We start from the raw sequence: 144179 nt of genomic DNA, 5'->3' as shown, positions 1-144179 counted from the left end.
AAGAAAACTATAGATCAATGTTCCTCGCAAATATGAATGCAACAATTTTCAAAAAAATCCCCCAAAGAATAGCAAACTGAATCCAGCAAGATATATAAAGCATTACACACCCTGACCAAGTGGTGTCTATCCTAACAATGCAAGGTGGGTTTATATCCAAATATCAACTTAATGGACCACATTAATAAAACAATGAAAAAAATTACATGACAAATCAACATATGCAGAAAAGCATTTGACAAAATCTAACACCCTTTCATGATAGAAAGCACTAAAAAAATAAAGGAATGTTCTCAATCAGATCAAGAGTATCTATGAAAGGCCAACAGCTAACATCCTACTTAATAGTGAGACTCTTTTTATTTATACCTAAGAAGATCAGGAACAAGACAAAAATGGCTGCTCTTGCCACTTGTGTTCGGCATTATAAAGGAGGTTCTAGCCAGGACAACTAGGCAAGCAAAAGAAAAAAATGGCATATGATTGGAAAAGAAAGAAATCAAACTATGTCTATTGTCAGTGATAAGATCTTGCATATAAGAAAATCCTGAGGAATCCACTAAACAAAACTATTAGAACTGATTAGAATTTTGACAAAGTGGTAGGATATAAGATCAACATAGAAAATTATATTTCTATAGCTAGTAAACTAAGCTGAAAATAAAAATAAGAAAATTATTTCATTTATAATAGCATCATAAATAATACAGTACTTGGGAATAAACTTAATAATGGAAATGTAAGACATACACTGGAAAGCTAAAAAACATTATTGAAAGAAATTAAAGAAAATCTACATAAATAGATACCAATTTTTATGGATTGGAAATATTAATATCATTAGGATGGCAATACTTTCCAAATTGATCTACCGATTCAAAACCATCCCTATCCAAATATTAGTGAACTAAGAAATCAGGAAGTTGATCCTAAAGTTCATATGGAAATATAAGGAATTCAGAATAGTGAGAACAATCTTGGAAATGAGCAAAGTTACAGGACTCACACTTTGTGGTCTCAAAACTTACTAAAAAGTTGTAATAGTAATCAAGACAATGTGATATTGGCACAAGGATGGGCATAAATCAATGGAATAAGTTGAGAGGCCAAAAATATAACCCAGCATTTATGGCCAGTTGATTTTCAATGGAAGAGTAGAGGACAATTCAATAGCAAAAGAATAGCCTTTTTATTAAATGGTTCTTAGAAAATTGGATATCCTTATGCAAAAAAATTGTAGATGCCCTACATTAAACAATATACAAAAATGAACTCAAATTGGATCAAAGACTTAAATGTAAGAACTAAAACTATAAAACTCTTGAAAGAAAACAGGAATAAATCTCCATGACCTTACGTTAGGCAACAATTTCTTAGCTGTGCTATCAAAAGCACAATCAAAAAAGAAGACAATTGATAAGGCATGAACTTCATTAGATTTTAAAATTTGTGCTTCAGGACACTTTTACCCTGTTGGTGGGAGTGTAAATTAGTTTAGCTATTGTGGAAGACAGTGTGGCAATTTCTCAAAGATCTAGTGGCAGAAATACTGTTTGACCTAGAATTCCATTACTGGGTAATGGAATATATACCCAAAGGAATATACATCATTCTGTTATAAAAATGCATGCAAGCATATATTTATTGCAGCACTATTCACAGTAGCAAAGATATAGAATCAAACTAAATGCCCATCAATGACAGACTGGATAAAGAAAATGTGGTACATATACACCATGAAATACTATGCAGCCATAAAAAGGAACAAGATCATGTCTTTTGCAGATACATGGATGGAGTTGGAAGCCATTACCCTGGGCAAACAAAGGCAGGAACAGAAAACCAAACACCACATGTTCTCACAAGTGGGAGGTGAATTATAAGAACACATGGACACTTGAAGAGGGGGAACAACACACACTGGGGCCTGTGGGAGTGGGGGTGATGCGAGAGCATCAGGAAGAATAGCTAATGGGTGCTAGTGTTAATACCTTGGTGATGGGATGATCTGTGCAGCAAACGCACACACACATGGCACACGCTTATCTCCGTAACAAACCTGTGAAATAAGAAAGGTTTCCTTGTCCCCCTCACAGGGCATGCAATGGGGGTGTGGCTCACTTCTTCAGTGTCCCATTGCTCAAACCTCTAGTGGAGCATACAGACAGGCAGGCTGTGGGGCTCTGAACCCACAGCAGTGTCTAGGGGAAGAGAAGTGCTGCTTAGAAGAGGAAGTGGTCCCTGGCTAGGGTTCCACCCCCATGGACCTGGGTGAAGACAGGCATTTTTGTTTTCCTGTCCAAATGTTGCATTTCCCAAGACCACCCTGGCCTGCCACACCCCCATCCTGTGGCTATAAAAAAACCCCGAGACCCTAGCAGGCACACACAAGCAGCTGGACATCAAGAGGAGCACATTAGCAGATGAACCCACGGGTGGCTAGATGTTGAGAGGAACGCACTACTGACAGGCACTGGCACGCCAGCCCAGGCCGCCAAGCAGACCCACTCCAGGGGAAAACCATTTCCCTTCTGTTTTGAAGTTAGATTATGGGGATGGTCATATAACCGTAAATATACTAAAAACTATCGAATTGTACACTTCAAATGGGTAAAATTTATGAATAAATTATAAGGCTGTTAAAATGTAATGATAACTACTGGAAGACAGATGAAAATCTTTCAAATAGAATATATTTTTTTTTATTATTATACTTTAAGTTCTGGGATACATGTGCAGAACGGTCAGGTTTGTTATGTAGGTATGCATGTACCATGGTGATTTGCTGCTCCCATCAACCCATCATGTACATTAGGTATTTCTCCTAATGCTATCCCTCCCCTATCCCCCAACCCCTGACAGACCCCGGTGTGTGATGTTTCCTTCCCTGTGTCCATGTTCTCTAACTATTCAGCTCCCACTTATGAGTGAGAACATGCGGTGTTTAGTTTTCTGTTCCTGTGTTAGTTTGCTGAGACTGATGGTTTCCAGCTTCATCCATGTCTCTGCAAAGGATGTGAACTCATCCTTTTCTATTGCTGCATAGCATTCCATGGGGTATATATGCCACATTTTCTTTATCCAGTCTATCACTGATGGGCATTTGAGTTGGTTCCAACACTTTGCTATTGTGAATAGCGCTGCAATAAACATACATGGGCATGTGTCTTTATAGTAGAATAGTTTATAATCCTTTGGGTATATACCCAGTAATGGGATTGCTGGGTCAAATGGTATTTCTGGTCTTTGAGGAATTGTCACACTGTCTTCCACAATGGTTGAACTAATTTACACTCCCACCAACAGTGTAAAAGCGTTCCTATTTCTCCACATTCTTTCCAGCACCTGTCGTTTCCTGACTTTAATAATCGCCATTCTAACTGATGGGAGACGGTATCTCATCGTCGTTTTGATTTGTATTTCTCTAACGACCAGTGATAATGAGCTTTTTTTCATATGTTTCTTGGCCGCATAAATGTCTGGGGGTTTTTTGTTTGTTTGTTTGTTTGTTTTTTGAGATGGAGTGTCACTCTGTTGCCCAGGCAGTGGCGCGATCTCGGCTCACTGCAACCTCCGCCTCCTGGTTTCAAGCAATTCTCTGCCTCATCCTCCTGAGTAGCTCGGATTACAGGCACCTGCCACCATGCCCGGCTAATTTTTTGTATTTTTTTTTGGTAGAGACGAGGTTTCACCATCTTGGCCAGGCTTGTCTCGAACTCCTGACCTCATGATCCACCTACCTCGGCCTTCCATAGTGCTGGGATTACAGGTGTGAGCCACTGCGCCTGGCCAATGTCTTCTTTTGAGAAGTGTCCATTCATATCCTTTGCCCACTTTTTGTTGGGTTTTTTTTTTTCTGTTTGTTTGTTTTGTTTTTGAGATGATCTTGCTCTGTTGCCCAGGCCGGAGTCCAGTGGCATTATCTCAGCTCACTGCAAGCTCTGCCACCCAGGTTCACGCCATTCTCCTGCCTCAGCCTCCCGAGTAGCTGGGACTAAAGGTACCCTCCACCACATCCAGCTAATTTTTTGTGTTTTTAGTAGAGATGGCATGTCACCATGTTAGCCAGGATGGTCTCGATCTCCTGACCACGTGATCTGCCCGCCTCAGCCTCCCAAAGTGCTGGGATTACAGGCGTGAACCAACGCGCCCGACCTGTTTGTTTTTTTCTTGTAAATTTAAGTTCCTTGTAGATTGTGGATATTAGCCCTTTGTCAGATGGATAGTTTGCAAAAACTTTCTCCCATTCTGTAGGTTGTCTGTCCACTCTGATGATAGTTTCTTTCACTGTGCAGAAGCTCTTTAGCTTAATTAGATCCCATTTGTCAATTTTGGCTTTTGTTGCCATTGCTTTTGGTGTTTTAGTCACAGATTTCATGACTAATAATCTATCTTTTAGAAAGAAAGAAAACTCAATAAAGACAAGTGAAGGCATAAATTGGAGGGAGACAGAAGCAATCAGCAAGCATGGTAAATTGAAAACACAAACTATGATGCAGGAATAAGCCCAAAGTTGGTAAGGACCATCAATATAAATGGGTTAAACTCACCTATATGAAACAGACTCTCAGATTGTGTTTTAAAAATCTAATCATTTGCTATTTTCAAGTGACAGAACAATCTTTTCACTAAAATAAAGGAGTGAAAATACTTGGTTATAAATGGTTAACAAACTTAAAGAAGACATAATTGTATTAATATCATATAAAATAAGAGGTATCATTTCACCCCAGGTAGGGTGGCTATCATCAAAAAGACAAAAATTAACAAATGCTGGTGAGGATACAGAGAAAAGAGAACTCCTATACTCTCTTGGTAGGAATGTAAACTAGCACAGCCACTATGGATAGCAGTATGAAGGTTCCACAAAAAACTACAAATAGAACAACTGTATGATCCAGCAATCCCACTGCCACGCATTACCCAGAGGAGAGGAAATCCGTATACTGAAGAGACATCTGTGCTTCATGTTTCTTGCAGCACTATTCACAATAGCCAAGACATGGAATCAACCTAGGTGTCCAACATCAGATGAATGGATAGAGAAAACGTGCTGTATATACAATGAAATACTATTCAGCCACAAAAAAAGAATGAAATCCTGGCAACACTTTTGAAAGTGAGGACACGATAGTAAGTGAAATAAGCTAGGAACAGAAAGTTAAATACCACATGTTCTCACTCATATGTGGAACCGAAATAAATTAACCTCATAGAAGTAAAAAGTAAAATAGAAGATACTGGAGGCTGGGAAGGGCAGGGGAAAGGGAGGAATATGGAGAGATTTGTTAAAGGATACAAAATTTGACAGGAGAGATAAATTATAGTGTGCTATACCACTGTCGGATGAATTTAACAATAATATTTATATTAGAATCAAGGAGATATTCAAATATATTGAATATTCCCAACACAAAGAAATGATAAATGTTTGAGCTGATGGATATGTTAATTACCCTGCTCTGATTGCTATACTTATATGTACTGAAACATCACCATGAACCCCATAAATAAGTATCATTATGTAAATTTAAAAATAAACTATGAAAATAAGATTCAAGGGAAAAATAATTGAAAGAAATGATGATATATACTATTGATAAATGCAACCAAGAATAGACCGTTATACACGTAAAAAATAGTTAAAAATAGTAGAATCAAAATTGAGAGAATAATCACAAAAAACTGAAAGAAACAAAATTATTTTTGAGAGCTTGAACAAACCTCTCAGAAACAAAAATTAAACAGATAGAAAATAGAAGAGGATATTAATTTTAATAATATATCAATAGATTTCACCTAACATATAGAAAACTTGGTACTCAATAAACAGAGATTCTATATCACTTTGAAACATGTGCAGCAGTCATAAACTTTGTCTGTCAACAAGGCCACAACTAAAAAATTAACAAATTTCAAAAAGCTAATTTTATAGGCCAAATTTACTAACCATTATGCGATAAAATTAGAAGTTAACAACTACAAGATGTCCAAAAACAAACAAAACCCAAACAGGCATCTAAATATAAACACAAGCCCCCACGCACCTAGTTCTATACAATTTTCTGATTAATGAGAAATCCAAATGGAAACTTTGGAATTTAACTAAAGAAGTGCCCCAAAAAACTCCAAGAAAAAAACTTTAAAAATATATATGTTTTAATGTCTAAAGAAAGAATAAAGATATAAGCAGAAATTCTTGAAATAGAAAATCTGCCCAATACTATTGGTGGTTGCTCTCGCTGGTTTTCCCAGATGGCGTCTGGGACTCGATAATGAATGTGGGTAGCTGCTTTGTGGTTTGTGTTGCAAAAATGGCATCTTTTAACTGAATACTGCACTTGATCATCTGAACCAGAGGTCCCAGACTTCTAAGGGCACCTCAAGCAGGTCAGACTTTTGCCATAATCCCTAAAGTGCAAGAAGTATAGTCTCTCATTTTTGGCAATTCTTTACATTGTCTTTTAACCTTGAGTTGACCTTCTCCTCAAAATAGACATCAGAATATCCCTCATTCTGAATGTACTATCTAGCTTTCCTTTCTTTTACATTGCCTTTGTGGAATGAGAAATTTTGTGACCTTCTCCACTACTAGTGGTAGATTAAAATTATTTGAAAGTGTTAGAAATGCGACATGTGAAAAGGAGGGTCTTTATTTATGGTTTTTGTTTTTTTTTTTTTTTTTTAGCAGAATGAGAGTTTAAATGGGTTGTCAGTGTAAATAATCTGTATGCAGCAAATTAGGATGTATAGATTGTTTAATTAAATTTTGCTTATATTATTTGTGAAAGGAGGATAAGCTCATTCTTCCTGGAAGGCTTTAAGATTGTTGGGAGTGCATAAAATTGTATGACAAATACTGCTCACTACTACATGCCTGGCACTGTGTATATAAGACAGACACAGATTCTAATTTTACAGAGCTTCCAGTCCTACTTCCTGAAGCATGTCTTCCATGCAAAAGTATTATTTCATTGTGGATTGCAGTGCTTAGAGATTCCACTGCGGCTAAAGCATGGCCTGTTAAAGTCTGACTGTAATGAAGAGGCATAGCACATCATGAAGCAGAAGCAATGTCTCCAGGCAAGGTTGACAACGAATCTTTAGGAGAGTCAATTTCCATAAATTCACCATGATCTGAAGTCTTAGGTCCACAGTCTTGGAGGTCCAGAACATGACCTTATCCATACTCCTGGAAAGGAGAGACTTCCAGTGACATGCTAATAATAATTCACACAAGATTGATTTTGAAATGTCAATTTACCACTTCCCTGTGGCCAGGATCATTCTGTTCTCTATTTACCACACCGCCTTTCCAGTATTGAGGTACCTGGAAAGTTGAATTAGTCCTTGGAAGATAGCTTGGAAGGCATGGAAGTCTAGTGAAGGGAGCTGGGGAACTTTGATATCGTTCTCTGTGGAGAAATTGCCACACAGCAATGAATACTTCTGAGCAGGCTCAAATTTAGTTTATATCAGGTATGAATCATTTCATTCAAAAAAATTAATTTTTAATTTTTATGGGGATATAGTAGGTATATAATATATATTAATGGAATGCATGAGAAATTTTAATATAGGCATGTACTGTGTAATAATCACATCAGGCAAATGAGGTTTCTATCACCTCAAGCATTCATTATGTCTTTTTGTTATGAACATTCCAACTGTACTCCTTTTGTTGTTCTAAAATGTACGATAAATTAATGCTGACTGTAGTCACCCTGTGATGCTATCAACTATTAGATCTTATTCACTGTATCTAACTATATTTTTGTACCCACTAAGCATCCCCGTTTCCTACCCTCACCTCACTACCCTTCCAAGCCTCTGGTAACAAATATTCCACTCTCTATTTCCATGAGTTCTCATTTTTTATTTTGTATTATTAGTGTGTAAATGGACGTCTTGTTTTACCAGTACTTCTACATCTTCTATTAGTAGTTCTACTATAACTACTGCTATAGCAAGCCTATATAGGAGTTACTACTGTGGCTGTGCTAATAGCTTTCCATATATGAACTCAAGTCTCCACACTTTTATTATCTTCCTGAGTTTATGGTTGAGAAAAATGAGGCATGAAACATTTAAGTAAACTGCTCAGTGTCACCCAGCTGTTAAGCGGCAGAACCGGAATTCAAATCCAAGTTGCTTGTCTCTAGGTTTTGATGCCCCTAGCTTTCGAATTTGATGCCCCTACATTGAATTTGATGCCCCTAGATTGAATTTGATTGGACAAATTCAATCAATCGTTGTTTATATGAGTTGTTAGACTTATTCAGTCAGAGGTAAGTAAGATGAAAAGAGCCCAGTTTTCTTTAAGTAGCAATCATTTACTCCTTATTCCTTAGAACCTCAAATGAGGGAGAAAGAGAATAAAACAAAATTCTTGGACTAAATGCAGAAGAGGAACTGAAATACTTTCTGAAGTAATTGTCTCATACTTTGTGAATTATAGTATTCACAGCTCTGATTACAAAAGGAGAATTGGAGGCTCACTAAACATCTGAAGAGCTTTCCAGAAGTTTGGTCACTTCTGAATTAGAGAAGTTAAGACCGAATCACTACTAGTGCTGTGGGAAGGTTTTGCAGGTACAGAGTCCCTAATGAACTCACAGGGAATAGATATGGAGGAGGTGGGAGAACAACAGGAAAATCAGTAAATACAACCCAGTATTACAGCAGATGACCTGCTGCACAACTGAGGCTCAATAAATGTCTGTTAAAAATTCCTCAGGTCCTCTTGTTATTCTTATGTTCAGTGACCTCCTCTAGGTAATTGTTCAAAATCTCAAATGGTATCTGCCTCTGACAGCTGTACGTGTTTTCTGGGTTTGCTACTTTAGGAAGCAAGGAAGATTATCGAAGACATAAAGAAGACAAAGTTAGGTTGTGCCATTAGCACTTGGGATATTTCAACTCCATAAGTCAGAATAAGATTAATTATCATGCATTTACTGTATTCAAAATTAAATCCTATGGCTCAAACATCTTCTGAATTCCAAGTTCTAAACTGATATATAAAGAGGGTGAGAGTCCTGAGACCTGAAAGAGGAGGGGAGTAGATGAAACTGAAAAGGGTTAAAGTGCAGAGCCACCAGTTATAGGGAAAAGCCACCAGAAGGTGTGAGTGGAGTGACCTGTGGTCAGGTGGGGGTTGGGGCAATGGTGAAAAGGTACCTCCCTTAAGTTGAAAAGACATTCATTGAGCTCTTGCTGTGTGCCAGGTTTAAGGTAGATGCTGAGATGCAAATGTAACTCATGTTTCACTGAGCTTTACTCACCAACAAATTCTACCCTGTTCTTTCTGGGCATCCCAAGTGATACATCATAGGGACTCATGAATGTGTCTTAAGCTGGCTCATTGAAGTGGAATGTTTTCACAAGACCTCCTCCACTTGCTACCTTGTGAGAAGTACAGATAGTCCCTGACTTAGACTGGTTTGATTTATGATTTACTTTTTACTTTACAATGGTGCAAAAACAATATGCATCAGTCGAATTCATACTTTGAATTTTGAATTGTGATGTTTTCCACGGGTAATGATATGCAGTAAAATACACTCTTGTGTAGCTCCCTGTCAGCCATGCAATCACAAGGGTAGACAATTGACACTCTTCAGTATACTGTGTGGCCAGATGACTATGCTCAACTGTAGGCTAATGTACGTGTTCTGAGCACATTTAAGGTAAGCTAGGCTAAGCTATGATGTTCAGTAGGTTGGGTGTATTAAACACATTTTCAACTTATGATATTTTCAAATTATGATACGTTTATTGGGATGTAACCCTATCATAACTCAAGGAGCAGCTGTATCTTCTCCCTCCCAAGCCCACCACTGAGTGATGCTGCAAGACAACATGGGCGTAGCTAGTCCTGAACAGTAGCATCCTCTACTGGGGTGGCATGTCTCTCTTGAGCTTTCTAAGGGAGCCCACAGCATGCCAAAGCTATTGGTTTCCCCATAAAAGTAAGGAGAACATCTTACTCCACAGTGATCTTTACCACGCTTTGTGACTTAGTACTCAAAGAAATTTCATGAAATTCTAACTGAGAATACCTCCTTTAACCTTCCTGTGCCAGGCTCTGGTGATTGTTCATGGTAGGTGTTGAATGATCAATCTCTGCAACAAACCCCACCCTCTCTCCTAATTGCCCTCCTCACCAGCACATGTACCTCTCAGGCCTTCAAATTACTCTTGCAAATTGTCACCAGCCCACCACAAATGTCTTCACTCAGTTAAATTCTGGTGGAGTCTACTTAGATCCCACTAGAACTCCTCAATGCAAAGGTACCTGAGGCCTGGTCGTATCTATCAAGGCATGTGGTGAACCTCAGGTGAATTTCTGTTGTGTTACAACTTGTCTGAGGATTGGGTCTATGGATCTAAAAGAGACAGCAATTCGGTGTGAGGGAGCAGACACAGAACCAGGCACCCAAGGAGCTCTTCTGCATTCCTTAGGCCTGCCTTTAACAGCCCTGTAGGCTCTATGAAGTCACCCTACTTTTCACCTTCAGTTTCCTAAGTTAGGAAGGCAATAAAACTTCTTCTCTACCTCATGGAGGTTGTGACAATCGGGAGTTTTGCATGTTAAAGTGCTGGTAAACAGCAGACCCTGTCATTAGTTCAAGCAGTTAGTGACTTTCTCTTCTGTTCCCAAAGACCCTGGGACTTCCCTCTGACATGCTGTTTATCTCACTGCAGGGTGTTTGTTTATATAACTGACTCCCACAGTAGACTGTCAGCCCCATGAAGGCAAGGATCTCCTCCTATTCAGTTTTGGATTCTCTTCTAGCGGGGTGCCAGTCCTATAACAGATTCTTAGAAAATACATGTTGACTGACTACGTAATGAGTGATTTAGGTACAAACATTTAAACTTTTCTCTGGTGTTCTGAATGCATCCCTTTCAGAACTCTAGTATCCTAATTGCTAATAGGAAAACTGTATTAGGCTAGTAAGCATACGGTGAGGATTACGAAACTATATGACCTTATGGCTGATATAATTTCAATCCAGAGGGCCCTTACAGTGATTGAGTCCAAATTCCTCCATTGTACAAATGAGGAAATTGAAGCTGAAAAGATGTATGTGATCTAACTCCATCTAGACCAGACCCAGACCTTTTGGCTATCAGCTCAGTGTTCTTGATGCCACATTTTTAGATCCTCAGATGGAATTGACACTGTTAATGCATAATGATTTTATAATCTAGAGCACAGTGTTGTGTTCCAGACAATAGATCTGTTTCTGGCAGAAAATAGACACTTTGGTCAATGGGGAGATAATCCTCAGTGAGGAGCTATGAATTGAGAACAAACTGTACAATATTGGTCAAGATGGGTATTAGTTACTCTGAATGAAAAAACTCAAAGACCAGCAAATGGATTCCCATCAGCTACAGACCCTTGCTGAAATTAAATGGCTTTGTTCAGCAAGACAAATACTTAGGAAACAATAAAGCTAGGTGGCTTGTAAAGCAAAGAGATGCATTGCAAAGAGAAGAAGATGAGTAAATTAAAGAAACATCCTGAAGTAAGTGTCGATTTCAGAATCAGTCATCCACTCAATCATGCTTTGTGTTTTTTTTTTTTTTTTTTTTTTTGAGACAGAGTCTTGCTCTGTCACTGCTGGAGTGAAGTGGTGCTACTTCCACTCACTGCAACCTCCACCTCCTGGGTTCAAGGGATTCTCCTGCCTCAGCCTCCCAAGTAGCTGGGATTAGAGGCATGTGCCAACATGCCCTGCTAATTTTTGTATGGTTTGGTTTTATGGGGGGCAGGGGGAGGGACAGAGTCTTGCTCTGTCCCCTAGGCTAGAGTACAGTGAACCATCTGGGCTTAGTGCAACCTCCACCTCCCAAGTTCAAGGGATTCTCCTGCCTCAGCCTCCCGAGTAGCTGGGATTACAGGCTCCCATCACCATGCATGGCTAATTTTTTTGTATTTTTAGTATAGACTAGGTTTCACCATGTTTGCCAGGCTGGTTTCAAACTGCTGTTCTTAAGTAATCTGCCCACTTTGGCCTCCCAAAGTGCTAGGATTACAGGCATGAGCCACCACACCTGGCCAATTTTTATATTTTTAGTATACTTGCATATTTAGTATATTTTAGTTTTGCCATGTTGGCCAGGCTGGTCTTGAACTCCTGGCCTCTGGTGATCCACCAGCCTTGGCCTTTCAAAGTGCTGGGATTACAGACATGAGCCACCACACCCAGCCACGCTTTGTGTTCTTAGTGTGAGCCATGTTTGGTGGTAGGAACACGAGTGGGGTGTGGTCTCTGTCCCCTTCCCTTCCAAATCCAGTGCACACCATCTAGTTGAGAAGAGGTTGAACAGGTGAGCACAGGTGAAGGACTGGGCTGGCTAGACTTTGGGCAAAGTGCCATGGGGTCATGAAGGAAGGTGTGTACTATCATACCTGTGGCGTAGGTGGGGAAAGAGTAAGAGGGCTGTCATGAAAAGCATAGGCTTTTAAGATAAGCCTGAAAAATTAATGGCTGTTTGCCTTTTAAGCAATGAGAGTGGAAAGGGGAGAATTATTCTGCCAGATAGAACAACATTGAGACCTAAACCAGCTTGGCACATTTGGACAGGTGGAAGGAGTTTGATGTGGCATAGGGTATGATGGGTGTTGAGAGGGATATTGGGAAGAAGTAGGCAAAATCCTTATCACTTCCAGTGAAGGAATTCATATTTTGTCTTTGTGATCAAAGTGTCTTGTATTTGAGTCCATGAATAAACTTCAAGGGATCCACAAACCTCTGGAAATTACAATACGTGTTTCTGTATCTATGTGTATATAACTGTTACTGGGAGGGATAGCTTCATTTTTACTTATTTTCCACTGCATTCCTGACACCACATCCTCCTAAAACACATATGAGATCAGCAGTCTAGAAAATAATAAATTACTAAAGGATTTTAAGAAAGTGGTAGTGGGATCAGAAACATACTTAAGACTGACTTTTCCAGTACTAGTGTGGAGGATGCATGGGGGAGTAAAGGCAGACAGACCGAGGGAAGATGAGAGATGGCGACACCTCAACCAAGAGCGTGCCAGTGGTTGAAGAGTAGATCCCTTAAATAATTGACTGTTAAAGTAACTTATTATTACTTTCAGAGTTGAATATGGTGTATTAGATTTCTCTTGATGCTGTAACAAATGACTCTGAAGCTGTTTAAAAGAATACAAATATATTATAGTTCTGTAGGTCAGAAATCCAACATGAGTCTAAATGCATTAAAATAAAAGTGTCAGCACAGCTGCATTCTTCTCCGGAGGCTCCAAGGTTCAACTGTTTTCTTGTCCTTTCCAGAGTCTAGAGGCCACCCACATTCCTTGGCCTGTGGCTCCTTCCTCATTCTGCAAAGCCAGCAACATTCCATCTCTCTGGCCATTCTTTCATAGTCATGTATTCCATAGCCACATTCCCCTTCACAGCTGAGAAAGTTTCTCTGTTTTTAAGGGCCCATGAGATTAAATTGAGCACACCTGGATAATCTCCCAATCTCTTAAATCACATCTGCAAAATCCCTTGTGTTGTGTAAGATAATGCATTAATACATTCCAGTGATTGGGATATGGGCATCTTTGGAGACCATTATTCTGCCTGTCACAAATGGGAACTCTGAGAAACAGAAAGGGAAGTGTATTGCCTAAGGCCTCACAGCATGTAAGCAGCATAGTTGGGATGAGGACCTAGGTCTCTTACACCTCGGTCCCAAGCAGATTTCAACTCTTGAAGCAATGAGGCCATGCATACATTAGTTACCACCATATTTTATAATGAGTGCGAGTGAGTGGATGACACTTGCCTAGGTCCTTTCTACTGCCTGAGGCCTAAGAAGTGCAGTGCTTCCCATTTCTTGGCCAGCATGGCTGTGGCGCAGCCTGAAGAAAGGAAGTAGGCACTAGTTCACTTTTGTGCTGTCTGGTCTTAGCTAGCACAGACCAGATCTGCCAAACCCTATTCCTAGCAGTTTAGCTTTATCATATGTATCTCACATTTTGGTGATCAAAACTCATCCAGGTTGAGGCTGTTGGGTACATGTAATGGTACAAGGGAAGAATTCCAGAATTGGAGTTGAGAACACAACACATTGTCCCAAGTCTTCCACTGTCATATCGAGTGACCTGAAAATATGCCAGTTTCCCATAATTGAGACTCCATATCTTCCTTTGTGAAATGAGATGACTGGGCTGGATCTAGAGGTCCCTCGAGCTTACCATCAGTATATAATATGGAGACGGCTTCTGCATTGGCTGACAAATGAAGTGAAATACAAGTATAGAAATCCTATTAGACGACCCTTTGCTTCTTTGGTTCTCTGCCCTTGATGCAGCCTTGGAGCTTGGCATTCAACATTTCAGACTGTAGCAGCAAGAAATACCTGATTTCTATAAAGAAAAGAGTCTGCAAGTTCTGACAAAGCATCACAACCACAGGCTGTGATGGAATCTACACACAACGCGTGACTGTCAAATAACTTCTGGCTATGAGCCTTCTAGAATCTCTACACTACTAGAAGAAATTTGTGCATCTCTCTGTGTCTATATGGGTGGCATATATAAACACAATTTCAAAAATCTAAAAGAGTTGATAAAAGAAGAAGGAAGAGAAAGGGCCAGGAATAGACCTCACCAAATTACTTTGGCTTTGCACTCATAGGCAGGACATTGGAGAAGTTGAAAAAGTGGAGATTTGAAAAAGGGGAAAGAGTTAACTTAAAAATCAAAGAGCTTGTTGGCTAGGCGTGGTGGTTTATGCCTGTAATCCCAGCACTTTGGGAGGCCAAGGTGGGTTGACCATGAGGTCAGGAGATCAAGACCATCCTGGCTAACATGGTGAAACCCTGTCTCTACTAAAAATACAAAAAATTAGGCGGGCATGGTGGCAGACATCTTCCCAGCTACTCAGGAGGCTGAGGCAGGAGAATGGCATGAACCTGGGAGGCGGAGCTTGCAATGAGCTGAGATTGCGCCCTGCACTCCAGCCTGGATGACAGAGTGAGACACTGTCTCAAAAAAAAGAAAGAAAAGAGCTTGTCAAAGCCTATTAAAAATGTAGCCTATTTCCCTAATAGACCACACCGGAAATCAGTGGTGAAGTTTCACTTAAGATAAAGGAAAAGGCATCCACACTATCTTGGACAGGTGGCTCACACCTGTAATCCCAGCACTTTTGGGAGGCCGAGGCGGGTGGATTGGCTAAGCTCAGGAGTTCCAGACCAGCTTGGGCAACATGGTGAAACCCCATCTCTACTAAAATACAAAAAATTAGCCGGGCATTGTGAAGTGCGCCTGTAGTCCCAGCTACTCGGGAGGCTGAGGCAGGAGAATTGCTTGAACTTGAACCTGGGAAGCAGAGGTTGCAGTGAGCCAAAATTGCACCACTGCAGTCCGGCCTGGGCAACAGAGCAAGACTCTGTCTCAAAAAAAAAAAAAAAAAAGTGAGTTTCGGGTTTGCTGATGTGTTATATAGTCCTCCGGTTTCTTTGGTGAGAGTTATTCTATTTTTTATTTTGTTGTTGTTGCTGTTGTTAAGACAGAGTCTTGCTCTGTTGCCCAGGCCGGAGTGTAGTGGTGTGATCTCAGCTCACTGCAAGGTCCACCTCCCGGGTTCACGCCATTCTCCTGCCTCAGCCTCCCAAGTAGCTGGGACTACAGGTGCCCGCCACCTCGCCCGGCTAATTTTTTGTACTTTTAGTAGAGGTGGGGTTTCACCATGTTAGCCAGGATGGTCTCTTATCTCCTGACCTCGTGATCCACCCGCCTCAGCCTCCCAAAGTGCTGGGATTACAGGCATGAGCCACCGTGCCCAGCCTGGAGAGTATATTAAATGAGAGAATAAATGAATTATCCTATAAAACAAAAATGAAAACAAATATCCCTCAGGAAATTCCTGCCGAATTAGCTTCTGCCCAAACTGACAGATTTTCATGCTATACATTTGGGAAATTGCAAACATGAAATTCTCTCTCTCTTTTTAAGAAATAGTATGTGTTCAAAAACACTAATATAAATTTTTTAAAATAAAAAATACATTAGTACAGATAAAGTGGTAACCTACCTCAGTCCATTTTTGTCATCCTTCCACAGAAGTAAACTACTGAATTTAGTATTTGTTTTTTCATATCTCTTTTATTTTTTATCACATATGAACGAACCAATAATAGAAAGAGTATTCTATATGTTTTAAAAGTTATAAAGCATAACTATAGTTGTACTTTTGTACAACTTGTTCTTTTGTTTAGCTTCATCTTTATATATATGTATTATTTTAATACATAAATAGTAAAATATATAGTATTTTATACATAATATATAGTATTTAATAATATATATTGTTAAAAACTAAATTATAGTTTAAAATTTAAACTGCAATTGTAGTTTAAAATTTAGTTTTTAGCTGTTATAGTCTATTTTTCAAATAAGTACTTTGTTACAGTCTATTTTTCAAATAAGTACTTCAGTTTTTTTACTGTTATAGTCTATTTTCAAGTAAGTACTTTGTTCATTTTCCTGTTGAACAATCTTTAGAATATGATTTTTTGCTAGTACAAATGATATTGCAAATGATCAAGTAAACATTCTTGTCCATAACCTTTTAACCACATGTGCAAGAGGTAAACACTTAGAAGTAGAGCTTTTCAGCTGGAGGGTAACCCATTTTCCAAAATGGTTCTGCCACCCTGCACCCACTAGTATTATACAAGCATTACTATTGTACCACATTATAAACAGGCTTTGGTATTGGTCAACTTCTTAATTTTTTGCTAAAATGATTAATATGAATTGACATATCAATATTATTTCAGCTTACATTTCCCTAATTCTAAAGGGGATCGAGCATCTTTTCACATGTCTATTGTGAATTAAGTCTTCCTTCCATGATTTAATCCCTTGTCTATTTTTCTATTATTTCTCTTTTTCTCATTTTCTTTTCTTTTTTTTTTTTTATTATACTTTAAGTTCTGGGATACATGTGCAGAATGTGCAGGTTTGTTACATAGGTATGCACGTGCCATAGTGGTTTGCTGCACCTATCAACCCATCATCTACATTAGGTATGTCTCCTAATGCTATCCCTCCCCTAACCCCCCACCCCCTGACATGCCCCAGTGTGTGATATTCCCCTCCCTGAGTCCATGTGTTCTCATTGTTCAACTCCCACTTATGAGTGAGAACATGCAGTGTTTGGTTTTCTGTTCCTGTGTTAGTTTGCTGAGAATAATGATTTCCAGCTTCATCCATGTCTCTGCAAAGGACATGAACTCATCCTTTTCTATGGCTGCATAGTATTCCATGGTGTGTGTATGCCACATTTTCTTCATCCAGTCTATCATTGATGGGCATTTGCATTGGTTCCAAGTCTTTGCTATCGTAAATAGTGCTGCAATAAACATACATGTGCATATGTCCTTATAGTAGAATGATTTATAATCTTTTGGGTATATACCCAGTAATGGGATTATTGGGTCAAATGATATTTCTGGTTCTAGATTCTTAAAGAATCACCGCACTGTCTTCCACAATGGTTGAACTAATGTACATTCCCACCAACAGTGTAAAAGAGTTCCTATTTCTCCACATCTTCTCCAGCATCTGTTGTTTCCTGACTTTTTAATGCTCACCACTGTAATTGGCGGGAGATGATATTTCATTGTGGTTTTGATTTGCATTTATCTAATGACAGTGATGATTAGCTTTTTTTTTCATGTTTCTTGGCCTCATAAATGTCTTCTTTTGAGAGGTGTCTGTTCACATCCTTCACCCACTTTTTGATGGGATTGTTTTTTTCTTGTAAATTTGTTTAAGTTCTTTGTAGATTCTGGATATTAGGCCTTTTTCAGATGGATAGATGGAAAATTGTTCTCCCATTCTATAGGTTGTCTATTCACTCTGATGATAGTTTCTTTTGCTGTGCAGAAGCTCTTTAGTTTAATTAGATTGTATTTGCCAATTTTGGCTTTTGTTATCATTGCTTTTGGTGTTTCAGTCATGAAGTAATTGCCCATGCCTATGTCCTGAATGGTATTGCCTAGGTTTTCTTCTTGGATTTTTATGGTTTTAGGTCTTATGTTTAAGCCTTTAATTCATCTTGAGTTAATTTTTGTATAAGGTATAAGGAAGGGGTCCAGTTTCAGCTTTCTGCATATGGCTAGCCAGTTTTCCCAAAACCATTGATGAAATAGGAAATCCTTTCTGCATTGTTTTTGTCAGATTTGTCAAAGATCGGATAGTTGGAGATGTGTAGTGCTCCTTCTGAGGCCTCTATTCTGTTGCACTAACATTTCGGCTAAGATCAAGCATAGTATCTGGTTTTTTTTCTCATTTTCTTGTGGTGTCTTAATATGTTCTGTGAACTAGTCTTTATATTTTTTGAAAACTGAACTACATATACATATCAATTTAAATTGTGCCTAAATAAGTTAGTATTATTATGACTAAATTTTTTGGGTTATGTATATTGCATGTGGTTTCTCTGTTCTTGCTCTTTGTACAAAGGTTGTTATGTTAATATAATCAAATTTATCATTTTCTTCATCTATTCTACAAGTATATAAGCCTTTTTAGATGAAGGGGAATTGCTGTTTTGTTAACATGTGTCTAGAATAGTACCTGGCATATAGCAGGTGCCTAATAAAGATTTTTGAATGAAAAAATAAATGCTATGTGCTTTTTTTTGTTTTTTTTCCCCTAAGAAATACTTTTCCTAGTTCACAAAAATATCTTTCCATGTATTATTCTTAACTCTAAAAAATTTGCTTTTTATGTTTTAGTACAACTGCAATTATTTTGTTATTATTTAGTGCCAAAGAATCTAATTATATTTGTTTCCAAATGGATAAACAATTTTCCAGGGCAATTATGCAATAGGTCATTCTTTAATATATGATCAGTCACATATTTAGTCTTTATCCATTCATATGTGCATTTCTAGGCTCTATATTCTGTTCTATTGATCAGTTTGCTTACCTTTGAGATCAACGACAGTGCCTTAATTGTGACAACTTTGTTATTTGTCTTACTATCTGCTAGGGCAAGTGCCCCACCCTTGAATTTCTTAAAAAGTATAATAGTTCATGTCAGTGAAGGTCATTTGAGGAGCAGCAATGAGGCACTCCTATTCTTTTCTGGCAAGGTGGTAGTAGCAAAGGAAGGCAACTAGGGAAGTAAAATGTCTCCCCCCACCCAACGGTAGCAAGAAGCCCCTTCCCCTAACTTGGATGTCAGTGGAGGTCATGTGGAGAACCCAAGTTTCTGTGTATTCCTGGCAGTTATGAGGCCATGACCCCTACACCCCTACTGGAGGAGTGTCAGAAGAAGCCAGTTAAAAGAGAAGATTTAAATACATTCCATAGTCTCATCACATAATAACCAAAATGTTCAGGTTTCAATAACAAAATCATCACATCAACAACCAAGATAATTTCAACCTGAATGAACAAAAGACAAATGACAGACATCCATATCAATATAACAGAGATGTTAGATTTATCTAACAGAGATTTTAAAGCATCCATCATAAGATTACTTCAAGGAGAAAATATGAACATACTTAAAACAAATGAAAAATAAAGTCTTGACAAATAAATAAGATATAAAGTAAAACCAGATTAAAATTTTAGACCTGAAAACTACAGTAACTAAAATAAAAATCTCAGTGGATAGGCTCAACAGCAGAATGAAGGAGAATCAGTAAACTGGAAGATAAAACAATAGAAATTACCCCATCTGAACAACAGAGAAAAAATAGAATATAAAAATGAACAGAGCCTTGGGAGCAACCCATGGGACAATAACAAAAAGTCTAACATTTGTTTCTTCAGCGTTTCAGAAGGAGAGGAGAAAGAGAATAGGTTTAAAAAGCACTCAGAGAGGCCAGTTGCAGTGGCTTACGCCTGTAATCCCAGCACTCTGGGAGGCCGAGGTGGGCGGATCACCTAAGGTCAGGGGTTCAAGACCAGCCTGGCCAACATGGTGAAACCCTGTCTCTACTAAAAAAGTACAATAATTAGCTGGGCGAGGTGGTGGGCATCTGTAATCCCAGCTACTTGGTAGGCTGAGGCAGGAGAATCACTTGAACCCAGGAGGCGGAGTTTGCAGTGAGCCGAGATTAAGCCACTGCACTTCAGCCTGGGTGACAGAGTAAGACTCTGTCTCAAAAAAGAAAAAAGAAAAGGAAAAAAAAGCACTCAAAGAAATAATAGTGGAAAGCTTCCTAAATTTGGAGACATATACATATATAGAGAGATATATATACACTAAGCTAGATATTCAAGAAGCTGAACCTCAAACAGGATAAAACCAAAGAAATTTATTTCAATACTCGTCAACAAAGTCAAATGTATGAAAACAAAAGACAAAACAAGAATCTAAAATGCAGCAAGAAAAAAGCACCTTACCTAGAAAGGGAGAAAAATTAGAATAAGAGTGGATTTATTATCAGAAATTATGGTGGCCAGAAATAAATGGTACATTTCTCGAGTAGAAAAGAAAACTGTCAATTTGGAATCCTACATCCAAAGAAAATATCCTCCAGGAATGAAGGAAAACTCAAGACATTTTCAGATAAAGAAAGCTAAGAGAATTTGAACACAGTTATTTATTTTAATAATATACTAAAATTTAGAGAGTTATTTTGATTCTAGAGCTCACATTCTAATGATACTGCTTCTTATAAAGTCTATATGTGCAAATAGGCTTTGTTAAATTTGAAAATTAGCCTCTCTTTTTTTTTAAACACTGAACATGTATAAATTTATGTCCATTATTTGTTTTATGCCATAATGTGGGAGATTCATTCATTTTTGTCTTTATTCAGTATTGATTAAGGACTGTCTTCCTGCCTATAATTTATAATGGTGAATCAGACAAAGCATAGCACCAGATGTATTTGCACATGTCCTTTATCTTCCCAATATATACTATGGCAGACATCACTAATCAATTCAACATTCATTGTTGGTAATCCAGATCTCCAGACGGAAATTCACAATCAGTCATAGTTACTGTATTAGCTGATACTATTTGTCATTCCTGATATCTGCAAACCTACATTCCAGCGAAAAAGCCAATAAACCAACAAGTTTTTTCTAACTACCAATACCAACACCAAGATTTCTATAATATAATAGAGTGGAAGCAAAGTGTGTGAAGTTAAATGATATAAAAGATAAACAATACCTGTTTACTGATTAGTCACTCTATCAGTACTATGCGAAGAACTTCACACCTTTATTTACTCATTGCAACTACTCTATGATATAAACTTTTCTTAACAGCTAAGGATACTGAATGTCTCTGTCTGTTTGCGCTGCTTTAACAGAACACCTGGGACTGCATAATTCATAAAGAAGAGAAATTAATTTTCTCACAGTTCTGGAAGCTAGGAAGTCCAAGGTCGAGGCGGTTCTCTGATGAGGGCTGAATCCTCCAGAAGTGAGGAATGCTATGTCCTCACATGGCAGAAGGCAGAATGGCAACCTAACAAGCTAGCTGAATGCTGAAAGAAGCCTCTTGTACAAGGACCTTAATTCCATTCATGAGAAAGGAGTCCTCTTGGCATAATCACTGTTTAAGGGCCCATCTCTTAAGGCTACCATATCACTAACACCTGCATTTGAAGGAGATACATTCAATTCATAGCCTTGAGGTTCATAGAAATGAATTACCATAAAGATAATGTAAGTAGAAAAGTGATTAGAGTCTGTATGAAGTCAAACGCTGTGTTCTATCACTTACACCAATTATGCTGTCCCTCTTTGATAGGATCAAACTTATAGACTAGTTATATTTAAACTACTTTACTGTTATTAAGAATGTATCTAATTATACAGCTAGAAACCTCAAGAGTATCTCCTGAAATACTCTTAAACCAGGGGTGTCCAGTCTTTTGGCTTCCTTGGGTTATGTTGCAGGAAGAATTGCCTTGGGTCACACATAAAATACACTAACACTAACTGTAGCTGACCTTGAAAAAAAATCACACACAAAAAATCTCATAATGTTTTAAGAAAGTTTACGAATTTGTGTTGGGCCACATTCAAAGCTTTCCTGAGCCACATGTAGCCCCTGGGCTGCAGGATAGACAAGCTTGTCTTAAACTAAAAAAGAGTTTAGAACTAAAATAAATATATAAAATCAACAGCTCTTTTTCTTTTTTCCCCCATACATAAGTGTTTATAGCAGCTTTATTTATAATGATCCCAAACTGGAAACAGTCCAAATGTTCTTCAACTAGTAAATAGGTAAACAAACTGGTACATCCTTTTAACAGAATACTCAGCAATAAAAAATAAGAACTACTGATATATGCAAACTTGAATGAGTTTTAAAAGCTTTGTTCTAAGTTACAGAAACCAGCTACAAAAGGTTACATGTCTGTGATTTCATTTATATGACATTCTGTGAAAGGCAAAATAGGAACAGAAATCAGATCAGTGGTTGCCAAGAGCTGGAAGTGGAGACAGGGATGATCCCAAAGGTGTGCAAGGGAATTTTTCACGATGATGCGGGTGTTCTATATCTTGATTGTGGTGGTGGTGATTACTCAACTGTATGCAGTCGTTGAAATCTATCAAATTATATACTTAAAACTGGTAAATTTTATTCTATGTACATTATAGCTCACTAAAGCTGATTTTTAATTTTTTTATTATACTTTAAGTTCTGAGATACATGTCCAGAACATTCAGAACGTGTTACATAGTTATACGCTACGCACTCCATGCTGGTTTGCTGCACCCATCAACCGGTCATCTACGCTATCTCTCCCCTAGGCCAAACTCCTGACAGGCTCCTGTGTGTTGTGTTTCCATCCCTGTGTCCATGTGTTCTCATTGTTCAACTTTCACTTACGAGTGAGAACATGTGGTGTTTGGTTTTCTGTTCCTTTGTTAGTTTGCTAAGAATGATGGTTTCCAGCTTCATCCATGGCCCTCCAAAAGACATGAACTCATTCTTTTTATGGCTGCATAGTATTCCATGGTGTAAATGTGCCACATTTTCTTTATCCAGTCTATCATTGATGGGCATTTGGGTTGGTTCCAAGTCTTTGCTATTGTGAACAGTGCTGCAATAAACATACATGTGCATGTATCTTTATAGTAGAATGATTTATAACTCTTTGGGTATATACCTAGTTATGGGATTGTTGGTTCATATGGTATTTCTGGTTCTAGATCCTTGAAGAATCACCACACTGTCTTCCCCAATGATTTAACTAATTTACACTCCCACCAACAGTGTAAAAGTGTGCCCATTTCTCAACATCCTCTCCAGTATCTATTGTTTCCTGCCTTTTTAACAATCACCATTCTAACTGGCATGAGATTGACAAACCTGACAAAAACCAGCAATGGGGAAAGGATTCCCTATTTAATAAAATGGTTTTGGGAAAACTGGCTAGCCATATGCAGAAAACTGAAACTGGACCCCTTCCTTACACCTTATACAAAAATTAACTCAAGATGGATTAAAGGCTTAAACATAAGACCTAAAACCATAAAAACCCTAGAAGAAAATCTGGCAGTACCATTCAGGACATAGGCATGGGCAAAGACTTCATGACTAAAACACCAAATGCAATGGCAACAAAAGCCAAAATTGACAAATGGGATCTAATGAACAGGCAACCTACAGAATGGGAGAAAAGTTTTCTATCTATCCATCTGACAAAGGGCTAATATCCAGAATCTACAAATAACTTAAACAAATTTACAAGAAAAAAAAACCCATCAAAAAGTGAGTGAAGGATACGAACAAATGCTTCTCAAAAGAAGACGTTTATGCGGCCAACAAACATATGAAAAAAAGCTCATCATCACTGGTTATTAGAGAAATGCAAATCGAAACAGCTCTTTTTCTTTTTTTTTTTTTTTTTTTTTTTTGAGACGGAGTCTTGCTCTGCCACCCAGGCTGGAGTGCAGTGGCCGGATCTCAGCTCACTGCAAGCTCCGCCTCCCGGGTTTATGCCGTTCTCCTGCCTCAGCCTCCCGAGTAGCTGGGACTACAGGCGCCCGCCTCGTCGCCCGGCTAGTTTTTTGTATTTTTAAGTAGAGACAGGGTTTCACCGTATTAGCCAGGATGGTCTCGATCTCCTGACCTCGTGATCCGCCCGTCTCGGCCTCCCAAAGTGCTGGGATTACAGGCTTGAGCCACCGCGCCCGGCCTGAAACAGCTCTTTTTCATACAAGAATGGCATGAAATATTAAATGCTTTGACTTTATCCTAATGAGATATTTTTTGCATTTCTACAGGAAAAACTACAGAATATTACTGAGGTAATATCTATGCTCATATGGATATCTATCTACCTACCTACCATCTGTTTATCTATCTGTCTATCTATCTATGTCTAAGGGTAGAAGGGTATGTGTTTCCAAATTCTAATGAGATTTTAATTTTTCCACATTGTTATACAATTAATGCCATTCTTTTCAAATTCATAATGATTTATATGTGTTTTATATCAAGTCTGATGAGATACTTCTAAAATTTGAGAAATATTTAATAGATGGGGTTATAAAAATACTTCGGAATCATTAAACAACCAGTGAAAACATGAAGAAAAGAAGCAATACTAAAAGAACTAATTTAAATTTCTTTCTGTATGTAGGAACTCAAGTTCAAAGTCACAAAGTGAGAAAATAAATCCTACTTAGCAAATAACTAATATCCTTAATGCTTAAAGTACTTACAAGTGGAATTCCAGTTTTCTACACTTCACTCAAAACAATGAAATAATACCAGTAATCTTGAAAAGTGACATATGAAAATGTTAATACTATATCAGAAAACTTGACAAAGTGATGTATTCAAAACTATATAAATAAATCAAGATGGAATCCTGGAAAAAAACATGCAAGTAACTCACAGTAATACAAGAGAAATAAGGGAACAAGAAAGAGATAAGACAAAATAAATGATAAAATGACATAAGTAAGTTCTCACATGCCAATAATTCTTTTAAATAGCAAAGATCTAACTACACACAATAAAATGTAAAGATTGGCAGGATAGATCAAGAAAAAGACATGATCCAGCTCTGTGGTGTCTAAAAAAATTAATTTCAAATACAACAACATAAGTAGGTCAAAAGCAAAATGATGGAAAAAATGTATACCATGTAAACATTAATTTTAAAAATCAGGAGTTGCTATGTTAGTATCGGATAGATTATGCTTCACAACAAAAACATTACTAGAGACAAAGGGGGACATTACATAGATAAAAGGATTAATCCATCCCCCCCAAAAAAATTCTAAATGTATGTACCCCAGACAACAGAGCTTCAAATATATGAAGCAAAAGATGATAGAACTGAAAGGGCAAATTCACAATCAAAGCTGGGAACTGCAACTCCTCACCTTCGGAAAACTGATAGAACTAACATAAAATCAGCAAAGATATATAACTAAACAACACTGTCAACTAATCAAGCTACATATGTTCTAATTGACATAGATAGAACACTTACCTGACAACAGCAAAATGGACATTTTCTTCAAGCACCCATGGAACATTCACCAATGTAAATCACATCCTGGAAAGTTCAATTTAAAAGATTTGAAATCACAGTGTGTTCTCTGACTACACTGGAATTGAATAAGAAATCAACAATAGAAGGATGACAGAAAAATCTCCAAGCACTTGAAAACTAAACAAAACACATCTAACTAACCCATGAGTCAGAGTCTCAGAGAAAATAAAAGATATGCATTAAACTGCATAAAAATGAAAATATGACTGCTAAAATTGATGGGACGCAGCTAAAGCAGTGCTGAGAGGAAATTTTATAGCACTAAATGTTTATATTAGAAAAGACAAAATGTCTCAAGTCAGTAATCTAAGCTCCTGCATCAAGAATTTAGGAGCAGCAGAACAACCCAGAGCAAGCAGAAGGATGAAAAAAATAAAAGTAAGAGCCAGAAATCAATAAAAGTGAAACTAGAAAACCACAGAGAAAGCAGTGAAACAAGTAACAGGCTCTTTGAAAACATCAAAAAAATTGATAGACCTTTAGCAAAACTGACAAAAAAGAAAATGCAAATTAACAACATAAAAAATGAAACTGTTTGTATCACTACACACCCTGCAATATCAAAAGGATAATAAGGGAATACCATGAACAATTCTACACACATTCAGCAACTTAGATGAAATGGACCAATTTTTTGACATAAACAAACTACCACAAGTCACCCAATATGAAATACATAATTTTGATAGCCACATTACTGTCAAGGAAATTAAATTTTGAATGAAAAAATTTCCTGCAAAGAAATCTTTAAATCCAGAACATTCTACCAAACCTTTAAAAAAGAATTAACACTAATTCTACAAAATCTTTTCCAGACAATAGAAGAGGGAATACTTTCCAATTCATTTTATGAAGCAGTATGACCCTGATACTGAAATCAGACAAAGATGATACTCTTCAAAAAATGAAAAAGACCAATATCCCTCATGAATAAAGAGTTAAAAATCCTTAACAAAACATTAATAAATACAATTCAGCAACATACAAAAATAACTATACACCATGGCCAACTGGAGTTTATTCAGGGATACAAAGACAGTTCAATATTCTAAAATCAACCAACATAGTTACCATATTAACAGGATTAAAAAACACATGATCATATCAATTATTCAGAAAAAGATATGACAAAATTTGACATCCATTTATGATAAAAACTCCTAGCAAACTGGGAATAAAGTGGAAATGTTTCAACTTATTAAAGAACATCTGCAAAAACCCCCTACAGTTTACATTATTTTTGATGGTGAAAAAGATTGTTTTTTTCCTATGATCAATAAGGCAAAGATGTTCACTCACACAACTCTTTTTCAGCATAATGATGTAAGTTCTAGCCAGCATTATAAGGCAAGAAAAGTAAATAAAAGCTGTATAAATCAAAAAGGAAGCAATAAAACTGTTACTATTTGCAGATAATGTAACTGACCACAGAGAAAATCCCAAGGGGTCAACAACCACAACAAAAAAATCCTAGGACTACTAAGTACAGTAGGATCACAAGACACAAGATAAATACAAAAACATATATTGCAATTCTATATATTAACAATGGAAATGTGGACAACAATATTTAAGAGAAAAGAGGACTAATTTTAGGAATAAAAAATATTTCAAGACATGTTTTCAGGCAGAGAATAAGTACACTATGAGAAACTCATCTTTCTTTTGTGTATATGCTTTAGTAATCACTGTGCTAAAGGGCACAGAGCCAAGTCGAAAGCTTTCTGAATTGTGTAACAGAAATACGACTTCTGAAAAACAAAATTCACAAAATATGACAGATTCTGTACAGTCTTCTAACTAGGTAATTCTAACAAAAAATATCTATACAATAACTAACTCCTTGGGAGACTGGTGTATTAAGCTTCTACCAGAGAAACAGAACCAGTAGGAGATATGTGTTACATTATTGATCCAAGGAATTGGCATATGCCATTCTGGAGACTGGCTAGGGAAGTCTAAAGTCCATAAGGATAGGCCATCGGAAAGGGTAGGCTGGAACTCTCAGACACAAGTAGAAAGTACAGTCCACAGGCGAAATTTATTCAGCTAGACAACCTCAGTTCTGCTCAAGAGGACTTTCAGATGATTGAATGAGGCCCACCCAAATCATCTAGGATATTCTTTACTTAAAGCCAACTAATTATGGATGTTAACCATATTTATAAAATACTTTCATGCAACACCTAGATTAGTATTTAATTAAATAACTGGAAACAATAGCCTAGCCAAGTTGACACGTAGAATTAGAACAGAATATCACAAAAGGTAAGACTGTTGTGTGTTTTGAAGAGTATACATTGTGGCTTGGGGCAAGGAATTTGAAATCACAGCCAATGCTGAAAACTCATTTCTCATAGGTGGTGTCAATTTATAATCTGAAAGCTACAGACCACTGCAAGAGAGCATAGAGGAATGTAAAGGGCACGGTCAATGAGAATGCTAATGTGATATTGTTGATGTAAAAGAGGCAACATGGGACCTGGATTTTTAAAGCAGAAAGTAGCTATGAGAGGTAATTTATTTGATCAGTCCTCCTTGGATGTGATGAATATATCTCTACCAGTCCTTTCTCAATGTCAACATACCCTAGGGAGACATCACAGTCTCACAAGTGACCATGACTTACAACCAGGGCAATGAGATTATGCAACAGTAGCAGAGAATGAGGTTAAAGGGGTAGCCAGCATCCAAACTCTGCATGGCTTTGTGTTCCATAATGGGGAAACTAAGCTTAATTTTGTAGGTGAAGAGGGAGTCAACTAGTGTTTTAATCTAGAGAGAGGTATGAGCAGATGTTTTTACAATAAGCCAGAAAATCTTGCAGTGAGTGCTTCATCAACAACAATAATCACCCCTTTCTTTTTTTACCTACTTTTCCTTTTAATTCTACAGTCAAGAGCACTCGTTATTTTGGACATTTCACAGAGGTGAAGAAGGTGCTGTCCTGGCTTATAAGAAACACTATCCCCATTAGAAACAAGATAATAAAGTTTCTAATGAAAATGCAGAGTGCTCCACATATTTAATCCAGGTTTGAGAAGTAATAGGCCAGTGATTTCATATGGATAGTGGGGCAGATAAAGACATTTCAAGTTCCTTGAATATGACCTTCTACCATTCTATAGTGTCCAGTGAGTCTAGCTACCTCAGTTCTTCCAGTTTCTGTGCTTTGGTGAAGCAAAAAGTGCATTGAATTTTGATGTTAGATAAACTTGGGCTCACTCATTCGATAAATATCAAATAAACTTCAGGCTTTTCCACTTATTTACAGTGGAACCCTTGGACAAATCTTTAAGTTTCTCTAAATACTAGTTTCTCTCTTTTTTTTTTTTTAATTATTATACTTTAAGTTCTAGGGTACATGTGCACAATGTGCAGGTTTGTGACATATGTATACTTGTGCCATGTTGGTGTTCTGTACCCATTAACTCATCATTTACATTAGGTATATCTCCTAATGCTATCCCTCTCCTCTCCCTCCTCCCCACAATAGGCCCTGGTGTGTGATGTTCCCCTTCCTGTGTCCAAGTGATCTCATTGTTCAATTCCCACCTATGAGTGAGAACATGCAGTGTTTGGTTTTCTGTTCTTGTGATAGTTTGCTGAAAATGATTGTTTCCAGCTGCATCTATGTCCCTACAAAGGACATGAACTCATCCTTTTTTATGGTTGCATAGTATTCCATGGTGTATATGTGCCACATTTTCTTAATCCAGTCTGTCACTGATGGACATTTGGGTTGATTCCAAGTCTTTGCTATTGTGAGTAGTGCTGCAATAAACATACATGTGCATGTGTCTTTATAGCAGCATGATTTATAATCCTTTGGGTATATGCTTAGTAATGGGATGGCTGGGTCAAATGGTATTTCTAGTTCTAGATCCTTGAGGAATCGCCACATTGTTTTCCACAGTGGTTGAACTAGTTTACAGTCCCACCAATAGTGTAAAAGTGTTCCTATTTCTCCACATCCTCTCCAGCACCTGTTGTTTCCTAATTTTTTAATGATTGCCATTCTAACTGGTGTGAGGTGGTATTTCATTGTGGTTTTGATTTGCATTTCTCTGACGGTGAGTGATGATGAGCATTTTTTCATGTGTCTGTTGGCCGCATAAATGTCTTCTTTTGAGAAGTGTCTGTTCATATCCTTTGCCCACTTTTTGATGGGGTTGTTTGATTTTTCTTGTAAATTTGTTTGAGCTCTTTGTAGGTTCTGGATATCAGCCCTTTGTCAGATGAGTAGATTGCAAAAATTTTCTCCCATTCTGTAGGTTGCCTGTTCACTCTGATGGTAGTTTCTTTTGCTGTGCAGAAGCTCTTTGGTTTAATTAGATCCCATTTGTCAATTTTGGCTTTTGTTGCCGTTGCTTTTGGTGTTTTAGACATGAAGTCCTTACCCACGCCTATGTCCTGAATGGTATTGCCTAGGTTTTCTTCTAGGGTTTTTATGGTTGTAGGTCTAACATTTAAGTCTCTAATTCATCTTGAACTAATTTTTGTATAAGGAGTAAGGAAAGGATCCAGTTTCAGCTTTCTACTTATGGCTAGCCAATTTTCCCAGCACCATTTATTAAATAGGGAATCCTTTCCCCATTTCTTGTTTCTCTCAGGTTTGTCAAAGATCAGATGGCTGTAGATGTGTGGTATTGTTTCTGAGGGCTCTGTTCTGTTCCATTGGTCTGTATCTCTGTTTTGGCACCAGAACTATGCTGTTTTGGTTACCGTAGCCTTGTAGTATAGTTTGAAGTCAGGTAGCGTGATGCCTCCAGCTTTGTTCTTTTGGCTTAGGATTGTCTTGGCAATGTGGGCTCTTTTTTGGTTCCATATGAACTTTAAAGCAGTTTTTTCCAATTCTGTGAAGGAAGTCATTGGTAGCTTAATAGGGATGGCATTGAATCTATAAATTACCTTGGGCAGTATGGCCATTTTCACAATATTGATTCTTCCTATCCATGAGCATGGTATGTTCTTCCATTTGTTTGTGTCCTTTTTTATTTCACTGAGCAGTGGTTTGTAGTTCTCCTTGAAGAGGTCCTTTACATCCTTGTAAGTTGGATTCCTAGGTATTTTATTCTCTTTGAAGCTATTGTGAATGGGAGTTCATTCATGATTTGACTCTCTGTTTGTCTGTTACTGGTGTATAAGAATGCTTGTGATTTTTGCACATTGATTTTGTATCCTGAGACTTTGCTGAAGTTGCTTATCAGCTTAAGGAGATTTTGGGCTGAGACAATGGGGTTTTCTAAATATACAATCATGTCATCTGTAACCAGGGACAATTTGACTTCTTTTCCTAACTGAATACCCTTTATTTCTTTCTCTTGCCTGATTGCCCTAGCCAGAACTTCCAATACTATGTTGAATAGGAGTGGTGAGAGAGTGCATCCCTGTCTTATGCCAGTTTTCAAAGGGAACGCTTCCAGTTTTTGCCCATTCAGTATGATATTGGCTGTGGGTTTGTCATAAATAGCTCTTATACATTGAGATAAATTACAGTCAACATGATGTCTGGAACGGTACCTAATGTTTCAATATTAACTACTATAAATGGTCTAAATGTCCCCTTTAAAAGATATAGATTAGCAGAATGGGTGAAAAGACCACAAACTAATTATTTACTGTCTTTAAGAGACACACCTAACACATAAAGATTCTTGTAGACTTGAGGTAGAGGAGTGGAAAAAGATATTCCATGCAAATGGAAACCAAAAGCAAGCAGAAGTAGCTACTCTTGTATCATATAAAATAGACTTTAAAGCAACAACAGTAAAAAAGAAAAAAAAAAAAGAAAGTCATTATATAATGATAAAAGAATGAATTCATCAAGAAGATGTAACAATCCTAAATATACATGTGCCTAACTCCAGAGCTATCAGATTCATAAAACAATTACTACCACACCTAAGAAAAGAGATAGACAGCAATACAGTAGTAATGGAAAACTTCAATATTCCACTGACAGCATTAGTGGGATCATCAAGGCAGAAAGTCAACAAAGAAACACTGGACTTAAACTGTACTCTAGAACAAATGAACCTAACATATATTTACAAAACATTCTACCCCAAAAATGCAGAATGTGTATTCTTCTCATCAATACACAGAACATTCTCCAAGATAGATCATATAAGGAACCACAAAACAAATCTCAATACGTTTTTAAACATTGAAATTATATCAAGTATCTTCCCAGACCACAGTGGAAAAAAAATTATAAATCAATTGCAAAAGAAAGCTTAAAGCTATACAAATACATGAAAATTAGCCAGGTGTAGTGGCTCACACCTGTAATCCCAGCACTTTGGGAGGCCAAGGTGGGCGTATCACCTGATGTCAGGAGTTTGAGACCAGTCTGCCCAACATGGTGAAACCCTATCTCTACTAAGAATACAAAAATTAGCCAGGCATGGTGGTGTGTGCCTATAATCCTAGCTACTCAAGAGGCTGAGGCAGGAGAATCACTTGAACTTGGGAGGCGGAGGTTGCAGTGAGCCAAGATCATGCCACTGTACTCTAGCCTGGGCAACAGAGTAAGACTTCATAAAAAAAAAAAAAAAGAAAGAAAAAGAACATTATACAACCTGTTCCTGAGTGACTTTGGGGTTAGCAAAGAAATCAAGATGAGGCCGGGCGCGGTGGCTCAAGCCTGTAATCCCAGCACTTTGGGAGGCCGAGACGGGCGGATCACGAGGTCAGGAGATCGACACCATCCTGGCGAACACGGTGAAACCCCGTCTCTACTAAAAAATACAAAAAAACTAGCCGGGCGAGGTGACGGGCTCCTGTAGTCCCAGCTACTTGGGAGGCTGAGGCAGGAGAATGGTGGGAACCCCAGAGGCGGAGCTTGCAGTGAGCTGAGATCCGGCCACTGCACTCCAGCCTGGGCGACAGAGCGAGACTCCCTCTCAAAAAAAAAAAAAAAGAAAAAGAAATCAAGATGATTTTAATATTTTTCAAAATGAATGATAACAGTGACACAAGTTATCGAAACCTCTGGAATACAGCAAAAGCAGTGCTAAGCGGAAAGTTTATAGCATTTAGTGCCCACATCAAAAAAAGTCAGAAATATCACAAATTGACAACCTAATATCACACCTCAAGGAACTAGAGAAACAAGAACAAATTAACCCAAAGCTAGCTGAAGAAAGGAATAAGATCAGAGCAGACCTAAATAAAATTGAAACCCACAAAAAAAAGATAAATGAAAAGTTGGATCTTTGGAAAGAAACAAAATTGATAGACCACTAACTAGATTAACCAAGAAAAAAAGATTCAGACATGCTCCACTAGAAATGAAAATGGAGATATTAAAACTGACAACAGAAATATAAATTATTATTTGAGACTGATTATGAACACCCCCATGCACACAAACTAGAAAATCCAGAAGAAATGAATAAATTCCTGGAAGCATACAACCTCCCTAGCTGAATCAGGAAGAAACAGAAATCCTGAACAGACCAACAACAAGCAGTGAGATTGAATCAGTAAAACAAAAAAACAAAACAAAACAAAGACCTTTCAACAAGAAAAGCCTGGGGCCAAGTGGATTCACAGCTGAATTCCATCAGACATTCAAGGAAGAATTGGTACCAATCCTACTGAAACGATTCTAAAAGATCGAGGAGGGAATTCTCCCTAGCTCATTCTACAAAGCTGATGTCACTCTGATACCAGTGCCAGGAAAGGAAATAACAAAACAAAAAAACTGGAGGCCAATATCCCTGATAAACATTGATGCAAAATTTTTCTACAAAATACTAGCAAACTGAATCTAACAGTACATCAAAAGAAAAAATTATCATGATCAAGTGGGTTTTCATTCCAGGGATTCAGGAATGATTCAATATACACAAGTCAATATGTGTGATTCATCACATAAGCAGAATTAAAAACAAAAATCATATGATCAGCTCATTAGATGCAGAAAAAGTATTTGATAAAATCCAGCACGATTTTATGATACAAACCTTCAACAAACATAGACAGAACATATCTCATACATATGTTCCATGAGGTATGAACATGGACATAGATATAGGCATAGATAGAACATATCTCAAAATAATAAGAGCCATCTAAGAGCCAATAATAAGAGCCACAGCCAATATTATACTGAATGGGCAAAAGCTGAAAGCATTTACCTTAAGAACTGGAAAAAGACAAAGATGTTCACTTTTACCACTTCTATTCAACATAGTACTAGAAGTCCTAGCCAGAGGAATCAGACAAGAGAAGGAAATAAAGGCATGCAAATTGAAAAAGAGGAAGTCAAACTATCTGTTTGCTGATGATATGATCTTATGTCTAAAGATGCTCCCAAAAGAGTCTCAGATTTGATGAATGAATTCAGAAAAGTCTCAGGTTAGAAAATCAATGTACACAAATTAGCACCACTGCTATACAACAACAACCAAGCTGAGAATCAAGTCAAGAACTCAATCTCTTTTACAATAGCTACAAAAAAGTACCTAGGAATACAGCTAACCAAGGGGGTGAAAGATTTCTACAAGAAAAACTACAAAACACTGCTGAAAGAAATCACAGACAACACAAATGGAAACACATCTATATTCATGGAATGGAAGGATCAATATTGTGAAAATGACCATACTGCCCAACGTAATCTACATAATGAAGTCAATTCCTATCAAATACTGTCATTTTTTCACAGAACTAGAAAAGACAGTTCTAAAATTCATATGGAACCAAAAAAGAGCCTGAATAGCCAAAGCAATCCTAAGCAAAAAGAACAAATCTGGTGGCATCACATTACCTGACTTCAAATTATACCAGAAGCCTATAGTAACTAAAATAGCATGGTACTGGTATAAAAGTAGATGCATAGATTAATGGAACAGAATAAGAGCTCAGAAATAAAGCCAAATATTTACAACCGATTGATCTTTGACAAAGCACATAAAAAGATAAATGGGGAAAAGACACCTTATTCAATAAATGGTGCTGGAAAAATTGGATAGGCACCTGTAGAAGAATAAAACTGGATCCCTGTCTCTCACCATATACAAAAATTAACTCAAGATGGATCAAATACTTAAATCTAAGATTTGAAACCATGAAAATTCTAGAATAAACCCTAGGAAAAACTCTTCTGGACATTGGCCTCAGCAAAGAATTTATGACTAAGACCCCAAAAGCAAATGCAACAAAAGCAAAAGTAATAGATGAGACCTAATTAAACTAAAAAGCTTCTGCACAACAGAAGAAATTATCATCAGAGTAAACACACAACCTACAGAATGGGAGAAAATATTTGCAACCTATGCATCTGACAAAGGACTAGTAACCAGAATCTACAAGGAACTCAAACAAATCAGCAAGAAAAAAAAAAACAAGTAATCCCATTAAAAAGTGGACAAGAAACATACAGAGACACTTCTCAGAAGAAGACATACAAATGGCCAACACACTTATGGAAAAAATGTTCAATCATCAGGAAAATGCAAATTAAAACCACAATGAGATACCACCTTAACCCAGCCAGAATGACCATTATGAAAAAGCCAGAAACAATAGATGTTGGTACAGATGTGGTGAAAAGGAAACACTTACATACTGCTGATGGGAATTTAGTACAACCTCTGTGGAAAACAGTATGGATACTTCTCTAAGAACTAGAAGTAAATCTACAATTTGATCCAGCAATGAAAAGAATTCATTATATATTGCATGTGTATGTTTATCACAGCACAATTCACAATAGCAAAGATATGCAATGAACCTAAATGCCCATCAGCTGATGAGTGGATATATATGTGTGTGTATATATATCACGTTTATATACACACACACATATATACATACACACTATGAAATACTACTCAGTCATAAAAAAAGAATAAAATAGGCTGGGCACAGCGACTCATGCCTGTAATCCCAGCATTTGGGAGGCTAGGTGGGCGGATCACGAGGTCAAGAGATCAAGATCATTTTGGTCAACATGGTGAAACCCCATCTCTACTAAAAATACAAAAATTAGCTGGGTGTGGTGGCGCACACCTGTAGTCCCAGCTACTCGAGAGTCTGAGGCAGGAGAATCGCTTGAACCCAGGAGGAGGAGGTTACAGTGAGCCAAGACGTGCCCTGGTGACAGAGCCAGAGCGAGACACTGTCTCAAAAAAAAAAAAAAGAAAAAGAAAAGAAAGAAAAATGAATAAATGTCTTTTGCAGCAACTTGGATGGAACTGGAGGCCATTATCCTGATTGAAGTAACTCAGGAATGAAAAACCAAACACCGTATTCTCTCTCACTTATAAGTGACAGCGAAGCTATGGGTATGCAAAGGCATATACAGAGTGATATAATGGACACTGAAGACTCAGAAGGGAGTGGGTGGAAGGGGAGTGAGGGATGGAAAACTACCTGTTGGGAACAATGTACACTACTCAGTTGATGGGTGCACTAAAATCCCAAATTTCATCACTATACAATTAATCCTTTTAACCCTAAACCACTTGTACCCCTAAAGCTATTGAAATATTAAAAATAAATATAAATAAATAAAATGAGACAAAGTACCTATCTCATAAACTTGATCTGAGGATTAAATGCAACAATGGGTTTAAAAAAGTCAGTAAATTGATCCATGTATCTAGTGTACATTTTACCTATTAAATGTCATTGAAGCAGTAAGTGTGCGTTGATGTTGAAACAGAGACCTCCCTCAATATTTATTATTTTCTTCCTTCCTTAGAAGGTGGGATGTATCCAATTCTTAGCTGGATACATGGCACCTATGGAACAAAGACTATATTTCTCAGATTCTTTATTTTTTTATTTTTTATTTTTTTAAGTTTTAATTTTTAGGCTTTTTTTTTATTTATTTTTATATTTTATTTTTATTTATTTATTTATTTATTTTATTTTTTATTTTTTATTATACTTTAAGTTCTAGGGTACATGTGCATAACGTTTATATCATGTATAACTCCCCAATGCAATCCCTCCCTCCTCCCCCCTCCCCATGATAGGCCCCAGTGTGTGATGTTCCCCTTCCGAGTCCAAGTGATCTCATTGTTCAGTTCCCACCTATGAGTGAGAACATGCGGTGTTTGGTTTTCTCTTCTTGTGATAGTTTGCTAAGAATGATGGTTTCCAGCTGCATCCATGTCCCTACAAAGGACGCAAACTCATCCTTTTTGATGGCTGCATAGTATTCCATGGTGTATATGTGCCACATTTTCTTAATCCAGTCTGTCACAGATGGACATTTGGTTGATTCCAAGTCTTTGCTATTGTGAATAGTGCCGCAATAAACATACGTGTGCATGTGTCTTTGTAGTAGAGTAATTTATAATCCTTTGGGTATATACCCAGTAGTGGGATGGCTGGGTCATATGGTACATCTAGTTCTAGATCCTTGAGGAATCGCCATACTGTTTTCCATAATGGTTGAACTAGTTTACAATCCCACCAACAGTGTAAAAGTGTTCCTATTTCTCCACATCCTCTCCAACACCTGTTGTTTCCTGACTTCTTAATGATTGCCATTCTAACTGGTGTGAGATGGTATCTCATTGTGGTTTTGATTTGCATTTCTCTGATGGCGAGTGATGACGAGCATTTTTTCATGTGTCTGTTGGCTGTATGGATGTCTTCTTTTGAGAAATGTCTGTTCATATCCTTTCCCCACTTTTTGATGGGGTTGTTTGTTTTTTTCTTGTATATTGTTTGAGTTCTTTGTAGATTCTGGATATTAGCCCTTTGTCAGATGAGTAGGTTGCAAAAATTTTCTCCCATTCTGTAGGTTGCCTGTTCACTCTGATGGTAGTTTCTTTAGCTGTGCAAAAGCTCTTTAGTTTAATTAGATCCCATGTGTCAATTTTTGCTTTTGCTGCCGTTGCTTTTGGTGTTTTAGACATGAAGTCCTTGCCCATGCCTATGTCCTGAATGGTACTACCTAGATTTTCTTCTAGGGTTTTTATGGTATTAGGTCTAACATTTAAGTCTCTAATCCATCTTGAATTAATTTTCGTATAAGGGGTAAGGAAAGGATCCAGTTTCAGCTTTCTACTTATGGCTAGCCAATTTTCCCAGCACCATTGATTAAATAGGGAATCCTTTCCCCATTTCTTGTTTTTGTCAGGCTTGTCAAAGATCAGATGGCTGTAGATGTGTGGTATTGTTTCTGAGGACTCTGTTCTGTTCCACTGGTCTATTTCTCTGTTGTGGTACCAGTACCATGCTGTTTTGGTTACTGTAGCCTTGTAGTATACTTTGAAGTCAGGTAGTGTGACGCCTCCAGCTTTGTCCTTTTGACTTAGGATTGTCTTGGCAATGCGGGCTCTTTTTTGGTTCCATATGAACTTTAAAGCAGTTTTTTCCAATTCTGTGAAGAAAGTCATTGGTAGCTTGATGGGGATGGCATTGAATCTATAAATAACCTTGGGCAGTATGGCCATTTTCACGATATTGATTCTTCCTATCCATGAGCATGGTATGTTCTTCCATTTGTTTGTGTCCTCTTTGATTTCACTGAGCAGTGGTTTGTAGTTCTCCTTGAAGAGGTCCTTTACATCCCTTGTAAGCTGGATTCCTAGGTATTTTATTCTCTTTGAAGCAACTGTGAATGGAAGTTCATTCCTGATTTGGCTCTCTGCTTGTCTGTTACTGGTGTATAAGAATGCTTGTGATTTTTGCACATTAATTTTGTATCCTGAGACTTTGCTGAAGTTGCTTATCAGCTTAAGGAGATTTGGGGCTGAGACGATGGGGTTTTCTAAATATACAATCATGTCATCTGCAAAGAGGGACAATTTGACTTCTTCTTTTCCTAACTGGATACCCTTGATTTCTTTCTCTTGCCTGATTGCCCTAGCCAGAACTTCCAACACTATGTTGAATAGGAGTGGTGAGAGAGGGCATCCCTGTCTTGTGCCAGTTTTCAAAGGGAATTTTTCCAGTTTTTGCCCATTCAGTATGATATTAGCTGTGGGTTTGTCGTAAATAGCTCTTATTATTTTGAGGTACGTTCCATCAATACCGAATTTATTGAGCGTTTTTAGCATAAAGGGCTGTTGAATTTTGTCAAAAGCCTTTTCTGCATCTATTGAGATAATCATGTGGTTCTTGTCTTTGGTTCTGTTTATACGCTGGATTACGTTTATTGATTTGCGAATGATGAACCAGCTTGCATCCCAGGGATGAAGCCACTTGATCATGGTGGATAAGCTTTTTGATGTGCTGCTGAATCCGGTTTGCCAGTATTTTATTGAGAATTTTTGCATCGATGTTCATCAGGGATATTGGTCTAAAATTCTCTTTTTTGTTGTGTCTCTGCCAGGCTTTGGTATCAGGATGATGTTGGCCTCATAAAATGAGTTAGGGAGGATTCCCTCTTTTTCTATTGATTGGAATAGTTTCAGAAGGAATGGTACCAGCTCCTCCTTGTACCTCTGGTAGAATTCAGCTGTGAATCCATCTGGTCCTGGACTTTTTTTGGTGGGTAGGCTATTAATTGTTGCCTCAATTTCAGAGCCTGTTATTGGTCTATTCAGGGATTCAACTTCTTCCTGGTTCAGTCTTGGAGAGTGTAAGTGTCCAGGAAATTATCCATTTCTTCTAGATTTTCTAGTTGATTTGCGTAGAGGCATTTATAGTATTCTCTGATGATTGTTTGTATTTCTGTGGGGTCGGTGGTGATATCCCCTTTATCATTTTTTATTGCGTCTATTTGATTCCTCTCTCTTTTCTTCTTTATTAGTCTTGCTAGCGGTCTGTCAATTTTGTTGATCTTTTCAAAAAACCAACTCCTGGATTCATTGATTTTTTGGAGGGTTTTTTGTGACTCTATCTCCTTCAGTTCTGCTCTGATCTTAGTTATTTCTTGCCTTCTGCTAGCTTTTGAATGTGTTTGCTCTTGCCTCTCTAGTTCTTTTAATTGTGATGTTAAAGTGTCAATTTTAGATCTTTCCTGCTTTCTCTTGTGGGCATTTAGTGCTATAAATTTCCCTCTACACACTGCTTTAAATGTGTCCCAGAGATTCTGGTATGTTGTATCTTTGTTCTCATTGGTTTCAAAGAACATCTTTATTTCTGCTTTCATTTCGTTATGTACCCAGTAGTCATTCAGGAGCAGGTTGTTCAGTTTCCATGTAGTTGAGCGGTTTTGATGGAGTTTCTTAGTCCTGAGTTCTAGTTTGATTGCACTGTGGTCTGAGAGACAGTTTGTTATAATTTCTGTTCTTGACATTTGCTGAGGAGTGCTTTACTTCCAATTATGTGGTCAATTTTGGAATAAGTGCGATGTGGTGCTGAGAAGAATGTATATTCTGTTGATTTGGGGTGGAGAGTTCTATAGATGTCTATTAGGTCCGCTTGGTGCAGAGATGAGTTCAATTCCTGGATATCCTTGTTAACTTTCTGTCTCGTTGATCTGTCTAATGTTGACAGTGGAGTGTTGAAATCTCCCATTATTATTGTATGGGAGTCTAAGTCTCTTTGTAGGTCTCTAAGGACTTGCTTTATGAATCTGGGTGCTCCTGTATTGGGTGCATAGATATTTAGGAGAGTTAGCTCTTCCTGTTGAATTGATCCCTTTACCATTATGTAATGGCCTTCTTTGTCTCTTTTGATCTTTGATGGTTTCAAGTCTGTTTTATCAGAGACTAGGATTGCAACCCCTGCTTTTTTTGTTCTCCATTTGCTTGGTAGATCTTTCTCCATCCCTTTATTTTGAGCCTATGTATGTCTCTGCATGTGAGATGGGTCTCCTGAATACAGCAGACTGATGGGTCTTGACTCTTTATCCAGTTTGCCAGTCTGTGTCTTTTAATTGGAGCATTTAGTCCATTTACATTTAAGGTTAATATTGTTATGTGTGAACTTGATCCTGTCATTATGATATTAACTGGTTATTTTGCTCATTAGTTGATGCAGTTTCTTCCTAGCATCGATGGTCTTTACATTTTGGCATGTTTTTGCAATGGCTGGTACCGGTTGTTCCTTTCCATGTTTAGGGCTTCCTTCAGGGTCTCTTGTAAGGCAGGCCTAGTGGTGACAAAATCTCTAAGCATTTGCTTATCTGTAAAGGATTTTATTTCTCCTTCACTGATGAAACTTAGTTTGGCTGGATATGAAATTCTGGGTTGAAAATTCTTACTTTAAGAACGTTGAATATTGGCCCCCACTCTCTTCTGGCTTGTAGAGTTTCTGCCGAGAGATCTGCTGTTAGTCTGATGGGCTTCCCTTTGTGGGTAACCCGACCTTTCTCTCTGGCTGCCTTAAGATTTTTTCCTTCATTTCAACTTTGGTGAATCTGGCAATTATGTGTCTTGGAGTTGCTCTTCTGGAGGAGTATCTTTGTGGCGTTCTCTGTATTTCCTGAATTTGAATGTTGGCCTGCCCTACTAGGTTGGGGAAGTTCTCCTGGATGATATCCTGAAGAGTGTTTTCCAACTTGGTTCCATTTATCTGCTCACTTTCAGGCACCCCAATCAGACGTAGATTTGGTCTTTTTACATAATCCCATACTTCTTGCAGGCTTTGTTCATTTCTTTTTCTTCTTTTTTCTTTTGGTTTTCTCTTCTCGCTTCATTTCATTCATTTGATCCTCAATCGCTGATACTCTTTCTTCCAGTTGATCGAGTCGGTTACTGAAGCTTGTGCATTTGTCACGTATTTCTCGTGTCATGGTTTTCATCTCTGTCATTTCGTTTATGATCTTCTCTGCATTAATTAGTCTAGCTGTCAATTCTTCCACTTTTTTTTCAAGATTTTTAGTTTCTTCGCGCTGGGTACGTAATTCCTCCTTTAGCTCTGAGAAGTTTGATGGACTGAAGCCTTCTTCTCTCATCTCGTCAAAGTCATTCTCTGACCAGCTTTGATCCGTTGCTGGAGATGGGCTGCGCTCCTTTGCAGGGGGAGATGCGCTCTTATTTTTTGAATTTCCAGCTTTTCTGCCCTGCTTTTTCCCCATCTTTGTGGTTTTATCTGTCTCTGGTCTTTGATGATGGTGACGTACTGATGGGGTTTTGGTATAGGTGTCCTTCCTGTTTGATAGTTTTCCGTCTGACAGTCAGAAGGACTGTCTGTTGGTCTGTTGGAGATTGCTTGAGGTCCACTCCAGACCCTGTTTGCCTGGGTATCAGCAGCAGAGGTTGCCAAAGATAGAATATTGCTGAGCAGCGAGTGTACCTGTCTGATTCTTCCTTTGGAAGTTTCCTCTCAGGGATGACTCCACCCTGTGAGGTGTGGGGTGTCAGACTGCCCCTAGTGGGGGATGTTTCCCAGCTAGGCTACTCAGGGGTCAGGGACCCACCTGAGCAGGCAGTCTGTCCGTTGTTGGATCTCAACCTCCGCGTTGGGAGATCCACGGCTCTCCCCAAAGCTGTCAGACAGAGTCGTTCGCCTCTGGACCGGCCCCCGCTGCTTTCCCTATTGGACCTCAGCTGTGGGCTGTCCCCAGAGGTGGAGTCTACAGAGACAGGCAGGTTTCCTTGAGCTGCTGTGAGCTCCACCCAGTTCGAGCTTCCCAGGGGCTTTGTTTACCTACTTAAGCCTCAGCAATGGCGGGCGCCCCTCCCCCAGCCTCGCTGCTACCTTGCGGATCTGTCGCCGCAGACTGCTGTGTTAGCAGTGAGGGAGGCTCCGTGGGCGTGGGACCCTCCCGGCCAGGTGTGGGATATATTCTCCTGGTGTGCCTGTTTGCTTAAAGCGCAGTATTGGGGTGGGAGTTACGCGATTTTCCAGGTGTTATGTGTCTCAGTTCCCCTGGCTAGGAAAACGGATTTCCTTCCCCCTTGCGCTTCCAGGTGAGGCGATGCCTCGCCCTGCTTCAGCTCACGCTGGTCAGGCTGCAGCAGCTGACTAGCACCGATTGTCCGGCACTCCCTAGAGAGATGACCCCAGTACCTCAGTTGAAAATGCAGAAATCACCGGTCTTCTGTGTTACTCGCGCTGGGAGTTGGAGACTGGAGCTGTTCCTATTCGGCCATCTTGCTCCGCTCCCCCTCAGATTCTTTAAAGCTAGTTATCCCCTGTGACTAAATTTCTGCCAATGACCTATACATGGAGATACCAATGACATGTAGCAGCTTCCGGGAAGCCTTTTTTTTTTTTTTTTTTTTTGAGACAGAGTCTCGCCCTGTCGCCCAGGCTGGAGTGCAGTGGCCGGATCTCAGCTCACTGCAAGCTCCGCCTCCCGGGTTCCTGCCATTCTCCTGCCTCAGCCTCCCGAGTAGCTGGGACTACAGGCACCCGCCACCTCGCCCTGCTAGTTTTATTTTTGTATTTTTTAGTAGAGACGGGGTTTCACCGTGTTCGCCAGGATGGTCTCAATCTCCTGACCTCGTGATCCGCCCGTCTCGGCCTCCCAAAGTGCTGGGATTACAGGCGTGAGCCACCACGCCCGGCCCCGGGAAGCCTTCTTGAAAGATATTTGCCTAGAAAGAAGATGTGATGGCTAGAGTTCTCATAGCCATATTTCCTCATGAAGGTGAGGATCACTCTAGGGTGAATGAAGCAGTGAGCTAACAAAAGCCTAGGTTTCTGAAGATGATGAAGCAGTTAATTCAGCCTTCTACTGCTACTTCCAGATTTCTTTAAAATGGAAAGAAATGAACTTCTATGTTTTTTCTGTCATTGTTTATTGTTACTCATAGCTCAACCTAATCCCAAAACAGCAATATGTAATCTATAAATCTAAAAAGAAATGTATATTTGCAAGGTATATGCTGTAGTGAACAGCATCAGAGATCATAACAGATAGAATGGCACAGACAAAAACACCCTGGGTTTTGATGTAGGACCTGGGTTTGAATCCCAGCCTTTGTCAAGTGATATTAACATTCCATTCAACTCTCTGAATCTCACTCATTGTGCTCTCATTTAAAGTAAGATTACATGACCTCTATGCTTCCTCCAGTTCCAGCTTCCCAAGGCTTTATCATTTGCAGTATAATTGTAAGCACCATCTATTCACAAATAGATTAACATATAAGATACTATGTAGTGTAGGTAAGTGATAGCTACATTTTCCTGGTCTAAAGATAGAAAAGTCAGTTTATAAATATTAAAACTACTTTTCTGCAAGTTCCAGAGCTAGAAGTTGTAAATTTGACTGAAACTCCTCACTGAGAGAGCAGAAGGTAATTGAAGTTGCAGAAAAAGTGAAACTGAACACATAGGGGAAATTTGTTAGAGAGGAACTTGAAGGCAAGGAAGAAGGGAGACTTATAAAGAAAAACACCTCAGAGGCAAAAAAAAAAAAAAAAAAGAAAGAAAAGCTGCTTCAAGGTGTCCACAGCCACTGTCAGGTGAGTGATGTAAATCATTCTTTCTCACACATTTTTTTAATGCAAAATATATGTTCTTGGTGTTCAGGAACCATCCTGATTTCATGTAACCTGATTCTTTGCAGTAAAGAAGGCGATTCATTAAATGTGTAACTAAATGTGATTCCAGTTTTGTAACTTTGCTAGGCTTCTGTATTTAAAAATAAAAAAAAAAAATTGTCAGATCAGGCAGTTGAACCTCTCTAAGTATCAAGTTTAAAAGAATCCCAACAAAATCAGCATCTGCTGAAGTTTTTTTACTGGTTTCCCTGCCTTCTATCTCTCACTGTACCATTCAAAAACGTATTTCATTCCTCAACTTGGAAAACATAGGTCATCCTTCTAGAAGTAAAATCAGGGAGGGTGTGAAGATGAACAGTGTCCAGAGCACTGAGTGATAGAGACCACTATGTGGTGTAAAGGCTGCCTCTCCCCTCCCTCCCAACCTGTGCTCACATCAGACATCATTAATCAAGCATGGCAGGCTCTAACTATGAGTGTAAATGGGCCTCACAATCCTTTCTTTTAACCATGGTGCTCCAGGCAGCCACTATCAATTGATTGGAGAGAAAATTTGAGGTGAAAACAGTTTGCTATCCCTGGCCTAGAGCTTAGTCTGAATGATGGAATCAAATGCACTGAATTTTATTGAAATAAATGTCAGAAACATTAACTGAATGGACTCAGGAAAGATAGTTGTCTTATGGAAAGCAAAGAAAAGATTGAATGTAAAGGACTGCTGGTGCTGTGGTCCCGCAGTAGAAAAATACAACTAATAAAGTGGGATGAGGTAAAGTCACGTGTAACTAGGAATCCTCAGAAACAGAGGGAACTGACCAGGCATGGTGGCTTACACCTCTAATCCCAGCAGTCTGGGAGGTCAAAGCGGGCAGATCACTTGAGATCCGGAGTTTGACACCAGCCTGACCAACATGGTGAGAGCTCATCTCTACTAAGAATATAAAAATTAACTGAGGGTGGTGGTCCATGCCTGTAATCCCAGCTATTCTGGAGGCTGAGGTATGAGAATCACTTGAACCCGGGAGGCAGAGGTTGCAGTGAGCTGAGATCGCGCCACTGCACTCTAACCAGGGCAACAGTGAGAGTTCATCTCAAAAAAAAAAAAAAAAAAAATTCTTTTTGAAAGAAAGAGACAGAACCAAGGTGAACCCTTGGAATTATTACCCAGTTCCAGGGACTTAAGTTTGACCATTGTTGCCTAAAAGAGGAAGTGCTTTGACCTGACAGTCGGGCACTCAATGTCCATGCAAACCAGGAGCTACTGTGACTGTAGATAGGCAGCCCTGTTGAGCGGCCTGTAGGACAAGGCCAGCCAGAAACTGGCAAGACAAAAGGTTCCTGGTATGATGAATGCAGGCAGGCTCCGGAGCCGCAAATGATTCAGATCTACTTTCTATCATGTACTAATTTTGTGGCCTTAGGCAAATTATTTAACTCTCTGAGACTCGATTTTCTGAATAGATAACTAGGATTATCACAGCATCTCTCTCACAGTGTAGTAGTAAGAATCTGGCACATGATAAATGCTTATTAAGTGGTAGGCATCCCTGTAGTTATTTTTCTCACCATATCTCTGCCTCTCTGGAGAAAGTAGATTTGCAGGATCCTCCCGCAAAATGACAAGAGTCTCAACTAACATTAGTTAGGCTACTACTGGGAATGCCAGTAGATATTGCCAATAGATATCTATCGCCAATAGATATTAAGCTGATTTGATGCTGGGTTTAGCCGTTGAGAGAGCTGGTTGATTTCTGGCTAACCTTATACTTTTGAACCTTCAGTGGTCCCAACGGAAAACTCATCGTGTTTTCGTAGCCCTGAACTCTGACTTTCTGTCTTACCAAATCTGAGACTGCGGAAAGTTCGGATCAGCTTCTCAGTGCTCCCTTTCCTTCAAGATCCTTGGACCCTCAAGTCCTGGCTGCCTTAGTAGCTCCCCGAAGCTTACAAACAAGTGACTTTTAAGTATTTGTACCCAGGTTACTAGTTATTCTCAATAGGAACATTTGTCCCTAAATACTATTTGGCCACTGTCAAAACTGGAGACAAATTTTTACTTATTTAATGTGTATTTAGAAGAATAATTAGCACATTGTGACCTAATTTGAAAAGGAAGTCATTTGAAGAAAATAAACTACCTAGTAAAGAAGTTACATATGATACAAGAAACACTGATATTTGCAGTTCATTGGCTTAGTACATAGACGGTTTCAATTTGTGTGCAGATCTTTATTACGTTTGCCTTGATTACTACGAAAGTTTCCTTACTGGTCCCCCTGCCTTCTGTCTCTCACTTTCCTATTCAGAAACATACTTTGTACCTCAACTTGGAATCTTCATAAAACACAAAACTTGTCATATCTACCTCTTGCTTGGAACCTCTCCATGGATCTTATGTTAGTTACGTTTCTTTCAGAGTAAAAATGTCTTGAAGAATTAAGATAATTATTTTCTTGCAAATAATAGATCCAAAGCTAACCAGTTGAAAAGTTGGTCAGTTAGCAGTTAGTGATGTCAGAGCCCTGCACTGGTTTCTCTGAATGTCTATTTGTTTTCTATCTTTAGACAGAAGATGTTTGCCATGGGTCCGAAAATCACATTTTCATACACTGACAAAAGCATGAAGGAATCGCGACATTCTCTCTCTCTTTTTATCACAGAGGAAAATCTTTTTAGAAATCCTCCAGAAATTTACCTTATGCCTTGCTGGCCAGATCTGAGTCATAGATCAGCTTGCTACAGCTGAGTCTGGGACAGTGAGAATCTGTGAAGTCCAGCCTCCACAATGGGAGATGGGCTGTGTCAGTAAAAAAGAAGTAGGTAGCTCCCAGTACTTTGGGAGGCTGAGGGGGGCGGATCATTTGAGGTCAGGAGTTTGAGACCAGCCTGGTCCACCTGGTGAAATCCCATGTCTCTACCAAAAATACAAAAATTAGCCGGGCCTGGTGGCACATGCCTGTAATCCCAGCTACTCAGGAGGCTGAGGCAGGAGAATAGCTTGAACCAAGAAGGTGGAGGTTGCTCATGATCGGGATGAGCCCAGATTATGCCACTACACTCCAGCCTGGGCGACAGAGCGAGATTCCATCTCAGTGGGGTAAAAAAAAGAAGCAGCAGATGGCTACAAAGGTGCAGCAAAGAATGACTGGTTTTAAACAAATACTGGTATCTTCCCCAGCTACTCTTTTTTTTTTTTTTTTTTTTAACATGATAAGGTCTAAACCTCTTATTATGATGTGTTGGTAAATTTTTATGTGGCAAGAAACCCATGCCACACTCAAGTGGTAATTAGCATTTATTGAAGAGATCCACGGGAAATAGAAAAGCACAAGAAACTAATTTGATAGGTTTCAAGGATACCTAGGCACCAACCACCCTAGACCACACTAGCTCTGAGCTCATCCAGAGCAGATGAGCTGAAGTGAGAATCTCATAACTCTACTCAGAAGCATTGCTTGTTGTGTTGAATCAGTTTCTTTCTGACTCTCCTCTCTCCAGTGCCTGTGTCTCTCAACCATTTCTTTTCCCCCCTGCATTGACCCTGTGGAATTTTTTTTTTTTTTTTTTTTCCAGATGGAGACTTACTGTGTTGCCCAGGCTGGAGGCACAATCTTGACTCACTGCAACCTCTGCCTTCTGAGTTCAAGCAATTCTCCTGTCTCAGCGTCCCGACTAGCTGGGACTATAGGTGCATGCCACCATGCCTGGCTAATTTTTACATTTTTGTTAGAGATGGGTTTCAACACATTGGTCAGGCACGTCTTGAATTCCTGACCTCAGATGATCCACCCGCCTCAGCCTCCCAAAGTGCTGGGATTACAGGCATGATCCACCACACCCAGTAGAACCTGTGGATTTTACATTCATACTTTTGGTGACAAGATTTGTCAGGTCAGCCTCTTCCCTAAAGAGGCCAATCCTCACACCAATTCTCATATACCCTAAGAGATTCCCCTCAAGCATTATGGGCAGTGATTGTTGATCCTTTAGGGGACCTTATTTTATGCTTCCTGGGCTTCTTTGCTTACTTTACCACAGAACCTACATTTCTGTCTTACAACTGTCTCTCCCTGGAGGCTTATTAAAATATAAATTTCCAAGCCCAGCCCCTAAGAGATCTGACAATAAGGCATGAATGGGCTCAGGAATCTGCATTTTAATCTACAGGATTCTGAGTAAGGAAACCTGGACCACAGTTTTAAAACGTCAAATCGATGCATTAACCTTTTGTATACTAAGTTTTATAAATTCCCTCAAATAGTTTTGCAATTATTATTACAACCTTAAATTCACAACTGAGGCATCAAAGGCTCAAAAAAGGCAAATGCAGACAATTAGGAAATAAAGGAGCCAGGATTCGAACTCAGTTCTGCTTGCTCAAAGCACCTGCTCTTGTGTCAGCACCCTGGCACTTCCCAGACTTCCTCCTTCCTCTTTAGCAAAGCTGGGCCAGGTCCAGGTCTCAGAGTGGCTGCTAAGGAGGGAAACGGATGGTCCCTCCATGAGAGGGCACTGATGGAGCCCCAGTGTCTCTCTTCTAATTAGCTTTTGCTAAGAAAGCAGTGGGATCCAGTCAACGGAGTTTTCCAGAGTGGTTAGTTTGAGAAAAGGAAATCACAAAGTATGGTGCCAAGTTTTTTTAGCAGTTGCCTTTTCTGCAGCCACAGAAAGTTATTTGAAGACTTGTCACTATGTTACACAGCATCAGGGCCTGTCTCCCACTTACTCAAAATGATGGCATGGCAGGAAAATAAGGCCTGCATGGCTTCAAGAGGAAATGCCCTGAGGTGAGGCTTCCAGTTTCCTTTACATGGGAACCCCACTGTGAGATTCAGAAGATCTGAGTTCAAATTCAGACACTGTCACTCAGCAGAGTATAGTTAAATTATTTCATTTATCTAGGTTTTTCCGCAAAATAGGTGTAAGATCTCAGCCTCAGTTCTGTTGTTGGAATTAACTGAGATTCTTGATTTGAGTGTGATACTTTGGTGACCAGGAGAAACCTCTTCCTCAGAGATGGAAACAGCCCACTGTTATTCAGGAAGCACTTGCACAGACATGTGTTCACTCACTTCCCCCAACACCCTGCATCCCCATGCTGCTCCAAGGAAGTAGGAGAATCCAGGATTTCCTAAGGAATGGTTCAGGATGATTGCTGCTCAAATTCCACACCCGACACACACTTGGAGTAACAAAAGCAGACCAAGGTATATCAGGGGAACCCCAAAGCACTAGAGCCAGCACAGTGACTGAGACCTGTGTCTGCATTTATTATAATATTTCGGCCTTCATCCTGCACCCTTGCCACATCTGTGCCTTCTCATTGCTTACTTGAAAAAAAACCTATACAATGAAAAAAAGGAAAATCTGTTCTGTTCTCTTCTGTAGCCAGCATCGGAAGGCCTCTTCCTTTTACATTGACAGCAGCTTCTCCCCAGCTTTGGCTACAGAACAGAACAGAATCCCAGGGACAGAAAGCGTTGTGGGAACATAAAGGGAGAAAAAGTAAGTAACAAACATGGCCAGTTAACATAAGGGTATGGTCAGTGTAGTGCTTTTGATGCAGGATTTTTCTCAGCCCCTTCACCAGACTTGCAGCAGAGGTGCCCTTTCTTCTAGGCCCACTGCACTCAGGCCCTTGCAGGAGGGAGCATGTAAGCAAGCAAGTGCAAGATCTAGCCAGCTATTCCAGGTGCTGACACAGGAGCAAGCTCTGTCTGGTGCCTGCGGTCAGATGGCATGTCACCTTGAGGGGAATGTGGCAGCACCCAGTCGTGGGTGTCCCCAACCCCAAAGACACAGAGGGGGTGTTACAGTGCTCTTTTAGTTCTGCCATCCACAGTCCAATGGACAGTGATGTGTTAGCAGCTCAACTGGCCCCCTGCCTCGTCACATGGGGCGGCTGCCCTCAGCCAACAAAGGCAAAGGACCAGTGTGACAGCCTTTTCTGGGTACCCACATTCAGTGGGTCCTAAGCTCTTATCCAGCATCCATGAAGCATGAGGTCACACCGATGACTGAAGGATGGTGAAGGCGGAGAGTTTTACTGAGTGATGAAAATGGCTCCTAATGGAGAGGGGGGATGGATAGGAGATGGGAAGGGCAGGTTGTCCTCCCCAAAGTTAGGTTGTCCTTTCCCCAAAGTCAGGCCATCTCCTCCTCTACTGATTGAGTCTGAGGTCTTTCTAGGCACAGGATGGGGAGTGCATGCTGATTGATTCGTGAGTATGCAGAACAGGTTAAAGTGAAGACACCACTCAAAGGTGGGCATGACAGTGTAGAACACCAATTAGGAAAGGGTAGAGATATGTAAAATAGGGGAAGGATGGGGATCAATCAGAAGAAAGCACACTAAACAGGAAGACAAGTTCTCAATCCAATCCAAGGATTTAACTTGTATCTTGGCTTTCAGGAGTTAAACTGTCTTCAGCTTGGAGGTGGAGTTTCACTGCATACCGCTACTATCTGCCCAGGCATTTGGCTGCCTCCTGTCACTATCACTTTGTTTAGAAGAAGAGTAATTATTATTGTTTGAAAAAATTGTATACCCAAGTGTAACATGCATACACAAAGAAAGTAAACAGTTTTTAAGTGGAGAGCTCAATTATTTTTGACAAATGGACACCAGTAAAAAAGATCAGGAACCAGAAAGGTAGCAGCACCCCAAAATCTCCTCTCAAACTCCCTTTCAGCCACTCCTCGCTATCTTGGCTCCTACAACATAGATTCATTTTTCCTAGTTTTAAATATTTGGAATCATACAATATATATTTTTCTATATCTCACTTCTTTTGCTCAACCTTATGTTCATAAGATACATCTATATTGTTGCAGGTAGGGTAGCTTATTCATTCTCATTCTGTATTATTCCATTGTGTGAATATTTTATAATATATTGATTCATTGTAATGTTGATATAGGTTTCTAGTTTGGGGCTCTTATAAATAGCACTGCTATGGATGTCCTTGAACATATCTTTTGGTGGGTACCTGTACTCATTTCATTTGAATGTATATTCAAGAGTCGAAATACTGGGTCAAAGTTATGTGTATGTTCAACTTCAGTAGACATCACCCATGAGTTTTCCAAAGTGGTTATACATTTCCACCAGCAGTTTATGATAATTTCAGTTGTACCACATCGTTGACAACACTTGGTATTTTTCATTTTTTTTCTGTATTTTTTCTTTTCTTTTTAGCCCTCTTCATGGGCATATAGTCAGCCCAGTGAGTTTTAACAAGTAGAATTTCATGTCTGCAGAACAAGCCATCTGCAGCTTTGACAAACCCCATCAGTCCTTATAGTCTCACACAAGGCCACCTCACATATTTATGCTACCTGCTACATGCCTAAAGGCAATTAGTTTGAAACTCTGTCATGTGCTCTCTCATTGAATTCTGTGAACAAATAGGAACTTGAAAGAGCCAGTCCTTCAATATGGATCCCCAGTGGCAAACGGCCAAATTTAAATAGGGTCAAGCAGCCATCTACTGATTAGGGGTCACATATGTACTCTGAGTTCCCTGAAAACCAGAACCTTTTTATCTTTGGGACTTTCAGAGCTCACCTGAATCAACCATTCAGCGCACACCTGCCTTGGCCAATCATAGCTCAGCTCCATTGACCAATTAGAGTTCAGCTTTACCAACCTGGCAGAACTAAGAAAGTTTCCATCCTTCACTTTGATGAACAGACTTCATTGGGAATCTGGGTGGGATCTTTGCTATAAAACCGGAGCCTTCCCTTTGTTCTCTGGAATGCACCTTCCTTTTACATTAGCAACTGCATCTCCCCAGTTTGCAAACTGTTCCCGGGAATAAAGTATCTTTCCTGGCTGGGCGCGGTGGCTCAAGCCTGTAATCCCAGCACTTTGGGAGGCCGAGACGGGCGGATCACGAGGTCAGGAGATCGAGACCATCCTGGCTAACACGGTGAAACCCCGTCTCTACTAAAAAAAATACAAAAAACTAGCCAGGCGAGGTGGCGGGCGCCTGTAGTCCCAGCTACTCGGGAGGCTGAGGCAAGAGAATGGCGTGAACCCGGGAGGCGGAGCTTGCAGTGAGCCCAGATCACACCACTGCACTCCAGCCCGGGCAACAAAGGGAGACTCTGTCTCAAAAAACAAACAAAAGTATCATTCCTCCAAATTCCATTTCAGAGAACTTTTGTTCTTAATTCTAAAACCAATTATGTTATTATTTACATTTTACTGAATCTGAAACTGAAACTGACACTCTTGCTGTGTGACATTGGGTCAATTAAAGTAAGAAAGTGAGCCAAGTGCCATCAAAGGCTGGACTTGAACTCCTACAAACCTAGTAATTAGCTGGGAACAAGGCAGGTTGGTAGTAAAGCAGCACATTTTACTGGGAAGATGGGGTTCTAATTCCTGCATGCATCCTTCTCTAACCAGCTGTACCAACTTAAGCAAATGAATATGCTGTTTTGAACCTCAGTTTACGTGCCTGTTAAACAGGGATGACAATGAGATATCTTAAAGGGATGTTTGGTGGATTCAATGAGACCACATAAGTGAAAGCAGCTGGCACAATGCCTGAAAAATAGTAACTATCAGTTAAAAGACTTTGATGGAAGATAGTAACTTGAGTACAATTCTCTTAAAGGCCCCCTCTGATCCCCACCAAAATAAGCAAAGGGATATAAAAATACCAATTCTGCACTGGCATTGAGGGCTCAGGAAATTTGTTCGTCACATTCCTCAAACTTTGAGGACTTTCTCATAGAAAGAATAGAGCTGGACTGGAGGGAGGGAAGTTATCAGACATAGGAAATCCTGGCAGTTGTCTTGTCTGAGGGAAGGAGAACTGCAGGCACAGGCAGGCAGAGCTACAGAGAGGAAATAATGCACTGAGAATTCCATCCACAGTTGCAGATTGACAACATTCCAAAAGCAGTTTGCAGAGGTGCTACCAAAAACGGTCAGTGAGGCTTTTCCATGATGCATGGGCAACAGCAGAAGGCAGGAGGCAGGAAGGGCACATGTGTGCTTGTAGTGACCAAGACAGAGAAAGCTGGAGATAGACACTGAGTTCTCAGCATGGCAGGAACATCCAACACAGATGAAAGTAGGATAGGATCCCTCCCTCTTCAGGGTGCCACAGCAGAAAATACTGGCAAAATTGCTAACCTAGCTTAGGATCTGAAAGGAGGCATCTAGCAGCCAAACAATGAAGGGAAAAAAATAGATGAGAGAAAATCAGGAATGATCCACTCATTCTGTTTATAAGAAAATATCAGTCTTGTATAAAATGTGTCCTCTTTTGACTTCACTGAACAGAGATAGAACCAAAATGGAAACAGTGAAAAGTTGCTGCAAAATAAAAGGAGTTACCATCACTCAAGGTTCAGAAGAAGTGCTTATTTTTAGAAAAACTTTACTGAAGCAAAGAGAGGAAACAAAATTAAGGAGTACCTGCTTGGAATTTAAAATGCTGACTAATACAGCTTTCACCAACATGCTCATAAAGACAATAGCTCATAAAGACAATAAAAAGCAAACACACAACCAAACAGCCTTAAAAGATAAAAATGAGAAATAATGTTTCAAATCATGAAATTTATTGGCCCTGTAAGACACATGAGATGGACTAAGTAAAACATATCCAAACTTACGTGCGTGGCACCGATCAATACTGCTTTTTGCAAAAAGGAGACCTAAAAATAAATACAATGATACTTTGTATCTTCTCTATAGTGTTAGAATGAGATACTCAGGATCTCAAGAAAACAGGAAATGGACAGGGGGCTCTCTCTGCTCTATACTGGATTTAGAATCAGGCAACATTGTATTCCTTTCCCCGTGTTCATCTATCTTCCCATTCTTACCTTCTGTATTTCTTCAGGGAAGACAGGAATGGTTTGGAAAGAGGGCAAGAAATGGAAAGATCAGTAGGAATGACAGCAACACGACCTGCTTGGAAATGCAACTAAATAATGCCATAAATTTTAGGGCTGGAGTGGGAAAGAGAAGAGCACAACGATGAAAGTGAGAACTGCAGTCTAAGTGCAATGCTGATAAATAAGGAACTCGGTGTGGTATTTAGGAGGGTAGGCCCAGGAACCAGACTGCCTGTGCCAGAATCCTGAATCTGCTACTAATTAGGTGACCTTGAAGCTCTCTCTCTGATTTTTCATCAGTAAAATGGGGAGAGAAATAATAGTACTTACCTTGCAGAGTTATTGTGAGAATTAAAAGAAGTCATCTATGTCAAGTGCTTAGGCAGGCCCCCGCATATAAGTGTTACATAAATATTATTGTATCTATTTTTCTTTACAAGGAGAAAGGTGGTTGGGCAAAGGAAATGATATTACACTCCTAGAACAGAGTGCATTATATCTAGACTTCCTAATTTTATACATCAATACAATTTCAAATTAAAGTTTAGGACTCAGCAATGGGTTGTCATTTGTTTTATTTTAAAAGTAATTGTAATTTTAAAAGTAACAACAAATTGTTAAGAATTTAACAAAAGCATGGAAAAATTATCTCAAATAAAGAATTGCACTTTAGGCCGGGCGCGGTGGCTCAAGCCTGTAATCCCAGCACTTTGGGAGGCCGAGACGGGCGGATCACGAGGTCAGGAGATCGAGACCATCCTGGCTAACACAGTGAAACCCCGTCTCTACTAAAAATACAAAAAAAACTAGCCGGGCGAGATGGCGGGCGCCTGTAGTCCCAGCTACTCGGGAGGCTGAGGCAGGAGAATGGCGTGAACCCGGGAGGCGGAGCTTGCAGTGAGCTGAGATCCGGCCACTGCACTCCAGCCCGGGCGACAGAGCGAGACTCCGCCTCAAAAAAAAAAAAAAAAAAAAAAAAAAAAAAAAAAAAAAAAAAAAAGAATTGCACTTTAAATTGAATAAATGTATTGTTATTACATTGCCTGCATTTTTTTCAACATTTAGATGGACCAGTGAACGCTTCCTCTCAAATGAGCGTTAAAGTCTAGAGTTTGTGATCTGTTGCAAAAAGTGAAAAACTGCTAATAAATGAGAAGTAGACTGAGAATATGGAATATATTTGGTAACAAAAAGTCTTAAAATATAAAGCAAGAATTGTTAAAGATTACAGAATAAACGTACCTTTTTAAATGGGAGATAGAATATCTAATTTATGGAATTAAAGTTCTTCTTATAGCCACATATTGAAATGTAAGTCTACAGGTAGAAAATGCAACCCTTCTCACAGGTTTATGAAACAGTTATAAATGTTAATTATAAGCTCCCAAGAAGAACTTAATATATTTTAAGATTTTACAAACCAATTCTATCTTACGAATGCAATAAAACTGATAATCAATAATGAGGAATATTAATAGCCCAGTCACTTGGAATAGTAACAATGTTATTGTAAATAATTTTTAATATAAAAGAAAAACTTTTTAAACTTTATTTTTAAATAGCCAAAATAAAACCAGTACATATACTAGGTCACAGGATCCAGTCAAAAGTTGTGACAAGAGGAAAAGTTCACAATGGAATTTTCTTCAGCCATAAAAAAGAATTTAATCCTGTCATTTGCAGCAACATGAATGGAACTGGAGGTCATTATTTAAGTGAAATAAGCCAGGCACAAAAAGACAAAAATGGGATGTACTATCTCCTATATGGTAGTTTAAAAAGTTTATCTCAAGGAAGTAGAAATTAGAATGGTGCTTACCAGAGGCTGGGAAGTATGGGGGAGAGGGGAGATAGAGAGAGACTGGTTAATGGTTGCAAAAATACGGTTAGAAATAAGTAAGTTCTAGTGTTCAATAGTACAGTACGGGGACTATAGTTATCAATAATGTATTGTATATTTCAGAATAGCCAGAAAAGAAGATATGGAATGTTCTCAACACAAATGATCAATGTTTGAAGTGATAAATATCCCAGTTACTCTGATTTAATCAGTGCACATTGTATGAATGTATCAAAATATCACATATGTCCCATAAATACATAAAATTATTGTGTATCAATAAAAAAAGACTTTAAGCTTTTATCATTGCACAAGAGAATGGAAATAAATGAGCTAATTATTTAGTTCTAGAAGCTTGAAATAGGAAATCAGGATCCTGGCAAAACATGAAGAAGAAATAGATATAGATAAATATAAAATTAATTAACAATAATATATTGATAAATCCATCTGAAAGCGATTTCTTGAAAAAATAATAAAATATAGGATATACAAGGAAATTAAATTATAAACAGGTAGGAATTATAATCCAAAATATAAAAGACATCTATGCAATAAAATGGCAAATATGCCAGCTAATAAATTAGAAATTGTTAACAAAATAGATTATTATTTTTTTAAATTTTCTATTTTTTTTTTTTTTTTTTTTCCGAGACAGAGTCTCACTCTGTCACCCAGGCTGGAGTGCAGTGGTGCAATCTCAGTTCACTGCAACCTCCGCCTCCCGAGTTCAAGTGACTCTCCTGCCTCAGCCTCCTGAGTAACTGGGATTATTACAGGTGTGCGCCACCACGCCTGGTTAATTTTTGTATTTTTAGTAGACACAGGGCTTCACCTTGTTGGTCAAGCTGGTTTCAAACTCCTGACCTCGTGATCTGCCTGCCCTCAGCCTCCCAAAGTGCTGGGATTACGGGCGTGAGCCACTGTGCCTGGCCCAAAATAGATTATTTTAAGAATATATATATATGGTACATATATATGGAATTACAGGCATGAGCCACTGTGCCCAGCCTGGAATTCAATTTTTTAAATGTCAGCTATATCAAAGAACAGGACCAAAAAAAAGTAGATGAGAGATATGCACTGTCAATTCACTGTACTTACCAGACATGAAACTCTAATTAATAGCTCAAGAAAATTGATGACAAGATGGAGAATTTCACCAAAAATACTGAATCTATAAAAAATTAATTCAATAGCAATTCCAGAACTAAAAATAATGTGGTCATGAAAACTAAGAACTTGATTTAAAAGTTGACTAGACCAGGCACGGTGGCTCACGCCTGTAATCCCAACGTTTTGGGAGGCTGAGGCAGGCGGATTACCTGAGGTCGGGATTTCGAGACCAACCTAACCAACATGGAGATACCCCATCTCTACTAAAAATACAAAATTAGCTGGGCATGGTGGCGCATGCCTTAATCCCAGTTGCTCAGGAGGCTGAGGCAGGAGAATCGCTTAAACCCAGGAGGCGGAGGTTGTGGTAAGCTGAAATTGCGTCATTGCACTCCAGCCTGGGCAACAAGAGCAAAAATCCATCTCAAAAGAAATAAATAAAATCAAAAGGATTAATAAATTAGAAAATGGATTATTAGAAAATATTCAAGAGAATTATAAAGAGCAAAAGAAACGGAAAACACGTAAAATAGCCTAAGGGATAAATGGGACATGATACAAATATTGAATATATTTTAAAATTAATTATCAGAAGGAGAATAGAAAAAGAATCAAATAGAAGCAAAAAGATAATGTCAATACATTTTTCAAAACCGACTAAAGGAATTAAACCACACATTCAAGAAGCACTAAGAATAGCAAGATTTAAAACACACACACACACACTTCAGCCTATCAGCATAAAACTAAGAACAAATACAAAATACATTTTTAAGATTTTTAAGAGAAGAGAACAACATTAACTTCAAATGAACAAACATAAGATTTATAACTAAATTCCCACCAAAACAATGGGAGCCATAAAGGCAATGGAATAACTTTCTGTAAGAGCTGAAGGAAAATTAACTGCCTACCACAATTCTATGCCTAGAAAAAAAGTCCTTCATAAGTAAATAAATGAAATACAAATTGAATGACTTTGATTATCATATTCCAGAATAGACATTTTTAATATTCTACAAATAAGGGAGAACACATACAGTTACATAAAAATGGTCAGAAATTGGAACAAGCTCTTAAGAACAATGATATCTAAGTGACTAGTAAATATATGAAAAGTATGTAAAATGATTTGTCATCTGGGGAATGCAAATTAAAATTACAATGAGATGTCAGTATGCAACCACAAGAGTGGCTAAATTGTTTTTAAAAGGTGGTAGCACCAAATATTAGCAAGAATGTGGAACTGAAACATCCATATACTACAAATTGGAAAGTAAACTGATAACTTGGAAAACTGACAGTATCTACTAAAGCTGGATTATATGCATGTCCTGTGACTCAGCATTGTCATTTCTGGGTATATACTCGAGAGCAATGTGCTTACATGTGCACCAAAATCATGTACAACGATGTTTGTAACAGCTGTATTCATAATTGATAGTCACAAAATAAGAAAATATATGTCAATCAAGTTTAAAATGAATAAGTAAATATGGCAGTCACACAGTAAACTATCATAAAGTAGTGAAATAAAAGAAGTTACTGCTATACTCAAACATTTGGATGAATCTGAGATACAATATTGAGTAAATGAAGTTGGACACCAAAAATATATACTATATGAATACACTTAAATGAAGTTAAAAACAATCAAAACCATAGTGATAGATATCAGAATGGTGGTTGCCTTTAGAGTGAATATTAACTGGGAAGGTGTGAGAGGGAGGTTTCTGAGGTGCAGATAATACACAATACCTTGATCAAACTAGATGATTACATAGATATATATTTTGCAAAACAAAATGCAGTTATACATTAGAGTTGTACAGATATTGTACATGTGTACACTTCAATAGAAATATTAAGGGTAAGTGAAAAACAAAGACATTTCCAGACTAAATATAAGAAAGTTCATTGCCAGTAGACTTGTACTGAAAGAAATATTTAAGGAGGTTCTTCAGACAGAAGAAAAACTGTCCCAGATAGAAATACAAGAAAAAAATGAGGTGTGAAAAGTGTACAAAAGAAACAAAGGAGTTGGTCAAATGAAATTAAACTCTTGGAAGACTCTTATACTTCCTGGGAAATTGTAAAAGACAAAACCCTCATATATATTATATTAGACTATAATAAATGATGGATGAATGTTGTATGATTAAAGATAACTACTCAAACAATAGTAATAACTAAGAAGCTAATAGAATGCAAAATAGAATAATAAAAATTACTTGACTAATCCAAAAGAAAAGAAAGTCGAGAAAAAGAAATACGAAGTGAGTGGAGCAAGTAAAAAGCAAATAGTAAGATTGTGGACCAAACCTCAAAAAATATATATATATATTTATATATTATATATTATATAATTATATATATAATATATATATATAATTGCATTAAATAAAAATAGGCTAAGTATTTCAACAAAAAGAAAAAAATTATCAACTGCATGATACTTAAGAGAAACAATTCTTAATGGAGAAAGTTCAAAAGTAAAAAGATGGGGGAAAAGGTAAACCATGTAAAGATGAACCTAACAATATTATTAGCACTTTAACAACAGATGAAGAAAGGTTTAAAGCAAAAATCATTACCAGAAATTGAAGTGATTACTTCAAAAAGATCAAAAGGTAAATTCACCAGGAAGACTGACAATTCTTAACTTGTCTGCCCCAAAAACATAGATTCAGAAGATATACAACAATAACTGATAGAACAAAATGGAGAAATAGAAGATCAACAAACAGAGCTAAGATTTTGGCCTATTGCTCTTTATAAATGATTAAAGAAAAAGACGAAAAATCCAGTAAGAAATGATGAGATCCAAATAACAAAATTAATAAACGACTTAATTGACATATATAGAATGCAGCAACCACCAACTATAGAATGTACTTTCTTTTTTTTTTATTTCTTTTTTTTTTTTTTTTTTTTTTGAGACGGAGTCTCACTCTGTCACCCAGGGTGGAGTGCAGTGGCACGATTTCCGCTCACTGCAACTTCTGCCTTCCGGTTCACCCCATTCTCCAGCCTCAGCCTGCCGAGTAGCTGGGACTGCAGGCGCCCACCACCTCGCCCTGCTAATTTTGTTTCTGTATTTTTAGTAGAGACGGTGTTTCACCGCCTTAGCCAGGTTGGTTTCGGTCTCCTGACCTCGTGATCCACCTGCCTCGGCCTCCCAAAGTGCTGGCGTGAGCCACCGCGCCAGGCCAGAATGTACTTTCTTTTAAAAGCACATGAAATATTTACCAAAATCCACCATATACTGAGCTATAAAGTCTCAATGAATTTCAAAGAATTGAAATAATGTGGAAGAAGATTACAAAACCAAAATGGAATTGTGCTAGAAAACAAATAGCAAAAAAATTAGAAAATTCCCTAATATTTGAATTTTAAACAATATTATTCAAAATAAGCTAAAAGTCAATAAAGAAATCTCAATGAAAATTAGAAAATACTTTTAACTACTTGACAAGTAAAAAAACTATATAGCAGAACATAAGGGATATAGCCAAAGCTGTTCTTCGAGAGAAATGTATTATTTTAAATGCCTATAGTATAATAGAAAAGAAAAAAGCTGCAAACAATTAAGTACTAATTTCTAGAAGTTAGAGAAAGAAATCAAAACTAAAAGTAAAATGAAATACATTTTAGAGTATGGAAATTAGCAAGTAGAAATTAAGCAATAGAAAATTAAGAAAATTAAATGCTGGCTCTTTGTAAAAAATTACTAATACTGATAAAGCCTTGATAAGATTAATGAAGTAAAAAAAAAAGGGACAAATATATTACCAATTGGAAATATAAAGAGGACATAATTGTAGTCTTTATGAACCTTAAACAGATAATAAAAGACTATTAAGAAAGACTTTGTTAATAAATTAGAAAATCAGATAAAATTAATATCTGGAACAACACTACTTATCAAAACTAAATCAAGAATTTTTAAAAACCGAATGACCTATACATCTATTAAAGAAATTGAATCTACAAATAAAATCGTTTCCATGGAACGTTCTCCAAGCCCAAGAAACTTCACATATAATTTTTATAAATATTCAAGGAATAACACCAATCTTATGAAAAAAAAATTTCAGAAGAATAGAAAAAAGAGAAAATACGTCTATGTTATACTATAAATCCAGAATAATTCTGATATAAAATCTGATAAGAACATTACAAAAAAAGTAAAAATCTCAGATTTATGAGCATACATGTAAAAACGCTAGCAGATATCTATTAAAATAACAAAAATATTAGCAAATATATATGAAAAAATAGCACACCGCAATCCAATTGGATATGTTTCAAGAATAGAAGGACAGTGCAACAAACACCAGCCCATGCAATTCACCACCATGAGAGAAGCCATATTATTTACTTCATATAATGCAGAGAAAACATTTACTAAAATTTAAAACCTCCTCATCAGTTAAAAAGATCAATAAAACTTATTTTTAGCAAAATCTAGTAAGCTGGGGGAAATAGGCAAAATTAATCTAAAATTTCTTCAGAAATGCAAATAGCTTGGAATAGCAAAAATAATAATAGCAAAAAATAATCTTTAAGAAGAAAACCTTTAGAGGACATACCCTGCTAGATAGGAAGGCTTCTTTAAAAAATTAGTGTAAGATATATTGATATGAAGGTTAGAAAAGAGATGAATAAAATAAAATAGTCTAAAAACAGCACCACACATGAACAATCTCAATATTATGACTAAAATGCCGCAGCAAAGGAAAAGGATGATCTTCTCAATAAGCGGCGCAAGATCAGTTTTATGTTTTTATGAAAAAATAAACTTCTGTGCTGCAACATACATAGAAATCAAATCTACATAGATCTAGATAGCTTAATACAAAAGCTAAAGCAATAAAACTTGTACAATATAACAGAATAAATATTTGTATGAACTTGGGATAGGTAATGATTTTTTAAATAGACACAAATGGCATTACCATAAAAGAGAAGATTGACAAATTGGACTATAGAAAAAAATTATAACACCTATTAATTAAAAGACATACTATAGAATTGGTAAAGATAAGTATTTATAAGATTAAGATATGATGAGGGAGTCATTCAGAGTAACAAACTTTTACTAAACAGTAACAAAAAGAAGCCATCAATAAAAACTAGCTAAGAACTCTTCCAAACAATAAAAGAAGAGGAAACACTTCCAAATGTGTTTTATGAGGCTAGCATCACCTGATTGATACCAGAGTCAGACAAGAACACAATTAAGAAAAGAAAACTACAGGCCAATATCCCTGATGAAAACATATGCAAAAATTCTCAATAAAATACTAGCAAAGTGAATTAAACTGCACACTAAAAGGAGTATACACCATGACCAGTGGAATTCATCCCTGGAATGCAAGGACAGTTCAATATATGTAAATCAGTGTATTATACCACACTGACAAAACGAAAGGAAAAAAATTACAAAATTGTTTCAATAGGTACAGGAAGAGTATTTGACAAAGTTCAGCATCCATTCATAATTAAAGCTTCAACAAAATAAGTACAAAAAGAACTTTCCTCAATGCAATGATAGCCATATATAAAATGCCCATGGCTAATATTATAATCAACTGTGGAAAAACTGACAGCTTTCCCTCTAATATATGGCACAAGGCAAATTTGCTCACTCTCAAGACCTCTACTCAACATAGTGCTAGAAGTCTTAGCCAGAGTAATTAGAAAAGAAAAAATAATAAAAGACATCTAATTGAATAAGAAGTAAAATTATCTCTTTGCAAATGACATGATCATATATGTAGAAACCCTAAAGACTCAATAATTGTTAAAACAATTATTGATATGTGGGGTTAAAACAAATAAATGAATTCAGTAGATGGATCCATTTCACAAAATGTAAGGAAAATAAGCCAAAAATAAAAGTGTAATTTTATTGTCTTTCTCTCTGGCTCAAAAATAAGCTAAAACTAGTCAGGCATGGTGGCTTACACTTATAATCCCAGCATTTTGGGAGGCTGAGGCAAACAGATCACCTGAGGTCAGGAGTTTGAGACCAGCTTAGCTAACATGATGAAACCCATCACTACTAAAAATACCAAAATTTTCCAGGCATGGTAGTGGGCACCTGTAATTCCAGCTACTTGGGAGCCTGAGGCAGGAGAATCACTTGAACCTGGAAGGCAGCTATTGCAGTGAGCCAAGATCATGCCACTGCACTCCTGCCTGGGCAACAGAGCAAGACCCTATCTCAAAAAAGGAAAAAAAAAAGAAAGGGCTAAAACAAGTAATTATTATCTTTGGTAGTAGAGGGCATGAGGAAGGTTTTTAGGATACATTTTGTGACCTGTGAGGTAGATAATTGGGTGTTTAAGTTTCTAAAATTGTATCACTTTTGCAGTTTCCTGTGTATATGTTATTTTTTGATAAAAATAGTAGATATATCAAAATATTTACAGTATGTATAACTGAGTTGTGCTATCATAGGTGGTTTTTATTTTCTTTAAGCTTTCATATACTTTTAAAATATGTAACGTTTAAGCATTTGAAAGTGGTTTGCATTTTCTTTTTTTTTTTTTTTTTTTTTTTGACACGGAGTCTCGCTCTGTCGCCCAGGCTGGAGTGCAGTGGCCGGATCTCAGCTCACTGCAAGCTCCGCCTCCCGGGTTTACGCCATTCTCCTGCCTCAGCCTCCCGAGTAGCTGGGACTACAGGCGCCCACCAACTCGCCCGGCTAGTTTTTTCTATTATTTAGTAGAGACGGGGTTTCGCTGTGTTAGCCAGGATGGTCTCGATCTCCTGACCTCGCGATCCGCCCGTCTCGGCCTCCCAAAGTGCTGGGATTACAGGCTTGAGCCACCGCGCCCGGCCGTGGTTTGCATTTTCTAATCACTTTGATGAAACCTTTTCCTCTTGATCCCTTTTGCCCTTTCCCTAAGTCTGTGCCTTAGAACTGTCTTGCATCAACTATTCCAGTGGTCTCTTGATCAGTCTTCTTGTCTCTGTTCTTGTAAGTAGGAGGCAAAATTATCTGCCAAATGCTGGTCAGTTTTGTGGTCTTTAAGAGAATTCCTTAACTTGGAAGCAATTGCTGTTGGTAGCCCTTTACCTGCTCCTCATTTTTTTTTAAACCACAGCACACAAAACTAATGATTCTGTGAACCACATGAAAATGGAAATGTTTTGAAGTGATAGAAGCCAGACACAAAGGTCATGTGTTATATGATTTCTTTTTATGAAATATCCAGAATAGGTAAATCCATAGAGACAAAACACGGACTATTGGCTGCCAGGGATTGAGAGTAAGGGGGTGTAGAGGGAGACTGCTTAGTGGTTAGGGAGTTGTTGTTATCTGCTGAATTGTAATACCTCCTGCAAAAGAAAAAATGATATGTTAAAGTTGTAACCCATAGTACTTAGGAAGGTAACTCTATTTGGAGACAGGGTCTTTACAGAGGTAGATAAGTTGAAATGTGGTCATTATAGTGGGCCCTACTCCAATATGACAGATACCCTTATAAGAAGAGGAAATTTGGACACAGACACATACAAAGGGAGGACCACGTGAAAACACAGGAAGAAGACAGCGATTGACAGGCCAAGGAGAGAGGCCTGGGGCAGATCACTCCCTCATGGCCCTCAGCAGACATGAAGCCTGCTGACACTTTGATCTTGAACTTCCAGCCTCTAGAACTGTGAAAAAAATGATTTTTTGTTATGTAATCCACCCAGTGTCTGGCACTTTTTAATAGCAGTCCTAGCAAACTAACTCAGGGGTTTTGTATTGGAGTGATAGAAATGTTTTAAAACTAGATAGAGTTGGTGTTTGCATAACACTGTGAATGTACTGAATGTCAGTGAGTTGGTTACTTCAAAGGAGTTAATTTTATGTCATGTGAATGCCACCTCAATAAATTTTAAAAAAAAGACACCCCCCCACCAGCTTTCTTACCACCCACCAGTCAGCCAGGCAATTTTCCCTTGCAAATGAAGCAAAAGACTGGAGGTTTATTCTCCAGAGAAGGTAAAAACAAATACACTCTGCACTGCCTTCAAAAAGTGATGAGGAATTTTGAGAGGCTGTTGTCAAGTTAGCCCATTGTTAAATGTTAAAGTATATAAACTTAAAATTAAGTAAATTATATTAAAGGCACAGACAATAAATACTCAAAATCCTCACTTCCTAATCATTTTACTATCTTTTACTATTATCAACAGTTGTGAGGTTATTTGTATCTACTGTCTATCTATAGTGGAAATACTTCATAATGATGCGACACTTCCCATCTCTTCTTCAACTTTACTTTAGTGGTACCATGTTGGTACCTTGACATCTTCTATGGTGGAAATTTTTACTCCATGGAAATCATCAAAAACTACAAATCAGGACACTCCTTTTCCCCCTCCCTCCCTGACTCTGTTCTCAGACCCGGTTGTTAAGCCTCTACTAGCACCCTGCTGCTAACAAATTCTAAGTATCCTGGAGATAAATCACAGTCTTGGACAAACAAGAATCCCCAACAGAAACAGCCTTTGGAAATGCTCTTCCACATTTCCTCACTGTATTCTGGCTTCCTCCTTGTTCACCACAGTGCTGTTGCCCCTGGAAGCCACCTCGCATCAGCCAGGGAGAGCGAGGGCCCCGGGCAACAGTCCTGCATGCTCAGGTTAGCTCCTGGGAGAAGCTGCATCCCCAGCGGTGGCACTGACAGCTGGGGACACTCCCCACAGTGATGGCAAAACTGTCTAGTGCTCAGGGCCTTTGTAGCTCCTGGCTGCCACGCTGGCAGCATCCTCTTGGCTGCCACTCAGTGGCCTGGCTCTCAGCTTCCTCTGTGTCAAGGCAAGAGCAGCAGGCACTGAGCCACTCTAAATGTTTGCTGGAGATGGAGCAACCTGGCCTGGTCACAGCTGCAGCCGTGCTTCCTGCCAGACCTCTCAGTGGCTGAGTCAGTGGGTTCATTGGTGGGATGGGAAGAACAGTCCATGAAAGGACCTCCCAAGGTGAGCTTGGCTCTGCCAGCCAAGCAAGGAATATTGGTGCTCCTTACCTGGGAAACAGATGTAGAGGTCCAAGGGCAGGCTTAAAGCCATAGTCATCATTCCCTACCTGGAGCCACCAAACCTGCCTCTTTCACTGGGGTAAAAGTGTTGACTTCTTTCTGAACAGGGAGTGGCAAATCAAAGGCATTGCAGCCTCTTTCATCACTGCCAATTGCTGATGCCGACCATGTGCCAAGTGCTTAATACATCACCTTAAATCTTCTCATCCACCCTCAAAGGTAAGTGTTATTTTCCCTGTTTTACAGATGAAGAGAATCAGGCTGAGGAAATTACTTGAATAAACTCTCAAGGAGAGTTTGTGATAGAGCCTGGATTCAAGCTCAAATTCCTTAGACTCCAAAGACAGTGCTCTTCCTGCTGTACTGCCCCTGTTCAGGCCCTCCCATCTGGACTGGTTCAACCCTTTCCATGTGGATGGCTGCTGCCCATTCACCTCTCCCGCCCCTCTTCCCCTACTTCCACACATCCTACACACCACAGTCAAATTAATCTCTGTCTAAAAATCTAGATACAGATGCAGACAGATGCAGATATAGACATAGGCATAGAAATTGACATAAACATTGACTTAGACATGGACATGGACGTGAACATAGACATGGACATTGACTTAGACAAAAACATGGATAAATATTTTGATGAAAGATTCAAAAGGTCAGGAATCATGTCTGATTCATTTTGTGTCCCTAGAATCTATCACAGTACATGTTTCAGAGCAAGGAAGGTCTCCAAAAATACTGGAGGAATTAAACTGAATGGACTATCGTTTCCCAAATAAAGTGTTGGTGACTCCTACCAAATAATAGTACTAGGTACAGAGCCCTCACATCAGCATCTGGAACGCTCCCCATCTGACCCCACCTGACCCTTCTCATCTTAACTACATCCAACCTATACTCTAAGCATACATGACTCTTTCATGTTCCCTAAGTCCCACATTGAACTTTCTTACCTCCATGTCATTGTTCATACTATTTCCTCCATCTGAAGGACCCTCTTTAGCTCCATCTATCCCTTCTAAAATGTCATGGCCCATTTAAAATATTACTTCTTCCTTGAAGTGTTTCTCTTTATCTCTTTATGAAATGTAACATTTCTGTCTTCTGAATCCCTTAGCGCTGTATATCTTTCTATGGCCTAATCTTTCTCTGACATAGATTTTAATCATTGAGATAATAATTCCCCTTGTCTGGAATGTCCTTCATCCAGACTCTTTTTTACATTCATGATTCAGTCTAATATCACCTCCTCTGTGAAGCCCCTCCAGCTCTCCCAGCCCAGTTAGTCACTCCTACCTAAATGCTTCTGGAGCATCTGAACATCCTCCATTGAAGTACTGGTCATCACGGTTATGGTCCGATTACTGTTATCTCTCAACTGCCAAGTGCCTCAGAGATACAGGTGGTACCTTCTTGGACTTTGTCTTTATGGCTTCCACCACAGTTTCAGCGGTAATTGGTAAATAAATAAGTGAAAGACAAGAAAGACACTGTTCCATTTTTCTCTGCTCCCAACCTTCTTTCTCTACCATTCTACCTGTTTGCCTTCTGTTATCAGTATGTTATTTGTAGGATCACAGGTGGAGCCAGGGGAAACAAACGAAAGAAAAAAAAAGAAAAACTAAGCAGCACTCAAAAACATGGGAAAACACAATAGATCATCTGATCTGGGGCACAAAGGCCAGGTTATCAGTTACAATTAGAATAAATGGTTTTCATCAAATGAGTTGGTGACAATGACTGCTAATTTATTTGTAGTTTCAGTATTTCCCTCAAACAACAACAACAACAACAGCAACAACAACAAAATTAAAAATTTAAAAAAATAGGGCCTGGCGTGGTGACTTATGTCTGTAATCCTAGCACTTTAGGAGGCAGAGGCAGGCGGATCACTTGCAGTCAGGAGTTCGAGACCGGCCTGGCCAACATGGTGAAACCCTGTCTCTACTAAAAATACCAATTAGCTGGACGTGGTGGCACACACCTGTAATCCCGCCTGCTCGGGAGGTTCAGACGAGAGAATCGCCTGAACCTGGGAGTCAGAGGTTGCAGTGAGCCAAAATCGAGCCACTGCACTCTAGCCTGGGTGACAGAGAAAGACTCTGTCTCGGAAAAAGAAAAAAAAAAAACAACTAGAATATTATACTGGTTTATAATATATTTTGAACCCATTGTTCAAGATCATAGGTATGTCCTTTAAAGGAACAGCTGACTTGTGACATATAGGCAAGGAAATGTGTATTTTTGTTAGGAGGTTTTCCCTGGGCAGAAGCTGACAAGAAACACTTAAATGAACAGAGAGCACCAATTGGAAGAGGAACACAAAAGCCTTACTTTCAGGTACTATATCTGTCATCTTACCTCCCACCACCTGGGGCAGCATAAAATGAGTTTTCTTGATTCATTTTAAAGATAAAACAGTTAAAACAGTCAAGTCACAAATTCAACATCGCAAAACAGACAAATAGATTTGTGGTTACTGCCTGTGGTTTTCTAGAAAGAAAAGCAGAAGCAGTAGAAGAACCGTAAGTAGTAGACAAACTGGCCTATCACCAGGGTCCTAAGATGTCTTTTTTCCTCCCTTCTGTGCCTTTACCCTGGACCATCTCTTCTACCTAGGAATCCCTGCTTCATGTAATTTAATGAGCACATTAGCAAACATTAGCTAAATCCTCCCAGAGATCTTTATGAGGCTGGTGTCCTCATCCCTATTTTACAGATGAGGCTAGTTGTTAAGACTTCACAGTCCTATAGCTGCTGAACCTGGGTCTGAAACCCTGGACTTTCCTATTTCAACAGCTGTCTCCACCACTTTCCTTTGTAAAATGCATTCCCAAGGCACAACTCAAGGACATCCCAAAAGTGTCCTGATCACTCCTGGAAGGAGACCTTTTGTTCCCAAAATGTCCGTGGACTCCGATAGCAGTACTTTTAGTCACAACCATTAGTAATAGGCGAATGCTCCTTGTCCCAGATGCCTATGAGATGTCAGCTTCTTAAGAGGAAGGATTGCGTATCTTTCTAGCCTTTATCTATGAATTCAGTATTTTCCCTGAGAAATGCATGTTAGGTATTCAAGAAAGTCAGAGAAGCCTAGGGTTACTTTCAGCAATTAAAGCCTCTGGCCATAATTTGATGAATTAAAACTGCATGAAAGCAGAAGACACTGAAAGTGCTTTGCTTATATAAATGCATGAATTATTGCCCCATATTCTAGCTTTCATATGAAGTTACAATTGATATTAAACTCATGGAGGAAATGAAAAGACCCCAAAATGGCTAAACTATGTAAACTTGTGGCTCCCCTACTGAGCTGGAGGCACAAGTCAAAAGGTCTTCCTATTCACATAACTTTACTTACCTCAGTCTGTGGCATATAATCATGCTTAATAAACATTCATTTGATAGATAGATGGATTGATAAATGGACACAGTGATGCATGAAACATATAAGTGAGTATATAAACCGCACAACAATATTGCTTCTTTTTACTAATGGTTTTTTGAGGAATATTAATAATAATGCTTTAAACCAAACAAACTAATCCAAACAATGCCATCCCTGGTAAGTTGTCTACAAACAAAGCAAAGCTCTCATGATCTCTATAATTCTGTTTTGACAGTATGGCTTCTGTGTCTGAAATATCTACAATCCCTTTGTTTACAATAGCACCTTAACTGGGTGATTTAAATGAGTAGAGATTGCTTTTACATTTTTCTACAATTATTTAAATGCACATTTCAATTTTCCTGAATTGTGCAAAAGTAATTTGGAAGATTAATTTCTGAAAATACCTGCTGGAATTTGCATACACCAAGCATAATTATTATTGATATTTGCATAGTTCTCCCTGCCCACGTGCATGCACTATTACCAACTGCTATATAACCCATGAAATTATTGAAGAAGTTGCTGTCAGTACAATATGGATTCATCAATAAATGTTCAGCCTCATAGAAGAAAAACAAACTTCACTGTTCAGCTGTAGAAATGTGTCATTTCATTTTAGTTATTTAAATGGGGGCAGAATCTGCAAAGATAAATCCAAAGCAAAATAATGTGGCAGTCTTGTGCAATAAAGATTAATGTTATTGCAAAGAACCTCTGAGATTCCTAAGATTTCTAGCCATTGAAAAAGCTAGAAAAGCAATAGGAATTGGGGATTCTTCGTGGGGGAAAGAAAGGAAATAGGCCGGGCTTGGTGGCTCATGCCTGTAATCCCAGCACTCTGGGAGGCAGAGGTGGGTGGATCATGAGGTCAGGAGTTCAAAACCAGCCTGACCAACATGGCGAAACCCCATCTCTAAATACAAAAATTAGCTGGGTGTGGTGACACGTGCCTGTAATCCCAGCTTCTTAGGAGGCTGAGGCAGGAGAGTCACTTGAACCCAGAAGGCGGAGGTTGCAGTGAGCTGAGATTGTGCCACTGCACTCCAAGCTGGGCAACAGAGCTGTTGTTTTAGACTCCATCTAAAAACAAACAAACAAACAAAAACAAAGTAAATATACCCATGCTACAGAGGGGTGGGGTATTAGAGTATAGTCAGAGAGAGAGCTATGCCACACATGGCTAGAAAGAAAATTCACAGAGATTTGCACTGTGGGAATCACAAATTCTTGATGAATGTATGGACAGGTTCAGTAAATGCTTATATAAGGTGTTACACAGGAATGTGACATTTCTTTCCTTTAATCTGCTTGGATGGCAAAACCAAATGGAAAGAAATATGGACAGAAATTATGCAGGAGAATAATAATAGAAAATACTTCTATAACACCTATTATGTGGTAGGCATTTGAGACAGAGTCTCGCGCTGTGGCCCAGGCTGGAGCGCGGTGGTGCGATCTGGGCTCACCGCAACCTCCGCCTCCCAGGTTCAAGCATTTCCCTGCCTCAGCCTCCCGAATAGCTGGGACTACTGGCACCTGTGGTAGGCAATCTATTAATAGCTATATATATGTATATACTTAATTCTTATAATAAATAATCATAAGAATAATATTTAATTCTCATACTAAATATTCATTCATTAATTTAGTTCACCAACTTCGGAAACATTTTGCGTATTTGGCATGTTATAAGGGACTATGAGAAGCTACAGAGATACACAGATCAAGTCCTTACCCTCAAGTAGCTCATAGCCAATGACACAAAACAGATGTCAAATGTATTTTTATAAATATGTATATTGTATATATGGGGGAAATAGCAATTGACTGTGCTGGGAACTGGAGGGAAGTTCTTAGAGGAAACGAGTGGCATTTAAAAAAATAAATAGGCAATTTCCAAATCAATAAGAACAGAAGGCCATATTGGTATGTTGGGCATCATGCACAAAAACATGGTGCTATGAAATGGCATGCCTTGTTTATTACATCATAAATATCTCATTGCAGCTGGCAGTGGGAGAAGAGGAAAAGACACAGATGACCAAGGCCTTGAGTGCCTTATGGGCAATATCGAGCCACTGAAAGATTTTAACCCTTTTCCCATTTAGAAAAAAAAAGATGCAGCTCACTGCCAGCACTCATTTAATTTTACAGAAATACACTCTTTGAGGGTCAAGCAAATCTGACTGATTTTCAATGTGAAAAAACATAAAAACCATTCTTTGAGTTATTTCAGACAAAACGAATATAAAAATTGTCTGAGTCATCAGAATCATCTATTTCAGATAAATCAGATTCATCAAATGAATCTTCGGCCAACAACTGTTTGAGGACGATGTTAATTAACATCACAGGTAGAAATGTTATTTTTTCTAGGATTTGACATTTTCAGTGATCAATAATTACTATATTTTGTAAATGGAAATACCTCTACTAAAAACAGAGTGCTATAAATAGAGGGATGTCTTTTGTTCCCAAAGTCAATATACTAGAGTGAGACAAAAATGATAATAAAAGTCAGATATTTCATGGCAAAGGTTATCACAGGGTAAACAGTGCAGCTGCAAGTGACTCTGGCAAGTATTCTTGAGGCAAATGGGAAAAGTTAAGCAGCAAAAGTGACATGGATGGGTTCCACCTTGAAAGAGTCTCTCCAGGGACTCTATAGAGAATGGGCTTATAGCATTAATTCTAGAAGAAGGTAAGTTGTTGCAATTTAAAATATGACCAGGGAACAAAATATCATATTTTATGTATATGTATAATATATAGGTACAATATATTATATGTATAATATAATGATGTATAATTTATTTATCAAAATATATTATGTATTATAATACATAATATATTTGGCTAGGGAGTAGGGTTTCCCCTGCCCTGTGTGACTCTCAGGTGGGCCCCTGCACCACCTGAGAAGCGTTAATTCTAGAAGAAGGTAAGTTGTTGCAATTTAAAATATGATCAGGGAATAAAATATCATATTTTACATATGTATACTATATAGGTACAATATATGTATAATATGATGTATAATAAATATATATTATATTTATCAAAATATATATTGTACATATATAATATATACTGGTAAGAATGTAAGTTGGAATTTAAAATATGACCAGGGAATAAAATATCATATATGTATAATGTACTATATATTATATGTACCATAAATAGCACATATTATAAATATATGCATACAATATATAGTATGTATACTATATATTATATATTTATGCAATATATAATATATATTTATGCAATATATAATATAATATATACAATATATACTACAGTATGTATGTAATACATATATAATATAGCTATATAACATGTGTATAATGTATATTATACACACATATATGTATATTATATATGTGCCTATCATTGGCTGGTATGTCAAGAAAAGTTTCAATTTCTCAGGGTGGTGGGGCCAAAATGACCTACTAGAAGTAGCAGCGATTAGAGGCTCCCATCAAAAAGAATCATAATCAGCATGTGAATCCTGCACTGCCAACCCAGGTATCCATGCTGTCTCATCAGAACAGACTAGGCAGCTGGCATGATCTACAGAGAGGAGGGAAGAGAGGTGTGGTGTGGGGGCCCACCTGAGAGCCACACGGGGCAGGGGAGCCCCTACTCCCTAGCCAAGGGAGGTGGTGAGTGAGTGTGCTACCCAGCTGGGGAAACGATGCTTTTTCCACGGAACTGTGCAACCCATGGATAGGAAAATTCCACTCGCGAACCCTTGCCACCAGGGTCTAGGTTCCCAACCCTGGAGCCTTGCAGATTCTCAACAGACTCTGCCTGCTGTCTAAGCCATTTGAGCTCCTTGGGGAAGGGGCAGCAGCCAGCATTGGGACATGTAACTGTCTAACACACTAAGTGGGGAAGGGTGGCATCCATCTCTATGGCTCCAGGCTGCACTATTCCCTTGTTGGAGCCAGGGAGGCTGGATGGCTTGGTCCCAAGAGCTGTCCCCTACAGGCCAACACACTGACTGTGACAGACTGCGGCCAGAGCATGTCTTCAGGCCTGACCCTGACCCATCCTTCCTCACTAGGTGGGGCTTCCCTGCAGGAACTCCAGCAACTCCAGCTGGAGGCTCAGGGACAGAACCCTGATCTCCCTGGGCCTGGGGAAGGGTGGCCACAGTCTCTGCTGACTAGCAGACTTAGCCTTTTCTCCTGGTAGTTCTGAGGAAGCCAGGCAGCCCAGACTAGTGGGTTTCCCCTGAGTGAAGCACACTCCTTCCACCAAGGGACAGTCAAAGTGCTTTGTTAAACAGGTCCTGTTCCCCCTGCCACCCAACTGGGTGAGATCCTCCAACAGGGTTGCCAGACACCCTAGATAGGAGTGATCCTACTGGCATAAGGTTGGTGCCCCTTGAGGTCAAAGATCCCAGAAGAAGGAGCAGGCACTCATCTTTGCTGTTCTCCAGCCTCCTTGAGTGACATCTCCAGGCCTGGGAGCAAAACAGATGAATAGGGTCTGAAATGAACTCCCAGCAAACCACAGCAGCCCTCCAGAAGAGGGACCTGACCATTGAAAGAAAAATAAACAGCAACAACAACAGCATCAACAACAACAAAAAATCCCCCACAAAAACCCCATCGAAGGGTCAGCAGCCTCAAAGATCGAAACTAGACAAACTCATGAAGATGGGAAAGAATTGAGAAAAAACAACACTGAAAGCCCAAAAGGCCAGAGTGCCTCTTCTCCTCTAAATGATTGCAGTGCCTCTCCAGCAAGGGCACAGAACTGGATGGAGGATGAGATGGATGAATTGACAGAAGAAGGCTTCAGAAGATGGATGATAAACTCCACTGAGCTAAAGAAGCATGTTCTAACCCAATGTAAATAAGCTAAAACCTTGATAAAAGGTTAGAGGAGCTGCTAACTAGAATAACTAGTTTAGAGAAGAACATAAATGATTTGATGGAGTTGAAAAATACAGCAGGTGGACTTCAGGAAGCATGCACAAGTATCAATAACTGAATCAACCAAGTGGAAGAAAGGATATGAGAATTTGAAGACCACCTTGCTAAAATAAGGCATGCAGACAAGATTAGAGAAAAAAGAATGAAAAGGAACAAACAAAGCCTCCAAGAAATATGAGACTATGTAAAAAGACCAAACCTAGGGTTGATTGGAGTAGCTGATGGAGACGGGAGAATGGAAACAAGCTGGAAAATACACTTCAGGATATTATACAGGATAACTTCCCCAACTTAGCAAGGCAGGCCAACATGCAAATTCAGAAAATACAGAGAACACTACTAAGATACTCCAGAAGAAGATCAACCCCAAGACACAAAATCATCAGACCCTCCAAGGTCAAAATGAAGGAAAAAATGTTAAAGGCAGCCAGAGAGAAAGACCAGGTCACCTGCAAAGAGAAGTCCCTCAGACTAACAGTGGACCTCTTAGCAGAAACTCTATAAGCCAGAAGAGATTGGAAGCCAATAATTCAACATTTTTAAAGAAAAAATTTTCAACCCAGAATTTCATATGCAGCCAAACTAAGCTTCATAAGTGAAGGAGAAATAAAATCCTTTCCAGACAAGCAAATATTGAGGGGTTTTGTCACCACCAGGCCTGCCTTACAAGAGATCCTGAAGGAAGCACTAAATATGGAAAGAAAAAAACAGTACCAGGCACTGCAAAACCACACCAAACTATAAAGAGCAATGACACTATGAAGAAACTACATCAACTAGTGTGCAAAATAACCAGCTAGCATCATGATGGCAGGATCAAATTCACATGTGATACTACTGACCTTAAATGTACTGACTACATGCCCTAGTTAAAAGACACAGACTGTCAAATTGGACAGAGTCAAGACCCATTGATGTGCTGTATTCAGGAGACCCATCTCATATGCAAAGAAACACATAGGCTCAAAAGAAAGGGATGGAGGATATTTACCAAGAGAGGAAATTTACCAAGCAAATGGAAAGCAAAAACAAACAAACAAACAGGGGTTGCAAACCTAGTCTCTGACAAAACAGACTTCAAACCAACAAATATCAAAAAAAAAAAAAAAAAGATGAGGAAGAGCATTACATAATGGTAAAGGGAATAATTCAACAAGAAGAGCTAGCTATCCTAAATATATATGCACCCAATACAGGAGAACCCAGATTCATAAAACAAGTTCCTAGAGATCTGCAAAGACACTTAGACTCCCACGCAATAATAGTGGGAGACTTTATTTATTTATTTATTTATTTTTGAGACAGAGTCTTGCTTTTGTCACCCAGGCTGGAGTGCAATGGTGCCACCTCAGCTCACTATAACCTCCACTTCCCAGGTTCAAACAATTCTCCTTCCTTAGCCTCCTGAGTAGCTGGGATTACAGGCGCCCACCACAACGTCTGGCTAATTTTTTTGTATTTTTAGTAGAGACAGGGTTTCGCCATGTTGGCCAAGCTGTCCTCAAACTCCTGACCTCAGGTGATCTGCCCTTCTCAGCCTCCCAAAGTGCTGGAATTACAGGCGTGAGCCACTGTGCCCAGCAACAGTGGGAGACTTTAACTCCACCCTGTCAGTATTAGATCAAGGAGACAGAAAATTAACAAGGATACTCAGGACTTGAACTCAGCTCTGGATCAAGTGGACCTGATAGACATCTACAGAACTCTTCGCCCCAAATCAACAGAATATACATTCTTCTCAATGCCACATGGCACTTATTCTAAAATTGACCACATCATTGGAAGTAAAACACTCCTTAGCAAGTGCAAAAGAATGGGAATCATAGCAAACAGTCTCTCAGACCACAGTGCAATCAAATTAGAACTCAAGATTAAGAAACTCACTCACAACCACGCAATTACATGGAAATTGAACAACCTGCTCCTGAATGACTCCTGGGAAAATAATAAAATTAAGGCAGAAATCAAGAAGTTCTTTGAAACCAATGAGAACAAAGCGACAACATACCAAAATCTCTGGGACATAGTTAAAGCAGTGTTAAGAGAGAAATTTATAGCACTAAATGCCTACATCAGAAAGCTAGAATATCTCAAATCATATCCTAACGTCACAATTAAAGGAGCTACAGAGGTAAGAGCAAACTAATTCAAACTCTAGCAGAGGACAAGAAATAACTAAGATCAGAGCAGAATTGAATGAGATAGAGATATGAAAATGCCTCCCTCAAAAATCAATGAATTCAGGAGCTGGTTTTTTGGGAAAAAAAAAATAGACTGCAAGCTAGACTAAGAAAGAGGAAAAGAGAGAAGACTCAAATAGACCCAATAAAAAATGATAAGGGGATATCACCACTAAACCCACAGAAATACAAACTACCATCAGAGAATACTGTAAACACCTCTACACAAATAAACTAGAAAATCTAGAAGAAATGGGTAAATTCCTGGACACATACACCCTCCCAAGACTAAACCAGGAAAAAGTCAAATCCCTGAATAGACCAATAACAAGTTCTGAAATTGATGCAGTAATTAATAGCCTACCAACCAAAAAAAGCCCAAGACCAGACAGATTGATAACCGAATTCTACCAGAGGTACAAAGAGGAGCTGGTACCATTTCTTCTAAAACTACTGCAAACATTTGAAAAGGAGGGACTCCTCCCTAACTCATTTTATGAAGCCAGCATCATCCTGATACCAAAACCTGGCAGAGACACAACAACAAAAAAACTTCAGGCCAATCTCCCTGATGAACATTGATGCCAAAATTCTCAATAAAATACTGGCAAACCAAATCCAGCAGCACATCAAAAACTTATCCATCATGATCAAATTAGCTTCATCCCTGGGATGCAAGGCTGGTTCAACATACACAAATCAATAAACTTAATCCATCACATAAACAGAACAAAACACTAAAAATATATGATTATGTCAATAGATGGAGAAAAGGCCTTTGATAAAATTCAACATCCCTTCATGCTAGAAACTCTCAATAAACTAGGTATCGGTGGAACATACCTCGAATAGGAAGAGCTATTTATGACAAACCCACAGCAAATATAATAGTGAATGAGCAAAAGCTGGAAGCATTCCCTTGAGAACTGGCACAAGACAAGGATGCCCTCTCTCAGCACTCCTATTCAACATAGTATTGGAAGTTCCGGCCAGGCAATCAGACAAGAGAAAGAAAGAAAGGGTATTCAGATAGGAAGAGTAGAAGTCAAATTGTCTCTGTTTGCAGATGACGTGATTCTATATTTAGAAAACCCCATCATCTCAGCCCAAAAACTCCTTAAGCTGATAAGCAACTTCAGCAAACTCTCAGGATACAAAATGAATGTGGAAGAATCACAAGCATTCCTTTACACCAACAATAGGCAAGCAGACAGCCAAATCCTGAATGAACTCCCATTCACAATTGCTACAAAGATAATAAAATACCTAGGAATACAGCTAACAAGGGATGTGAAGGACCTTTTCAAGGAGAACTATAAACCACTGCTCGAAGAAATAACAGAGGGCAAAAACAAATGGAAAAACATTCCATCCTCGTGGACTGGAAGAATCAATATTGTGAAAATGCCCATACTGCCCAAAGGAATTTATAGATTCTATGCTATTCCCATCAAACTACCATAGACATTCTTCACAGAATTAGAAAAAAAAACTACTTTAAATTTCACATAGAATCAAAGAAGACCCTGTATAGCCAAGAAAATCCTAAGCAAACAGAACAAAGCTGGAGGCATCATACTACCTGACTTCAAATTATACTCCAAGGCTACAGTATCCAAAACAGCATGGTGCTGGTACCAAAACCAATGGAATGGAACAGAGACCTCAGAAATAACACCACACATCTACAACCATCTGATCTTCAACAAACCTGACAATAACAAGCAATGGGGAAAGGATCTCCTATTCAATAAATGGTGCTGGGAAAACTGGCTAGCCATATGCAGAAAACTGAAACTGGACCCCTTCCTTACAACTTATACAAAAATTAACTCAAGATGGATTAAAGACTTAAATGTAAAACCCAGGCAATACTATTCAGGACATAGGCATGGGCAAAGACTTTATAACAAAAGCATCAAGAACAACTGCAACAAGAGCCAAGAGTGACAACTGGGATCTAATTAAACTAAAGAGCTTCTGCACAGCAAGAGAAACAATGAACACGCAGCCTACAGAATGGGAGAACATTTTTGCAATCTACCCATCTAACAAAGGTCTAATATCCAGAATTTACAAGGAACTTAAACAAATTTACAAGAAAAAAAAAAAGCATCAAAAAGTGGGCAAAGGGTATGAACAGACATTTTTCAAGAGAAGACATTTATGCGGCCAACAAACATATGAAAAAAAAACCTCAACATTGCTGATCATTAGAGAAATGCAAATCAAAACCACAGTGAGATACCATCTCATACCAGTCAAGAAACAATAGATGCTGGTGAGACTGTGGGGGAATAGGAATGCTTTTACACTTTTGGTGGGAATGTAAATTAGGTCAGCCATTGTGGAAGACAGTATGGTGACTCCTCAAGGATCTAGAACCAGAATTACCATTTGACCCAGCAATCCCATTACTGGGTATGTACCCAAAAAATATAAATCATTCTACTATAAAGACACATGCACACGTATGTTTATTGCAGCACTATTTATAATAGCAAAGTCATGAAATCAACCCAAATGCCCATCAATGATAAACTGGATGAAAAAAATGTGGTACATATACACCATGGAATACTATGCAGCCATAAAAAGGAATGAGATTATGTCCTTTGCAAGGACATGGATGAAGCTGGAAGCCATTATCCTAAGCAAACTAACACAGGAACAGAAAAACCAAACACCACATGTTCTCACTCATAAGTGGGAGTTGAATAATGAGAACACATAACACATGGACACAGGGAGGGGAACAACACACACCCAGGGTCTGTTGGAGAGTGGGGGACAAGGGGAGGGAATTTAGAGGACAGGTCAATAGGTGCAGCAAACCACCATGGCACACATATAACTATGTAACAAACTTGCACATTCTGCATGTGTATCCTGGAACTTTAAAAAAAGAAAAGATTCGTCATTAATGATAATGGATATAAATCCATATTTCAAAACATTTCTTTGATCAATACAGTATTTCTACAGACTCCACAACTTTTCCAGAAAGAACCCACCATCTCTTCCCTCCACCGTCGTATGGTCTTTCTCCTCTCAGTAAAAGACATGATCAATTGCCCAGTCCTCCAAACTAGACACCTGAGAGTCTTCACAAATGCCCATTCTCTTTTATTCCCTAAATCTAGCCATTCATCATGTTCAGTTACTTCCTTGTCATCCACCCTTTTTAGTTATCTTTACCTTTTAAATACCACACATATCAGTCACAGTTTCTTTATCCTACTATGACTGCCCTAATTTCAGTTGGCATTTCTTCCTCGGACTAAAACAACCCTGGTTAAAATGCCAGCCCCACTGTTACTGCAATGTGACTTTGTACAAGTTATTTAATCTGCTTAACCTCGGTTTACCCATCTGTAAAATGGGATAACAATAGACTTTTCAGAGTTGTTGTGGTAATCCAATGAACAACGCAGGGGATGTTTCTGTACAGTGCTAGCACATAGCAATTAATTTATGTACCCTATTCTTACATTTAGCCTTCCTATTGCCAGACTCAGGCCTCACCTGCCATCTCACTGCAATATCAATCCATTCACCATAGTTTACGTAAACGTGACTTCTCTAAAACACAGATTTGACCAAGTTATTCTCATGCTTAAAACATAGATTTTCCCATGCCTTTTCATCAGCTACAAGACCAATCCAGACGTTTTGTAGGACAGAAAAGGTTTTGAATGGATATCCTGTATTTCTGTGTCCAATCCTGTTGCCACGCCTTAATGTGCCCTTTATTCCACAGAAACATTTACACCACTACACATAAACCACATTCCCTCCCTCTTTTAAGCCTTTGTATTTGCTATTTCTACGTACAGAATACCTTTCCCTGTCCACTGTCACCATTCTTCCAACTCTCATGTTGCATACAGCTTGCCCTCCTATGGTCAATTCACATGATGATTCTGATGTGAATTCTTGCCTAGTGTCCTGTATCTAAGGATGGAGTTCATCATTCTCATAATTTGTCCTCCTAAGTCCCTCTCCCTATTCCTTGGTCATAACACCCTGCATGCTGTACTGTAATCATCTCCTGTACCACAGCCCACAGCACCCTGTACTGTAACTACCTTAGAAGGTATTTGCCCCAGTAGACTGTGTGCTGCCTGAAGGAAGGGTCCATGCCTCACCCCAGCCTCCAGATCCAGCACAGTAACATTACGCTTAACAAGGGCTCAAAGAAGCCTTGGAGTGCGTCCCAGGTAACTAGGTTTTCAGTGGCTTGTATGCTCATTGGTCCATGTGGGTTGTCTCCAGGAAATTGGCCAACATCCTAAAGTCAAACATTTATAGGAAGCCTTTGGCTTTACGTATTGAAGGCTTTTAGAATTAGTAATGCACTAGCAGAAGGAAAATCTCAAGTTTTTATCTAAGCACAACTACATGATTAGAAAACCAGTTGCATAGTTGAAAGATCATGGACACAATGGACAGCCCTGCACCTGACTCTCAATTCTGCTAACTTTTAGCTGTTTTATTTTAAGCAAGTTACCTAACTTTTCTGGGTGTCAGTTTCCCCTTCTATAAATTAGAGATGACAACAAACCACATAGAGTTGTTTTGAAGATTCAAGGAGAAAACGTGTGTTAAATATTTAGTGCATAGTATCAATTTAATATGTGATTAGTATTGCAGTTATTCTTATCCTCAGAATTCAACAAACATACCACTTCAAACCCATTTAGGATGACTATTTAAAAAAAAGAAAAAGAACATAACAAGTGTTGGTGAGGATGTGGAGAAATTGGAATGTTCAGGGAATGTAAAATGGTACAGCCACTGTGGAAAACATTGTAGTGACTCCTTCAAATAAATTCACATAGAATTACCACATGATCCAGCAATTCCACTTCTAGGTATATACCCAGGAGAATTGAGGCCGGGCTTGGTGGCTCATGCGTATAATCCTAGCACTTTGGGAGGCCGAGGTGGGTGAATCATTTGAGGTCAGGAATTCAAGACCACCCTGGCCAACATGGTGAAACCCTCTTTCTACTAAAAATTCTAAAATTAGCCAGGCAGTGGTGGTGGTCATTTGTAATCCCAGCTACTCAGGAGGCTGAGGTGGGAGAATCGCTTGAGCCTGGGAGGCGAAGGTCGTGCTGAGCCAAGACTGCGCCACTGCATTCCAGCCTGGGTGACAGAGTGAGACTCCATCTCAGAAAAAACAAAAACAAAACAAAAAAAGAATTGAAAGCAAGCACCCAAACAGATATTTGTATACCAATATTCATGACAGCATTATTCACAATAGCCGAAAGGTGGAAACTATCCACGTCAACCAACAAACAAGTAAATAGAGAAATGAAATGTGTACACATACAATGGAATATTATGCTGCCTTTTGAAGGAAGGATATTCTAGTATGTGCTGAACGTGGATGAACCTTGATGGCATTATGCTATGAAATAAACCAGGAGCAAAAGGACAAATAATGTCACATGATTCCACTTACATGAGGTATCTGCAGTCTTCAAATTCATAGAGATAGAAAACAGAGTGGTGATTATCTGAGGGGAGAGGAGAATGGGGAGTTATTGTTTAATGAGTACAGAATTTCATTTTGGGAAGATGAGAAGGTCCTGTGGATGAGCAGTGGTAATGGTTGCATAGCAGCAATGTGAATGTACTTAATTCTACTGGACTGTACACTTAAAAATGATCAAAATGTTAAGTTTTATGTTAAGCATACTCTACCACTATAAAAACACTCAATGAACAAAGGCTTAATCAGATCTGCCAGAATAATTAAACAGCTATAGTAAAGCCAACTGCATAGTAAAACTCATAGGAGGGCTTTTGGAAGGTTAAAGTGAAGACTCCGTGTTCCTTCAACTCTAATCTGATTCCTTTATCTCAGAATGATGTTGAGATCCTGCAAATCTTTATTTTCCATAGAAGCGAGTGTGCATGCACACACACACACACGCACAGTCTCCGGGGCCCATAGAGACACAACCTGGAAACAGGGCTTGCCAGGATTAGAGAGCCAGGCCAGCCCATGTATCATTCACCCAGAAGACAGCCCTCCATGGAGAAAAAGAACCTCATAGTCTCCTAACAAAGAGGATAATAAATTCCGATTAGCCAAGGAAGCTCTGAGTCTAAATACCAGCAAAGCTCAGCCCCTGCAAGTGGGGACGAATTATCTGAAAGGTCATCCTAGAGACACTGAACAAAGGGCCTCGAGCAGCTGGGTTTCTTAATTTGAGGAAACACTGAAGCCTTTAAAGAAGCCAGAGGCAGAACTGGAGAGATGGGAAAGTGGAGCGGCCTTCTGAGCACAGGGAGGATTTAATAGGAAGGGAAACACAAGCCCCGCAGGAAGCTCTGGGACCTGGCAGCCATGGCTCTCTCTGCCAGGCTGATGGCCTCTGGAAAGAGCCGCCATCTCCTGTGCTGGGCCAGGGTGGCCTTTTTTGGCACTGTAATAAAATAGGATGGCTCTGATCTCAGTGATTAAAGCTTTAAAACCACAAGCCTCTGGGAGGGAGTAGGCTCAGAGTAACAACCCATACACCCCTGTTCGCTCTTCTCCGGGCTGTGGTCTGCTGACAGAGCCCAGTCTGTCTCCAGAAAATTCCAGGGGCCTCTCAGGAGTCTAAGGCCAAGCCTCGACCAGTGGCCTCTTGCCTGGGTCCTGTTGTCACAACCCCAGCGGTTGAAAGATGGAAAGCTCCGTGGGAGGGCCAGGTGGCAGGCAGGAAGCAGCCTGCTGGCCTGGAGCCATCCCCAGCTTCCAATAACCCCTCTGTCTAGAAAACCAAGGGAAGGAGAATGAAAGGGTCATCTTACTTAGGTAAAAACCTGAGCAGTTGGCCTCCTCCTGGACAGAGGGCACTCCGAGGGTAGACCTGAGTCAAATTCCTGAGTCTCTCAGGGAGCAAGGGGCTAGCTAGCACTGGTATGTTTTGAGCCAAAGACCATGCTAACAAGAGAAAGAAAAGAATATATATGGTGAACAAAGTCCTGAGTGAGGTTTTCCTACTGACTTTAATCCTCACAACAACTTTGAGTGGAAGATATTGTTGTTCCCATTTTAGACAAAAGGGAATGGGGTACAGCCAAAATTTGAACCTGTATCTAGGTGACTCTAAAGTTGTCTCCTCTGTACCACACTACCCCTAAATTAAGCCTTTCCCAAATATTAGTTTCCTATGCCTTGAAAATAGTCTCTAGTTCATATATTTGAGACTCAGAAAAGTTCAGTAGCTTGCCAAATATACTGTCAGTGAGTTAGAGAACTGAGACTGGAATTCATTTCCAACTGATTCCAAAGCTGATGTTCATTCTTCCATGCTTCATGTATCTTTAGTTAAAATAAAATAATCCTGTGGCTTTTTGCCAATCAGCAAACATTTTGCTCCTTCAGTCTTGAAGCCTTAGCCCTTTAAAGAGTAACTCAGTAATTATGCTGCCCCAATGCCCCAGAAGTCACAATTTACTGCAGAATGAGGTGATATGAAACAAAACAGACACATCTCCAGGCCAAAGAAAGGCTATCTGGACTGCACAGACTTGATGACTTTTATTGAGATCTGAGGCCCATTTATGTACAAAAAGCAGTGAAGGGAAGTGGCAGTATATATGTGCATTTGGCACATGTTTAGTTCCTGCTCTGGCAAACGATTCTAGTTGTTTGGTTTTGGTGAGAAAAGACCCAGTGGGCTTGAGCAATAAAAATGACCAATCATTTTGTGGAGAGAAATTAGATGTCATTAGCCAAAGTAATAAAAGCAACTGTCTCTTCCAAGATTCATGTATTCCAGCAAATGTAGGTATCTCTCTTCTCTTCAGACTTAAATTCTGAAAGTATATTAATTTGCATAGGAAATATATACTTTTATAATCAGGTACCTCTCTTAGTCTCTTGGGGGAAGTGTTCCCAATGGCAGGAACAAGCAAATTGAATGAAATGGAAATTATCTAGGATATTGCTTATCACCTTATAATTTCAGTCAAAATGGCAAAGCCCACTTTAAGGAAAGGGAATAGTTAAACCACAAAGGCTTGAAGGAGGCCTCTTATATTTTTAAAGAACGATCCTAGAGCCACTCAGCTCCTGTGAGCACTATTCTTGCAATAGAGACTTTCATGTTAAAGGAAGCACAAAGGATGGGAAGTCTTTAGCAATGGGAGAAAGTCTTCCATGCAATACTTGTGGTTCCAGCAATATGCACAGTAGATATTCTGAAAAAACTCCTTCCACATATAAATGCTAGATAAAATATAACAAACATCCTTTTAGATGCATGGCTGAGCTCACAAGAAAGGGAAATCCCCCGAGGTCAGAGGTCAGAAATGAAGAAGGAACTCAAAAGCAAAGTTGTAAGCATGTGTGCTTACGCTGTCGCTTCCCTGAGGTGACAGAGGGCAGACACAGTCACTCATGGGAGTCTAGGAGTTTGGGTTTTAATGCCCATGTTGTGAAAGGAAATGAAGTCTTGTGCTTATGAAATGTGAGGAGAGTCAGAACTTACACACTTGCGTAAAACCAGGACCCATGAAGAACGACACATACGATAAAAGGATACACTAGAAATGAGCTGCCTGTCCCCAAAGACAGATGAGAAGAAAGTTTATCTCTGTCAGCTAGGTTGTGGTTAGGATAATATATTCTTGAAATCTGTAAACATCAATTTGAATAACATGTATGCCTGGGGCTATAATTTATATTACATAATCCTGGAACCTCCAAGCTAGAATATTACACAAAATGGGTCCTAGGCTTTTAATATCCCTAGAGAATCTGGAATACCACTCTTATGGACAAATACTTTCAGTCAAAAATGAACATGATTCCTGTGGATAAAGACCCACTCAAGATAAACTCTCAATCCCAAACTGAAAACACATTAACAATTGATCTATTGTGAGTGGCTATCAACAGATAAAAAAATTACAGAGTTAAGCCCTAAGGAACTCCAATAATTAACCAATTTCACAGAGACTATACAAGTATATTTAAACAGTTGAAAGGCATAAAAAAGAGTTGCAAAAATGAGACGCTGAGAAAAGAAATAAACAAATTAATTTTTTTAGATACTTAAAAAATTAATTAGAACTTATAGAAATGAAAAATATAGTTATTGAAATAAAAAATTCAATAGACATTCTACAACTAAATGAAGACCTTTTGTTTACAAAAGACCAACTGACTGATAAATTTGAGGTTATAAATTGAAGCCACCTGAAACAGTGGAAAAAGCGTGGGACTTGGGGCCAGACAGACTTGGACAGAATTTTGTAGAATGTGCACCACATCAAATTATAAACTAGTATCTGGTACTTATGAAGTGCTTATTATGTACAAAGCAGTATCATAAACACTTTATATATTATTTAATATAATTCTAATAATTCTGTGATATAGGAATCAGTATCTTCATTTTAGAGGTAAAAAAGCTGAGAATTAGGAAGGAAAGAGCTTGCCCCACATTCCATTGACAATTGAAATCACTAGGATTCAAACCCAGGTCTGTCTCACCCTCTTAACCACTAAGATTTATTGCCTGTCCCATTAGACTGAAATCCAATTTGAATCAGCTGTGTAAGTTTACATTGCCTGAGAGTAAGAAAAAAATATTTTATTTTCATCCTGAAGACCTAATAGAGCCTTTCAAGAATGTATTTTGTAGCTCTTTTCTTGCTGATAGTAGCAGAATTTTATCTACAGCTCAAAGTGTAGACCCAGCTGAATGTGGAAGACTTGAAGGGTTAGACAGGCATCTGATGTCAGAAGAAGCGATGGGCCAGTTCTTAAAGTCTGGAAAGCTGGAAAGCTCAGGCTAATATTGGTGATCAGAGCCTGTCATGGAAGAATCTGAGAAGTCAGTAAAATGGTGAAGGATTGAGGTGACTTTGAAAGTCAAGACTAGCAAAATGTTCAGAATTTAGTGGTTCAAATGGTTAGAGAGCTTAGTATTATCAAGGTGCAAATCTGAATGAGATCTGGATCAGAAATTAGTTATCATTTTTCTGTTCTCTTATTCTCTCATATTTCCTCCTGAGGCTGTTTGCTTGAGTCCTTAGAGGAAGCCCAGAAAGTAAAGATGACCTTGCCTCTGACTAAGGCAGAAAATCATCAGGCTCTGCTTGATGTGTCCTAGCTCAGGTTATATCTCCAGAAGAGGATAATGCTCTATTAACATCTTGTGCAGGTAACTGTATTACTACAGTTGTTAGACACATACTAGAGCTCATTAGAAGCATTTCTAAGAATACATATTTCATATTTCACAGCTAGTTTCTCAAAAAACAGTGTAAACAATTACTAAGCATTTTTAAAAACCAATGCAAAACCCTAGGAACACTGCATGGAATTATTTATGTTACATTTGTAACATAAATATAATGCAAATGAACAAAAATAAAAGCTTAAAATGTATATTGGGACTTTTTTTTGACTTTTGAATAGGCTCTTGAATGGTTGGTGAGGATTGAAATATTTATAATTATCATGATAGCAAGATTTTATTTTTAAAGCCTTTCTCTCAATGAATTCTCACAGTCCTTTGAGTCTACACCAGTAGACTTAATTTACAGATGGGAAAACTGAGGCAAGGGCAGTTAATGAAAATTGCCTAAGATAAAATAATTCATTAAGTGACAAACCATACTCTAAATTCAAGGTTTCCCAATTCTAAATTTCATGCACTTTTCAATATGTCTGGTTAGCAACTTGGTAGCTGACTTAAAGAAAGCACATGCAAAAATTATGGGTTAAAGGAATCTAACAAAGTGAAAGTTATCAAGGATAAATTTAAGATACTGTCTGAATTTATGCCAAAAGTACCCTCAAATAAGTGAGGAAGAATGTCCCAGCAGCTCATTGAAAAAAGACTCAGGAAGTCTGGTTAGCAGGAAGAACAGCATAAACCATTACATGTGACAGGACCACAAACACTGGTACTTTAGTGACTTTATGCTGCATCAAGAAGACAGACAACTCCTGGAACATCTTGCTCCATTTCAGGGTTTATGCTTTAAGAGGAAGCTATATAAAGTGAAAGACGATCCCCAAAGAGAAAACAAGATGGTAGCGTATCAGAATGTCACCATATAGAGAAATGATGAAAAAACTCAGCATGTTTAGCTTGGAGAATCAATGAAATGAATTCCAGATATTCCCACCCCCAGGCAAATATAGAAACCCTAGGACTTTTAAGAAGAGGGATAATTTACCTGGGATAATATGGTGGTTACAGTACTGGACAGTGGAATGATACCTGTCTGAGTTTGAACCCTACTTTCACTACTTACCAGCTATACAACCTTGGGCAATTTATCTAATCATTTGGGTAAGTTGTCTAACCTGTCTCTCAGGGTTCTCATCAGTAAAATTAAACTAATAAGAGTACTTTCCTCCTAGGATTATTTTGAGGATTAAGTGAGTTCATACAATTCATAAATTTAACACAAGCTATTGCTATAACAGAGCAGAAATCTCATTAAGTATATTTGTTGATGCTATTACCCTTTCTCCAATTAAGTGGGCCATGCACTGCCCAAGAGAAGAATCTGTCTCATAGGCATAATGGCAGCTAGGAGATGACTCCCCACTTCCTCAGCATTTGAAACTCCCACACTCACCTCAGATGAGTCTTCCATTTCTATGAAGTGCTCTCAATGCCTGAAACATTTGGACCAAAATCTAAACCATCCCAAAGAACAGAAATGCCTCTTAAAACACAACCTCCTAGATTTACTATCTTCTACGTACTGCCTGTGTGATCTAGAGCAAGTTAATTTGTCTCTCAGAGCCTCTGCTGCCTCCTCATCTGCAAAATACCTTGTTGTAGGAAAGATGACTGAGAAAATGTATGTGGCTGTTCCCAGTATCGTGCCTACTATAGGCAAAATGCTCAGGAAATGTTTTTTTCTTGCCATAATTTAAGAAGAAACTGTGACAATGTGATAGTTTTGAAATACATCTATGTAGTTAAACAGGCTATATTAGTCTATTTTCGTACTGCTATGATGAAATACCCAAGACTGGGTAATTTATAAAGTAAAAGAGTTTTAATGGATTCACAGTCCCACACGGCTGGGGAGGCCTCACAATTATGGCAAAAGGTGAAGGAGGAGCAAAGGCACATGTTACATGACCATAGGCAAGAGAGCGTGTGCAAGGGAACTGCCCTCATCAGTTCTCATGAGATGTATTCACTATCACAAGAACAGCATGGGAAAAAACCATCCCCATGATTCAATTACCCCTCACTGGGTCCCTCCCATGATATGTGGGGATTATGGGCACTACCATTCAAGATGAGATTCGGGTGGGGACACAGCCAAACCATGTTACAGGCACTGAGCCCCATGATGCTATGAACACAGGGATGAATAATGTATGACCCCAACACTGACTTTGCTCATGGTCTGGAGGAAGAGGAAGTAAATAAGCAAGTGCCTAAGAACATGGCAGTAGCTAGTGATCTCAGGCAGGTTGGAATCATGGTTGGGAGTGAAGGGCAGCAACCACGCTGCAGGAACTTGAGGAGCAAGCAAAAGTTGGAGCTAGGAGATAGCAAATATAGCACACTCTTAAGAAACTAAAATGGAGAAAGAAGGAAGAAGAAGGAGAGGGAGATCTAGAGTTATCAGAGGCATTTGTGTGTGTGTGTGTGTGTGTGTGTGTGTGTGTGTGTGTGTATTTGTCTGGGGCCATATTTATAACCTGAAAAAAAGAACTAGTAAACAGGGAGTAATTAAATATCAACATGACAAGGGCAGCCATTGTGCAAGTCCAGTTGTCAGAGTTGACTGATAGGTGTATAGATAGCTCCCCTGACATTTACATCGGGGTGGAAAGCCACAGTGGACATTAGGACAAAGGGGCAGTTCCAGAAATTCCTATTCTAGGGATACAGCCAGACCCTCAGCACCTCCATGGGGGATGGATGTTATTCAGAGCCCTGAAGTCACCCATGAAGACAGCAGGAACCTCCCAAACTCTTCTTCTTTGGGGTAGAGGGTCTGAGTGAAACACTAACAAACCACAGCCAAATTTATTCCTTGCTTTGTTTTTTTGGTGGTGTTGCTTTTCCTTGGGAACTGGCACATTTTGCATTGAGGTTTACACAAAGCAAAACAGCTCCAGTGTCAAATGGAAATCCAGCAGGCTCTTCCCAAGATGTACTGTTCCTTTGTACAGCCTGCCGATTTGGGAGAGGGGGCCCAGGACATAATGCCTGTGCCTCTTGGGAAGCATATACAGACAATGGTCTGTGTGTGAAAAGGGGAACAGATTAACCAGGACCGGGGTATCTCCCAATTGCTTTTCTTAAAGAAAGACTCTATTGCCAGGAAGCAAAGCACACACAAAAACAATACCTAAGCTAACAGAGTACTGGCTTTAATATACTCAGAAATAACAGAACACGGGCAGGCTACAACTTTCCAAATCCCCTTGAAAATCCTTTGCCAGAGCAGAGATGGTTTGTCAAATCTATACTCTTTGTTTAATATGTTTGTTCTTTTGTTTGATCAAGGGGGGAAGCCGTCTAACTCATTATATTGGGGGAGCTGCATTCATTCCTTTGTGCTTCTTTTTCTTCTTCTAATCTTTATTAAAATCAAAGAAGAGCCACTCTAATCCTTCAAATGATAATTTATTTCTCAACCTACAAAGTCAGAGTCTTCGCTATTATTTTAAAAACAAATCAATGCAACAATTTTAATTAAAAATGAAACAGGGTGAACCTAAAAAAATGAATAGGCATTTGTTAGATCAACGAGCAAACTTGTTTACAATTAATGGGCAACAGGGCTCCTGGTGATAAAGAAAGGGTTTTAAAGCACCAGAATGTTTCACTGCAGTTGGTAAATTCTCTGGACTTTCATTTGAGTCTTTAGAGAGAAAAACACATCTAGAAGTCTCCTAATGAAATGTCCTGACCCTGGGAAATTTATGCTTCAAAATGTGCTCTACCCATCCCCCCAACTGCCCCCCACTCCCATCTCTGCCAGCCACTTCCTTGGCTAGAAGACTCGGTGGGTTCTATTTTAGCTGGGGTTATTCATCTCAGATAGGAGAGTAGGTTTGGCATTCTCACAAGTAAAAAAAAAGGCTCTGTATTAATTAAGGAGACATGCATTGGCCTGCTCGTTGGTGGGTGGGGCTGGTGGAGTGGACTGATGATCTTTAGGAAGGCTCAGGTTTCTCAAGCAGGAGAGAAAACCACACGTATTAGGAAGTGGACGTTCTCCCAAATACCAATGAGAAAAAAAAAAAAAGTGATTTCCTTAAAGGAAAGCTAATAGAAAATGAACTTGAATATGTAAATTTATTCAGTGTGTATTTTTTATTGAGAAGCTACTGAATTCCAGCAATGGCCTTTAGGATTGAATTTCAAGAGATGATCTTTCAATTGGTTTACCATGGTCCCGCAGTCTCCCAGCTCTCTCTCTGTGGCAAGCCTGAAAAGAGGAGTCACAGAATCTAAGTTTATGGTTCAGTGGAGGAGGCAAAGCATGTGATGAAGGCTGTGGCAGACATGGATGCTAAGTGCTGTGGGAGGAGATATGGAGGGAGAGAGAACCTCCTTTGGAGTCACCTGTACCTCTGGACTAAGGCAGGGAAAGTTGTAGGGAAGAGGTGCATTTAGATGGGCTCTGAAGAATAAGTAAGACTTAAGCAAGTGGATGAGGATGAAGAAGAGCATTCGTGGCAGACTGATCTGAGCAGGCTCAAGTACTGTTAAGAATGTAAGAATGTAGAGGAGTGGAGGGATGAGGGGCAGATGGTTATAATGTTTGTTTGTTTGTTTTCCCCCTCATAAACTCCTATTCCTCCTTCCAATGTTAACTTAAGCTTTATCTCTGAGAAGCCTTCCCTAAGCTCCCCATCTTGGTTCTGGAGACTCCCTGCACAGTACTGTGTGTCACTTGCTGATTCCCTTAACCTGCTCAGTCTCTCTTTCCTTCATCCCCAGCACCACAGTGCCTTGAGAAGTGGACTGAGCAGGAGGCCAGGCTCAGATGCTCAGATTTTCAGGGCCAGGGTGAAATGAGATATAATACCTCTGTTAATGCTGGAGCAAAAAATGCAACTGAAGTGGGTTTGTGTCTAAACTCCTCATGTGGCCCTGGACACTGTGATTGGTTGCCCAGGTACCGCTTCAGGAATCAAGAATTTGTCACTGCCTGGAAGGATTTCTGTGGGAAGATAGCCCTCAACTGTTGGCCCCTGCAGGGTCTCAGCTGAAGAGATGACCTGACCCAAGTTCACACACTCTTTCAGAGCCATCTGCATCCAGTGACTGATTGTCAGGGTGTTTATATGCTCAAGCTTCTCAAGCTAACATTCGACAGCTCTCAAAAGCCATCATCCCATCTTCACAACTTCCTGTGGGACATTGTGAACTCCTGTGCATCAAGACTACACCACACCTTGACTTCTCTCTCTGCCCAATAGATCCTGCTTTCTTCTCTTCCCTTCCAAGGTCTTAATCCTAAGAGCCCTCCCTAACAGATTTTCTCCATGCTACTCTCTATATCAGGATCTGCTTCTGAGACAATCCAACCTATTATAGCCTCTTGAGGGTCCAGCCTCGGGGAACCCAGGGTTGACCCATCACAGTCACACTTAGGATACCTGGTAGGTTTGTTTTTTGTAAAAGCAGATCATTTGAGAGGAATTGTAAACAATTAATAAGTCTTGTGAACATGACTATGTTAACAAATCATCAGAAAAAGAATTAGCAAATTAAGAAAAATAGCATCCAGGTCTGGCAATTTTGTAAGTGTTCTATTCTGGAGACAATAAAAATTAGTATAGGTCTTCTAAAAAGCAATATGATAACATATCAAGAATTATAAATCATTCCAAATGTGGAATTTATCCTGAAGAGATCATTAAAAAGAATAAAATGAATCTATACAGGATGATGTTCTTTGTAGCATTAACTTGAATGAGAAAAAAAATGTGAAAAACCCTAGCTATCTAACATTAGGGACAATAATACTATGGAACGATCTGCAGTGATAACATGAAGACTAAATGAAAAGCACAAAGCACTTATGATATAAGTATAGGGGAAAGAAGCAAACATTTTAAAAGTTCATTATGACTACCTAAAGTCTAAGTGGATTCAGATAAAGTAAATAAAAGGAGATGACACAAAATGAGTTTGAATGATTTGTTTTCTTTTTCCAAATTTTAGTGTCATTACATTCTTCCCTTTAAAAAATTTAACTAACAGATTATTTGCATGATTTGACATCTAGTCTTCTTGCATGAGCAAAAGGGAGAGTAAATATGAAAGAACAGAAAACCAGACCTCAATAATATGAGCCTAGAACGTGATATGACCTTTCCCTGCCTGCAACTTTCTGAAAGAGATCAAGGTCTTGAAGTGGATGGATATAATTTGACAGCTGCTCTTTGAGCCTGACTTCAAGAAAAGAATGAAGTCATAATTCTCAAGGGGTATCCATGTTTTTTTTTAAAACTTTAATTAATTAATTTATTTATTTATTCATTTTTTGAGACAGAGTCTCGCTCTGTCACCAGGCTAGAGTGCAGTGGCGTGATCTCAGCTCACTGCAACCTCTGCCCCCCGAGTTCAAGTGATTCTCCTGCCTCAACCTCCTGAATAGCTGGGACTACAGGCATGCGCCACCATGCCCAGCTAATTTTTGTATTTTTACTAGAGACGGAGTTTCACCATGTTGGTCAGGATGGTCTCTGTCTCTTGACTTTATGATTCACCCACCTCGGCCTCCAAAAGTGCTGGGATTACAGGACTGAGCCACCGTGCCCAGCCTCTGTGGTTTAATTAAAAGAAGTTCTGGTTTTCATTCTACTGGGGCCAAAGAAAATTACTCTTCCACATACCATCTCCTGAATGCACATTTAGTCAATCCCTTTTATAGCAGAAAAGACATCTCCAGCCTTCTTAAGAGAACTCCTTCAGGAGTCCCTTCATTCCATGATTCTTGGACTCCTGATTCTACCTTGCATCATGGTACCTGGACTGTATGACCTTGTTTCCTGGACTCTCCTTTAGATATGATACCCCGAGTAACAACATGTGTTATCATCACAGCTTCCCGTTATTTGGTATTTCTCTGTGCTGAGCACTGTGCTTAGCTTCTTATCTATATTTTCCCACGTAGTCCTTATAACAACCCTATGACTGACTATTATTATTCCCACTTGGAAGATGAAGACACTGAGGTTCCAGGAAATGAAAAATTCAGTGCAAAATCATAAGACCAGAAGCGTTCAAGAACAAGATTCAAACCAGGTTTGTAACCAACAAAAACTGTCTCAGTCACCGTGCCTGGAGATCATGATTCCACAAAAGTCAACATTCTGCTCTTTCCACTGAGGAACATTTCGGGAAATTCCCTTCTGTCATTTGCCTTAAAAACTCCATAATTCTTGGGAGACACAACTGTTGCTTTGCAAAGCAGTTCTATTAAATATGCATTAGACTGCTTAGCTTGTCGTGAAAATGAGTTAGTCACCTTTCTCTTTTTTTCCTCACTCTGCATCTTTTTATACAAGGAACTTGTTGACCCTGCCCTGGTATGTGCACGATAGAGGGCAGGGAAGAGAACAAGCAGAAAAGGGAAAGAAATATGTGGGGATGAATCTAGCTCATGTCCAGAGACTTAAATGGGAATGCCCTGTGGAAATGAACTGTGAAGGCCTAGCCAACAGGGCTGTCTGTCTAGTACCTTCCGCCTTCTGTGTAGCTTCACAAAATAATTATCATAGGTTAATCAGGTCAGCAAACTTGCCGGGCACTGACAAGCCGGGCAGTCTCAGGTGTGCTCTCAGTGGGCAACTGTGAGGGCTCTCTGGCTGCTCAGATGAGCAAGTCAGCTGGGAACAACTGATCTGCTGAGAAATCTGATGGCTGCCCCATAAGGGGAACCAGGTCGCTAGGATCACTGGGTGAAGGCTGCTCACCCTTCAAATAGTCTAACCCTCTGTGATCAGGCTGTTTTAATCCCCACATCTCCAGACTCTCACAAATCTGGAACTGGTTTTTAGTCTAAGGTCCTGGCAGGGATAATGTGTTTAATTGGCTTTAAGGCAGAAAACAAAGTACACGACATGCAGCAAAGTGGGTTTTGTAATTACAGAAAGTCCGATGCCCTTCAGAAAGGTTACATGGGGGTATTTCTCCAAGATAGATTGTTTTTTGTTTTGTTTTGGGTGGTGTGTTTTTGTTTTTGTTTCATGGTGTTTTTATCTACTGCATAGAATTTGGGGGGAAACCCCAGGATTTTAAACGTGGACAGGAATTTAAATCCTTGGTGGGCACATAGCAGCTATGGTACCATGGGCATGATACCTAACCTCTGTAAGGTACAATGGGGATAATTATATCCACCTCTTAGGCAGGTCATGAAAATAAGTTGAGATAAAACATATGAAAGCACCCAGCACTGGCATGCTCAGTCCATATTAGTTTCTTATTCTCTTCATTATTTTCATTATCATCATTATCACATTCTCACCTTTTTTCATCATTGTCAGTAGCAGTCGCATCAACCCAGTGTCCTGACTTTCAAGACAACCATGAAAACGCCCCAACTGCTGCTAAATTACCAGCAACAAGGATCTGGTGAGTAAGTTATTTTGGGGAAGTCAGGTCTTGTCAGCGTGCGTCGAGTTTCTTGCAGTCCTGTGTGTCAGTCTTTCTTAAACCCCTCAGATACCCAGAACCTCTCTGTCTACTAAAAAGAACTGAACTATTAATGTCCCTCATAGAAGAAGAAAGGGAAACCGGCTCCTGTAAATGTGGGTCAGGAATCACCAGGGAGGTAATGACTTGGTCTGCTCTGTGTTCTCTGGCCCTCCTTGGTCCTTCCATGAAAGCCCTCTGTCAGGAGCCCTGCGTGGCCATGGAGTGATTGCCCTTTTGTTCTACAAATTCCTGGATATGACTCACAGAACCGTTTAAGCACGTCTCTCTTCATGTTCTTAGGAATTTTCTTGACAAGAGCAGTGCCTATCCTGAGGCAATCATATTTCTCCTTGACTTCTCTCCAGTATCAGCTTGTTGCTTGACACCACTGCACAGCCAACTGTATAATGTGGGTGAGTCTAGCTGCATTTTCCTCAGACACAAGCCTGGCTGCCCACTGCTAAGGTGACATCAGGCCAGGCCACAGTGAATCATTTATACTCCATGCCTTCCTCTCCAGCCCTGAGTAAGGTGGAGTCCTTGAAACTGTCACCATCCAGTGGAAATCAGTGCTGCACTTTCAGGAGGTTAAGCATGAAAAGAGCATAAAAGGTGTTATTACCCCTGTCTCAGTAATTCCCCTCCTGGAAACCTTTTCTAAGGAAATGATGTGAAAGGATTCGGTCATAGTGGCTGGTAGTTACTGAGCACTCACCATGTGCTGACACTGTTATAATTGCCAGGTATATATTAACTTATTTAATCATCATAACAACTCCAGGAGGAAGCAGTCAGGTTATCCCCATTTTTCAGATGAGGAAACCAAAGAACAGTGAGACAATTGTATCTATATTCATGCTGCTTAAGTGTGTAAGAGCTGAGAGTGAGCCCAGGTGGTCTGATTTCACAGTCCTCACTCTTGATTTCTATACTAGTGTGGCCTCTATGCACAAAGCTTAATATAAATAGAAGAGGAAGAAGGAAAAGAATGAGGAGGGATGGGAGAGAAGGATAAAGGGAAGAGGGAGAACAAAAGGAAGGAGAAGAATAGGACAGGGAGGAAGATTTAGAATAAAAATTACATTTATTGTTTATGATCGTGAAAATCTGGGCTAGGGCCATTTGGGCTGAGTATGCTGGCATTCCAGGTACCCAGGGTATTCTGAAGAAAGAGAGGTCTGTGGGTTCTATGCACAGCTGCCTTGTCACCCGCTAGGGAGGAGCACAGTACTGACAGTGGGGCTTACGTTTACAAAGTTGGTATGAAAATTAATAGGCATCTACATTCCTAGAGGTCAATAAATAGAGTGAGAGTTGTTTGTTTGCTCACATATTGGAATGGAGAAAAATATGTCCAGTCCTAATAAACTTTAAAGTACTTCTGCTCCTCCCTTCTTCCTAAACGCTTTCATCTGTCCACATTGCTATGGGAATTTTTTGATGCTGTCAAATGAGTCACTTATAATGGGAATTTTTAAAATAATTATGTTGCTATGTCAAAAAATTTGGAAATTAAAAGATGTTGTTTTACATCCTTGGCACAAAATGCCCCAGGTTCAATCTTCTCAGAAAAATATGAGGCACATCTATCTAATAACAAAAAGTTTTCAGAATGGTTATCCTAGTGATTCTCTTTCTGAAAATTTACTATAGTGAGCTAATTGAGAAGGGGAAACCAATTTTTCACAGGAAGATAATCCAATATCACTTATAATAATAAATATTAGAAATACCTCAAATGTCCATTAGGGAAATAGTTAAGTATCTTAGGGATATCCCCTCCATGGAATAGTATGCATCATTGGCAATAATAATTTCAAAGATAAAATGTGGCAAATTGAGAAAATGATTAAAAGTAAAACACACACAAAAAATTATATAGATATTATTACCATCAAATAATATACATTTCTGCATATAGACAGAGATATATTTTTTGCAGGTAGACAGAGACTGAAAGGCTATACAGAAATTAAATCAGATTAAAGATGATGGAATTCAAGATAGTTTTGTTTTTATATGCTTGTTTCCACATTAAACATTACAAATTTACAGATCCAATGATAAAAGGACAAAGCATCGTAATGGCTGCAGTGCAAGAGGAAGTCTTGGGACAAGCAAGAAGATAGACAGGAAGCTATTGCCCTAATCCAGGTATGAGATCCTGGTAGTGAAGTTGAACCGTGATAGTAAGGGGAGGATTCTAGAGATAAGCTATAGTCAGTGAGAGTGAGAGGGAATCGCTGATATTCCAAAGTTTGTGACTTGAGCCTAACAATAGAGAATAACAGTAGAGGAACAGGACTAGGGAGAATTTAGGAACGTTATATGTGGAGACATTCTTTAAGCGATATCCAGTTGGAAGTTGGAATACTATTTTGGAGCTCACAGCAACATGTGACTCTGGTCCCCCAGTGTCTATATGTGCAGAGGAGGGTTTTGTATCCAAATAGAGATCTGAGCTCAAGGTAATTCTTAATATACAAAATATAGGACTCAGGCCACCATATTACAGGTCAAGACTCATCTTAGTGATTGCCAAACTTAGAGTTCTGTCTTTGTTTTCTTTTGCCACATATTACTCCAAAACTTAGAAGCTTAAGCATTTGCAATCTCACAATTTCTGTGGGTCAGGAATCCAGGTGGAGCTTAGCTGTTTGTCTCTAACTAAGAATCTTTCAAAAGGGTATAGTCAGGGTGTGAGATAGGGCTGCAGTCATCTCAAGAGTAATCTTGGAGAGGATCTATTTCCAAGCTTCCTCATGTGGCTGTTGGCAGGCTCATGTCCTCACTGACTGTTTACCAGTGACATCAGCTCCTTACCATTTGGACCTCTCCCTTGAACAGTGTGAAACATGGCAGCTGGCTTCCTTCCAAGAGAGAAAGAGAAAGGGAGAGAAAGAGAGGGAGAGAGAGAACCCAAGACAGAAGTGCCAGACTTTTTATAACCGAATATCAGAAATGACATTCCATTACTTGGGCTGTATTTTACTTGTTAAAAGGGAAATGATAAATCTTTCACATTGAAAGACAGAGAATCACAGATGGGGAGGAGCAGCAGGAGGTGGGGATTATTGGGGGCTATCTTAGAGGCCTCCTACCACCAGTTTTGTGGAGGTAAATTGAAGTTGTTCCACACCATTACCACCAGCACCATCACTGCCATCTTTGCCATATTCACTCACTACTTACTCTTTTGAAAAATAGGGAGAAGTTGATTTTTGCAGAACTGCATAAAGTTAGCCTTCAAAGATCTCTTCAAAGCTATCCAGCTCAGAAACAGTAAATGCAGTGCAGCAAGCATGTTGCCATTCTCCCCTTTCATGCTACTGTCAGACATAACTAATCATCCAATTCCCCCTCCCATATCCATGCTAGGCATAACTAATCATTTAAGGCCTTGAATGTTGTGAGCATGCCCAAAGTCTTGAAGTAAGTAGCAAAACTGATATTTGAATTCTGATCTGATGCCAATGTCAGTTCTGTTCCTATTACTCACTGTCTACCTTTCAGCTCCACTCCTGGCAAGTTATTTTACAGCTCCATTTCCTATGCAGTGTGACTTAACAATTCTAATATTTGGGAGGTTGTGTGGTGAGTGTATATGTATATACCCACTGGCATATTCTGTTGATTAGAATTGGCAAAACAGTAATCCAGATCACAAGATCACACATGTACACACACATACATATAGATGTACATGGATATTTGTATATATTTTTCTTTTTCCAGAAAGTGATTATGCCATTCTCATCCAATCTAGTCAACCCACACCAGTGTGAACACTAGCGAATTGTTCTTGCCAGTAGTGGAATGTGCAATGTGCCCAAGGAGATTGTCTAAATTTTAAAGGACAGAGACCAAAACAAAGTGTTGACTGCCTATGTCCCGCTTACTTAGAATAGGGTGTGCCATGCAACGTGCCATAAACATTTGATGAATTAGTATGTGAATGATTACAGGAATGAAATCAGCTATTTTTCTACCATCAGTCATTCAGGCACCACTTCACAGGTTTTGCCATACACCTGTGTTTTTTGAACTTAATATTTCTCTTTAAATCTATTCATTTTAAACCTAAACAATTTTTAAACAGAACCTGTAACTTGCTGTCATCAATCAAAAAAGAGTTCTTTTTAAATGACATAGCATATCTATTTTACAACATCTACAAATCACCTAGAAATCATCTTGTGTAACACTAGAGGTGAGTGTACTGCACTAAACAAATGGATGTAAATTCCATAGCATGTGTCCATGTTTGGAGTCTCAGAGATGGCTCAAGAAGGCCTTTAAAGAGCCGTTGGCAGTGCCTGCCAGGAGCCTGGCAAGAGTAATTGCTCTCTTTAACCCTGGGAGAGATTATTTTAAAGTCTGTGAAATATCAGTGGAATTGGAAGAGGTGCGGTCAAGGCAGTGGCAGATGAGAATCCATTAAAACATTCTGTAGGGAGGCTGTTCTCACTTCCTGCCAGGATGCTAGTCACATTCACTCATTCACTCATTCATCCAGTACCTTTGCAGATACTACCATGAGCCTAGTCCTGAACTAGGTTCCATGAAGACCAAAAGGAATAAGGCCCAATGCTTGTCCATCAAGAGCTCAAGCTAGAAGAGAAGTGAGAAGTACAAAACAAACAAAAACCCTTCATAAACCTATAAATTCTTTAATAGGGTCATGCATAAGATGTTTAAAATACTGAGGAAGCAAATGCCACTGCCTCAGAGGATGCAGAGAAGAGGTAACACCTGTTCCTCATTACAAAGAACAGGTATGTAAGGGCGCTCAGAGCAGAAAACAGAATGGGTAAAGGCCTTGGAGGTGAAATACAATGAGCATGACATGTGTGGCTGAAGCATTAAGAACCACTGGGCAATAGCAGTGGGTATACCAAAGGAAGTGGAAGGGGTAGAGGTTAACTGTGAGAGTATGGGTTATGAGGGCTGCTTAGCTTGGTGAAGGAGTCTGGAATTTATCCTGAGGGCAAAGGAGGTCATGAAGGATTTTAAGCAGAGGAATAAAGCAGCCAGTCATATATTTTAGAAATGTCCCTCCAGCTGATGTCAGTAGTATAGACAGGGGATGCAAACTTGGTTTTCTCATCTGTGCAATGGTCTTTGTAAGTTACTTCAGAGGGATCACAGGAGAATTAACACCTCTGAGTGAAGCACTTTGATTTCCACAGAGAAAAAGCCAAATACATTTATTAAGTTAAAATACTATCATCCTTGAGTTTCCATAATATTTTCTCTGACCTATCTTGCCCATATAAGCATACTGTACCAGGAAAGAGTTTGTGAAATGAATTCAGAAGAATGTAATCCTAATACACAAATTGTGCTATTGTTTATAACTAATAACAGTTAATGTGAGTAGAAAACAAGAAGAGTGCCATGCACAGAGTAATTAGCTTTCCTAAAAAATGTAAAGCAAAGGGAATTGGTCACAGAGGAATGGAGGTCTCTGCTTGGTCACTTCCTTTTTGGATTTGGGCAAGTCTCTTAGCTTTCTAAGCTTCACTTTTCTCAGCTCTAAAATGCAAAAATGAGTTTTGTGTTATAGATCTCTAAGGCTCTTTTCACAGAATTTCTAGGCTTTTAAGATGTTCTGGGCAGGGCACGGTGGCTCAAGCCTGTAATCCCAGCACTTTGGGAGGCCAAGACGGGTGGATCACCTGAGGTCAGGAGTTCGAGACCAGCCTGGGAAACATGGCGAAATCCCATCTCTAATAAAACTACAAAAATTAGCTGGGCGTGGTGGCACATGCCTGTAGTCCCAGCTACTCAGGAGGCTGAGGCAGGAGAATCGCTTGAATCTGGGAGGCAGGGGTTGCAGTGAGCTGAGATCACGCCACTACACTCCAGCCTGGGTGACAGAGCAAGACTCCATCTCAACAAAAAATAAATAAAGAAATAAAATTTTAAAAAGATGTTCTACATTTTTTAGTTATACAATCTCTTTGATAGTAAAACATACAACAAAAAGTCACAACTTACACAGGCAAGTGTTAAAAATAGATTGTTTTAACATATTTAACTGGGTGTTCGTATAAAAATAAATCTTTTTATACTAATATGTGATGCACATTAATACAAGCAGAATTTTATCTAAGTAGTTCAAGTGTCTTTTTTTTTTTTTTTTTTTTTTTTTTTTGAGACTCTCTGGCCCAGGCTGGAGTGCAGTGGTGCGATCTTGGATCACAGCAAGCTCTGCCTCCCAGGTTCATGCCATTCTCCTGCCTCAGCCTCCAGAGTAGCTGGGACTACAGGCGCCCGCCACCACGCCTGGCTAATTTTTTTGTATTTTTAGTAGAGACAGGGTTTCACCGTGTTAGCCAGGATGGTCTCGATTTCCTGACCTCGTGATCCGCCTGCCTCGGCCTCCCAAAGTGCTGGGATTACAGGCATGAGCCACCGCACCCAGCCAAGTGTATGTGGTTTTCTTTTTGCTTTATACTAATTATGGTATTCTTGCTGTCTTGACCAAATTTTTATTTTATTAGTCACATTGTCACCTTCTTCATATTTTTTTTTTTTACTTTTATTTTAGGTTCAAGAGCACATGGGTAGATTTTGTTATAGAGGTAAACTCATGTCAAAGGGGTTTGTTTTACAGATTATTTCATCACCAGGTACTAGGCCTAGTACCCAATGGTTATGTTTTCTGATCCTCTCCCTCCTCCCACCCTCCATCCTCAAGTAGACCCCAGAGTCTGTTGTTCCCCTCTATGTGTCCATGTGTTCTCATTATTTAGCTCCCACTTATAAGTGAGAACATGCAGTATTTGGGTTTTTTCCTGCATTAGTTTGCTAAAGATAATGGCCTCCACCTCCATCTGTGTTCTTGCAAAGGAAATAATCTCATTCTTTTTTATGGCTGCATAGTATTTCATGGTGCATATGTATCACATTTTCTTTATCCAATCTGCCGTTGATGGGCATTTAGGTTGATTCCATGTCTTTGCTATTATGAATAGTGCTGCAATAAGATGTTCTATGTTTTTTAATGGCAAGAGTTTCATAAGTATCTGGGATAAGAGCATTTGAGTCCAGAGAATGAGAAATGCAAAACCCTTAGAGCAACAATGAGTTGTATGGGTTAGAAGAAAGTCAAAATGCCAATGTAGATACAGCACAATTGGCCAATGGGGAAAGTCATAGAATATAAGATTAGAGAGGTAAGCAGTGACTGGATCAGGTAATGCTTGGTGGGTCATTAAGAAGTCTGAATTTCATTCTCAGTAAAACGGAAAGCAATTGAAGTGATTTTAGAGACAGAAACACAATCCATTTTAAAAGGCACACTGGCTACTGAGGTAGAGAAAAGATATGGGGAGAGGAAAGAAGGAAGAGTAGAAGCAGTGAGATCAATTTGCAGGCAATTGTAGTCCAACAAAGACAGCATAGTAACTTAGACCAGAACTGTCAGATGGAGGGAAGTGAGATTAAGGTAAAGCTGGCAAAACTTGCTGATAGCTTAGATGTAAGAAATAAGGGGAAATGAGAAATCAATAATGATTTCTGTATTTTGAAAAAGACTGGAAATAATCAGAGTATTTTGAGAGGGAAGAAAAGATCAGGATTTCTGTTTTAGCTGTATTACATATAAGATAAATAATAGACATTCTAGATGTTTGGCAGGTAATTGATATCCCACATATCATGGAAGAATTTAGGACAAGAGATAGAAAGTTGGGGGTTATCAGACTGTATGAAATAATCCGTAAACAAATGCAGGTGGCGAGGAGACAGTAGAGAAACACACTGAATCGTCAGAGCAGGGATGGAGGAGCCAGCAAAGAAAAAATAGTACTAAGACGGGTTGACCAGTGAAGGAGAAGAAAATCTGGAACTGACTATCACAGAAGCCAAGAGAACAGAGTATTGAGGAGAGAGAAAGTGAATAACTTTGTCAGAGCACCTGAGAGTTTAAGAGTAGCACTGATAATTGATCACTGGATTTGACAACATGTCATTGTTTGATGGCATTGATAATAACAGTTTTCAAAAAATGTTTTTGAAAGGATGGGAACTAATGCCTGATTGGCACATTTTTAAAAAAAGGATTAGAAGTGAGATAGTGGAGAGAGTAAGTATGGATGGACAATTCTTTTCTTGAGTTTTGCTTTAAAAGAGAGGAAAATCATATGGCAAGAACTAGAAGAGAATGTGAGTCAAGGACGGGTTTCATTTTCTTAACATGGGAAACGGGATAACAGAATAGCATGCTTGTCTGCTGATGGCAATGATCAACAGAAAAGGAAAAAATGATCACGAGGACAAAGGGATGACTACTACAGGAACAAAGTCCAAAAGAAAGAAGTGAGATGAGATCAAGTGCACAAGGAGAAGGGTTGGTTTTAGTAGAAGCATGAACAATCCTTATGAATAAATATACAAACAGGAGAAAGCTGGCTCTGGAGGTTAAGATGCAGATAAGTTGGAAAACTGGTAATGAGAATACATGTTTTTATCTTCAGATCACAACTATTTTCTTAGCTGGATAAGAAGCAAGGTCATCATCTGAGAATAAAAAGAAGGGGGCAGAGTAAGAAGGTTGAGAAATGAGAAGACTCCATTATGGTTGTCTTGGATAATGAGAGAATCAAAAAACATGACAAGGTTGCTAGGGAAAATAGAAAGTCCACTTGAGGTTTGTGGTCACAAATTTGAGGTTAGACCAGACAGTATGGTTGAGTATTTTTCTCCAGTTCACCATCAGTGACCCTGGTGTTGGAACGAGGGAGGCATGGTTGGGTTTGAGGACTGAGTTTGACTGGCTGAGAATGACAGAAGGGCCAGGAAGGTGAGGATTTGCAAGATGATTGCAGCTTCAGATTCTGGAACCTAAACTGAGTGGTGAGTGAAAGGAAGGCATAAAGGGGATGGGGACACTAAAAAGGAATGGGCTCAATGACCCAGAGGTGCAGATGTAGTCAGAAAATATATAGACTAGGGATTAGAAAAGATCTGCCAGTTCCTATTTTGACACATTTGGGCAAGTTTCTTAGTTTTTCGCTCTCATTTTTCTTCATCTGTAAAGCAGGGAAAATAATATCTACCTCATAGGGTTGATGCAATGAAAATATGTTAATTGCCTAGAATGGTTAACATTTACAAAGAGATCTAGTACTGACACACAGTATTTGCTGAAAATTTTCCTTGTAAGGTTTTATACTTTTGATGGTCAAGGCATTGGTATAATTTGAACTATGTCTACAAAATACCAAATATCTTTATAAAAAAAGAAAATTCTGGCAATAACTGGATTGTTCTTTTACCTAGTTTGGAAAAGATCTGGATTGTGCCAATTCTTAAGAATTTATTTAAACATTGGGCATTGTGTAAACATTTTTAAGCCATTATGAATTACTACCTTCGTCCCAGAGATTATTGGGGAATGAGAGAGGTGAAAATAGGAGATGGGGTCATACCTTCAATTTTAGGTATACATCCAAATTTTATAGAAAATAATCCTTTTTGTGTTTGCATTACAAATCTCAAATCAACAAGTTCATCTTCATTGGTCTGGTATGTCAATGAGTTAAATTACACTTTCTGACATATGTTCTAAGCTTCATAGAGAAAATTGCAATTCCATAATTACATTCCAAGGAGCAATCTACACCAATACCAACACTAAATTTATTATCTCCTCCCTACACTTATAGTACCTTCTGTATTTTCTTTCTTGGTATGTTGATTCATCTCCCAGGCTAGAAAATCAAGAGGCATTGGAGGTTCATCTTTCCTTTTTCTCTTACCTTCCACACCTGATTAATTGCCCATTTCAGGTGTCATTCCTAGGTCCTAGGAAGCATAGCCTTTATATCTGCCAGCTCCGTCTCCATGACACTATCTCTGCTCATCTTCATCTCTCAACTGTATTCTTCACCAACCCTTAGGTATCTTCCTCTAATTTTTCTTCCTTCTGAGCCAATACTAGTGGTATTTGACCTTAATAATTTTGCATCACTGACTCTTTGAGAATAACATTTTCGACATTCTTTTCAGAAAAGAAAGCTCATGTGCACATAGACATGGCTTTTCACCTACAAGTTTAAGGTATTCATCTCATCACATCTGTGGACTTTTTTGTGTTCAGGAATACCAAGTAACAAACTATAGCATCATCTCTGGTCCAGGGTGTTTTAGAAATTGCAGCTCTCACAGCACTCCCCTCCTAAATAACTCCATATGTCAGGTTGTTGCTGAAGTCAAGACTCTTCAGTGTAGACTCAAAGCTCATCCAAATGCTGCCCCACATTTTTTTCCAGATGCAGCTTCTTATATCTGTAATTGAAACACATCAAATGCAAAACTTGCCCTGTGTTTCTGTTTGATATCTCTGTTCTCTCCCTGCCTATCATGGTACCCAGTACTGAGAAAACTTAATAAGCATGTTGGGACACAGGAAAGAAAGGATTTTTATGTGATCCTGTTTTCCAGAGTAATATTCAAAAGGCAATATTCCCAAGAAGAACATGGGCAATGGCAAACATCTTTGGCAAATACTAATAACAACTTTACAAATCCTACTAATCTGTGTCTCCTCAGCTCTGCTCACTAGATCGATACTGGAATCTATTATTTTAGTGCATTTCCACCTCCACTCTCCAAACCCTATTTCCCCAGGGGTTCTACAGTTCACTGATTTTTTAGCTTATTAAAGTCATACCACTGCTTTCTCATTCTAAAATGTTCCTACAACAATGTGGTTAAGAGAATGGGCTCTGGAGTGAGAAAGTCCAAGATGTGCACCTCTGCTTTATCAATGATTAGGTGCATGACCTAAAGAACATTATTTAATACATGGGAGCCCCACTTTTCTCATCTGAAATCTGAGTATAATATCTGTTATCTCAATAAATAAAATATTATTTTCAAATTGCTTACCACATTGCCTGGCACATAGTTAGTGGTTAATAAATATAGATGTTTTATCCTTAAATATGATATTAAGGTTCCTTCTAAACCCGTGAGTCTATAATTGAAGCCAAATTATTAGTCCAGAACTCACTGGAATCTTGGGCAATGAGGGAAAAAAACAACAATTGTTTATTGAGCAGTTACTATGTGCTTGGCTATTGAAAATTCATTGTCTACTTACCTTCATAACACCCCCAAATCAGTTTATTAGTAATCCCTTTTAAGCTTGAGGCTACTATTAGTTTATTAGTAAAAATGTAACATGAGGCTACAAAGTTTAAGTCATGTGCCTAAATTACAGAGAGAGTAACTTGCAGAGCTGGGACTAATCACCTCCTTGTGTTAGAATCTGAGCTCTACAGAAGGCTTTGTCCTTAATCTCCACGCTGCTTATGAGTAAACCCCCGCATTACGTCTTTCATTGGAGATATCACTTTTCTGTTGCGTCTCCTTCTGCCAAGATGATGTTTTACATGGATACTAAAACTAGGACTAGAGATCTGATGCCTGTACAGAGCCCACAAAAGCCTAAACAAAAGAATGGTTTGAAGTTCCATCTCTGCTTGGTGGTCTATAGTTTCTCGGTATTAACAATCAGTAGAGAACCGTTTCTACAAAAACTGCAATGTTCCACTGAGTTCTGGATTAATGATTTGACTGTAGTTATGGGGTTAGAAGAGACCTTAGGATCCTATCCAAAAGTCCACTGAATTGATTAAAGCCAAACATTTGGAAAGATGTGGCTTCACAGACAGTTTTCTTTACAAGGTTCCACACCATGCTTTGAAAGTAAACTCATCTTGTCTTAAAGATTCAGTGTTTTAAACCTGATACCTGAGAATCCCAACTTCCCTTTTATGAAGTGGCTGAGACTTATCTGTAGAGGAGGCACACCCAGTTAACTCAAATGCTCATCTGGAATCATTGCTCACAAGAAAGTGAGAATTGGATGATAAAGTTGAAATAACCAGAACCCTTGAAGAAAGATGGCACTTCTTGTTAATATAATCATCAGAGAAGGCAAAACTTTTGAGAGGCAGACCCCAAATATCCAGAACACAGACCTAGAAGAAAAGAGGGTACAGGAGGGCCAGGAGATCTTCAAACGTGTCATTCTGATTTTTGCAGTGGTCAGTGATTACAGGGCGCATCGCAAGAGGTTGAAAGCTGAAGGAAACAGCGGGAGTCCATTAAAAGTTCTCTGACGTGCTCAGCTTTAAAGATCATGAAAAAGAGATGGAAAGAAGGGCATGTAACCACAGAATCAAATGGGAAAATGGTACAGAGGTGCCCAGAAAATCGATAGAGGAAGTTCTAAGGGGCTCACCCTTGCTGGTTTATGCCTTCATCCAATTGTTTAGTAACATTGATTGAACATCTGGCTCTACCAGGAACTGAACAAAGACTTTCCCTCAAGTGTGAGCTTGAGCGTTAGGTTCTTCAGTTCCTTCTGATTCCCTGTGATCCAGCCCGTGCTTATTGTCTTTATTTTCTGAGTCGTGCCTCTATGGCCCCCCTCCTCTCTAAAAGCAAGGCCACTTGAGTCGTGCCTTTCTGAATGAAGTCAATGTCTGTGCCAGTCAATGCACAATTGTCGCTTATGACCTTCCTGAGGTTTCCTGTTTCCTCCTAATGCATTAGAAGAACAAATCAATAAAGTCTGTGTCCCAGTACCTTGGGTAACTGCCATCTTCATGGTTACATCACTATCCAGGGTGACTGTGAAGCAGTGGGGCGCTTAACCCCAGGAGCAGTGAGAGGACTGGGTTGGGCTCATTGGAGTCTCACACAGAGATGGCGAAATGGCTCTTGGCTGATATAGAAGCACAAGCCTCCCCCACCACATGGTGATTTGTATTCAGCAACAGCCCCCTCCCTTGGCACCAGGCAGATGGGTCCCCAGGAGAGATCCAAGGAAGAAGGAAGGGGCTGTTGTCCTTGACAAGGAAACGATTGATGTCTCTGCTTTCTCACCCTCTTTAAATTGAGATGGGGACAAGATTAAAAGTTCAGGCAGGAAGCCAAGTGGTGATTTACAACACTGAGCAACCAGCCTAGTTTGTGAGGAAACCTGTGGTCCATCTCTCAAGAAATGAGCTGCCTGGATATTTGAAATGTTCACTATTCTTGCCAGAATCTAGACATTAAAGCCCTGTCATAACAATAATAATAATGACAAAAATAGCAAGGAAAGATAAATAACAATAAACTCTATTTATTGTATGTTATATTCAATGTCCTATATTTTATAATTGTTATCTCTAAATTCTCACAATGACGGTGAAAGGCAAGTACAATTACCCCCATTTTATAGGTAAGGAAACTGAGGCTTAGAAAAGTTAAGAAACTTGATTGAAGTAACACAGTTAGCAAGGAGTAGAACCAGGATTCCAGCCCAAGTAGCCCTGGCTCCAAAGCATGTACTATTCTATTGCACTGCATTGGCTGATGCAAAATGACATGGTTGGCTTTTCCTAGGACATAGATACAGTTGAAGCACAGTCTCAAGTTGGTGTGACCACCTGCTTAGCTAAGGGTTCTCTGGGGTGTATGAAACTAGGCCAGGCCTCTTGTTGTTTACATGCTAAGGGTGATGGAGCTTGTTCCCTCTGGCCTATGACACTGAAGACTTTGCTTAGGAGCCTTTGCAGTCCCTTGTCCTGCCTTTGGCTTTGTGTCATGGAGTGGAAGCTCTTTCAGTTGTAAAGTTTTCACAGGGAAAGCAAAGCCAACAATGGGGGTAGGAATGGGATATCAAGAGCAGGCAGTGAAAAATGTGTCTGACACTGACATCTCTAGCAAAAGTAAGGACAGTGGTATCAAGGAAGGTCAAGGTCAGGCATCAAATGGATAAGATATCAACAATTTATACACCTTATGTCCAGGATAAAAAAGGGAATGTATTAAAATAAATTAAAGGTAGATCTGAGGTCAGAGTTGTCAGGAAGATGAGACAGGTAGTAATAAGACCAGTTAAGGGAACTAGAAAGTAGGTAGTTCTAGAAACATGAGAACTTTCATGAATAGTTTATGACCATGCAGGGCTTCTCTTTAGAAAGTTCCACACCCTGCTTTGAAAGTAAACCTCACCTTGCCTTAAAGATACAGTGTTTTAAACCTGATACCTGACAATCCCATCTTCTTTTCTATGGAATGACTGAGACTTATTTGTAGAGAAGGCACACTCAGTTAACTCAAATGCTTAGAACACTGTAGTGGTAGGTCAATGCATGTGATCAATCCCCATGAGAGCCAGTTAGGTTAGTTCTGTCTCAATGCCACATCCCTGCCTTCAGCCTTAGACAACTCTATGAGGGAAATAAATGCCATTAATTAGAAGGGACACCAGGCAAGTTTGTATGTACTGAGCAACAAAAACCCATTCTTTCTCTTCGAAAGGTTCTCAAAGCTCACGGTGAAACAGCAGCATGTTCCTTTCATGAGGACAACAGAGAATTTGGGGGTTTATCAAAGATCATAACCATCTCATTTCTCTCCAAAGAGATAGCAGATGTAAGGTCTAATATGATTATTTATGTTTATTTAATTCACAATATGATTATTTAATCATGTTGCATTGATCTTTGAACTCCTTCAATTCAATAACTTTGAGTGGCTCTTCTCACACTCAAGTAAAAATAACTAGACATAGACACTCTACAGATCAACAGATTATTCTGCATTGCCCTCTCAATCTCTGTTTTTTTAAACTATGACTCTTTTCTGTGCTATCAGAAAGCATACTTCCTTGGCCTTTTAGGCAAAAATATAACCTTGAGAATCCCAAGTGAACTTGTCTTGACTTAAACTGGAGAGATTACTCCTTGGAGGTTTTCTGTGTCACCATGTCTTCCTTCTTCTCACTTTGCTCACTCCTATTGGGTGAAGTGAGCTTCATCTGATATTTTACGATTTGAGTGGTTAACTCTTCTGATTCTGAACAAAAGACTATACTTCATTCTGACAATTTGTACCCTCCAGGCTTTCCTCCTGAGTAGTTCCTTTCCAACCTCTTTGGAGAATGATAGAAAAAGTCTATTTATTTGGCACTCCTTATGGGTGAAAGCTCTTCCAACCTATAAATAAAACAAATTTAACTTGTACAGGGTTACTAATGCTATGGAGAGACAAATAAAGAAGCTTGCTGCCTTCTGGCTGCAGGAATCAGGCCAAGGATTTTCACAAAATAGCCAAGGACTCTAATTTATGAAGAGTCTTATTATGATAAGAATTTAACAATAACAATTCCATTTTTGTTGTAGACATTCTTACAAAAAAGAAAGAACACCGAAATTGACCTTACCCTGACAATATGATGGCTGAAGGATTTATGATCACTTGTAACATTTGAAATTGAGGCAGAATCTCAAGAATACGACTCTGGTGAAAGGTCCTATTTATGCTTTTGATGTCTTTCAGTTGGACATTTACCATATGCCTATTGGTAGGTTTTTTACACCAGGACAGTGAAGGTGATATAGGAATAAATAAAACACTATCCCTATCCTTTAATATCATTTATTTATGGGGTCAATCATAGCTTTTCATTTTTCAAAATCTTTGATAAATGTCAGAATTATGTTTTTTAACATTTTTACAGAATTACTACTATATGACAGAGGATGGAAGGCAAGGTAGTATGAAATGGAAGATATTTTGAATTAAGATATTTGGACCTGGGTTCATATTTTTGCTTTGGTCTTTGTTAACTGAGTGACCTTGGGAAAGTTCTTCTACTAAAAAAGAATAAAGATACTAATTACTTCATGAAATTGCTGTGAAAAGCACATAACAAGTATATCCACACTCAACAATGTATGCTCAGAAATGAAGATCCCTTTTCTCTTACTTGCAAATAAAGTCTTACAGTAATACAGTGGGGGGTAAAGGTTTAAATTGGGGGATTCAAGAAGGTTATAGAAAGAGGTAGCATTTTCATAGGGGAAGGAGAGAGTCCAAGAAATCAGATCCACTTTCTACAAAAAGAAATAGGAAGACAGATAATTCAAGAAGAAAAGTTTACATGATTGAAGACCTGAAGTTAGAAATAGTGATGAGTCTCGATAGGAAGTTAGGAATTGGGGTGGACACAGTTGTTGGAAGAAGGATGGTTTCAGCAAAGGCCCAAGAGTTGGGTGACAATTTCAAGTGTTTGTGAAGATACATGAAAAAAACATTATAAAGTAGTTAGGATATAAGAAACAGAGAGGAGGGAATGAATTAGCATTTATTGAGTATCTTGCATGTTCCAACACTGTACTACTTGCCTTATAAACCTTTTTTCAATAAATGCCTACAACAATCCTGAGAGGTGGATATTATTAGTTCCTCAATGGACCCAGAGAGTTTCAATTATGTGCTTAAGATCATAGAGTTAGTAAAGGACAGAGACAGAATTCAAATGTAAGCCCATGTTACTCCACATCCTATGCATTCACTAAGCCTCTCAGGAAAACCAGCTTATTGGACCTTGTAATCATTTAAGAATGAGATGATAGAAGACTATTTCAGTCTTCTATCTACCCTATTTCAGGGTAGTAGCCCAAGGGAAAAAAAAAAGGAGATGAAGGGATGAGTGGATGGTTGGACAAATGAATGGAGAGATAGATGGATAGATGAGCGAATAAATAAACACAAAGATGAATAACAAGATGGATATATGGAAAGTCAATGAATGAGTGGATGATTGCAAGAGGTGTGGAGGTAAGCTCAAAACATGAAAGAACTGGAAGAAGGAGGAATTAAATATAACATCTGGTGCTGGAACATCTAGTGAAATCTGACAACGTTAATGAAGAAAAACACAAGAAAGAACAAGTTGCTAAAAATGGGGGGAAGAAGTCAGTTCTGTGACACACAAAGAATAAAAATTTTTATAGGAATTATCTGCTAAAACATTGTTAAATGTGAATATGCTTGAGCATTGAATGATTTGCCTAGACAGAGCAGCCTCTTTTTCCCACAGGTAGGTTTTCCTGCTGGGTATGGACAAACAAATTGGCTGGACTTTCATGGAAAATTTTGAGCCAAGATGGTCACAGAAGTCACCATCCTGCTCACATCTGGATTCTAATGGAAGTAGTCAATTAGTGAAAAAAAAAAAAGGGACATAAATTATTCAAATGGTTGGCAAGCAAAAGAACAGGTTGTTTCTCCTTATAAACTCTGTGTTAGAGTCATGTGACAACAGATGACCCATAAAGAATGCTTTCTGAGGATTCTGGGGGTGTCTTTCAGTTGATAAAAATGCTCATTCATACTTGAGGTCCAGTTCCAATGTAAGCTCCTGTCTGAAACCTTCCTCATCTGTATGGACTTTACTGGGTCAACTTAGTTCAAGTAGACTTATGCCTCCTAGAATTTCCTTTCTTACATTGTTTCAAGTTAGCATGGGTCATAGGAGACATTTTGCATGAGTTTTGGAAGGATAAATTAAAGCAGAAGCCGTAGTTAGTTAACACTCAGAGGGTCAATGCAGGAACACCAGGTGCTATTGCAAACCATGTCCATTGCTACTTATCTGCTTGCAAACCTTGTTGGTCTGGGCCAACAGCCAGACTAGCAGCAATTCCACCTCCCACTGGATCCTTCTTCAGTTTTTTTAACTCCTGGCTTGCATGTGAATTTAGTGCATGAAGAGACACCACCTCTTCAGGACTCAAACATTACTAAAGTTGGAGGCTGGAAGACAATGAGAAAGTGAGGCAGATTCTAGGCTGTTCTCCACCTTTGCAGGCTCCAGTTCATCCTTGCTCTCCCACACTTCATATCAACTTCCTTTCCCAACTCTCTGCCTTACTAACTTCAGGCTCCAGAACCAGTAGTGGCAAAGATGGTCAGTAGTCTGCAAACTATGACCTGCAGAGCAAATCCAACCCACTGCCTGTTTTTGTAAATGAAATTTTATTGGCACATAGCCAGATCCATGTGTTTATTAATTGCTTGGGGCTGCTTCTGTGCTTCAGAGATTGTATGTCTCCCAAAACCTAAAATATGTATTGTCTGCTGCTTTAAAGAAAAGGCTTGCCAAATCTGAGCAAAGACAGTAACCATATACAGGCTATTAAACCAGCTTCCACAATCATGTAAGGTCAAATCCCTAAAATTGCATGTGTGTATATAGGTATGTACATTCACGTGTGTGCGTATATATGTATGTACATTCACGTGTGTGCGTATATAGGTATGTACATTCACGTGTGTGCGTATATATGTATGTACATTCAGGTGTGTGCGTATATAGGTGTGTACACTCACGTGTGTGCGTATATACGTATGTACATTGACGTGTGTGCATATATAGGTGTGTACATTCACGTGTGTGCGTATATAGGTGTGTACATTCACGTGTGTGCGTATATATGTACATTCACGTGTGTGCGTATATAGGTATGTACATTCACGTGTGTGCGTATATAGGTATGTACATTCACGTGTGTGTGTATATAGGTATGTACATTCATGTGTATGTATATAGGTGTATATATGTATATTATATATACATGAATGTATGCATGCATATATGTATATGTTTGTGAATATACATATATTTATCAGTTTTATTTCTCTGATTAAACTTTGATTATTACACAATCTCTACTCCATTAATATTTGGAAACCAAGAAAATTGAATGCTTCCCTCTCCTTTGCCACAGTATTTTGCTATTAGAGCACTTGCCATATTGAATTATAATTGGTTTGTATCTCTATTTATGTCTCTTTTACTAAATAATGAAATCTTAGCCGTGCCCTTTCTCCAATGATAGTAAAAAAGAAAAACTGAATAAGGAAATGACTAAGCAATGAGTGAATGAATAAATGTAGAAAAACAAAAAGAGATGTTTTTCTTTCCTTCTTTTGGCCTTTCTAGCTTTTGTGCATCCCCATGGCCACATACCAGCACACAGAGCCAGAGTTTGGCAGACTAATGTTTAACTCTGGGCTGCTCCAACTGGGCTACCCTCTGTCTTGATGCTGGCGCAGCCTGCTCAGCATGAGGGGCCATGGAGTCCCTTTCCAGTTTGTATTGTGCTCCATGCCTTGACAGAAACCAAGGCCAGCTTTGGGCAGCAGTGCTCTACTTTGACAGTGGTGCGGTTGCTGCAGACAGCCTTAAATACCTCCAGTGGCCGTGGCCCTCTGCCAAGGCTGCTGTAGGAGCTGGCAGGTGCTGGAGAGGGGCCTCTGGCATTTGGAAAGCACCTGGACTTTGTCAAGCATTTTCATTCTCATAGACTTAGTTGGAACTTACGAGGGCAAAGAATATGAGGAGAGCTCCGTGAGAACTGGGGTTCCTCCACGACCTTGGTCAAATCACGTAAACCATTTGTGTTTCAGTTTCTCTACCAGCCAAGCTCTGAAGTGCTATGATTTTGTGATTAAGAACTCAGCGTCAGACTGATGGCTTGTGGCTCCTACTTATAGAGATTTTCTGTGCCCCATGTTGCCTCTTAAAAAGAGACCTCTTCCAGAGGTTTCAGTGAGCCGAGATCGCGCCACTGTACTCCAGCCTGGGCAACAAGAGTGAGACTCTGTCTCAAACAAACAAACAAACAAAAAATCCAGGCCTTTTCAGAGAGGAGAATGGGGAAGAGGTATATAATAAACTGGAATTTACTATACTGAAAGATATTTTAAATAAAAATGAGTATAACTAGTATTTACTGACAACTTACGTGCCAAAATCTCTACTCAGCATTTTAACTGTATTACCTTAAAGAAATTAGGATTGGTTGCTACTGCCTTTAGAAGCTGAACTCGTGTGTGTGTGTGTGTGTGTGTGTGTGTGTGTGTGTGTCTTAGAATATTCTCCATATGGAGCAGCAACAGTCAATTCAAATAGTATGTTAAATTGTTTTCACTGCTCTAGGTCATATGTGCCTTTTCTGCATGTATGCATGCATGTCTCCAGTATTCATTTTTAAGAGCAAAAAAAATCACCCTACTGTGTATTGAGTACCTGCCATGCCATGTACCAGGCACCATGCCAAGCTCTCTACCTTCATATGATTGCATTTGCTCTTCTAACAACCTTCCATTACAGGTATTATTCCTATGTTACTGTAGAAGAAACTAGGGATCAGAGAAGCTAAGTGATTTACCTGCAGTCACACAGCTGGGAAGTGACATCCTAAATTCAAACTCAAGTCCGTTTGACTCAAAAGCAATGTTATTTCTCCTACATTGAGCTGCATCCCATTGCAAGCATGTCTGGAGAAAATCAGAATATCCTGCTGATATGAACATGCCCCTAATGCCTTGGCACTAATCCTATGAGCAGACCTTTGTGAGCACCTTAATAGGTAGATCTGTGGCTACAACTCATAGCCAGACATTTCAAGAATGATATTAGTTGTCTACAACACAAGAGAAAGATTATCTATTGTCAAAGCCGTGAGGGACTCAGGGAGTAGCACTCATGTTTTTCCAGGTAAGGACACTGAACCTAGAGAAGAGAGCTGTTGGCCAAACTCACCCAGAGTTAGAGCTTAAATCTAGGTTTATCTGTCAGCTCATCTTTCTACTCCACTGCCACTTCTTCCCTTGCACTTCTGCCTTCCTCAGAAATTTTAATTGAGCATGTGAGTTTGAGAGTTTGTGTGTGTATGTGTGTGTGTGTGTGACAGAAAAAAAAAAAAAAAGATTGCAGGAGAGTGCTGACAGGGAGGAGACCAGGTTGGGAAAGAAAGGCAGAAAGACCAGTATATTTTAAAGCCAGATATTGCATTTTTAATGGCAGTACAAGAAAGGCAACATCTTCTTGATGGCTTCTCATGATGGATTGAAGCAGAAGCCAGCCTTCTAGTACTTTTCTGAGGCTTTCTGCCACAGCTTTGCAAAACCTAGAATTGAGAAAACCAATTAATGAATGCCCTGGTGCTTTGGAGGTAGCAAAGACAAAGCAATTGTGTCACGGGGAGCTGAAGCTAGGGCTGCCACTTCATTTCCTTTCCCATGGGAAATCGGAGCGTCACCAGCTTTGAGGAGGCTCTGTGATCCTCCGAGTCTGTCTCTCTGCCCCCTCTCTTCCGAATGCATTTAGAATCTAATGATTCTTCTCCTGGCATGAATTGAAGTGATCCACTCCACACACCCTTGCTCCAGTCAGCAAGGATTTGTCATTGTGAACCCCCAAAAGGGTAGGCAGCAAGAGCACAGGATACAGGAAGATACCAGGGTGCCCCAGATTCTAACCCTCCAATATAATAAATAACATGTGAGATGGGGCGGGGGGTGGGCAGGGAAAAGATGCATCATTCACTTTCATCGAGGTCACACTGCCCTTCTCTGCTCTTTTCAGAGAAAAGCTTTTTTTTATACATGCACGCCACACTCACTCACGCATGCACACTCCCGGCAAGAAGCCAACAAAGCATTTTGGTCATCTATAGGCCACTCAGCTTCTTCAGAGTTGAGTAAGATTTTAAAAGCCCGACATCTCCAATATTCCTCAGCAACGGTTTATGTACCTGCATAGGCAGATGAAAAAAAGGGCTTGGGGATGTATTAAAAAACATGCATGTATATGATGGATGGGGAGAGAGAGAGAGCACGCAAGAATCTGATACAGATTAATGGCTCTCTGTATTTTTGGAGTCTTTTTGTTTCAGGCCCATAGTTGTGGTGCATTGGAAGGGTTCTGGAATTTTAGAACACAAAGTAGCAGTTTTAAATAATGAGAGAAGATTCCACATGGAACGCTCATCTGGCTGTGGCAGCCTGTGACTGAATGAGAGAAAAGTGCCCTAGAAGCTATTCATTACGAATTCACTGGAAGCTCTCAAACGAGGCTGGCAGAAGCTGAAATTGAAGTGGTCTCTGACCTAATTTTCTTCTGCATGAAACATCTGCATCAAGGCTCTCTTTGATGTATTCCACTTGGCTCTGTCTACGGGATTGTATCACATAGACTCGGTGTTGCCTCCTTATTGAAAGACATTTCCAGCCTTTGCAAGGTAATGCGATGTTACTGTTACCCAAGCTAATCACTCAATGTGCTGCTAAAATAGAAACAATAGCAGTTCAGAGACAATGTTGTCTGCTGGCTGTTCCTGCAGCTTGGGCTCCTGGTTTTCCAACTGAAATCTGTGGCATTTGCCTTCTGTAATTCCAAAACAAAGGAGAGGGAGAAGAAGGGCAAAGCTATGCAAGATAATGTTGAAGGACCAGCAGCATTATGTGTGAGAAGCTTCATCTTATTTGGTCCTTCAAGCCATTGGGTAGGATTTTGGCACCATTTAAACCACACAGAGCAATGCCATAAGAGGTCTGCCTTAAGAAAGAAAAAAAAAAAATCTCTTGATTTGGATGTTGCTTTTATTCCAAATTCTGATTGACACCCTCTACAGAGAGAGAGAGAGAGAGAGAGAGAGAGAGAGAGAGAGAGAGAGAGATGTGTGTACTGAATGTTGAGTGTTTTGTGATTCTTTAGTGATCTATGAACTACTTTTAAAAATTGTCTTTCCCCTCTTAAGCTCTCCCAACCTAGGTGGAATGCAGGAGTGAATTTTAAAGGGAATAATGATAATAATCTTTTTTAAAAGCAACAGTAATGAGGCATCTTCTTTATCCTGGCAGAATAGCTCTTGCCTTTCTCCATAAAGGTTTGCTGCACCGTCTTCGTTAATGGTGTGCTGCTGTTCCCCACCATCCCAGCATTATGTGAATAACGGTGGTGTCTTTTGTGTCCCACCCCCTGAAGAAGAAACCTTTGAAATTCTAAATGACTGTGCTGCAGGTTTTAATGTCTGCTTCTGAGAAAGAATTGAGAAATGCGCACTCACTGAGCAAGATGCAGCATGCCTTTGAAAAGCCTTTCCGCCTGACTCCTCTGTCCCACGACTTTAGATGAATATACATTCTTGTAGATGCCTTCTAGTTCTTATTAAGCCAGGAGAGAATGACAGATGTGATCAACAACCTCCTTTTGCCCAAATATTGATACTCCCATGGACAAATATGTAGTCATTCCTTTCCTTTCTAGTGCTTCCTAATCAAACAAAGCAATCAGATATGAAGCATTTAGGGGCAGTAAAATCTCTAAGGTCAGTGGTGATCTGGTTCTCCAACAAGAAGAGAATATGGGTGCACATTGACCTACTTGTTACCAACCTTCACAGAAGACCCAGGGAAGGTGTTAAGAGTTGGGGCCACAAGGTGGGCATCTTTAATCATCCTCAACAATTAAAGCAGATATTCCCCTCCTCCAGGATGTCTTCCCTCATTACCTCACTGTACTGGGGCCTTGCAGGTATGCAACATGCCAGAATAACTGTGTTTCCCTCAATCAAAGCACTGAGAATTGTGTATGGTCTGTCTTCTGTAACAGGCTATGCTGTCTGGAAGGCAGACACTATTTCTTATCTTTGCAGTCGCAATGTCCACCACAAATAGGCTGACCAACTCATCTGAATTTGTCCAGCACTTTTCTGGTTTTAGCATAGAAAGTCCAGTGTCCTGGAATTTCCCCTCATTACTGGATAAACCACTGGGTACATATTAAGTGCTCAGTAAATGTGTTAAATGAATTAATATGAAAAATATTGGCTGGGCATGGTGGCTCATGCCTGTAATCCCAGCACTTTGGGAGGCAGAGGCAGGAGGATCACCTGAGGTCAGGAGTTCAAGACCAGCCTGGCCAACGTGGAAAACCCCTGTCTCTACTAAAAATACAAAATTAGCTGGGCATTGTGACGCATGACTGTAATTCCAGCTACTCGGGAGGCTGAGGCAGGAGAATCGCTTGAACCAGGGAGTTGGAGGTTGCAGTGAGCCGAGATCGCACCACTGCACTCCAGCCTGGCGACAGAGCAAGACTCTGTCTCAAAAAAAAAAAAAAGAAAGAAAGAAAAATACTGTATCACCTTTATCCCGTGAATAATAAACTCTAGCGTTAGTTTTAAGAAACCTTCATTACCCATGTTGTCTCTCCAGCCATAAGGTTCAAACCTCAACAGAGCCCAGATCTCCCAGTTGTCACACTCTCTCAACAAGCAACAGACCTGCCAAGTCCTACAGTCACAGACTCAGAGTCCTGGACTAAGAAGAGAACTTGATGCTACCTGATGCAAAATGCCGTTCTGTGTTTTGACTTCCTAGAGTATTACAGACAAAAAGGTGCTATCTTATCACAAAGGCATGAGTGATAAGGTACGGGGGTGTGCAGAGAGAGGAGAGAGAAACAGAGAGAGAGAGAGAGATTGTGAAAAGAAGAGGAGAGAAGAAAGACAAAACTCAGAACCACTTTTGCTCAGGTCTTTTGGGGAGCCAAAGCTTAACGCAGCTTGCAAGGCCTCAGTTTTTCTGTCCCAGCCCTGCTTTCTGCTCTGATCTCCAATCATTGCTCCCGCATTCAGTGATTCCCACTCCAGCCACAGAAGCCTCCCCGCTACTCCTCCAACTGAGAAGCAGGCTACTTCTTGGTCTTTGTACTAAGTACTCCCCGACTTGGAATATTTTTCACCGAGATAGCCATGGAACTTGCTCCTGGTATTCATTCAGTCCCTGGCTCAGAGCACCTTACCTTAATACCCTGTAAACATGAGCCCTGTCCATCTCTGTTCTTCCTCTGACCCTGCTTTGTCTTCACAGCCCTTATCACCAGCAGACACATTATAGATTTATTTATTTTCTATCTAGAGCAATACTAATAGAACGTTTTACAGTAGAGGCAACACCCGATATCTATACTTCTCAATACAGCAGCTAGTAGACGTATGGTGGCAACAAAAGTACTTAACACTCAAGTATTTGAGTCTTGAGATCACCTAGTGAAATTGAGGAAATGCATTTTTAATTTTAAAACTTTTCCTAATTTAATTTAAATTTAGATAGCCACATGTAGCTGGTGGCTACCATTTGGACCTTGTGGTAATAGATGAATCCTTGAAAGCAGTGTTTTCCCACTTTGCTTTTTGACATACTTCTTAGCTTCCAGAGCAGTTCCTGGTATATAAAGGTCTTTCAATACATGTTTTTAAATAAACTTATGATTCTAGGCATGAAACAGGCATCCGTGGCTGGGGAGCAACTCACGGAGTCAGACTAATTCTGAATTCCAATCAACCCATGTCATGAGAGGACCCTTCAGACGTAGAGTCATCAAAGGGATGTTCTCTGGCCAAATTTCATCCTCTCCCTAAACCTCGTTTTCTTATGTGTTCAATGGGAATATTTACTTACAGTATTTAAGAGATCTGTCAGTGACCGGATGTTCAACACACTGAGTTCTCTAGTGACACAAAAATCCTATGTGTAAGCACTTGGCTATATATATATATATAGGAAAGCACTTTGAAGAATACTAATTTGTGACATTCTTGCCAGTGATTACTATTTTGGAGGAGGGGGATAATTTATTTGCATTATAAAATAATTCTTTGTTTAACAAAAGAACCTGTAACAGGATTCTCTCAAAATAGTTAACTCCCTGATGCATTTCAATTAAGAATATATTCTGACAAATCCAGGGTCCTTGCAATTTATTGCACAATGCAAGGCTTACCTGTATTTTCAAGAATGCGTTAGGATGCTCGTTTGACTTGCTCGTGTTCTCATAACATCTCTTTTTCTAGGATTTGGTTTGACTTATTAGTTGCAATCTTGGAAGGGTATAGCATTCATTCCTTCTATTGGTTCAACAAGTATTTATTAAATTCAATGTAGTGCCAACCACTCTTCTTGACATAGGGAATACTTTCACATAATGAAAAATTGAAAAAGATAATCCATGTAAAGCTTTTAAAATAGTACCCAACACACACTAAGCATTCCATAAATATTAGTTGTTGTTTTTCTTGCTGGTGTTATTATATAGAACTTACAGTCTAATGGAGGCAAGAGACAAAAAGCAAATATATATATGATCAGAATTATCTCTAATACAAAGTGCTATGGCAAATATAAAACAAGTTATAACCTGTAGCCTTAGAGACAGCACCTGAGGTCTGAACCCAAATGGTCCTGTGTTCAGCCATTGGGTAGTAGGATTTCCAATCCCAAATACAAAAGTAGTAACATTATATTTCTGGAATTTTGTTGAGTCTGCCTCCCGTGGGCTTTTATAAAAGTGTAGTCAGACCACTTAAAAGAACAGAGAGCTATGATTTCATCTTGCTAGATGAACTACTTTTTACCTACCAGCTAATAAATATGGTGTATTAGTAACTATAGACATGACCTAAAAAAAAAAAAAAATCAGCTAAATTAAGTGATCAAGAGTTCCTGGAGCAGAAGCCACTTTACATCAGTCAAGGAAGGCTGCTCCTAGAAGGAGGTACTCTCTGAATAGGAGGAGCCAGATCCAGTCAGAAGGGGCACAGGGTTAATTCCATGTAGTAGCATTTACTGAGTAACTGCTTGGTGCAAATATAACCCTGAAGGCAATGGAAAGACAAGAAGGAGGGGAAGACAAGTATCTGCCTTCAAGAACATTACAGTTTGCAGAAGAGTCGAAATGTGTCCACTAATGCTAAGGAAGATAGACGCTGTAGGAGAAAGGCTGAAAACACTGAGCTGGAATGGAAAAAGGGTCTCGCTTCCCCATCTCACTTGGCTGCCTACTCTTTTTCATCTTGCTGCTGCTTCTCCCTTCCCCCTCCAACAATGCCAGAGTTTGCCCTTAGCCTCCCCAAGGACAATAGAGAAGCAGCCCTTGATGAGGCTGGAGGATCCTCCTGTCTGCCTCCCAGCACATACTTGCCTTGCTTTGACTTTGCTCTATGGAAAATAAATCACAGACACTCAATTCCCAGTCACTGTCCCCAGGGAGCTGAGACTTCACCTCCTCCCTGGAGCCTGCCTGTAACAGGGGATTGTCAGGTACAAAGGGAAAACCTTCAGAGACCCACACCCCATTTGGAGAGCAAAGAGGGTCAATGGGAATAATTGCTAGCAGTTGAATGTGAGCGATTGTAGAGGGATTGGAAGGAAAAGGTTTCAGGAAGGGAAGAAAGAAAAGAAGGGGGGGGGAAAAAAGCCCTCACCCCCCACCCCCCCAACCTCCATAGTCTGTGCACAGAGAACTGCATGGTGGTCTGGGTCCTTGTAGAACATTTGTGTGCCGGACAATAGCACAGCCTGGCTTCAGATCATCAGCTGCTGTTTTCTGGTTAGCTCTCCCTTTATGTGAGTGCACAATGCAAGCCTTCAGTCACAGTGACTCTTGAGAAATACATCTGGTTTTTTCTTTCAGACGCTCTGAAAAGGTCAGCCTGTTCGTTTCTTAGACTCGAGACACCACAGATTTTTTTTCTCCCTCTGAACTGGAAAGACAGACCTACACCTTTTCTTGCCTCCTGGTACATAATTAGACATGGTGCGGCTCTAGAAGCCCGCTAGCCCATCCTTGGCACTCTTTCAGAGACGGGTCGCCCAGCTTCGTGGCTGCGGAACTTCTGCTCTGATCACAAAGGCTCCAAACAGTCCTCCTTCCCCAGCCCAACACCCTGGGGTTCTCTGCTTGTTGTTTTGTTAATTATGACAATGATTCCCCACAGCCTGCTACCCAAACACGGTTCATGACTGATGATGCTGTCCCTGGCAGAGGGAAGACTTGAGAATTTCTGGGAAAAACAACAACAACAACAAAAACCCCACAATAACAACAACAAAACCCCACATTGTAATCATTTTCACTCCAGTGATGGTAAAGATTCTTCATGCACACTGTAACATAATAATAAATGTGCCCATGAGGAAAGAATGATCAGCAGCTGGTGTCTGACAAATTATCTCATTCCAGACAGAGAAACAGTCCACAGTGGGGAGAGGCTGGAGCCTGAAGAGGCAATTTGGCACACGATTGGGGTTTACCTCTCAGATGATGGAGGTTCAAATGGCCCACTGCGTCTGGGCCTGGGCCTCCGAGGTTTTCTCTGGCTCTCCAATTCTCCCATCACCTCCCAGAGATCCTGACAGCCATAGAAAGAGGTATTATTCTCTGGGCTTAGCCAGCTCACCTCTTGCCCCTCATCTAGGGCAGTCATATTCCAGCCATAAGAAGCAATTACAGTCCACCCCCCGCCAGGAGTCGTGCTCTTTCATGCATGGTACATGCTGTTTCCTCTCCTCATAATGCCCTGGCGCCCACAGCACACTCCTATTCTGTGTTCAAAACCCATCTAGATTCCTTCTCTCCTCTGGCTAACGAGTGTTAGTCACTCTCTCTTCCAGAAGCTTCTAGCACCTTTTCTTAGTACTTTTATTACCCCATTTTGTAGCTATTTGTTTTCTACGGACTTGCTGATGGCAGCTACCATGTGTTTCTAATGAACCTTGAGTGTAAGGTACAATTCTGAGTGCTTTTCTTCTATTAGCTTCTTTAATCCTCATGACCCGAACAGGGAGAAACTCTCCCCATTTTACCATGAGGAAACTGAGGATTCATTTATTTTGCACCACTGGCCCCCACATGATCCCTGAAGCAGGGTGGTGGACATGGGAAAGCAGAACTTCACCTCTGCTCCTGTCTCCTAGCAGTCTGGTGGGGTTACTGGCTTCTCAGGGCTCATCCTCATGTAACATGAAACAACCTGTGCCCGCTTTGCTGGATGGCTGCGACGAGGTTTCAAGGTAATATGCTTTGTCTATGTTGTTCTTATCACGGGCCTTGTCTGTGACTTTATTTTTGATAACTACTCTTAATGTCAGTTTCCTTCCAGAATGGAAACTCCAGGAGGGTAAGGACATTGCCTGCCTTGTTTGCACCTATAGTCTCAGTTACTAGAACACTGCTTGTCACCTGTAGGAGCTCCATACATTTTTTAAAAAATTGAGATAGAGTCTCACTCTGTCACCCGGACTGGGGTGCAGTGGTGCCATCTCAGCTCTCTTCAACCTCCACCTCCACGGTTCAAGCAATTCTCCTGCCTCGGCCTTCCAAGTAGCTGAGATTAAAGGCATGTGCCACCACGCCCAGCTAATTTTTGTATTTTTAGTAGAGACAGGGTTTCACCATGTTGGCCAGGCTGGTCTCACACTCCTGACTTCAAGTGATGCATTTGCCTCGGCCTCCCAAAATGCTGGGATTACAGGTGTGAGCCACTAATCCCAGCCAGAGCTTCATACATTTTTTTGATGAATACATGATGAATGAATTGAGCAATATTAAGATGATAGCACAGTCTATTTTTAACCTGGGTCCCAACAACAGCCAACATCCTGTAAAATAAAGCTCTGGGGTAAGATAGCACACACTGAGAGCTAAACACATTTTAGCAATTATTCCTTGGGTTTCTGACTTAGAGGAACCAACCCAAAGCCCTCCTGAGTATTACTTCCCCTGCTCAGAGTTGCTGTTGGTATGAGCGGCAACATCACATAGCATTCCCATCATTGTGGGAGAAAATTGAAGTTGCTGGCATCTGTCTCGTAACATAGACTTTTAGAAGTGTGTCTAAGAAGTGGCTATTTGGCAGTTATGACTTGCGTCTCTACTATGTGCTAGGCAATTACAGACAGAAAATTGTCCCATGTGTGAGTATGCAGACCATGTCTCACCCATCCAATCTCCATGTGAGCACAATATGATTATCCTCATCTTACGGATAAGTAAAACTAAGTCTCGGAATGACTGTACAACCTGCCCAGGATCTTACAGCTTTTAAGGTAGAGATTGGAAGCTCAATTGCCTGTAATACAAATAAGAAACTTGAATGCTAAGGTCAGAACATGATATGAATTCTGTGAAAAACTGTCCAATGGGCCTGGCAGGCTGACTCATGCCTGTAATCGCAGTGTTCTGGGAGACTGAGGCAGGCAGATCCCTTGAGCCTGGGAGTTGGAGACCAGCCTGGGCAACATGGCAAAAACCCATTTCTACAAAAAAAAAAAAATTTATTTTTTTAATTAGTCAGCTGTGGTGGCACATGCTGTAGTTCCTGCTACTCAGGAGGCTGAGGTGAGAGGATTGTGTGAGCCCAGGAGGTCGAGGTTGCAGTGAGTCATGATCGTACCACTGCACTCCAGTCTGGGTGACAGAATGAGACCCTATCTCAAAAACAAACAAACCAGAAAACCCTATCAAATGGAAAGTTTGCAAATCTCAGTAACTTATGTTGATGAGCATAAGTAGAAAACCATATGTTTGTATCTGTACCTTTTTAAAACAGAACAAAGAAGAAAAACAATAGGTGCCAGACATCTTCAATGGTCAATACAAACAACGGTTTGCTCATAGTTGAATCAGGCAACTGTAATACATATGCTTACAGCAAGTACCTAGAGATGGGGACTAGCCCCTACCTGGAGTATTCCCCCGTTAAACCTCCAAGGAAAAAAGGTATCTCGGTTGAGTATCTCTAGAGAGAATCTAAAAGAATTGAGTCTCTTATGTTGTATCTCACAGTTGAGAGCTAAGATCTGGCTTTTCGGTTTCATTCTGTAATAGCTTCCTTTAGTTTGTGTTTATGTTAGACATATAAAAGACTCACAGTCATCTATTCTCTCCCAGGTTTAAAAATGGCCATATCTTCCGCTCTTATATTGCAATTTGGAAACAGTAAAGACTAAAACGAAGAAGAGAATAGTTTCTGGTATTAGATTGCTTGATTAGTTTAAAACAAGTATTATTATATTTTTAACTAAAAACCCAAGGGAACTCAGCTTGGTCTATAGTCACAATCACTGTAAATAGTAACTCTAGGACACAGAAGGAGTAGTTGAAATCCTCACTAAATCCCCTCTATGGGAGCAAATCGCACTTACATGGTTACCCTGATGGCTTGAGGTGTGCATTTCCTTTTGGAATGCTGGGTTTGCAAAGATCTTACTTAAATTCGGACTCTTTTTTACACACGGTTTTGAAAAATTGGGATTTCTTTTAAGTGGAGAGGAATGTTAATAGGCCGTGAAGCATCTCTTGCTTAGATGGGCCTGGTTGATGCCACATTCTGTAAGAGGGACAGCTCACTTTTTTCAGACACTCTGGTCTGTGGAATTTTATCTGAGATAGAACCAACTTGAGATGGAGAGCCATGGGAATACCCGAAGAGAGTCCTTAAAATGGAGCTTAATGAAGTCTGCAAAAGGATTCACTGAGCATCACAGAAGGCCTGGTCTGTGCAGAACTAACTAGTTTGTTAAGTATAACCTGCTGTATTCAATGTATGCGGTGCCTTATGTGATACACAGATAACAATGGGTTTTTCATGAGAACTTTCCATTCCTCCTCTAAAACTAAAAATATCCTTAGACAAAGATGGCAAAACAGAAGAAGTCTCTGGCTGGCCTGACCTGGATTTCCCATGTGCAAATTCCTCACCAAGTGGTTGTTTCTGTTACCATGGGCTACTAACATTGGCCTGTTTTCTCTGGTTCCAACTACAGTTGCTCAAAGTTCACTTGGAGTATCTAGATTTCATCAACAATAATCTTAAGACACTTTTCTCCCTCAAATACTCTCCAGTGTTGTCTAGACTGAGTATATTGATTATTATTCCGGAAAGGATTTCTCTTTCTGTTTGCTCCTAATTACAACTCTGAAACTCTAATCTAGTTCTGTTCTATAGAAATATAATGAGAACTACAAATATAAGCCACGTATGTATTTCAAATTTTCTAGTATCTACATTAAAAAGAAAGGTAAAATTAATTATTAATAATAATATATTTATGTAACTATATATAGTATCAAACATATTATATCAGTGTGTAATCAATACACAAAAATTGTTAATGGAATGTTTTACATTCTTTTTTCCCTGTCAGACTATGTGTCCAAAATGTGGTGTATATTTCATACTTACAGCACATCTGAATCTGGACTGGTCACATTACATGTGCCCAAAAGCCATGTGACACTAGTGGCTACTAAATTAAACAGCACAGCACAAATCTGTTCTAGGGGCCTTGGGTTCTAACCAACTGCTTATGGTAACAGAGAGATTTTCATGTTGCTCACATTTCAGTGGGATATGTAACTTCCTGATTCAGATCAACCTGAAAATAACTCCCTACTTGCCCACCAAGGAGATGCACCATGACAATGCCTGTGGATTAAACTCCACAACCTTGTCCACCCCAACTTCCTTGCATTATTCTTGTTTAATCAATGCCTTTGTAATTACCATCTTGAAGACAATTATGCAAAACATATTTCCAATTTCATAGCTTTGCATCATGTTGTGGTGGTGTTGTGTTTTCACTTAAGTAAAGTGAGAATATCAGGATAAAAGGATTCTTTTACTTTACTGCTTCATTATTTTCTTTTCCTCTTTCTTTGTGTTGAAGATGTTGTCATCTTCCTTCTTCCATGGTTTATGGGGTTTCATGCCTCCTTTTCTTTCTGGAGGTCTTTGCATGCAGAATGTCAAGTAGATCATGCCTAAGGTCCCTTTCAGCCCCTCTGGAAACTGCTTCCTGTCCACAAATAGGGTAAGAGAAGAGAGGCTAGACAGGGACTCAGGGCTGAAGGCAGTGATGTGAGGAGTGCCAGGGGGTGGAAAGCAGGGAATGGGAAGCATGATAGGGGTAGGAGGAAAAGGGAAGACAGACAGCAAAGGAGTCAAGTATGTGGAAAGCATAGAAAATGGCTGACGATTACATAGAGAAGGGTATTCTAAAGCTGGTGGGATGATCAAAATATACGAATTGTAAAGGTTAAGTGAAATGTTTATTTTATTCCTTTTTCCTCTTCAGTCAGCCTGACTGAATACGATTAGCAGGCACACTGCGCTAGCTGCATACTAAAATTAGGTGTTAGTTCGACTTCTCACTCACAGCATTAATGCACAGAGGGCTCTTACACATAAATGCCTTTCTCACCAGGCTCAGGCACCTCTCATCCTTCCTCAAAGTTGTACGTTAAAAAGGAAACATGGAGTTTTTGTTCAGTTGGCCTGCCTGTGCCAGTCAGTGCCTTGTGCTGGAGAGAAAAACATAGCAGAGTGGAGCATCAGACCTGACTGAGGTCAAATCCTGGCTCAACACCATCCTAGCATTGCAACCTTGGGCAAGAATATTTACCTCGCTTAGGCACAGCTTTCTTATCTACTCAAGGGACATACACATTTCTCTTTTACCTACCTTACAACGATTTGGGAGAAAATTAATAAGATAATGCATAGGGAAGTATTGAAAATGTCTTAAATCTTACATGAAAGGATTAATATAATTGTGTCTATGTTGGCCATTATGTCTAAACATTTGCCAAGTTGCTTCCAGTTTATAAATAGAGCAAGAAAGGCTCAGACAAGTAACATTGGCTCATTCAGTATATCCCAGAAACTAGTGATAAGAGATGAAAACCTAGTCTGCTGCCTTCTAGCCACAACCTATGTTCTTCAAGCATGTTGCCTTTTTGAGGAAAATATTCCTCACCTCAACTCCATTCTAATATAATGTCTGTTCAGCCATCAAGAGAGAAAAGACCAAAGGTATTTTTCAGAATTTTTTTTAAAAACTGTCTTTAACAACTCTTTGAAAGATTTATGTCAAAATAATTTTCTTTCTGCAACTTCTTTATCTTCTCCGTCATTTATGTATGTTACTTTGTGGCTACTAATAAAAGCTGAAATACACGTAATTTTTAGCCTAATGATACTTGAAACGTGTCCTTGGGTTTTTTCCCTTTGTTAAGTATACTTACACAAAAATATATGAGTTTTTCACTTATTCAGCAGTCTCACAAATACACACTTCTTAATGAATTAGTTTTCAGAAACAATTTATTTTCAATTCCCTGATAGCTTACATATACAAAGCCAATGACCAAGTTTATGTTCTCATTCACTGTGTACAAACAAGCAGCTAACACTGCTAAATATGTGTCCCTTGTATTAATACTTGATCTCGTTAGGTGACATGCAGTAATGACAACATTGCCAAGCTTCAGAGCTGGTTCAAGCCCCAGAAATGCTTCTGGCTAAGACCTTAGGCTTATCTCATTCCCCCTTAAACCTCAGTTTCATCATCAGTAAAGTGGAAATAATATCATACCTGTGTCACACAATTCTTGGGAGAGATAAAAGACATACTTTTTATGGAACAGTTTTATGAAATTCAAAGTCTTGTAGAAAATTTATTTTTTCTTAGTGTAATTCTTTCAAGTGATAGCTATGTGAGGCAAGAATATTCAATCTGTGCTGTGCTGTTCCCCAAGGGTCATGTTTTCATTGTGTTGATTACCGATAAGGAAGGATAAAAGCCTATGACATGAAAGAGGGTGGGAATCTGAAAGGGTGGAACAATCCTCCTAAGAAATATGGCCTATAATTCTTGGAATTAAAGGACCTTAGAGATGATTGAGTTAAGAAAACAAGACAGGTGGTGTGGAGAAGATGGGCCTTATTTTCAGCAGTGCAAGAATAAAGACCAAAGCAAAACCATAGAAAATGTTTTATTTTCTGCAGCTAGCTATTTCCCTACACTATGCTGTCTCATTATAGGACCAAATATCACATTCTGTGGGTGATGGCGGGGCACCCGTGGATGATGCAGCCTTGGAGAAGTCACTCAGGGACTCTGAGAGATAGAACGGTGATACAGTTTGGATATGTGTCCCCTCTAAATCTCATGTCAAATTGTAGTCTGCAGTGTTGGAGGTGGGAAGTGAATGGCTCATGGGAATGGATTTCTCATGAATGGTTTAGCATCATCCTCTTGATGCTGTCCTCGCAATAGTGAGTTCTCACAAGATCTGGCTGTTGAAAAGTGTGTGGCAGGCCGGGCACAGTGGCTCACATCTGTAATCCCAGCACTTTGAGAGGGCAAGGTGGGCAGATCACAAGGTCAGGAGATCAAGACCATCCTGGCTAACAGGGTGAAACCCAGTCTCTACTAAAAAAAAAAATATATATAAAATTAGCCGGTGGTGGTGGCACGTGCCTGTAGTCCCAGCTACTTGGGAGGCTGAGGCAGGAGAACCGCTTGAACCCAGGAGGCAGAGGTTGCAGTGAGCCAAGATCACGCCACTGCATTCCAGCCTGGGTGACAGAGCTAGACTCCATAGCAAAAAAAAAAAAAAAGTGTGTGGCATCTCCCCATCTCTCTCTTCCTCCTATTTTCGCCATGAGATGTGCCTGCTCCTATTGTATTACCCACCATGAGTAAAAGCTCCTCAAGGCTTGAGGCCTTCCCAGAAGCCAAGCACATGCCGGCACCATGTTTCCTCTATAGCCTGGAGAATTATGAGTCAATCAAACCTCTTTTCTTGATAAATTATCCAGTCTCTGGTATTTGTTTATAATAATGTGAGTACTATACAACTGGTTCTGTAATCAAACCTGTTATACTGATTCCTTTAAAAAATCACCACCAAGTGTCCACTATCCTCGCTATACCTCTGGTGATGGCACACTCAATGCCCGTCTAGACCACCCTGACCTCATTTTCAAACACTTTTTTTTAATGAGAATGGATGCATGTTTGCTGTTGGCCTCTGTCTACCCTCTCTCCTACTTGGCTGAGACCCAGGCTGCTAGGATAGACTCATCCAGCCAATATATTCACACCTGCCTGGGGCTGGACTTGGGAATATGCTGGAAAGCAAAACAAATAGAAAGCCTATGAAAAGGGACAAACATCAAATAAGTCATTGCAGAATTAGTTACTTCACTGAAGTTGTAATGGGAATTCTAAAACAAAAGAACTAGATGCCTTACATGAATGTAACAAAGGGATCAAACATAGGCTTGGGGTCAGAAGAGAGTTCCCCAAGAATGTGGTGATCAAGCAGACCTTGATCCAGTGAAGTTAGATGAGTGTGAAAAGGAGAGTTCCAAGCTAAGAAAATTGCTGCTGTGAAGGCCTTGAAGAAAAAGAGCCCAGAGAGTTCTGGGCAAGAAAGGAAGGCCAATGTGGATGGAGCAGAGTGCAGAAGGTGGGGTGGGAAGAGAGGTCAGGAGAGCTACCCCACACATCACTCAAACATTTTACAAGGACTTCCTTCTTTGTTTTTCAAGCTTGTCTATAATCCCCTTAAGCAGGTTACCTGCAAAGAGCATAAGGGTTATGAACACCAACTGCATTTCAGACTGTGTAGATCCAGTTAGTCTTACTAGCTGTGAGATTTTAAAGTGGTTCTGTATTTTTCTCTGGATCTTCACCTATAACTGGTCCTAATAGTAGTACTCATTCCTAGTGTCTTGAGAATTAAATGAGTTCATATTCACAAAGTTTCTAGAACAGCGTCTGGCATATAAGAAGTGTTACCGGCTGGGCGCGGTGGCTCACGCCTGTAATCCCAGCACTTTGGGAGGCCGAGGCGGGCGGATCACGAGGTCAGGTGATCAAGACCATCCTGGCTAACACAGTGAAACCCTGTCTCTACTAAAAATACAAAAAATTAGCCGGGCACGGTGGCAGGCGCCTGTAGTCCAGCTACTCGGGAGGCTGAGTCAGGAGAATGGCATGAACCCGGGAGGTGGAGCTTGCAGTGAGTGGAGATCGCGCCACTGCACTCCAGCCTGGGCAACAGAGCAAGGCTCCATCTCAAAAAAAAAAAAAAAAAAAAAAAGGAGTGTTACCTAAGACTTACTTATTACTATAATGGGGCAATGGCCTGGCTCCTAGTTTTTCTCTAGCTTCTTAGTCTATATCAATTCAGGTTCTCTGGGAAGTGGGAAGCAGACAGACTGGGTAGGGAGAGCTTCTGGTGCAATACCCATCTGAGGAAGTCTTAGAGGACCATGCTCTAGAACAGATTCCCTGAGCAGAAAAGGTCAGGTTCTAGTAATACTGCCATGTTTAGTGTGCTGAACATAAAGATGAAATTGAAAAGTTGAAGTTTGAAAGCTGGTTCTACCAGAGGTTATGGTTTGAATGTTTCTGTGCCCCTAAAATTCACATGTGGAAATCTTAGCCTCCAAGGTGATGGTATTAGGAGGTGAAGCCTTGTGGATGGTGATGAGGAATGGGATTAGGGCTCTTAGGTCTTGGGCCTAAGGGAGTGTGTTTCTCCTTTACATGATGTGAGAACGCAGCAAAAAGGTGCCGTCTATGAGCCAGAAAATGGGTCTTCACCAGACCCCAAATCTGCCTATGTCTTCGTTATGGAATTTCCAGCACCTAGAACTGTGAGAAATAAATGTCTGTTGTTTATGAGGTACCCAGTCTATGATATTTTATCATAGCAGCCCAAAGGCAGTAAGACAGAGTTCAGGGAGTGCACACACACTGCTATAGCTTCTTACTCATTGAGTAGCTCCCTCCAGCTCCCTGACCCTCCTTTGAACCTCCCAGACTCTCAGCTGAATGACACTGTCTACTGTCCCCTGGCCCTCCTGGTCTATTTGCCTGATATGAACTCTTCCATGGTGGTCCCTGTCTCCACAAACAATGCTTCAAAATAAACCTTTCTACCTTCGGGTGCACTCTCTGCCTTTAGTCGTCTTTTCATGGGCACCTGGGGCCTTGTATTTCCAACATTTGGCAGCCTATTTGAGATCTGCAAATAGTAATCTTGTGACAATGAGGCAGTAGAAGAGCACCGACTTCAAGTAGACAGAAGTTTGAAAGCTGGTTCTACCATTTATTAACTGTGTAAGTCTCTAGCCCTCACTCACTCTTAATATCTCCATCTGTAGCATGGAACTAATCCTGCCTTTCATGATTGCACTAAGGATTGAATAAGATAATGTATGTGATAATTCCCAGCACAGTGACTAGTGTGTAGCAAGTGCTCAATCAATATCGTTTTTCTTTCCTTTCTTCTTTCTGGCATTCTCTCTTCTCCAAGTTAATCACCTTTATTTTCTTCTTGGTTTTCAGGTGCTCTCTTCATTTTACACTGCTCCTCTAATGAAGTTCCAACTCATAATAACCTTAAAGAGGTTATTTGTAAAGCAGAGTGCAATGCCTACTCTGCACTGTTGTGGCGTGACCACCACGAAATAACTGATGATTACCCACCAACACCCATCTTCAATGGTGCCCATTAAATCTAAAATAATATTCAAACTCTTTAACATGGGCTTTGTCAGGCATTTCACTCCACCTGGATTTCTTTTCTTCTCCTACATCTCCTGGCTCTGCCCTTCAGTTCTCAGTCACTTTCGCCAGAGAGGTCTACTCTCACCTCCTAATCTAAATCTCATTATACCCTTTCCCTGCACTCTGTTCTTTTTACTTGTAGAACTTCTCAAGCTTTACAATTCTATACTATTTCTATGGCTACAATTGTTTAATGTATATTTTCCCAAAAGGCATTAAACTGCAAAAAACCAGGTACTATATTGTATCTGGAGTATTCAGCATAGACTAGACAAATAGATAAGACTGTTGAATGGATGCATGATTTATTTCTCTCCATTCAAACCAAGATTATGTTCTCTTTTTTGGCAAATTCATCTCACTGCTGATTCATATTCCGCTTCTTGGTCACCATAATTTCTAAGGCCGAAGTTTGAAAGCTGATACCAGTCCGTGGCCTGTTAGGCACCGGGCCACAGAACAGGAGGTGAGCAGTGGGCGAACAGGCAAAACTTCATCTGTATTTACAGCTGCTTTCTATCGCTCTCATTATCACCTGAGCTCTGTCTCCTGTCAGATCAGTGGTGGCATTAGATTCTCATAGGAGCATAAACCCTATTGTGAACAATGCATGCAAGTGATCAAGATTGCATTGTCCTTATGAGAATCTAATAGCAGATGATCTGTCACTGTCCCCATCACCCCCAGATGGGATCGCTAGTTGCAAGAAAACAAGCTCAGGGCTCCCAGTGATTCTACATTATAGTGAGTTATATAATTATTTTATCATATATTACAATGTAATAATAATAGAAATAAAGTGCACAATAATTATAATGCACTTGAATAGTCCCAAAACCATCCCCCAATCCTGATCCATGGAAAAATTCTCTTTCACAAAACTGGTCCCTAGTGCGAAAAAGGTTAGAGACCACCATTGAAAGCCTTTTTCACATCTAGCAAAGCTAAGTTATCATTATTTATATAGCTATGCATAGCTATGTGTGTGTTTACGTGTGCACATGTGTGCATGTTTAATACAAGCAAAGGTATTTTAGGTAAATAATGGTTTACCATGGTTTGGGTATATTTGGGTAAATAATGGTTTTCAGGTCAATTAAAAGGGATATTGTGTGTGTGCATATATGTGTGTGAGAGAGAATAAATAGCATATTGACAAAGTCACCTGGGTCAAATCACGGAATGCCTGATAAGCAGTGTGAGCCAATGGATAATATTTCATATGCAATGATGGAGTGAAGAGCCAATGGCTTTATATGTGATCCAAGAAGTAGGGTCATGAGAAGGCAGTCAGGACCAGAGTAGGGAGATCATGAGAAAATCCCAAAGCTACATTCCACAGTGGGGCTCAGACCTTAAGAACCCAGAAACTTGTCCTAAAGGCACAGAAACAGAAATGGAGCCTTGTGTTAGGCTTGATCCTATCAACAATGGGGAATCAGTGAAGGCACTAGAGAGTGATGGTCTCAAATATGGTGGAGAAAGATCCCAGTGAGATCAAACCTAGAGAGAATAGGAAAGGGAGAAGCTGAATCTGGGAGACCAGCTTGGCATTTATAGTAACAATCTATGCTGGAAGAAGATGACAACCTTTGAGGAAACATAATGAGTTCATTATAGGACAAACTATACAAGACTCATTAGAGTGTGAGTGAATTGTAGGACATGCTGAAAGCCTGACTTCAAGGGACTGGAAGATGGAAAAAGAGGGTGCAATCAGGGAGGTAGGAGGAAGCGAATGACCAAGAGAGGAATGTCAAAATGCAGAAATGTTTGATCTCTTCAACATTATGGAGAAGATGAGCAAAGTTTGCACTGAAAAAAAGCATGCAAGATTTGGAATTGTGTTGGTCCCTGGTGATCATGGATAGAGCAATTTTATAGAAGGTGGCAGGGCCAGACCATATTGTGGGTGGACGATGCATTGGTGGGAGGTAAGGATGTGAAAGCAGATACATGATGTGGAGCACAGTGGAAACCATGGCTGGGCTTTGATTTCCTCCAGCCATGTTTGCTTAACCTTTTCTAGTCTTCTTCCTACTTTCTAACAGTTTCACTATATCCTGAATTTTCTCTACAATCCTTTTTCATGTTGTCCTTTGATATATGGTCTTTATTCTATCTTTGCTACAGCCCTTTTTACTCCTTGACTCCTTCCCTCTTGGGGTCCTCTATAGGTTTACAGTCAGAGTTGCCTGTTTGATTGTTGCTTCACTTTCTCTTTCCACTTTCCCTGCTCTGAGTGGCATGTTGTAGAAACATAGCTAGTCATTCTCTGAAATTCTTAAATCAGCCTTTCCAAAGTCCAGGGACATACCTTGAGTTTCATCAGCCACGCACATAACCTTACTTTCAGAAGACTTCCTGCTAGCATTCCTGAGAATGTCTGTCATGCAGAACAAGTGGTGTGTTGCCTATGTCCCTTTGCTACTTAATCTTTATATAAGTGTATATTAAATACCTATGTATCAAACCTGCACTTTGTGCACATGTACCCTAGAACTTAAAGTATAAAAATAAATAAATAAATAAATAAATAAATAATTAACAAAAGATACATTTGTGGCAATTATCATGTTAAAATCAGCATATAAAATAACATTAAATCCGTAGACCATATAGGGATGACAGGTCATTTCAGTCTGTGACTGCCTATCTTGTTCAACCATGTATACTAAGAAAGAGAGAAGTCTCCTCCCTTCCTTTCTCCACTTGCAATGTTTCTGAAATGCAATGTTTCTGCAATGTTTCTGAAATTTTGGGACTGCTCACACAATCCCAAAAAACTCATAGAACTCTTTCTTGCTAGGAACACAAGCTCTGCATGCTACTTCAGGTCTCACTAAGATTTTTGCTACATGCTAACCTCTAGGCTATAGCATACGCTTAGTATTAGAGTGGATAATGTAACAAAAACTTGGACCCACTCACAGAGAACTGTCATACTTTTTTTTTGCTTATTACTTCTTGCTTAGTCATTATTTCTCCAATCTGATAACAAATGTATTAGGCTGGTGCAGAAGTAATTGCGGTTCTTGCCATTGAAAGTCATGGCAAAACCCGCAAATTAATCCTTTGCACCAATATAATACAATTACCAGGATTAGCTGGATGCCCAGATTCCTCATCTAGAAAGGCATGGTAGCTTTCTCCCAGGTCTCTGTGTGAGTATATCCTGCATTGATCAAGATATAAAATGAAGTTTGATAAGGATGCCAAGACCATTTAAAAGTGAAAGAATAGTCCTTTAAACAAACGCTCCTGAATAAACTGGATATCTGCATGCAGAAGAATAAAGTTGGATTTCTATATCACACCATATACTGTGCAAAAATTAACTCCAAATGGGCAAAAGACCTAAATGCAAAGGCTAAAGCTATAAAACTCTTAGAAGAAAATATGAGAGTTAATCTTCATGACCTTGAATTAAGCAAGCCTTATTAGGTATGATACCAAAAGCACAAGCAACTAAAGAAAAAAATAAAGTGGACTTTATCAAAATGAAAAATATTCGTGCTTTAAAGAACACCATCAAGTACATGAAAAGACAATTCACAGATTAGAAGATATTTGCAAATCATATATCTGATAAGAGACTTGTATCTACAATACAGAAAGAAGTCTTAGAACTCAATAATAAAAAACAAAAACCCCATTAAAAATTGACAAAGGATTCCAATAGACATTTCTCCAATGGAGACATACAAATAGATAATAAGCCACATGTAAAAATGTTCATCATTAGCCATCAAGGAAATGCAAATAAAAGCTACAGATAAATACAACTTCATACCCATTAGGATGGCTTTAATTTAAATGACAGACAGGAACACGTGTTGATGAAGATGAGTGGAAACTGGAATCCTCTTACATCGCTAATGAGAATGCAAAAAGATGTCGCTGCTTTGACAAACAGCCTGGTAGTTTCTCAAAAGGTTAACCATAGAGTTGCTATCCAACTCAGCAATTCAACTCATAGGTATATACCCAAGATAAATAAAAACATATGTTCACACAAAAAGCTGTACACAAATGGTTGTAGAAGCATTATTCACAATAGCCAAAGAGTGGAAATAATCCAAATGTTCTTCAACTGATAATCAAATTGTGATGTATTTTATTCAGCCATACAAAGAGATTAAGTGCTGATACATGCTACAATATGGATAAGCCTTGAAAATACTATGCTAAGTGAACAAATCAGACAGGAAAAAAAAAAAAAACTGCAATGTGTGATTCTGCTGATACAAATCTCCAGAATAGGGAAATCTATAAAGACAAATTAGTTTTTGTTTAGGGCAGAGATGAGGAGCTTAGAGAGTGATAGCTAAAAGCTATGGGCCTTTTTTGTTGTTGTTGTTAATTGGGGAGGGTGTGTGAGGAAAAAAATGTTCTGGAACTAGATAGAGCTGATAGTTGCACAACTTTATTATTAATACACTAGAAACACTGAATTGTAAAATTTAAAATGATGAGTTTCACATATCATTCATCTGTTATGTGAATTACACCTTAATTTTAAAATGTTAAGATGGAGGAGAAGAAAGGGGAGAAGCAGCAAGAGAGGACGGGGCGGGGGAGGATAGGAAGAAGAAGGAGAAGAAAAGGGAGAAATCAGAGATCAGAGTAAGAAAAAGGGAGGAGGAGGAGGAGGAGAAGTAGTAAAATGAGCAGGACAGTAACTTCCAATTTTGCAGAAAAAGTTCCAGGAGGTAAGTTAGCTACTTCGCCAGTAAAGATTATGTTCATTAAAACTCCAGATTTGACAGATCTTTTCAACCCACCAACAGGTGGCAGGGGATATCTGATGCTGTCCCCATCAGCTGTAACATCATTACTAACATACTTAACATTGAGCTTTTGAACCATAGATGCTATATATTGCATTTGAACAGACACTCCATGTGCCCAAGACCAGGTGATATGTGCTGCACAGATTTTTTAAAATTATAATTCAAATCTGGAAAGGATTTTAAAGATTGTTATCATCATGATCAATTAATACAACTAAATTTGATACAGTATACAATAAATATTTATTTGATGGGGGTAGCCTCTCTCTCTCTCTCTCTCTCTCTCTTTGAATTTCGCTAACCTTGAATTTTATCTGTCTTGTGGCCTTCATTTCACCCTATCTTGTTGTATGCTGTTTTCATGTCTGGATTATCTCACTGATAGATTATCAGTTCTTTAGTGCAGGATCATCTCTGTATCCCTCATGCCTAGCACAGGGCTAGCCAACAGTATCCTGTACTCAGTTGATGTTTGTTGGTAAATGAATCAACGAACCTCTAATTCCATTTGGAGCTGGACAGAGTACACATATAGGGGATTTTTCTCCAAATAATTTCAACTTTCATTTTAGATTCAGAGAGTACATGTGCAGGTTTGTTACATGGGTTTATTGCCTGCTGCTGAGGTTTGGGAGATGAATGATCCTGTCACCTAGATAGTGAGCACAGTATCCAACCGTTAGTTTTTAAAACTGTGCCCCACTCCCTCCCCCTCTATTAGTTCTAACCGTGTCTATTGTTGCCATCTTTATATCCATGAGGACCTAATATTTAGTTCCCCCTTACAATGAGAACATGTAGTATTTGTTTATCTGTTCCTGCACGAATTGGAATTCGTGCAGGAATAATGGAATAATGGTCTCTAGCTCCATCCGTATTGCAAAGGACATAATTTTGTTCTTTTTTATGACTGTATAGTATTCCATGGTATATATGTATATTCTGTTTATTCAATACACAATTGATGGACACCTAGGTTGATTCCGTGTCTTTGATATTATGAGTAATGCTGTGATAAACATATGCATGCATATGTCTTTTTGGTAGAACAATTTGTTTTCTTTTTGATACACATATAAGGGGTTTTAAAAAAATAATATAAGAATGTTGTTACATTGGGGGTAGAAGGACTATTGTCTATACCTACTCTGGCCTTCCCCAAATTAGACTCGCCTTCCCCAAATTAAGCTTAGTTTCCCCAGTGACACAGCTTCCAACTCTATCCTATGTTGAAATGACTTCTATTAATGTTTCTGAGCAGCCATTTCATGATGTACAACTGGAACATGGTTCCCCTTTACAAGACTAGTTAGATTTTGGGAATTGTAGAAAACTTTGGCTAGGGTTAGCATTTAACTATCTGGGAGCAGTTGCGTTCTTTTATAGATGTTCTTTGAAATACAGATGAATCCAAAATTCAGAATGCAGATCAGTAATTTTCTTTCTGGATCTCCTGTGGCCACCTCAAGAGCGCCCCTTATGAGGCCACTACAAACCCCAGTGTCAGAGCTCTTCCTGGTTCCGAAGAGCAGGCACTTTCAAGGGAGTCCTGTGGGGAGTGAGTTGTTCAAGGGGAAAGCAAGGCATTGTTCAGGATTTAAAGAGCCCCAGAGATCTGTGAAGACCTTCTGCTACTGATGTCTTCATAGGCTTTGGTACTATTTGCTTTCTCATCCCATAGCAGCTGGAAAATATTTTCAGAAATTTTACTTCAATATAAAATTTTTATTTAGATTTTGTTTTTTTGAAGAAGGGAATTCAGAATTTTGTGAAGGAATTAAAATATATGCAATGTGTTTTTGATATCTTTAGAAATTTAATGCCTATTACGTTTTAGAAATAATTGTGGCTTTGACAGAATTTGGTTTGCTCATAATTTATCACATTTGGTGTTTTTCTTTAATTACAATAATATATGCATCCACCTTCAGGTTTATAAAGTTCTTTTTCAGCCTGCCCTGATCACAAGATGACTATGAACCTCATTTTATGGATGAAAACATTGAGCTTAAGAGAAGTGCGGTGATGTGCCAAGCTCACACAGATAGTAGCAGAACCAAGACTTCAAAGTCAGGCATCAGGCTCTAGATTTTATCTTTTTCAACACCTCACCTTATCCTATTCATATTCAGATATGCAAAGACTAGACCTCAGAGGAAGTCAAACAGTATTTGAGGGCATATTGTCCGAAATTAACACGGACAGAAAAAAGTAAGCCAAGCCTCAAGATATAGACAAGATGCATCGCGTGGGTTTTAGTCTCTCTCTTTTTGATTCAGAATCACATCTCCTTTCTTATCACAATGCAGATGTTAGGTTTTCCCCAGACTGAATTTACAGATAATAAGAACCCCAGTTCTTAGGTCTGGGATTCAGACAAACATTCTCCCAAAGCAAAGGTTCAGTGCCTTACGTGCTGGTATAAATGGAAATGCTATAACATTCCCGTATGCAAACAACTTGCCAAAACAGTGTAGTGTTTCAAAAGCCATGTACTGAATGGAGACAAGATTTCAGTACAAGCTGTGGGAGCAGGGTGAATTTATGAAGCAGAAAGTATGGGCTGAGGAAGAGATCAGCCCAGTGACAGTTTACTGGCCTTCCCATTCTCTTAAGAGGCACTAATGGTAGTGGACTGGTGCAATGGAAGTAAACCCAGCTTCATTTAAAGCAGGAGCATGAAATTGGTTGCAATAAAATTATGCATTAAGTGTACATTATGTTTAATAAGACTGGATTGCACTTCCCATGTTTACTCTGTGACTATTGAGGCTGATCCAATTTTCTAAAGTTCTCCAATTGGTTCACGATCGAGTTTTCGGCCAGAAGGTCAAATTTCCCTTGCTGTTATTATATGTCTCTATTACTTTACTATGGCATTTACACTTTATATTCATTACTTTTTTTCTGTCTCCTGAACCTTCCCCATTCCAAAATGTTCCCTGTAGATGGCCCGTTTGACACAAATTAGAACAACCTTGATAGCTGTCAACTGGAGAGTATCTGAGAACAAAAGGACATTATTGCAAGCCAGCACTGGAGGTAATTTCATGTGCTTTCTCTGAAGGCTTCTTAATGGCCTTTGAGAAATAACAGAATTCAGATCTGCAACCAGGAGGCAGAGTAGATGTTGGACAGCACAGGAAACATGTGACTTGGACTTTACCATCTTGGATTTTACCATCTAGGGGTTAGGAGTATTATCATTAGAAAATAGAAATATCTATTCTTCATTTCACACATATTAATTAATTTAATTAGAAACACTCATTGGGAACCTACTATGTGCCAGACGGTGTGAATGTGATGAGGATACACCAGTGAATAAGACATGCTCCTGTTGTGATTTTATAATATAATAGGGATGGGAAGTAGGGATGTTGACACATTAAAATATACTTTCAATTCACTGAGATATACGAAATAGCAGAGGAAGAATTTGGAAAGTATAATTAGTATTTCTGATGGAGAATAGACAACCTTTGCAGAAAAGGTGAAACATCTTTCTAAAGAAAAAAAAGAAAAGAAGAAGGAACAAAAGGCATTGCAGGCAGAGAGAATGGCATATGCAGGACATGGAGGTGTGAAAGAGGATGATATATTTAGGAAATCACAAGTAGATCACTGGGGGCCATAAATGGTATGGGGACTAGAGTGGAATATGAAATGGCAGGAAATGAGGCCAGAGTGTGAGGACTGCCCAACATAAACCTGTCAGGGGTTTAGACATTATCCCATAGTCATGAAGACATCATTGAAAAATTCTCCCAAACAAAGAAGTTTAATCTTTTACTTCTACAGATTGTTTCAAGTTGGGTGAAGAATAAATAGGACCCCTTTGAAACATCTTTCTGAAAGAATGCATTGAGGGAAGTGTAAAACAATGCATTGGTATACAAATGTGTGTATGTGAATAAACATATATATCATACATGCATATATGCATATCACATACTGTATCATGTATATAGTATGCATACGTATATGCATATAACATATATGCATATGTATCTGTATAGATAGATAAATAGATAGATATGGCAATGCTTTCTTGTAACCTTTTGCAATAGTCATGGACTTTAGCCATATTGAATTAATGTGCATCATTCTTAAACTTACTTATCATTGTAAGCAATGCTAAAGGAAGATAAAAATACATGAAGAAATCATTTTCAGGCACTGGACAACAAAGAGTGCAAAGCTATAATCTTGAGAGCAGGGAACACACAAGGTAAGTTCCACATTCATATTGTGTTCCTACATGAGAATATTTTTAAATATTCCATGTAAGTAGACCCCAAACAGAAGGCATCGGTCTCACTAGAGAAAGGAAACAGAGATCAGAATTCAGACTGCTGTGGCAGCTAGAATTTATTAGGCAAGGTACTAGAAATAAGAAAACTGTACCAAAAAGACCTCCAGAAATTTCCACTGAATCTCTTTAAGTCTTTGCCCAAATACTAATCTGTATGTGAATATGGGAAGATTTGGTCAGGCACAGTGGCTCACACCTGTAATCCCAGCACTCTGGGAGTCCAAGGCAGGCGGATCACCTAAGATCAGGAGTTTGAGATCTTCCTGGCCAACATGGTGAAACCCATCTGTACTAAAAAAAAATACAAAAATCAGCCAGGCATGGTGGCGGGTGCCTGTAATCCCAGCTACCCAGGAGCATGAGGCAGGAGAATCACTTGAACCTGGGAGGCGGAGGCTGCAGTAAGCCCAGATTGTGCCACTGCACTCCAGCCTGGGTGACAGAGCAAAACTCTGTCTCAAAAAACAAACAAACAGACAAAAAATGGCAAGATTCAACAAGGACTGGCATAGAATAACTACATGCAAACTGTGAGCTGATGAGCAATCACAGAGGTCACACAGTAGACGGAGATCATATTTCCAGAGTAGATTGTCCTCAGTGAACACCGTTGCCATGAATGTAAATCTTCAGAAAAGATACATGTTGGGGGTAGTGCTACTACTTTAATCATAGAGTAAGGATTACTTGAAAGCCTGTCACATCTGAACTAATATCAAGCCTTGACAAGACCTAGCTGATCTGCTTGTGTGTGAATTAGCTGAATTGCAGACAGGCAGACAGACAGACAGACAGACACACACACACACACACACACACAGAGAGAGAGAGAGAGTGATGATAGAGGCTTTAAAGGGAAACAGCAAAACCCAGACCGTCAACAATGTAGAAACCACAAAATCTAAATAATCAAAACTTACTAGCCATGTAGAGGATCTAGAAGATATAAACCATAAATGAAGGGAGGGGAAAAGTAAACAGAAAAAGAAAATAGATTACACATATATTGGATGGAGTAGATACGGACTTCGAAGTAGCTAGAATAAATGTACTCAAAGCTGTAAGTACAAGATGAGCATGATGAATAAACAGATGAGGAATCTCAGCCAATCACAATAATTATTTTGTAAAAGGGCGCTAAAGGAAAATAAAATCTAGAAATAAAGAATACAGTATCTATAATTAAAATGTAGTTGAAAAGTTTACTGAATGACCTTCATAACGTGTTAAATACTACAGAAGATCAGCAAGCTTGATGAGAGATTAATAGAAAACATCCAAACTGAATAACTAAGAGTGAAAAATGCTTTAAAAAATGGATCCTCTGTAATCTGTGGGAAAATATCAAGTGGATTCTTATTATAAGTATACTTGGAGTCTTAGCAGAATATAAGGGAAGAAACATAAATTTTTTTAAATGACCACAAATTTTACAAAAGCAAATGAAAATATCAACCACAGATCCAAGAGATTCAGTGAATGCCTGGAAGAATAAACACACACACAACAAACATACGTAGGATAAAATAATCGAATTTCTGAAAATCAAAGATAAATAAAAATCTTGACAGCAATGAGAATAAAATAACATTATTTAGAAGGTAACAATAATAAGATTCACTGCTGACTTCACATCAGAAAGAATACAAGCCAGAAAGTAAGAGAAAGGTACATTTAAACTACTGAAAGTAAAACAGAACAAAACCTATTAATCTAGAATTAGATATGTTTCAAAAATAAAGATGAGATAAAGACATCTTCAGGTAAGTTAGAGCTAGGAAAATATGGTGCCAGTAGGTATGCACTACAAAGAAAAATGTTACAAAGCCAAACTGAAATTCAAACCTACAAGAAGAAATGAAAAGAATTGTAAATGATAAATATGTTGATAAATACAAAACACTACTTTTTCTTTGAATTACTTTAAAATACTTTTTAAAAGAAAGATGATTGGTGGCTCACGGCTGTAATCCCAGCACTTTGGGAGGCTGAGACGGGCGAATCACAAGGTCAGGAGTTCGAGACCAGCCTGGCCAACATGATGAAACCCTGTCTCTACTAAAAATACAAAAAATTATATGGGCTTAGTGGCGGGCGCCTGTAATCCCAGCCACTCAGGAGTCTGAGGCAGGAGAATCGCTTGAACCCGGGAGGCGAGGTTGCAGTGAGCAGAGATCACGCCACTGCACTTCAGCCCGAGTGATAGAGTGAGACTCCATCTCAGGAAAAAAAAGAAAGATGACAGCATATTGTGGGTCTTAACACATATGTAGATGTAAAAGATACGACAACAGTAGCAAAAGGATG

At 39.3% G+C, this 144179-nt stretch overlaps 1 long non-coding RNA gene across 1 annotated transcript; it reads left to right on the top strand.

Annotated features, from left to right (window-relative positions):
* The first annotated feature begins 65719 nt into the window (after positions 1-65719).
* On the top strand, positions 65720-111138 carry LOC117099396. The gene is made up of 3 exons (XR_004443799.1): positions 65720-65944; positions 94754-94841; positions 110099-111138. It is a non-coding gene; the product is annotated as an uncharacterized LOC117099396 (long non-coding RNA).
* The last annotated feature ends 33041 nt before the right edge of the window (positions 111139-144179 follow it).

The sequence above is a fragment of the Trachypithecus francoisi genome, unplaced genomic scaffold (assembly GCF_009764315.1).
Source record: "Trachypithecus francoisi isolate TF-2019V2 unplaced genomic scaffold, Tfra_2.0 Lachesis_group16, whole genome shotgun sequence".
Taxonomy (NCBI): domain Eukaryota; kingdom Metazoa; phylum Chordata; class Mammalia; order Primates; family Cercopithecidae; genus Trachypithecus; species Trachypithecus francoisi.
Note: the sequence above shows the minus strand (reverse complement) of the source record. Positions and strands in the feature narration are given on the sequence as shown.